General features: G+C 40.8%; 6 protein-coding genes across 11 annotated transcripts; 5 read left to right on the plus strand and 1 right to left on the minus strand.

Annotated features, from left to right (window-relative positions):
• The first annotated feature begins 697 nt into the window (after positions 1-697).
• cyb561 (cytochrome b561) lies at positions 698-48379 on the plus strand. 2 transcript variants are annotated; one of them, XM_028455768.1, is made up of 6 exons: positions 698-848; positions 2005-2212; positions 42029-42127; positions 42198-42301; positions 42379-42536; positions 47779-48379. In XM_028455768.1, exons 2-6 carry the CDS (start codon positions 2008-2010, stop codon positions 47969-47971), a joined length of 759 nt encoding a protein of 252 aa, XP_028311569.1. In that variant the 5' UTR covers positions 698-848; positions 2005-2007; the 3' UTR covers positions 47972-48379. The 2 variants fall into 2 exon arrangements, with proteins under 2 accessions (XP_028311569.1, XP_028311570.1); XM_028455769.1 differs by lacking the exon at positions 42029-42127.
• Positions 48380-78843: 30464 nt separating this feature from the next.
• Positions 78844-90211, plus strand: LOC114468508 (protein XRP2-like). Of its 3 annotated transcripts, XM_028455460.1 has the most exons (6): positions 78844-79023; positions 79491-79578; positions 85638-85708; positions 86521-86658; positions 88339-88399; positions 89209-90211. In XM_028455460.1, the coding sequence occupies exons 3-6, from the start codon at positions 85646-85648 to the stop codon at positions 90174-90176; spliced, it is 1230 nt and encodes a 409-aa protein (XP_028311261.1). In that variant the 5' UTR covers positions 78844-79023; positions 79491-79578; positions 85638-85645; the 3' UTR covers positions 90177-90211. The 3 variants fall into 3 exon arrangements, with proteins under 3 accessions (XP_028311261.1, XP_028311259.1, XP_028311260.1); XM_028455458.1 differs by lacking the exons at positions 78844-79023; positions 79491-79578 and adding an exon at positions 84749-84876; XM_028455459.1 differs by lacking the exons at positions 78844-79023; positions 79491-79578 and adding an exon at positions 84753-84862.
• A 167-nt stretch (positions 90212-90378) lies between these two features.
• On the plus strand, positions 90379-92435 carry LOC114468509 (tubulin-specific chaperone C-like). 2 transcript variants are annotated; one of them, XM_028455462.1, is made up of 3 exons: positions 90379-90499; positions 90583-90689; positions 91750-92435. In XM_028455462.1, exon 3 carries the CDS (start codon positions 91758-91760, stop codon positions 92415-92417), a length of 660 nt encoding a protein of 219 aa, XP_028311263.1. In that variant the 5' UTR covers positions 90379-90499; positions 90583-90689; positions 91750-91757; the 3' UTR covers positions 92418-92435. The 2 variants fall into 2 exon arrangements, with proteins under 2 accessions (XP_028311263.1, XP_028311262.1); XM_028455461.1 differs by lacking the exon at positions 90379-90499 and having other exon boundaries at positions 90559-90689.
• A 5629-nt stretch (positions 92436-98064) lies between these two features.
• Positions 98065-107638, plus strand: LOC114468147 (uncharacterized). Its single transcript, XM_028454860.1, has 5 exons — positions 98065-98132; positions 105332-105508; positions 105741-105877; positions 105994-107481; positions 107588-107638. Exons 4-5 carry the CDS (start codon positions 106309-106311, stop codon positions 107636-107638), a joined length of 1224 nt encoding a protein of 407 aa, XP_028310661.1. The 5' UTR covers positions 98065-98132; positions 105332-105508; positions 105741-105877; positions 105994-106308.
• Positions 99596-99954, minus strand: LOC114468083 (parvalbumin, muscle-like; the record flags this gene model as incomplete). Its single annotated transcript, XM_028454762.1, has 2 exons — positions 99596-99737; positions 99812-99954. Coding segments are annotated over 2 exons (264 nt in total), but the record flags the coding sequence as incomplete, so codon positions are not given.
• A 22634-nt stretch (positions 107639-130272) lies between the features above and the next one.
• LOC114468549 (tubulin-specific chaperone C-like) lies at positions 130273-139294 on the plus strand. 2 transcript variants are annotated; one of them, XM_028455518.1, is made up of 8 exons: positions 130273-130400; positions 131164-131234; positions 132047-132184; positions 132973-133033; positions 135640-135930; positions 136014-136120; positions 137115-137313; positions 138081-139294. In XM_028455518.1, exons 1-8 carry the CDS (start codon positions 130388-130390, stop codon positions 139253-139255), a joined length of 2055 nt encoding a protein of 684 aa, XP_028311319.1. In that variant the 5' UTR covers positions 130273-130387; the 3' UTR covers positions 139256-139294. The 2 variants fall into 2 exon arrangements, with proteins under 2 accessions (XP_028311319.1, XP_028311321.1); XM_028455520.1 differs by having other exon boundaries at positions 130277-130386.
• The last annotated feature ends 4885 nt before the right edge of the window (positions 139295-144179 follow it).

Raw genomic sequence — 144179 nt, forward strand, 5'->3', positions numbered from 1 at the left:
CTCTTATTTGCGCTGTGCCTATATTCAATTTTGTGTTTACAATGACATTTCCAATGATTTCAACTAAAAAAAAAAGACACAGCTGTCCAAATATAATACATCAAAATTTAAATAAACACCTAAATGTGAAAAAGGGGTTGGAATTTTTTTAATTTTATTTTTATGAGGCGATGGATCCCATCAAATAAGTGCCGGTCAAAATCTGGGCGGTGCCGGATCCTGCTCTGGCCAGATCTAGCCCAACTGAAGCTCTGTGTGCCAGTGTATTTAAGAAAATGTGCCATTTATTGTAAAATATTTCACACGTTTCCTTCCACAGACCCTTTAAAATGTGCTTGTGTAGACATAGCAGCACACGTACCCCATGTTTGACAATCACTGATCCAAACTGGATACAATGGATGGATTTGTGGATGAAGTCTCCCTAATATAAGCAGTGGATTCAATAACAATCCCTGCGTCACCATTATCTTCTTCCTCTCTACCCTTCGCCATCCCATTTTTTTTCTTCAGCGTTACCACAGCAACCAACCTTTACGCGAAGCCATTAGTCATCAGTGCCAGCGTCTCTTAGTGATGTGGTGACGTGTCATGACATAAAGGCAGATTTAGAGACTATTTATAAAACACCAGAATTAACAGAAAAGTTATTAATACGTCAATTATGCCACCTCATGGTCACCTGTTTGAGCCTACACCTAATTTACGCACGCGCAGTGGGAGGAGCAGGAGGCGGGAGGCGGATCTGAGAGTCGGGACGTGTTTGTTCACTTCACCACCACAGAAGAAGAGTGTTCACTGTTGTTCATGCTGACCAGAAACTGCGTGTGTGTGAACTCAGCTGGCAGGTGAGTGTCTGCGCTCATTTTATTCTGCGTGTGTGTAGGTGTGTGTGTAGGTGTAGGTGTGTGTGTGTGTGTGTGTGTAGGTGTGTGTGTGTGCGTGTGTGTGTGTGCGCGCGCACGTATAAGTATAGCTTTTTTCTTACCGTACTTTAATAACATGATTATTATCTGTGTATTGGCCTTTGAATGTTGTGTAACATACACAGTTTACATTTATTGTCAGCCATCTGATTGGTTTACATGAACATAAAAACAAACATGTTGATTAGAAAAAAAATAAATTATATGAAAAATCTAAACAGAAACTAACTGATTTTAAATTTGTTCCAACAGCTTTCTTAGATTGTACAGTGTAGTTTGTAGATGACGGACTATACTTATTTATTTGTGGATGTATTTTTGTGTTATAGTTGTTTGCATATTTGCACTTGTATTTAATCCTTAATATTGGGATAATATAATCATGATTTTTGCTTTTAATTAAAAATTTTAAAAAAAATTAATCATATATATGCATCTTTTGTTAGTATTTCTACTTCGAACCACTTTATTAAAGTATATTCTGATTCCAACAACATCACTATTGAGTTGTATCTACAACATACATAATGTTGAACAGTTATATTCAAGTGGTTTCATTGAGTATGCATGTTCTCCCCATACATGTGGTTTGTCTGTGGGTACTTTGGTTTTCTTCCACTGTCTAAAAAGTGTCTATGGTTCGTGGAGGAGAATTTGTGTCTGTCTTCATGTTTTAGTCCTGTGAGTGTGAGGGACTATAGTGCTAGTCTGGGGACCCCAGAGATGTTCTACAACACAGGATCAAGTGGGAATGAACATTTAATACAAAGCAAGAAATTACAAATCCTGAGGAAAATTGTTGGATTTGACAAATATTTAGCTAAGTATTATTAATTAGCCATATTTATTTTTTAAATGTATTTGTTCACTTGGAATTTATCAATGATTTGTTCTCAAATCATTATCTCTACAGCCCTAATTTAGTTCCAGCAACAAAAGAGATGAACCCAGCTGACTGTGTGTCACATGGTACTGAGCCTCTGTCTGCTGAGATTCCTAATTCGATTCCTGTTCATTCTGTTCAGCAAATACTCGAGCCTGAGGCTCCATTTGAGTTTCTGTTGTTTCTCTGTCTCAGATAATGGATGAATCTTCCCCTCGTAATGGAAGAACCATGTTTGCCTGCCTGGTGGGGGTGTCTCAGGTGCTGGGCTTGGCATCGGTGGTGCTGACTGGCGTGTGGTTGGGCCAATACAGAGGGGGCTTTGCCTGGGACGCCTCACCTCAGGAGTTCAATCTTCACCCACTCTGCATGGTGCTGGGCCTGGTCTTCCTGCAGGGGGACGGTGAGTTATGATAATGAGGACTTGTCTTATTATTATTATTATTATTATTATTATTATTATTATTATACTATTATTATTATACTATTATTATCCTATCCTATTTTTATATGCACACACAGGTGACGTGGGGATGGTTTATGTCAGATGTATATGCATCAAACTTCTTAAAGTCTGAGTAAAGCTGAAATAAATGTCATTGACCACTGAGACAAATTTGAAAGATGAAAAGAATCGTTAAGTATGTAAAATTAGGTCTAACAATCATGGAAAAACCACTGCTTTGAGACGCTGGGGGCGTGTCAGTTAGAGGCGCTGGAACCATGCCCACGCGCAGCAAGGGCGTCGCCTCCGTGTACTGTAATGGTAGCTAGCGCTAGCAGCGCCATTGGACGGACCCAACCCTACTTGTTTGAGCCATCGGGGGAGAGACTCAAGGCAGGAAATAGAAAGGGTGGATAAGAATAGATTATTTTACAGTGAGAGTGAGATGTGAAGTTGTGGTAGAACATATTGTGCTTATTATGTTCTGTAATCAAGCCAGTCTGGTGACAAGTGTGAAGCTTAGGTATAATGGTGGTGGCTGTGGACAGAGGGAAGGAGTGAGTGGTAATACCTAAAACAGGTATTTGGGATCAACGTGTCTAAGGTTAAGCCCAGTACGAGTTTCATCCCACATCCCAAGGCGTGCCAGTGCATCGTAGACCAGTGTATGTGCTAAAACCGCTACTGAAAATCCAGGAGCCGCCCCGGGCCTGCAGATGCAGCCAGATCAGCAGAAAGAGTGGGGGCCAAGGAGCCCCAGGCCACCCCCCCACGGCAGAGCAGCCCCCCAGATGCCCCTGAGATTCCAGGTCGAGAAGCAGCCACCGCCATCCACACACACATCCGAGAAAGCCCCAAGGAGCCGAGCACCCGCGTGATGAGACGCGGCCCGCCACACCAAAGCAAGGGGCGGCCAAGCAGGAGAGAGGCCAGCGCCCACACCAGGGCCAGCACAGGCCCGCACGGCACCACAATACAGCGCCCTGCACAAGGAGGCGGCCCCAGCCCTCCCGAAGAGAGAGGACGCCACCAACCACCCAAGCAGGGCCACCCCGCCAGCCACGGACTGATAGGCAGGGGAACCGAAGCACCCCCAGCCAGGCACAAGACGAGACAGGGGGACAGAGAGCAAGAGGAAAGAATGGCAGAGAAACACGCAGGCCCCCAGCCCCAAGGGCCACGCAGATGTGCACGGAAGGGGCAGGAGAGCACCCGAAAAGGACTCACACCCGCGCAGAGGCACCAAAAACACCCCGAGTGGTGCTGGCAGTCACTTGCAGGCTAGATCATCAGGCTAAAAACGAAAAATCAAGTTTTAATGCAATTAGAAAAGAAGTCCAACGCTCCTCAAAGCAGGTTATTTTACATCTTTTCCATGGAAATAAATTCTATGAGGAGATTTTGCTATTGGTTTATGTTTAAGGATTTTTTTATTCACTAATGTTTTTTTTGCTATGGCGAGTGCCGCAAGGATGGATTGCGATTGGTTTGCTGGAAGATCAAGCATCGTCAGGTCTCCTATCAGACAGATTTGGAGATAGAGTTTTTCAGTAATTAGAAACCAAAACTGTTGAACTGGGGAACAAAGCCATACAGAATGTAAATATGAATCAGCTGTTCCATGGGTGCACTGAGAGCAGATGTCTGTTGGGGAGAAGCCCATTTTATGCATTTTCTGTTGGGTAATGTGGAATCTGTGGAGGACCGTGTATTGAATTAGCTGAAGATTTGTGTTTTTAGTCATCTTAAAAGTATTACAAAAAAAATTCTGGTTCATGGTGATTGAGAGTTCAGTTTCCCATTTAGCGATTGGTAAGTAATTAGAGTTAGTGTTCGAGTGCTCTGTATATTTTTGAGAGTTTTTTTTTATTTTGTTGGGATTTTTTTCATATATATAGCTAGTTCTGGAGATTGCAAGGTGATTAAATCTATTGGTGTATTTTTCTTGATTGTCTCTGTTACTTGTAAGTACTGAAGAAAATTACTAAGATTGTTATATGTCCTGAGGTTATCATTTTCGAAGAGGTTTTGGAGATGAAGAATTCCACTCTCTTCCCATGTTTTTAGATAGAGCGGTATTTTTCTGTTTCTAAAGTTGGGGTTGTGCCAGATTGGAGACAGCATGCTAGTTTTTAATTGAACATCCGTAATGTCCAGGGCTTTCCACCATGCAGTCAGGGTGGAGGCAATCAGGTTTTTAAAACAGTTATGACATTTGAGGGTCGCAGTGATAAAAGGGAGATCAGCGTTTAATATGTATGCAGCCTAGCCAAGTGTTGTGGTATTCTTTTGGTTTTAGCCATTCTGTTAAAAGTAATATTTGGTTTGCTAAGTAATAATGAATGAAATTAGGGGCTTCTAAACCACCCTCACTTTTATTTTATTTGAAGGGTTGAAAGGCTTATTTTGGGTTTTTATTCCTAGCATAGAATTTTGTAAATGCAGAATCTAATCTTTTGAACCATTGCATTGGTGGTTTCAGTGGGATCATAGAGAACAGATAGTTTATTTTATGTAAGATTTTCATTTTAACTGAGGCTATTCTGCCAAGGAGTGAGATGGGGAGATTGTTCCATCTCCGCAGATCTTCTGTGACTTTATCCAACAGCGGATCTAGATTCAGTTTAATTCATTCATTTAGGTTTGGTGACATACGTAAGCCTAGATATTTAATTGTATTTGTGGGGGAGGGGTATTGTGGGTTTTGGCTTGCCGGGTTCCATGAATTTTTTGTTAATGGAAGGATTGATGATTGTGACCAATTAATGGAATACTCTGATAGTTTAGAGAAGCTGTTTATTAGTTATTATTGGGGTTCTTCCAAATAGAGTAAAATATAATCCTCATAAAGATTCATTTGGTGTTCTGAGATAGATGAGTGGATTCCTTTAATAACAGTATTCTGACGTACAGCTGCTGCGAGAGGTTCAACGAATATTGCAAAGAGCAAAGGTGAGAGTGGGCAACCTTGTCTGGTTCCCCTCCTTCTCCTCTCTGGTCGGACATTTAATTAATTGTCTATATTTGGGGAGCTGGTGTGAGAGGTCCCCTTTATTAAAGTCACCAAGCACAATGATTTTTTTTTTTTTTTTCTTCTCTTTGTTTGCACATGCTGTTGAAGGTTAACACTACAAGAAGTGCAATCTTTTAACAGCAATGCATATTTTGTTATTGCAATTAAATACATTTATTTATTTCATTGCATAATTGTGACCATCACCAGCCCTCCCTAGGGAAGGGTAAGAAATACTTTATTAAAGGGAGGATGTAAAAAAGAGAGGGCAGTGTTACACCAAGGTGAGGGGGTGGAGGGGGGTGGGGAAGTTAACAGGGAAGAGGGATACAAGATAGGAAATGGAATGGGTGGGGAGTTGTCGATAGGTTTCAAGTGATGCGATGTGAAATTGTGGTTGTGTATATTGTGCTTATTGTTGTGTTATCAAGCCAGTTTGGTGACCAGTGTGCGGCTTAGGAATAATGGTGGTGGCTGTGAACAGAGGAAGAAGTGAGTGGAAATTCCATAAAACAGGTATTTGGGAACAACGTGTCTATGGTTGAGCCCAGTACGAGTTTCATCCCACATCCCAAGGCGTGCCAGTGCATCGTAGACCAGTGTATGTGCTAAAACCGTTACTGAAAATCCAGGAGCCGCCCCGGGCCTGCAGATGCAGCCAGATCAGCAGAAAGAGTGGGGGCCAAGGAGCCCCAGGCCACCCCCCCATGGCAGAGCAGCCCCCCAGATGCCCCCGAGATTCCAGGTCGAGAAGCAGCCACCGCCATCCACACACACATCCGAGAAAGCCCCAAGGAGCCGAGCACCCGCGTGATGAGACGCGGCCCGCCACACCAAAGCAAGGGGCGGCCAAGCAGGAGAGAGGCCAGTATGAGTGTTATCCCACAGCCCAAGGCCAGTGCATCCATGACAAATGTATTTCCAAGAACGGCCACTGCAAAACCCACGAGCCGCCCCCGGGCCCGAAGAAGCAGTCAGGCCAGCAGCAAGAGCGGGCAATCTAGGGGCCCCCGGCGACCACCCCACGGCCAAGCAGCCCCCCGAACGCCCCCAAGATCCCAAGCCAAGAGGCAACCATCGCCCCCCCATACACACCCGAGAAAGCCCCAAGGAGCCAAGGACCCAGCGCACCACGCCACCAATCCAACCCCCAACCCCCAGACCCCCCACCCCATCCCCGCCAGGACCGGCCCGGCCAGCCAGCCAAGCACCCCGGGCCCCAGGAGCACCCCCCGGGACCAGGACCCCCCAAGGGCAAGCCCCCGGGCCAAGCCCCCCGGGACGCACCCCCCACCCCCGCCCTGGACCCGGCCACAGCCCAGCAGGACCGCACAGCCCCGGACAGCCCAAGGCCAGCAGCCCAGGGCCCGCCGCCCCCCGGGCAGCGCCAGCCACGGAGCAGCGCCCCCCACCGGCCCGCGAGCAACCGGCGATCCCCACCGCGGGGACGGAGGCACCCCAACGGTACACATCAAGTGCGGAACAGCAGCCCCCAGCCAAAGATGCCCCGGACCCACCAGGCGGCCGACAGCAACCTCCACCACCGGAACAGCTAGCGCCGCCCCCCAGTAAACAGCATCGCTCCGAGGCGCCGAGCAACCCCGGCGAGGACACCAGCACACCCCCAGCACACCCACCCCCCAAACTGGCGAGGCAGGCCGTCCCGGGTCCGCACACCGCGGGGCCCGCCCCCAAGGCCACCAGGAGACGAAACAAGCACCAAGCCACACCCAAGGGGAGGAAGCGCCCCCGCGCCCCACCAGGCCGACACCGCCCGGAAAGACTCCGCAAGGAGAGACCCCAGCAAAGCCCCCCCGAGACCCACCGCCACGCCCGACCGCACCATCCTGATGTATTTTTACTCTATGCAGTGGCCCAGCCACCAACAGAGGGGCCAGGCCCCCACCGGAGAGGCCCAAATATGTGAACCAACCCACCACCCTGTTATGGTGCCTCTCCATTCCCCAATGGAGAGGCACTTCCCTATCCCCTGTGTGAGTGTGTGTGTTTAGTGAATGTATGGGGTGTAATTAAAAGAAGGGGGATGGAGGGGAGCGGTGCTCCCCATCCTGCCTCTGTGGATATATGTGTATGTGGTGTAATAGGCCGGAGGGTGTAAGTGAAGATACACCCTCCGGGGGGTGGCATGTTGAGGTGTGATTAAAATTGGAGGGATTAGTAGGGTAACTAGAGGTGGGAGTGCCGCCCCCACACCACTACATAGTGACACAGGTGGCGACCCCCTCAACCCCCAGTCCCACCATCCAGCCCCCCAAGGGTTGGGTATGGGTGTGTGGTGCATTTTGTGAATGGGCCAGACCAGCTGGGAGTGAGGTGAAGTGTACATGTAGGAGGCCTGTCCGGTGTGAGCCGGGCCCGTCCGCATGGCGGGCCACGCGAGATGGTAGATGGTGCAGACGGGCAAGCGGCACTGTGGGCCCCGGAGTAGCAAAGCCGGAGACCCCCCCCCACGGCACCCCCCAGACCGCGACGGCCCCGCGGAGCACGGAGGCACCCCCCACCCCCGGGCGCAGCCAGGCACCAACCCCGTCCCCCGGTGCCCCAGGGGGCAACCCCCGCCACACGCCAGCCCAGAGCGACGCCCCCCCGCCGCCAAGGAGAGCAGCCGAGCAGGGGGGAGGCCCGTGCCCGCACCAGGGCCAGCACAGGCCCACCCGGCGCCACGACACAATACCCTCCACCGGAAGGCGGCCCCGGCCCCCCCGACGAAAGAGGACACCATCTACCGCCAAGCAGGGCCACCCCGCCAGCCACGGACCGGCAAGCCCGAGTACCGAAGCACCCCCAGCCCGGTACCGCCATCCCACACCAACGGCGCCGAGGCAACCAGGCACCCCGGCAACCTCCCCAGCCACCCTGGCCAAGACTACCCCAGAGGCCTAAGGCGGCCCAGGCCTACAGTTGGACTAGTGTGTTAGTAAAGAGTGGTGCTGGCAGTCGCTTGCAGGCTAGATCATCAGGCTTTAAAAATTTAGATTTAATGCAGTTAAAAAAGGAGCAAGCACAATGATAAAAGAGTCCAGGTAGGTCCGCTCCATGCACAGGATCTGGTCGGCGAGTGTGCGCTGTGCCTCGCGCACATCAGCTGACGGTGGGATGTACACACCAACCAGGATGAATGAAGCGAACTCACGGGGGGAATAGAAGGGTTTGCTGTTGATAATCAAGGATTCCAGGTGAGGAGAGCAGTGCTGGAGGATCACTGTCACGTCGTTACACCAGTTGCTGTTCACATAAAAGCAGATTCCTCCACCTTTCCTCTTCCCGGTGAGCTCCGCGTCTCGGTCCGCTCTGTGAAGTTGGAAGCCGGCCAACTGCAGCGCAGAGTCCGGTACCGCTCCACACAGCCACGTTTCCGTCAAGCACAGAACAGAAGATGAGGAGAAGTCTCTGTTTCTACCCAACAGCAGCTGGAGTTCGTCCACTTTGTTACACAGTGAGCGCACGTTAGAGAGGAATATTCCCGGTAACGGTGTGCGTCGGCCGCGCTGGCGGAGGGGCACAAGCGCACCAGCTCTTTTTCCTCTCCTCCGGTGCTTCACTGCGCGAGAAAAGGTGAGCGCACCTTTGAGTAAAATGTCCAGTAAATCTACAGAGGAAGCGATGAAAGTGGGAAATAAATCTTTGGGGATTGTTGCCCTGACGTTCAAGAGCTCTTCTCTTGAATAAGAGCAGCCAGTTGCGGATTTTACGACAAAAACAAGACAAAAAAGTGCGCACCAACACACCACAGCAGCCATCCGCGGCGCCATCTTGCCTTGTCTTGATACATAATCAAATATCTTAATCTTTTTAGCCTGCGAGCGAATGCCACGCACATTCCAAGATGTTACTGTAAACTGAGACATGGAAAGGAGTGGGGTTTAGTCCATACGAATGTGAGCATAACAGAGAGTCTGTGAGCATTTGTGCACAGCTGTGTCGTGAGAGACTTAGATGCAAGAAAAAAAGAGAAGATATACTTATCATGCGATACCACCACGGGGTAAGGGGCTAGGTTGAAAAGGTTAGTGAAAAGCACAAACATACAACAACAACCGGTACCAAAAGAATAAGACAAGCAAGGGGTAATTAAATGAAGTGGGGGGGGGGGGTTGGAGTGTTGAGTGGATGTGAAAGAAAAAAAAGGGTTAGGGGTTGGAGAAGAAAGAGTTGACATGGGGATAGAGAGTGTCCTGTGAGACTGTACGCGCTTATACGTGTTTACCAAGATCTGTGCAAATATTATATAGCGTACATACATACATACACACACGTATATATACACATATCCATGATTTTATTTTATTTCTCTTTTAAATTATTTATATATATATGTGTATATATATATATATATATATATATTTATTTATTTATATATATATGTGTATATATATATATATATATATATATATATATATATATATATATATATATATATATACACATATATATATAAATAATTTAAAAGAGAAATAAAATAAAATCATGGATATGTGTATATATACGTGTGTGTATGTATGTATGTATACATACATATACATACATTTTAAACTATTATTGTTTTATTTAATTTTTTGTGTTTTTTTAATACACACACACACACCTTTCAATATTAACTGATAAAACACCTGTTTTTTTTTTTGCTTTTTTTCTTAGTAGAGCGGGGGGTGATGTTAGAATCCCTAAACAGTTGGCCATCTATGTAAATCATGTCTACGACCAGTTTGGAATTTTGGCCTCTCTGTCGGTTTTCATTGAAGATAGGATACAGGGTTTTTCGACGTTCATTTATTTCTCGAGGGAATTGATCATTCATGCCGAATTGCGTATGTTTAAGTTCCCAACCTTTACTTTTAACCTGGATTTTCTGTTAAAAGTGTTCAAATTTGGCAATGATAGGGCGTGGGTGATTACCTCTGCGTGGACCGAGACGATGGACAGGTGATGGTTTTCATGGTTTCTGCCGGGATTTTAAGCGCAGACAACAAGAAGTTTTTCAGCAGAGCCTCTGGGTCGTCGTTGGGGGTTTCTGGGATGCCTGAGAATATCATGTCTCGCATACTGCGAGATTGGATATCCAGGACTGTCTCTTTAAGAAGCTTGTTTTCATTATTTAGCTCTTTTACCTCCGAGGTCACCGCAGATAAAGCCGAATGGATCGCCGAATGATTGACTTCTTGTAAGTCCTGAATTTGTTGGTAGGCAAATTCCAGGCTGACCATTTCCTGAAAGTCTTGGTGCAGTAATTGACCACACCCAGCCTGTCTGTCTGAGATTCTGCCTTCAGATCTGACGTATCCGTTGACGATTCATTTTTTCGGCGTTTTGCAGACTTACCTGTCGTGCTCGCGGCTTTTGGTCCGGTTTCCATCACGTACTATCGTGTAATATCGGTCGATGAACTCTTCGAGGTCCTCCACTCTGGCTGGTGAGATGGCACGTGGTTAGTTCTTGTTTGTGGCGTGGATTTAATGGTAAGAAGCATTAATATGTGCAAGTAAACAGACAAACTGTTTACTCTGTTTTGTGAAGCACTGTTTTTTTACTGTAAAGCACTTTGTGATTTCTATCTATGAAAGGTGTTATATAAATAACATTTACTTACTTACTAAAGTTGTGTGATAATGATAAAAATGAGGTTAATTTATTATCCTAAGCCAATAGCCGCTTGACTTGTGGACTCATTTTATTGAGTATTGTTTATTCTCAGCGGTGAATTAATCAGATTTATATTAATAAACCTGATATTTACTTTAATAAACCAGGTTGTATTCTTTTCTGTACTCATGTACTACTTGTTTTTCAGCCTATTTGGGAATCGATAAGATAATAGATTAATAAAAAAAAGATCGATAAGCAGGAGTCGATAAAGCATCGGAATCGCTAAATCCTTATCAATATACATCCCTGGTGATTAGTCCACCCAAACCTCAACCCCGGTCTCTGCCTTTTCCACTCAACACCGCCATGTTTTAACTTTTTGCGTAGCGATACAGGAGTTGTTTCTCCAGTGAATTGAGTCAAAGAGAGAACAGAGACGTGAAGTACATGAAACACCGCCAAATGGAGTCAATCACAGATAAAAGGTGTGTGTTTACTGTTATTATTGCTGACTGGTTAGCTGACTAGTTCATTTGTTAGCTGACTGGCTGACTGGTTGGTTGACTGGTTGGTTGACTGGTTAGCTGACAAGTTCATTTGTTAGCTGACTGGCTGACTGGTTGGCTGACTGATTAACTGGTTAGCTAGGAAAGCAACCAAGCTAATGTGCTGAATGTATTTATACGCTTCAGCAGCAGGGTCGGATTTATGCTAATGAGGGCTCCGTTATGTAACAAGGCCATGATTTCTGACCCGCCCATTAAATCCTGAATGCAGAAATGTGAATTACAGTTTGTAAAGCCTAGCTCCACAATTACATTATAAATGGTTGAATGGCTTTGTACATGTTTTAAGGATTACATTTGTGACCTATTTAATGTGTTTAGAAGAAAATGGCTGAATTTGCTTTATTCAGTCTTTAAACATGTCAGAAGTCTGAAACTGTTCTAAGTACAACTTATACTATATATATATATATATATATATATATATATATATATATATATATATATATATATATATATATAGTATATTTATACTAGAAGTTGAGTTGGGTATTAGAAATTACTTTTGCTGCAGATATTACAAAATTACAATTTCATTGATCAGATGCTTTAATCCAAAGCGACGTAGCGACACGAACAGTTAGGGTTAAGGGACTTGCTCAACTCAGTGATGACCCAGTTTTGATTTAAAACAGTGACCCTCCAATTACAAGCCCACATTCTTAACTGTTACACCACACAGCAATATCTTAACAATGCTCTTCATTCTAGCAGCATACAGAGATATTGTCCCAAAAATAGTTTCTTGAATTAAAAAAATAAAGTTTAATAACAGTGGTGAAATAAATGATATGCTTTTAGTATGATAACAACATTGGCAGCATAATATGCTGACCACACTTTCATAGCTTACATGTGAGGCTGGACGGTAGCCTTGTTGTCCTCTATGTTACTCAAAGTAAAGGTGCAATTTTTTAGTACAATATTTCTAGATATTCTTCTGGAATACAAGGTACCAGTAATTCAAATGCAAATACTACTTAATATAAACATGGACAATGTGTAGTCCATTACTAAAGGATGAATGGCCTTTTCCTGCCTTAGCCAGAGAATGGAAAAGTTTCTCTGAATACAAATGTTCACAAATGGCACATAATCTGTCTTTTAACTGTAAGTCAGGGAGCCACCCTTCCATAACTGATACTTCCACCATTTGCTTTGTTGTTGCTATTACAAGAACTAGCATTGCCATATAGAACTATTCTGTTTTAGCCTGAAGCCACTGTTGGTTCTGGCCTTTTGAATTAAGCCAACACTATCCAGGCACCCAAGCAACACCACACCCATCCATTCTGTCAATAAACAGAAAGAGACATGTGGTTCGAGTCAGAGATGATGTGTGTCTTTATGGCATACAAAGTAAATATTTGTTCATAAGCTCCGGGGAGTCAAAAAGTACAAAAGCGATTGATTTAGTCAAAGATGATTATTTTTCACTAAATCAAAGAAAACTCCTCTCAAAACTCTCACAAAGATCCAACACAACATGTGGAAACCTATGACTTCCAAATAATGCTTTAAACACTTTCTGTGACTTCTCCCCCCCCCCAGCCAAACAGTTGGTGGAGATTGGCTGGTGATGGGGGGGGGGGGGTTATAATTCTTAAATTATTTTGATATTTAATTTAATAATTACATTTAATATTTATCCTATTTAACACTAATTATACTGCGTATAACCCACAGGGGCATGTGGGCAGTTATATATATATAACAGTTTCTCTTCATCTCCATTCCAGCGCTTCTCTGCGATTCTGATGCTGTTTTCAAGGCAACTCTGAACTCTGTGTTTCTCAGTTGAAAATTCTGAGAAATTACAATAAAGGCAATGCTGTTTGTGTGATTAAAGCTGTAATTATTCTCAATGGCATTTTCTTATTTGCCAAACAAAGCAAGGCAACATTATTTAGCATGTTTCAGCAACAAGGCATCCAAAGCTTTAAAGCATGCATAACCTAAATTTCGGTGACCGTATTTTAAAGAGGACACTTGGGCTCAAAAAGTACTCAACATTTTCTTGAATGTACCTTGTAATGGCAAAATACATGATAATGAATATATAAGTTGTTATTGTCCATAAGGTAGAATGTATTTCTCTCTTTATAATAAAGACTTTAAAAAAATCACCTTTATTATGCATTATAATAATCTCATATAAACCTTATTAAAATCTCTCAATCATTGAAACAATATGAGAAATATTGCCTCCTAGAAATTAAAACTGTAACAAAAAACTCAAGGCGTACAGAACATTAAATAATTATAAATATACACTTCAATGAATAACCTTTTCAATTAAATCCACTGCTATTTTGGTCTCTTTTAATCTCTCTTTCTCTTTTCCTCGTGTGTGACGATGTTGTCAATACAAAGCAGCATCTTTTAATGATCCCATCACATGTGAGTAAAATTACCGTAATGAACCATATTGGCTTTAAAGAGCAATTCCTTAGCTGTCAGAAACTGCACGGTGGAATTTCTCAGAACAAATATTACCGGAGTTACAGTCTTTTAAATGAACTTGAAATGTTGAGGGCCCATGCAGACTTCAATGAGACACAGAGTCCAAAAAATGAAGACAATGTGAAACTCTCCCTTGCTTTGTTTCCACAGTTGTAGCCGTGGGCACCCATTCTAATGAGAGTTTAACCACATTATCTTAACCGCTACTGAGTGTGATTGCATTATAGCCTAGATTAAAAGGTCAGTTGGACAATACAGAGATAACTAGAATGAAATTGGATGGAGAGAAGAATCAAAAGTGGTCTACACTCATTGAGTAGCATGTCTTAGTGAATATCTAAAAGGTTTTTAAAGTGAGATAAAGAATGCACTGCAAAAAGAGCCCTACACAAATATAGCAAAAATAATCCTCAATTCAGTGAAATGATCAAACAAAAATAAATCTGCCAATGAGGTAAGCACCCATGGTGCCACGGGTGAGCCGCACATGCTGTTCATCCAAAGCTTTGAGTGAAAGGTTTTCATCCAATCAGCGGCTTACACCTCACATGTGGACTATTAAGCCCACCGACAGACTGCATCTTCACCAGAAAGTCTCTGTCCTCATGATGCGTTCAATGCACCTCAGAACTTTGGTCGCCATCTTGAGTCAAACTTCCTCAAAAAATAATTTGTCAGACGTCTCATAACAAAGATGAGACAAATCAACAATATTCTTAAGCGTCGTGCAGAATTTTAATACATAAAACAGGACAATGCTATTATTTTAATCGGGCTAGACCAAGCTTAAGGCTGATAAGCAATTCTCTGATATCTCTTCTGTTAAAGATACCAATGGACAAGTTTTGGTTGAACCAACAAGTGTTAACTCTGTTTTTTCTTATTTTTATTCCAAATTATATAGTTCAGAGTTGGCACACACCGAACATGATTGCCAAAACTTTTTAGATGCTGCTCATTTACCCAAACTATAGGAAGACGATTTGATTAAACTTAATTGTCCCATTACGCAGATTGAACTTAAAGAAGCAGTTCAGGAAATGCGTAGAGGTAAATCTCCTGGCGCTGACGGGATGGCAGCAGCGCACCTTCAGATGAGAGATTTGCCTTTGATGCTACCCAGCAAAGCAGGAAGAAACAGGAAGAAAAAGGGAGATTATGGCGCTACGGAGTTATATTGTGACATATCCAGCAGCATACTAACACAGAACATGTGTGGACCTGAGTGGCTTATTGATAATGTTGTGATTGTGAGATAAAACCAGGCCAAATGGGTCATTCCTGCGTGTTGGGAGGCGGAGGGGTGTGGAGGTGGGTACAAAATACCCCCAGTCTGTGAGCCAAATAGCAAAATAATAGGTGACACAGAATCAGAATCAGAATGCTTTATTTGCCAGGTACAGTTTAAAACAATATGAGGGATTTCACTTGGTAGTTGCAGCGAAAGAGACACAGACATAGATGAAAAAGGGATCAACAACAGGAGGAGAGGAGGGGTGAGGGGAAAAAATGGCCAGTTTGAAACTGATTTCCCAAAACAGAGAAGGCAGTGTGAAACCAGGAAAAAAAACCACCTCCGCAAACATAAATGTAAGCATGGCGCAGTCAAACAACTCGAGACAAGGCACGTGGGAAGGGTTGGGTGGGAGGTGGGCTGGGGGAGGGGGTCGGGTGGGAAGAACAACAGGATTCCAGCCGTTTGGGGACATGGGCGTGCTGCCAATGGGTGCTGCAGCCACGCCTCCATGCAGCACGGATGGGAGGGGGGCGGGAAGATGGCCGACGAGGCATTTGAAATTGAAGACCTGTAGCTGCGCTACTGACAACAGCCAGATGACGTGGCAACAGTTCAGCATCAACAGTTCCAGGTGGGAATGTAGGTAAGGAGCGGGGGAGGGAGTGGGGGTAGGGCTGATAAGAGATGAGACAACCTTGGCTTTAGCCTTGGCTCGCTGGGGAGCCGAAAGGGAGATAAGCAATGTGTTTTTGATACAGGCTATGTCCATTTTTAATAGCCTTCTGTCCTGGGTCTCTCTGCTGTAATCCAATGAGTGGCCTAACCACTACTTCCAAGCCGGGCCTCCAACTTCTCCCAGTTATTATCCATAACGCGTAGACGATCCATAAGCAGCTCTTGCTTGCTTTTGATATCGATCAACACATGAGTCTGAGTGTTCAGAGCCCTGCTACATCCTTCAGAAATCACTGGAAGCTTTTCCAAAACAGTCACCAGCGTAGTACGGACTTTTCGATAGATTAGGAAACCACCAGCTCCGATCAGCAGCATGCCTACTATCATTATTCCAATCATGTAGATGTCCTCGACGTCTTCCACGGAAAGGATGGACAGACACACAACTCGCCACTTATTCCAAGGGTCAAGTGCATATTAAGTCGCAAACGTGGAAGTTGCGTGTGTGCAGACTGACGAGAGAGAAAATACAGTAAGAAAATCTATTCAACTCTGACATAGATAGCAAAATAATAATAATTTTGCCATCATAAAAGCCTGGTCTCTGTGTTTTTTTATGTTTTATATAAGGAAACAATGTTCAGATGTTAGAGTTGTCACTAAAGCAAAAAAAAAATAGCTTTAAAGTCACTGACAGGGTTTATTTTAGAAAAAGCCTGTTTTCTCAGCTTTTTGCTCTGAAACTGAAGATTTGTGTAAAACTTGCTCTATTCAACGGCTGATTACAAAAGAACAAAACAAGCCAGAAACATTTTTTTTTAATTTTTTTTATGAAAGTAGAGGCTTCAATCTTTCCGATCTTTAGATGAATCAACAGCGCGTCCATTGGGTTTGACTGAGGTATTATTTGCAAACACTCCACCTAGTAAATGCCATGTCCGGTTTGGGCCGATTCTATCTCATTGCATTGCAGTCTGGCGTTCCGCTGACAAAACATGTGGTCACACAATTAAATGGAATCCTTACTCCCCTATTTTAATAACTGACATTCTTATTAACAAATGTCCTGTTAGGCAATCTCAATGTAAACATTGGTATGAAAAAGGAATATGTTCCCTTGGAGATATGTTTAGTGGCAGGGGCCTTCATTCATTTGAGGACCTCTGCATCCAGTTTAATTTACAGTGATCATCTTTTTTCTTTTATTTACAATTAAGAACCGCCATGAAAATGTACAGAGTACCTTGGCAGTTCCCTTTACAGCCACATCCCTTGTTAAAGTTTGTAGATGGTACATGTGGATTAAAAGGTGTCATTTCTAAAATGTACTCTCACTTTTTGGGACAGATTTATGTACCATTGCTCTTAGAGCAGAGATTGAGGTCAGATATTTCTAATTTTCCTGTGGACTTTGATTGGCACACTGTGTGGGACACTGTACTCTGTTCCTCGAAAATCCAGATCACCAACAGATACATCTGAACTTTTTACATAGGACGTACTTGACTCCACGGAGACTATTTTCCATGAAGTGTAAGCCGGATCCGACCTGCACTTTGTGCCATGATGGCGTTGTGGGGACCTACTCCACATGGTTTGGGAGTGCCCAGGGGTTGCTCGGTTTTGGGAGATGGTGGCTGGTAATCTGTCTCTTCTCTTATCGTGCCTGGTTCCTGCTCTCCCCTGGTTTTTCTTCTGAATGACTTTTCTCGGCTTGGAACTGGGAAAAACAAAGAGTCCTTTTGGCGGTACTTACAGCTGCCAAAAAGATGGTCGCCACAAGGTGGCGTTGGTGTGTAATTTTGTTGTTGGTTGAAAATGTATTTAAAAAAAATTGATTAAAATTATTATTATTATTATTATTATTATTATTATTATTATTAATAATATAATAATAATAATAAATGTTATGTAGTAGCTGTTACACCCCGAAAAGGGAATAAACACATTAGGAAGGACACGGGAAAACAATTAGGATTTTATAACTTTTATTCGTGACTATTAACTATTATTTTACTTCTCCTGAAAAAAAAAGAAGAAAGCTCAGGAACCTAAAGAACAGAATAATGTTAAACACAAATAAAGGACACAAAAAAAAACCCCAAACCATCCCATATCCTTGATCTAATTAACTTTAGCTTTTTCTTCTTGCTTCTCTCGACGAGGTCAGTCGCACTCTCTGTTTCTCCCTCCCTTCCGTCTTATCTCTCTCCTAGCTGCTGCTTTGTCAGGTCTTGTGAAACTAACAAGAGCCTCTCTCTGCAACTCATCCAAAACCGGAAAATGGAATTAATTAGTTGGTCTTTCAGTGCTATCGATCAGATTTTTTTCGACGCAAAGAACCAGGGGTGGTGACCCCGCATGTCCCAAGCGGGACGTTTGCGGCTGGATACACACTTGACCCTTGGAACAAGTGGCGAGTTGTGTGTCTGTCCATCCTTTCCGTGGAAGACGTGGAGGACATCTACATGATTGGAATAATGATAGTAGGCATGCTGCTGATCGGAGCTGGTGGCTTTCCTAATCTATCGAAAAGTCCGTACTACGCTGGTGACTGTTTTGGAAAAAGCTGCCAGTGATTTCTGAAGGATGTAGCTGCTTTGGATCGTCTACGCGTTATGGATAACAAGAAGAAGAAGTTGGAGCAGGGCTCTGAACACTCAGACTCATGTGTTGATCGATATCAAAAGCAAGCTTGGAAGTGGAACACTAGGCCACTCATTGGATTACAGCAGAGAGACCCAGGACAGAAGGCTATTGGAAAATTAACATAGCCTGTATCAAATCACATTGCTTATCTCCCTTTCGGCTCCCCAGCTAGCCAAGGCTAAGCCAAGGTTGTCTCAACTCTTATCACCAGGAAGTTTCTGCAGACGGCGGCTCTTACCCCCACTCCCTCCCCCCGCTCCTTCCCTACATTCCTCCTGGAACTGTTGATGCTGAACTTTTCCACACGTCATCTGGTTGTCAGTAACGCAGCTACAGGTCTTCAACTTCAAATGCCTCGTCGGCCATCTTTCCCCACCTCCCATCCGCAGCTGCATGGAGGCGTGGTTGCAGCGCCGACTGGCAGCACGCCCATGTCCCCAAACAGCTGGACTCCTGTTGTTCTTCCCACCTGACCCCCTCCCCCAGCCAACCTCCCACCCAACCCTTCCTACATGCCTTGTCTCGAGTTGTTTGACTGTGTCATGCTTACATTATGTTTGCAGAGGCGGTTTTTTTTCCTGGTTTCACACTGCTTTCTCTGTTTAGGGAAATCAGTTTCAAACTGGCAGTTTTTTTCCCCTCAACCCTCCTCTCCTCCTGTTATTGATCCCTTTCACCTAAATATGTGGGCGCCGCAAATGGCTGCTCCGGTGTGTGTTGATGTGTCTCCTTTCACTGCAACTACTAGTCAAATTCCTCGTATTGTTCTAAACTGTACCTGGTCAATAAAAGATTCTGATTCTGATTCTGATTTAACAAAAGTTAACCTGGTGGGCCGGCCAAAAAGAAGAAAACGCTGCGTACTGGGCCAACCCTATACAGGGCCGTAGAAAGCCAGTACCACATCCAAACTAAGAAAGAAAAAAACCCAATCTACTCCTGAAAATCAACTGAAAACGAAAACAGGACAGCCGGTCCCATCAGAAACAAACAAAACATACCTAAACCCCAAAAGAGAAGCGCAGGTGGAGGAGCAGGAACAGACCTCCGCCCAGCTCCGCGTCTGCAGGTGAATGAGCAAGAGAGAGCGTGCATTCCAGGCCCAGCCTATTTATAGGCGGAGCCGTAGGCTTTTCAAGCGCCTGAAACAAAAAATCCTCAAATTGGAAAACAGTATAAAAAATAAAGAAGAGGTAATTTAATCACAACAAAAACTACCTTATAACCAAGAAATAAAAAGAACAATGTCTTAAAGTCATATAAATGTTTAATATAACACAAAGAAACTTGCAAATACCTAACACCCCCACCCAGTGACACTGAATAAGTATGAACTGTGGTCTCCACACACAAAGGCCACATTCAACTCATTCAGAGCCATAGCGTTAGAGCCTATAAACGTGATAGGGTGTCGGCGATGACATTATCACACCCACGAATGTGCGTGATCACAAGATAAACTGTTGTAATCGTAAAGACCAATTCATCAGCCTGCGGTTCTTGTTACGCATCCTATCAAGAAAAACCAGCGGATTGTGGTTGGTGTAAATGACCACAGGCACACTAGAACAACCGACATACACCTCGAAATGTTCTAAGGCCATGATTAAAGCCAGCGCTTCTTTCTCAATGGTGGAATACCACCGCTCGTGTCGATTCAGTTTTTCGAAAAAAACGACACGGGATGCTCGACACCTTCACCGTCATCTTGCAGGAGTACGGCCCCCACGCCCGAATCACAGGCGTCCACAGCAACCTTAAAGGGTCTTTCAAAAGAAGGAGCCGCAAGTACGGGTGCGTTGACAAGCAGTGTCTTAGTCTGGTCAAAAGCAAATTGACATGCCTGAGTCCAACAAAATTCAACTTTTGGGCTGAGAAGGTCAGTTAAAGGAGCCGCCACTACAGAAAAGTTTTTACAAAAACCACGGTAATAACCGATCATGGCCAAGTAGCGACGGAGCTCCGTACGATTCACAGGCGGTGGGATTGCTGAAATGGCTTCGACTTTAGCCTGAACTGGTCGCACCTGACCTCCACCCACTTGTTTCCCCAAGTAAGTGACAGTTGCTTTGCCAAACTCACATTTAGAGAGGTTCACAGTTAGGTTGGACTCCCGTAGCCGCTGGAAGACTCTACCCAGAGGCTCCAAATGCTCCCCCCAGGATGACGAGCAAAACAACAACATCATCTAGGTAGGCTTCACAAAAAAGCAAGCCAGATAAAACGACATTCATAAGCCTTTGGAAAGTAGAGGGTGCGTTGCACACTGCCAAAAGCCATTACATTGTACTGAAGGAAATCGTCGGGTGTGACAAATGCAGATATCTCCTTGGCGCGTTCTGTCAGGCAGACCTGCCAGTAGCCTTTCAACAAATCAAGCTTACTGACGTACTCTGCTGCGCCCACGTGATCCACGCAATCCTCCATCCTCAGCAACGGATAACAATCCGGCCTAGTCACCCCATTCACCTTCCTAAAATCAGTGCAAAAACGGTCTTCACCATTGGCTTTTACTGTCAATAGGCACGGAGAACTCCACGCACTACTACTATTCTCGGGCTATGCCGTGTAGTACCATGTAGTCAACCTGTTTTTTTAGACGAGAGCGTTTTTCAGGATTGACTCGGTAAGGATGCTGTTTAATGGGCTTAGCATCACCCACATCGATATCGTGGTAGAGCACGTGCGTCTTAGAGGGAACATCCCCAAACAGTGAATCATATGATTTAATTAATTCAACCAGACCACGATGCTCCGACTCAGATAGATGGGAAAGCAACATTGGCAAATTCTGCAACACGACCTGAGTTAGCAAACCGTCCCTCAGTCAGCGCCACAGACAAACCATCCTCCTCCGGAGGTGCTGAAACAGATGCCTCCTGTCCACCTGTCACCAAGCTCACACGCGCTTCAGCACTTTCAGCCCACCGGTAACGGACAGCTCCGCACGTTCCACACCCTCACCGACCGCAGACACAACTGGCTCGCCATGCTCAAATACGGTTTCAAACATATTAACATGGCACAGCCGCGTCGAACGGCAACGGTCTGGCGTGATAATTAAATAGTCCCTTTCATCTACTTTGTTTTTAATAAGGTACGGACCAGCATATCGTGCCTGTAAACTAGAGCCAGGGATTGTAGTAACACCAATACTTTTTCACCCGGTTTAAAATCCTCGCATTTTAGCCCGTCTGTCAAACAAAGACTTCATACGTGCCTGTGCAACCTTGAGATTTTCCCTGGCTATCTCACATGCACGGCGCAGTCTATGTCTAAACCGACAGACATAATCCAACAGGTTGGTCTTTCCGCCCTCACCCACTTTTCTTTCAGCAGTTTTAAGGGGCCCCGAACATTGTGTGCAAAAACCAGCTCTGCTGGACTAAAACCCAGGGACTCCTGGACCACCTCCCGTATGGCAAACATTTGCAAATGCACCCCCTCATCCCAGTCATTCTCAAACTCCAGACAGTAAGTGCGAAGCATTGTTTTAAGCGTCTGGTGGAAACGTTCTAACGCCCCTTGACTTTCGGGGTGAAATGCGCTTGAGTGGTAGTGCTGGATATTAAGTTGCTTTAGGACCTGGGCGAATATTTTTGACATAAAATTCGAGCCCTGGTCAGACTGTACCACCCGCGGTAACCCGAACAAGGAAAAAAACTTAACCAATGCTTTCACAACAACTGGAGTGGTGATTTTGCACAGGGAAAACCTCCGGAAACCGTGTGGCCGCGCACATAACAGTAACTAGGAATTTATTCCCAGACTTAGTTCGAGGTAGCGGACCCACACAGTCAACCAGAACACGTTCAAATGGCTCACCCACAGCTGGGATTGGATACAGGGGGGCGGGAGGAATGATCTGATTAGGTTTACCAGAGACTTGGCACCAATGACAGACCCTACAATGACGTACGACGTCACTTTTCAACCCGGGCCAAAAGAAGTGGCGCAAAATGCGATCATATGTTTTTTAACGCCCAGATGGCCAGCGAGCAGATTGTCATGGGCCATTTTCAATATTTCAGTCCGATAGGGAGTTGGAACCACAATCTGCGTAATCACGCTCCACTCTTCAGCTGGAGAGACACCAAGCGGTGTCCATTTACGCATCAACATCCCCTCATTCAAAAAGTAGCCTGTAGACATTGATTCCCTCAAGTCATCAGACACAACGACTTCAAACAGACGTGCCAAACTTCGTCTGCTTTTTGATCGCTGATCAACTGCGGCCTGGACAGCGACAGCTTACTCACGTTAGGGTCACCACTTTCACACTCCCCAGTGCTCCGTGTAGGTAATATAGGCTCTGCGTCACAAACCTTGTCAGTTTTAAAGTCATGCATAAAACTCTCCCTCAATGTCCTCTTTATCCTGCGCCCGCTCACGTTTCGCAGCTGCCCGTGTAACGGCACAAGATGTGAAAACGCGCGGATAATTCCGTGCCAGCTCATCAGGACCTTTGGACCTAACAGGAACAGGTGTAACCTCAGGTGTAACCAACACTCTGCCTCCCGCTAAATCGTTCCCCATAATAACAGAGACTCCCTGTATGGGAAATCCGGACGCACGCCCACCACAGCGTATCCAGACCATAAGTCTGACTGAAGCATGATCTTATGTAAGGGAACACCAATATCCTGCATACTGAAACCACGTACAGGCACCTCAATACCAACAGCAGTACTTTTATCTAAAGGCAACACACCCTCCAAAATAAAGACTGCGAGGCTGCAGTATCCCGCAGGATTTTTACCGGAGTTTTACACTCACCGGACAGCGACACAAACCCGTCCATGACAAACGGTTTGAAGTCTGCGTATTTAGAGTTTTTTCACACGGAAGTGACTTACCAACCTCATACTCAGTTTTAATCAGAGCCACTGGTTGGTATTTTTCTTTTTTAGCACAGGACAACCCGAAATGACATCCTTTCTTTTTACAATAAAAACAGTACCATCTTTTGTCCTGGCCTCGGGTGCATCAGATTTAACGTCTGCACTAGACACCGAGCTAAGGACAGGTTCCATCTGTCCACTCACATTTTTACTCACGTCTTTGCCATTATTAATACCTCGGTCAGATTTATAAAATGAAAAAGGGCGCTCTGAGAATACAGACTTGTGCGTCAACACATATTCCTCCGCCAACACAGCAGCCTTAACCACGTCAGTAACTTTATTTTCATTTAAGTATGTGGTGACTTTATCTGGGAGACAGTTTTTTAAATCCTCCATTAATATTAGCTGCTTTAGCTGGTCAAAATCAGTGACATTTTGGGATGAACACCATCTATCAAACAGCACTCCTTTTTCTCTGACGAAATCTACGTAGGACTGATTATATTGTTTTTTAGTCGTCTAAACTTCTGACGATAAGCTTCAGGGACCAGCTCATATGCATGCAGCTTAACTTTATCAAAATCAAGGCTATCATAGCCGACAATGACGCATAAGCCTCCTGCGCTTTTCCAACTAGTGAACACTGCAACAACACCGTCCACGCTTCCCTGGGCCATCTGAGAGACATTGCCACCCTCTCAAAAAGAGTAAAATATTTGTCCACATCTTTCTCATTAAATTGTGGAACAAGACGAATATTCTTACATCAAACGAACGTTCCCTTTGTGGCTGCTGCTGCTGCAGCACCGCCAACTCCAGCTCACGCAGACGAATTTGGGCCTCCTGCTCAACTTTCACTTTCTCCAGCGATAATCGTTGGAGTTCCACTTCCAACTCTTTTAACCGTACCGAGTCCTCACTAGAGGACAAATGAGGACCCTCTGCTGGGAGTGATGAAGCAGGTAAAACTCCTCTCTCTACAAGTTCCTCAAGCAGTTCGGATTTAACCATACTCTTCCTACCCTGCTTAGAAACAGCCACTCTATAATAATCAGCCAGCATAATTAAATGCTCTCTCGTACATTTGTGAACCACCTCTACACTGGGCGCTTTCACAAACTCCTCCAGATTAAACACGAGAGACATAATTACACAAATGCGCAGCAACAACAGTTATCAATCAATCAATCAATCAATCAATCAATCAATCTTTATTTGTATAGCGCCAAATCATAACCAATGGTATCTCAAGACACTTTACAGTAGAGCAGTCTTAAGGACGGACTCTTCATTTTATGGATACACACATATGCATATATACGTATATACACATACATATGTATCCCACACCCAACATGAATTCATCATGGCGAAAGAACCTTCTGTTAAGCAGCAGGAACCTTGTGTGGATCCATTCCTATGATGAACAGCCATCCACGTTATGCTGTGTTGGGTGTGTGCAGAGGAAAGGGTGGAGACAGAGCCGCTGAGACTCTGTAACTCCACACTAAGGATCCCACGGACCTGCAAGACAAAAGCCAGAAGGAGTACAGGAGCAAACACACAAGGGAAGAAGCAGACATAGAGGGAGTGTTTGAGAGAGGAATGGGACCCTCTCCGGTCCCTCTCTAGCCTAAATGACCTCTCTCTTAACGCCCTCTCCAACCTCTCTCCAACCGAGCATGCCAGACCCCCCCCCCCCCGGCAGTCTATGCCTATTGCATCTTAACTATGAGCTATGAGCTGGTTCCTAACTAAAAGCTTTACCAAAGAGGAATGTTTTGAGCCTAACCTTAAAGGTAGAGAGGGTGTCTGCCCCCCGAACCATGGTTGGTAGATGGTTCCAGAAAAGTGGGGCCTGATAACTGAAAGCTCTTCCTCCTATACTACTTCTAAAGACAAATGGAACAACGAGTAGTCCAGCATTTTGAGAGCGTAGTGTTCTGGGGGGATTGTATGGCACTACAAGCTCCTTGAGATAGACTGGTGCCTGTCCATTTAGGGCTTTATAAGTGAGAAGAAGAATCTTGAATTCTATTCTATATTTTATGGGAAGCCAATGCAGAGAGGCTAACACAGGAGTAATGTGATCTCTTCTCCTAGTTTTAGTCAGTACACGTGCTGCAGCATTTTGAAACAGCTGAAGTGTCTTAAGCGACTTGCTCGGGCAGCCTGCTAAAAGAGAATTACAATAATCCAGTCGAGAGGTAACAAAAGCATGGACTAGCTTTTCGGCGTCGCTCTGAGACAGGATAGATCTGATTTTAGCAATGTTACGGAGATGAAAGAAGGCAGTTTTTGAAGTTTGTTTTATGTGAGAGTTGAAGGATAAATCCTGATCAAATAGAACCCCAAGGTTTCTAACAGTTGTGCTTTGTGCCAGAGTAATGCCATCTAGGGCAGTTAGGCTAGCATAGGTTTCTCTAAGGTGTCGTGGGCCCAGTACAATGACCTCAGTCTTGTCTGAGTTAAGAAGAAGAAAATTTTGGTCCATCCAGGCCCTAATGTCCTTTAGACAGGCCTCAAGTTTAGATAGCTGATTTGTCTCACCTGGCTTCATTGATACATACAGTTGGGTATCATCAGCATAGCAGTGAAAGTTAACAGAGTATTTTCTCATAACATTACCAAGGGGGATCATATAGATACAGAAGAGGATTGGACCTAGCACAGAGCCCTGAGGAACCCCGTAGCTTACTTTAGTGTACACAGAAGACCTATTATTCACGTGTACAAACTGGTACCTATCAGATAGGTAGGACTTAAACCAGTTTAGGGCAGTCCCTGTGATTCCAAGTAATTCCTCTAATCTCTCTAGTAGAATATAGTGTCAAAAGCTGCACTAAGATCTAATAAAACCAGCACTGAGAGTCGTCCTTCATCTGAAGCCCAGAGTAGATCATTAGTTACTTTAACTAAAGCAGTCTCTGTGCTGTGTTGAGCTCTAAAACCTGACTGGAAGTCCTCGAACAGGCTGTTGTTTTGAAGGAAGTCACAGAGCTGAGCCGCCACAACTTTCTCAAGAATCTTTGAAATAAAAGGAAGATTAGATATAGGCCTGTAGTTTGCTAAAGTGCTGGAATCAAGAGTAGGTTTTTTGAGAAGGGGTTTGATTACAGCTACTTTAAAGGACTGTGGCACGTAGCCTATTGATAGGGATATATTTATTGTCTCCAACAAAGATGGGCAGACCAGGGGAACAACTTCTTTAAACAGCTTAGTTGGGATCGGATCTGAAAGGCAGGTCGATGGTTTGGAGGATGAAATAATAGAGTTAAGTTCCTGAAGTCCTATATGTGTGAAACAGTTTAGGTTAGGCCTATTTACATTTAATGGTACAGCAGGCCCAGGTGAAGGCAGGGAGTGGCTAATTTTATCTCTAATCTTATGAATTTTATCGTTAAAAAATGTCATAAAGTCCTCACAGCTGAGGGCTAGAGGAATCATGGGCTCAATAGAGCTCTGACTTTGTGTTAGCCTGGCTACAGTGCTGAAAAGGTACCTCGGATTTTTTTTTATTTTCTTCAATTAGTGAGGAATAGTATGTAGATCGACTATGTCGTAAGGCTGTCATGTATTTACTATGGCTTTCTTGCCAGAGTATTCGTGACTCCTCTGTTTTATTGGAGCGCCACATTCTCTCTAATTTACGGGTTGTTTGTTTGAGTGTGTGAGTTTCAGAGCTAAACCACGGAGCTTTCCTCTGACGTTTAATAGTTTTTTCCCTCAATGGGGCAATTGAGTCCAAGGTGGATTTTAGTAGACTAGCAGAGCTATCGACAAGCAGATCCAGTTGAGAGGGGTTATAATTAATATCATAGTTATTTATTGGATGGTGCACTGAGTTTAAGGCAGCAGGAATGGCCTCTTTAAATTTAGCCACAGCACTATTGGACAGATTTCTACTCGTAACTATTTTATTGCACAGTGCGAGATCCTCTAGGATAATGTTAAAAGATATTAAAAGTGATCTGATAGCAGAGGATTTTCAGGGTAGACTTTTAGTTCATTATTATCAAGGCCATATGTTAGAACAAGATCAAGACTATGATTTAAACGATGAGTAGCTTCATTAATAGTTTGAAAAAAGCCAACTGAGTCTATTAGGGACATAAAGGCTGAGCTCAGGCTATCACTATCTTTGTCCACATGGATATTAAAATCTCCTACTATCAGTATTTTATCAGAACTGAGGACTAAGTTTGATATAAACTCAGAGAATTCTGATAGAAATTCAGAATAAGGGCCTGGAGGACGGTAAATTATCGCAAATAAGACTGGCTGGCAGGTTTTTGATTCGGTATGAGATAAATTTAGAACCAGGCTTTCAAAGGAAGTGTAACTGGCCTTTGGTTTAGGATAGATTAGGAGAGAGGAATGATAAATAGCTGCTACACCACCTCCACGGCCTATGTCTCGTGGCATATGAGTATTTAAATGACTGGGAGGAGTGGCTTCATTTAAACTAACATATTCATCTTGATACAGCCATGTTTCAGTTAAACAGAATAAATCAAAGTTATTTTCTGAGATAAGGTCATTTACTAGTAGAGATTTGGATCTCAGTGATCTAATATTTAATAGAGCACATCTAATGGTTTTATGTTTTGGTGTTTCTAGATTTGAGATTTTAATTTTTTTCAGATTTTTATAATTGATAGCTCTTTTATTTGATTTTATGTTAAAATCATTGTGAAATTTGGGTCGGGGGACTGACACCGTCTCCATAAAATAATATTCATCACCATCACAGCAGTTGTCATGGCGATGAACACAGCTATCATAATAGCAATGGGAGGGAAACTGTCCTAAGGCAAGCGCAGAGGGGCGTGGAGGACTCCCCCTCTGTAACATGGTCTCATTCATGAGATGTCATAACAGTGACTGTGCCATGTTTTCTGATAGTAGAGATGCTCCCTCCAAAGTAGGATGGATTCCATCTCTTCCTATCAGGTTCGGTTTTCCCCAGAAGGATCTCCAATTATCAATGAAGCCCACCTCGTTTTCTGGACACCACCTGTTATTGCACAAAACTCCAGACTAAACTCCTCAAAAAGTCTCAGATAACCTCTCACTCACTCAAAATAACCCCAAAGTATTATCCAAAATGAAGTCCAAACAAACATACCCCTCAATCAAAAAGTTACCTGCAACAAATAACCCAAAAAACGAAGGGCCAAAAAACTAAAGGTAACAAAAGGGCAACATATGACTACGTGCTAGATTTTTGGTTTGAACGAGCCCCCATAATATGTTACACCCCGAAAAGGGAATAAACACATTAGGAAGGACACGGGAAAACAATTAGGATTTTATAACTTTTTTTTTTTTTTTTTTGTATATTCTGTTTATTACAGTTTTTCTTTTTTTTTACAGGAACAATTACACAAACATTACACAGTAAACAAATGATACTGCACCAACATCAACAATAATAATAACAGAGCCACGAGACTGGTCCCTATAGTAATGTATGTGGCAAACACAGCACAGTGAAATACTGCAACATTTACATATTTGCCCATAGCCTATGATGACATCTACCAATATAATATGTTCAAACCCAAATCAAACTTGTGTCCTCCGTTCAGTGGCAACAAATGAAATAAAATCAAATAAAGTTATCAATTTAAATCCAGATTATAATTGAGTCCCAGAAGTTCCAGTGGTTTTCTCCATTCCTGCAAAAAAAGATGAGTCCTTCCATTGATGCAATGTCCAAGTTTTTCCAGAGTCACAACCTCCGAGATCAGAGATTTCCACACAGAGATAGAAGGAGGGTCCTCTCCAACCCATTTTACCATTATAGCTTTTCTTGCTAGCATTAAAAGGGACTGGATTACATTTTCATTATTTTTTAAAGAGGCAGGGATCTTCCCAAGCAGACACATAAGTGGGTCTACTGACACCTGTTGACCTGTTGCTTTGCTAACACTTAAACATACTGCCCTCCAGAATGTTTGGACTTTTTTACATTCCCACAAACAGTGGAACCTGGTGCCTATGCAAGATTTACATTTGGGGCAGTTTGGTGAGATTCCTGTTCTATACTTACTATAAATTTGCGGAGAGATGTAGATATGGTGCAAGATTTTATACTGTAATTCTTTATATCTGTTGCAAATTGAAATTCTGGAAGGCAGTCGTAAGATCTCATCCCATACATCATCATCTATTACACATTTAAGCAAAGTGCACCAGGATGTCCTTAAGCATGACAATTTGCTCAAGTTCAAGCTCAATATCTCAGAGTAGAATTTGGATATGAAGTGTTTTTGTTGCTTCACCTGATAAAAAAACGGTCCAGTAAGTGTGAGTCGTTTGGGATTTCCAATGAGTTGTTCTTCGTATACACAAAGTGCCTGATCTGTAAATATTTGTAAAAGTCTTTATTTGGTATATGATACTGATCCTTCAATGACTCAAATGTTTTAAATTTTCCATTCTCAAAGAGATCAAGGATTCTAACAATACCCACTTTTCGTTTAGATGTAAAGTTTGATCCTGTTCCCTGTGGTGAGAGCTCTGTATTATCTACCAATGTTATTAAGAGTGAGAGAGGATGAGTGTTATTGAATATTTTCACACATTTCTTCCATGCCCACAATACGAGTTATCAACGGGTTATCCTTAGCTGTGCGTGGAATTTCCTTCAGGCTTTTGCCCAGTAGGTTCACAGGAGGGAGGGGTTTACATATAAACGATTCAATATCTAACCAGGGAGAGTCCGAGCCTCCATTCACACACGCAGAGATAATCCTGGCTTGCAAAGATAGCACATAGTATTCTATGTTAGGAAGGCCCCATCCACCTTGCTCCCTCGGAAGCTGTAACCCTGCAAGTTTGACCTTCGGTTTCCTGCCATTCCAAATAAAGTCTGATAATGCTTTGTTCATATTTGCAATGTCATTTGCACTTAAATTTACAAACAACATTGATGTGGGGTACAATATTTTTGGAAGGACGGTCATCTTAATAAGGTTAATTCTACCCAGGAATGATACAGGGAGATTCTTCCATCTTGTTAACATTTCTTGGACTTTTTTAACCAGAGGAGTAATATTTTCTGAATATAACCGATTGAGTTGGGGGACAATTCTAATTCCTAAGTAATCAAACCCAGATGGAGCCCAACGAAAAGGTTGAATATAAGGTGGTTCTATTTTAATGTCATTATCTAGGATCATTATTTCTGACTTATCAAAATTTACTTTATATCCAGATATTAGGCTGAATTCTCTTAGACAAGTTGTTAAAGCTATTAATGACTGAGAGGGTTTCGTTAATGTCAATAGAATATCATCAGCGTACAGTAAAATTTTATGTTGTTTAGTACCAATCGTTACTCCTTGGATATCAGGGTTTTGTCTGATAGCCAACGCTAATGGCTCTATAGCCAGGGCAAACAAAGTAGGGAACAATGGACTTCCTTGAGCTGTACCTCTTTTCACTTTAAAGGGAGCAGACAGCAGACCGTTTGTCAGAACCGAAGCTGTTGGTGCTTTATACAGCAGTCTGACCCACCTCAAGAAGCCACATCCAAACCCAAATCTCTTCATTACTTCAAACATGTACTCCCATTCAATTCTATCAAACGCCTTTTCGGCATCCATAGAAACCACAGCACCCAGCGTTTTGTTAGTATTAAGATGATGAATGATATGAAGTAGGCGTCTAGTGTTGTGATAGGAGTTTCGACCCCAGATAAATCCTGTTTGATCTGCAGCCACAATTGTGTTTACAACATTCTCCAACCTAAGAGCCAGTATTTTGGAAAGTATTTTGTTGTCCATGTTAAGGAGGCTGATTGGTCTATAAGAGGAGCACAATTCTGGATTTCTATTCTTCTTTACTATTAGTGTTATGTTAGCCCCATACATGGATTCAGGGAGCACAGACTCCTCAAGTGATTTATCAAAGACCCTTAACAGAAGTTTGTTAATTTTCCCTTTCATCACTTTAAAAAACTCGACTGGGAAGCCATCTTCCCCAGGACATTTTCCCGACTGAAGTGTGGATATAGCTTTATCTATTTCTAATATAGAGATAGGGGATTCCAAACGGTCAGATTGATCCTCCGATATTTGTGGAAAACATAAGTGATCTAAAAGGCTTCCTGCCCCAAGTCTCTCCTTATCAATCTCACTACTGTACAGTTTAGTGTAAAATCTTTTAAAGCTCTCATTAATTTGACGATTATTAGTTTGTCTTTGTTGATTTTCATCCTGTACAGCTGATATATAGGATTTGATCGGGTATTCCTTGCTAGGCGTGCTAAAAGGCGATTTGGTTTGTTAGCTAATTCGAAAAATTTTTGTTTTGTGACTAGTATATCCCTTTCTGCCTCCTTGTTATCAGGTTATTTAGCGCTGTCCTAGTAGATTTTAATTCAATAAGAGTTGCCTCAGATCTTGTCTTGTAGTAGGTTTCCTCTAATAATTTTACTTTATTTTCTATTTCCAGTTGTTTGGCAGCTCGCTCTTTCTTCCTTTGACTTGTATAGGATATAATCATATAAGCTTTATAAGTATCCCACACAATTCTTGGATCAGCTCCATTTTTATCATTAATTTCTAAAAATAAGTCTGTTTGGTCTGTCAAATATTTAACGAATTTTTCATCCATAAGTAGGGTTGCATTCATTCTCCAGGAGAATGAGCGTTCACTTGGTCTAGGAGGATGCATTGCCATCACCACAGGAGCATGGTCTGAAAGAGCAATGAGGCCTATATCAGCGTGTTCAACTAAGCCCAGGAGACATCTAGAAACAAACTTATAGTCAATACGTGAAGCAGACAGGTGGGGCTGAGAGTGAAATGTATATTGTTTTGAAAGTGGGTTATAATGCCTCCATATGTCTACCAGATCGAATTCTCTATTGATATTTAAAACAGCCTTAGCATTTTTAGATGCAGTTGCATGAGGGGGGAGTCTATCCATCATTGGGGATAGCGCACAATTAAAATCACCCCCAATTATGATGTTGGGACAATCCATATCAGCTAAATGTCTAAGTAATGATGCATAAAATGCTTCATCCTGAATATTGGGCCCATATACATTTCCCAATACAATAACTTCACCATGTAGTATCCCTTTAACCAAAACAAACCTGCCTTCAGTGTCTTTAAAAGAGGCTGTAACAGTAAATGGAAGATTCTTGTGCAATAAGATCACCACGCCTCTCTTATTTGTTGAGTGTGATGAAAAGAAAATTTGACCAACCCATTCCCTACGATATTTTTTGTGTTCTTCATCATTCAAATGTGTTTCCTGGAGAAAGGCTATTTGAATCTTGTCTTTTTTAAGAGAATTTAGGACAGCCTTCCTCTTGACTACATTATTAGAGCCCCGAATATTCCATGTATTTATCTTAATAAACATTAACACCCAATTATATTATGAATTGTGAGTCACCATCAAATTTAACCATTTTGTGGAAGAGGCCAGTCTGCAGCTCCAACATATAATAAGTTTAACCAACATAGAAATGTGCTCTGAGCAAAACCTGAACAAGCCCAGAAGCAGAGTGCATTACGAACGCACACTACCCTCAGAATAAAACTTAGAAGTGAGAGGAAAAATAAATAAATAAAAATATACCTAGATGTACTTTTGATTAAAAAAAAAAAAGCACAGCTATGGGGGTCAAAAGCAACAAGAGATAACAGCTTCCCCCGCAGGACTGCAGATGCAATTACCAGCATATCACATTGTGAGGAAGAAAAAGGAAACCTTTAAATACAGAGCACTCTTCTTAAGCCATGAAGCTCATTGTTTATATTGCATTTGGGTCATACCTGGAACTGTCCAAATGTGGTTAACCAGACAATCAGAGGTTAATCAGATGCTGACATTTTGTTGACGTAATCATCAATTTCCTTTGTGGTGGAAAATGAGGAGCTGGTGCCGTCAGAGTGAAAAACTTTGATGACAGCGGGGTACAGAAATGAGTATCTTATCCCAGCTTCTCTCAGCTGTTTACGAGCATTGGCGGACTCCTTCCTCCTCCTCACAACCTCCACAGAAAAATCCTGATAGAATGATACGTTGCTGCCGTCGATGCTCAATGTGCCTCTGTTTCTGGCTGCTTGCAGGATTTTCTGTTTGTTGGTATAATCATGCAGCCTCACCAGGACGGCTCTTGGCCCCTCTTTACCAGAAAGTCTTGTCGGTGGGCCCGTGCGATGGGCTCTGTCGAGCTTAATGCGGTCGGTTTGCATACCCAACACATCTGGTATCCACTTTTCAAAAAACTCAACCGGTGTGCGGCCCTCCGAGCCTTCGTTAAGACCAACAATTCTCAGGTTCTGACGTCGACTTTGGTTTTCAAAGTTTTCCAGACGATCCAATGCCTTCTGCAGCTCGCCTTCCAGAGCTTTTACCCGGGGTGCTGTTGCCGCCGATGTGTCTTCGAGGTCTGAGATGCGCTGCTCGGCCGTTCCCATCCTCTGTATTAAGCTGTCGAGCTTCCCCGAGAATTCGCTAACCGGTTTAATTATGTTGGCCAGTTTGCTGTCCAGCATCTTCTCTATGTTTGCAGTAACACAGTTCACTATAAGCTTGTCTCGTTGTTCACTTAACTCTTCGTTGTTGGCGGAAGCAGGCCCGTGCACTGCTTCGTCCTCCGGTCCCAGCTCATCGTTCGAGCTATCGATAGCCTTATTAGCATTAGCTTTAGCTCCCTTCTTCCGTTCGTGTTTCTTCTTCTTGTTCGGTCCAGGGTGCGCAAAAAATGCATCGAGTGGCATGATAAATCTATCGTGCACCTGACGGACCTCTCCACTGGTCAGAAAATGTTTGAAAAGTAAAGTTTATAGCAGTCCTGCAGGGAGCCGACAAACTCACGTCTGTTCGGGTGTGTGCATCACGTGATCCCCCCCGATTTTATAACTTTTATTCGTGACTATTAACTATTATTTTACTTCTCCTGAAAAAAAAAGAAGAAAGCTCAGGAACCTAAAGAACAGAATAATGTTAAACACAAATAAAGGACACAAAAAAACCCCCAAACCATCCCATATCCTTGATCTAATTAACTTTAACAAAAGTTAACCTGGTGGGCCGGCCAAAAAGAAGAAAAAGATGCGGTACTGGGCCAACCCTATACAGGGCCGTAGAAGCCAGTACCACATCCAAACTAAGAAAAAAAAAACCCAATCTACTCCAGAAAATCAACTGAAAACGAAAACAGGACAGCCGGTCCCATCAGAAACAAACAAAACATACCTAAACCCCAAAAAGAGAAGCGCAGGTGGAGGAGCAGGAACAGACCTCCGCCCAGCTCCGCGTCTGCAAGTGAATGAGCAGAGAGAGAGCGTGCACTCCAGGCCCAGCCTATTTATAGGCGGAGCCGTAGGCTTTTCAAGCGCCTGAAACAAAAAAATCCTCAAATTGGAAAACAGTATAAAAAATAAAGAAGAGGTAATTTAATCACAACAAAAACTACCTTATAACCAAGAAATAAAAAGAACAATGTCTTAAAGTCATATAAATGTTTAATATAACACAAAGAAACTTGCAAATACCTAACAGTAGCTAGCACCTCAATGCTAACATGTAGCAGCTAGCACCTCAATGCTAACATGCAGCAGCTGGCACCTTAATGCTAACATGTAGGAGCTAGCACCTCAATGCTAACATACAGCAGCTGGCACCTTAATGCTAACATGTAACAGCTAGCACCTCAATGCTAACAAGTAGCAGCTAGCACCTCAATGCTAACACGTAGCAGCCATCACCTCAATGCTAACATCTAACAGCTAGCACCTCAATGCTAACACGTAGCAGCTATCACCTCAATGCTAACATCTAACAGCTAGCACCTCAATGCTAACATGTAGCAGCTAGCACCTCAATGCTAACATGTAGCAGCTAGCACCTCAATGCTGACATGTAGCAGCTAGCACCTCAATGCTAACACGTAGCAGCTAGCACCTCAATGCTAACACATAGCAGCTATCACCTCAATGCTAACACGTAGCAGCTAGCACCTCAATGCTGAACATGTAGCAGCTAGCACCTCAATGCTAACATGTAGCAGCTAGCACCTCAATGCTAAACATGTAGCAGCTAGCATCGCAATCCTAAATATGCAGCAGCTAGCAAGGACATCGGTCCTCGTGGAGCAGACAGTGTCTCCAATCCACACTGGGCACTCGTACAGGGTTCAGAGCCAAAATGAATAAATCTATGAGTGACAAATGAACAAAGTAAGTGGATAAATGATTATAGTGGACAGTCAACCACTCTCTGTGGTAGAGGATGTGGGCGGGGCTCGAAGCGCTGCTACAGATAGCATCGTCTGACCCAACTTATCAACTGCTATGTAGAAAGACTTTCAAACTAAGTTCATCAGCTTCATCAGTTGCTCTGTTTATTTCATGATATCCACAGATATTCTAACCATTTTACACTGTTCAGTTTATACTTCTCTGGAATGTTCTGGACTAAGTGATGTTTTTCATTTTAATACAAAAACATTTGTTTTAGGAAGTTTACTAAAATCCAGAAAAGCATGAATATATCATAGTTAAATGTAAGTTAGTGCTTTGTGAACAATAATTATATTCTTTATTCATATTACACATTATGTTAACACACAGTGATAATAATAAAACTATTAGTCGTTTAAGATCATTTATTGTTTTCATTGATTCAGCCATAAACCAAAATTGAGAAATGTGGATTCTTGTGTCAAATATTGTTATATATTTCTTCTTTATTTTATTTTTATTTATTTATTCAGTTTATTTCCGACATGGTTGCATTCACAGAAGTTTTGTTATTCCTTTTTTTTTTTGTACTTGCCGAAAAAGGAGACGAGAGAAGCAGTTTGCTTATCTAAGTCCCATCCCTGTTTTGTACACAGAAAATTTACATCAAAGCTTGTCTCTCTGGTCAAACAGTCTTAGGTTGTTCTGAACACAATTTCTTTTTTTTTTTTGTCCTTTTTTATGTAGGATTTATTCTCATCTGTAGTCAGTGTTGTCTTTTTCATTCCAACTCTCCATCGTTGTTCGTGTATATATGCGATATCGTATATATATATATATGTATTAATTAATTAGAATGTCTCTATTTATTTAGAATTGTATTTTTAATCAAGTCCTACTTCTAGTTTTAAATGATTTGTATTGCTTATTTGTTGTATTTGTATAATCGTGTTGGCACTGAATGGCATTGTTAAAGGTATATCATTGTAAATCAATTCTCGATTCCGATTCTTTGAGTTGTGCAAGTCAACAGGTCGCAGATTTCACAAAATCATTTTTTAGTTTGAAAAAGCCTGTAAACAGGTAATTTTTATTAATTCACTTTGTTGATATGGTTTAATTTGGTTGCTGTAATGTAACTAGAATATTCAATTACAAAAGTCCCCAGTTGTAACTGTAAAAGTGAAACTTGCTGATATAAAACTACAAACAAGTTGTCATCAGTCTAGAAAACAAAGAGCTACAGGTAGATGTGAAACTAAATAAAACAAACTCAAACTCTGGAGCAGTCATGTGACAAATCAATCAATAGTTCTTTGTTGAGAAAGATTATTATTATTCTGGATACAGTGGAAACAGAAACTATAAATTATATTGTGAACCTGTTTATATTGTAGGGAACATATTCTATACAAATATGTAATGGAGTCTAAAGCCACAAAAAAACACCACTTTAAAAAGAAAATAGACCAATATAAGACCTCTTTACAGGTATTTGGGTCATCCTGTGCGACTTGCGTCAATGACGCACTGGTGACGACATTATCCAAGATGGCGGCGGCCCGGACTACAGCCGACATTATGTAATAAAAGCCTTAAAAGACATGGATATAATGAAAAGAGTGGATGGACGGAGGCATAAACATGAGGGCTTTCACACGGACACACATGGACTTATTAAACACACACGGACCTCGGTAAACTTAACCGGCTTCACCAGACGGCAGGCACTAGGACCCAGAGGCGGAGTAAATGTGTCCCCATACTGCATTCACAGGCTGTAATATCACCAGTTTATCATTTACTTGTTGTTAAAGCTACTATTTTTACCAGGGAGAAATTATTCCTGGTGATTGTTTTACTGGGCTTTACACCAGTGATTAGTTTTCTATCTCCCTTCCGCTCCGGTCTAAACTGACACCGTAGCCAGACACACACACACACACACACTGCAGTCGCGTTCTCGCATCTTATACAAACCCAGCGGGAACAAACATGGCAAGCCGCGGAAAAAACTAGTGCGGACATTTAGGAATCAAAAAAAAGAATCGAAATGCAAACATCTTCGTAACGGTCATGGAACCGGACGTACAGAACTCAGTGCCCAACCCTACTCTTTGCTGTGCTTTTACAAATGTATACTTTGTGGTTCGTGAAACTAAATTTCACAACCAACAAGTTAGCGGACATGTTTAGCTCCCGCCTCCTTCTCCTGCTTGTGTGTGTGAGTGTGTTACACACGTCACTCAGTCACATTAAGGAAGGTTGTGGTCATTATACAGGGTGGATTAAAGAATGAATAAAGGATTGCTTTATTTCGTTCTTCTCCTTGTTATTATCACATTATAAAAAAGTTTAAAAATAGCAGGAATTAGTGCTGGTCTCGAACGGTCTTGAGGGAAAATCCCGAGTCCAGGCAGCCCGAGTCCGAGACAAGACCGAGTCAAAATGCCCCTCAGAGTCCGAGACGAGACCGAGACCGGTCTCGAGACCAAGACCGAGACCGGTCTCGAGACCAAGACCGGTCTCGACTACTACAACACTACACTGTAGTGCAGTGGTTCCCCAAGTTTTTGTGCCCAAGGTACACCAAAGGACATGTAAAAATCTGAAGGCACACCTATTGTGCAAAATAGCCTTTATAACACGTTATCACTCATAACATGTATAATATCTGTAAATGTGCATAATTATTTACGAAAGCCAATATTAAAAAAATAAAATAAAAATAGGTAGAGAGTTTGTCGATTTATTATGAAATGAGTGCATACAAAGTAGTACATTAAAAAAATATTATTTTTGTGCAGTTGTATATTGCAATAATTAGGGCCCTATAAAATGTGTTTTAGTTTTTTCCAAATTCCGTGTTTTCCACATTAATTTTTTTTCTAATTGCTTTTTTTTATTTTTTATTTTATTTTTTAGAAATAATAATTTCTTCATAAAATATTGGTTTTTAACTCCAGTGAGAAAACAAAATAAATACTAATAAATAAATAAAAGATAATTACACAAAACTGTATGTCAAAAATAAAACAAGATGCAATTAAAAGGTAGATATAAATTGTAGTGACATGGATTATTCTAACTGTTCCTTTTTAATTCTTTATATGTCATATAAAGATGTATGAGAACAGCATTAATGTCACCCAATTGCAAATGCAATGGTTTACTGAATCTGATCAGATTTATTGATTAAGTTTTGATCAACTTAGTTTAAATTCACTAATTTAAATGATCCTGATGACATCATTCTAGACCGTAATATTTAAACAACAAATGGATTGTCTTGTCCACAGCAACAAACATCATTATCCACAGATGTTGTATAGCACAGATGAGATGTTGTTAACACACTCTGACTCAGTGAAACTGCTATTGTTCTCATGGAGCAGCGCTGCACGAAAAACGGGCGGAGCTTCACAGACACAGTAAAGTGGTAGCTCTGTATTTAGGAGTTACTGATGATTTGCGTAGTTTTTTGGCAGTTTAGACACGGGGTTTGGGGTGGTTTAGGAGCTGTTTGAAGTGGCCAGGACAGGAGTGGAGCAGGCGGTGCCCCTAGAAAACAGTCCCCAGAAACATTTCTCCTTAAAAAACAAACTTTCCTTTTCCTCACGGTAACAGCGTTTCATTTACAGGGCACTAAATAATAATGTATGGTTGTTGTCTCAAAATCACCATTTGAGAACCATTGCTGTAGTGTATACACTTTACATTTATGCAGGGGTGTACTCCGCTCTTGTGATTTCCATCGCATCTTGTGGTTCGGCGCAATGGCGCAGTGATATGTGTTCAGGCACTTCTGTGTATCCTGCCGTCCTAGTAAAAAGGAATATACAGTATATTATACTTTAATTGTCATATATATAAAGTTACATACACGAAATGTGTTCTCTGCATTTCACCCCTCTCTGAGGAGTAGTGGGCAGTAACGCTGGAGCACATGGGAGCAGACACATTTTTATTATCAGTTATTTCGCCTCATATCGCCTTGTATCGCCTTTGACTTGATCTGACGTGTTTGTGACACAATGCGACTCAGTGGTTGGAGAAAACAAATGATTATCACCTTAAATGTACTATTGCTGTGGTTAGAAGAGCAGAGGAAGAGAAAAAAGTGACTTAGCAGCTTAACACTCCGGTGAGAGTTTGAACCGGCTGAATTACTCCGCTGCTGCTGCTGACCCTGAAGCAGCGCTGAGACGGATTCACAATCACAATCGCCTCTTAAACATCCATGTGTTTTACTGTAATGTGCAGTTTTTGGCTGAGAGCAATAACAGTGTGTGAATAACAAAAGACAATCGCTTTAATGATCACTGATCACCCTCAGCGGGGCATGAAGTCTGCGTCTATAGACACGCCCACTCATGAATATGCATAAGTAGGCACCAAAACAGCTCGTTGCTCAGAAAGTCACTTTTCAGAGGCTAAAACTCTGGAAAACAGGCGAGTGTGGGAAAATAAACCTCAAATACTATGTTGTTGGGGTTCTTAGAACAAAATGGAGATGGGTGAAAAATGCATCATATGGGACCTTTAAATCTTGTTGTACCTGTTGCAATGACAATAAATAATTTAATCCATTCTGTGGTGTGTGTGTGTGCTTGTGCACTTTTTCCTCAATTTTTGGTGAAACCACACGGTCTTTAAAAGCGAACCAAGAGTGTTCATAATTTCCACATGAAATTTGGGATTCATATTTTTTACAAGTTGGAGGCAAACCATATTTAAAACAGTGAGGGGTGAATTCACTAAAGGTTCACCTAGTGACTGTGAAGTGGTGGGGGACATTGTGTTGAGAAGGTGGTGTTTCCGGTCAGATGTATTTTGGTGTGACTCAGTGTGTGCACTGTGATGTTAGAGGGCTATAGAGAAGTTCCTTGCTGAACATGCCGCCTCCGACCGCCGTTCATCAGCTCTATATTATCGAGAGAGTGGCTTGGCTTTATTTGGGCCTCGGAGCTATTTTTTTTAAATAAAACAAAATAAAATTATTTTGTAATTCACTCATCTTTTTTGTATTTGCAACTGTGGATATAACACCATATTAAGTTTTGTTTAGGACACACCAACATAAGGTATAATACTTCCATACAATATTACGGGTCTTTTGGTGTTTTATTAAAAATTTAACTTGGGAGCAAACTATGCAGTGGTGCGGACCTTCGTTTCTTCATAGCTACTTTGGACCTTTTTTGATCCAGCACACTGCTTCAAGTAAAGGGAAGTGCATGTTTTTTTTGATTGTGCTACATTGTTTTCTGGTTGACACAGCACTCCTTCAATGACTCCCGACTTTTTATGACCACAATCACGAACATTGATTGTGCTACATTGTCCGAACATCTTACCTGCAACACACTAACTGGCTCTGTGGTTCACAATTCTTGACAAAGTCCAAAACAAAGCAATATAATGAAATGGACCCGTCTGTTGATGTGGAAGTCCATTCTCAAGTGATTGCCCTTGTCACATTTGTAAAAGAAAACGAACTTGGCTCTCATAGATTATAACACTTTTCAAGTTGGAAATCTCTCTTGAGAAGAATAAAAACACTTCTTCACGTTGCTAAGTGCTTCTACAAAATGTTTCAAGCAGAGAAATGTTCAGGATGGCACCAATGCGACATCACAAAAGCCCCAGAACTCTTACAGGCAAAAACAGTGATCGGTTAAAATGTGCAACAGGAGATCTATAGAGAAGAAATGAAAAGACTTTTAAAAGAGATCTCCTCCGGCAGATCTCTCAGAACGTGAAAAACACCCCTCAATAATTCCAGCTACCCACAATGTCACAGTTCTCTTAATTATGTATTATCACGACAAAGTAGCTCACCAGGGGCGTCATTTCACTGAAGGCGCTCTGCGGGGCTGTGGGTGGTAGGAGCCAAGAGACTGATTTCTAGCATGGTAGCTCAGGGGTCATCTAGAGGAACAAAAAATGGCCAGTTTGCACACGGACAGGCTTTCTGTGGATCCCCCATATACTTACGTGGGTTTAGATGTTTTTGGACCTTGGAGTGTCACATCCCGGTGCACTAGGGCAAACAGCGCTCAGAGCAAAAGGTGGGCTGTGATGTTTACTTGCCTTAGCACTAGTTGTAGAGACAATGTCCACCTCAAGCTTTATAAATGCTTTACTCAGATTTCTGTCCATCAGAGAACCTGTTAAACACCTGAGGTCAGACCATGGTCTTAATGTGAAGACTACAGATGGAAATTAGCTTTTAAGATACAGTCTGGTACAAAGATCTCTGATTTTATAATTTAATGTATTTGTACACTGTCCTAATAAATGAATCATTGAAATTAAATGAAAGCTAATTTGTTCATTCTTGCAGACAGAACAAAGTCGGGGTAACAGATTAATCGGTTTACTTTAATATTCATTGTCAGTAGCCTGGGAGGACCTTTCTGTATCTGGTATTTTATGAACGTAAAATAATTAGGGGTCTTTAATTCCACTGAATGATCTAAACCTTCTGAACCTTGTTTCTCTGCAGCCATCTTGGTCTACAGAGTGTTTAGTAATGAGGCGAAGAAGAATGTAAAGATACTTCATGGTGTCATCCATTTCTTTGCACTGATCATCAGCATCGTTGGTGAGAGAAATGTTGATTTGTTTAATCTAACAGATCAAAGTGGTTCTCTGATCATGCCTTTTCTCTGTAGGTTTTGTTGCAGTGTTTGATGTCCACAGAGCTTCTAAGATTCCTGACATGTACTCTCTGCACAGCTGGTGTGGCATGGCTACCTTCATCCTCTTCTGCGTACAGGTAGCACTTGCTCATCATGGGTGATGATAGCTTACAAAGAGTGTGATATAGACATTAATCCTTCTTTCTTCTACCAGTGGGTGGTGGGTTTGATGTTCTTCTTGTTTCCTGTCACGTCATCGTGGCTCCGAGCTGCATACCTGCCCATCCATGTGTTCTGTGGTCTGGTTCTGCTGGTCATGTGCATTGGCAGCTGCCTCACTGGCATTACGGAGAAACTCCTCTTCACCATTGCGTATGTCTTCCATACATATTTACTTGCTGTGCAAGATCACTTACCTACAATAGGTAGGTTATATTGTACAGCAAGTAAATGTTTTATACTGCGTTCACACCAAACGCGGTTTCTGCGGCACAAGCTAACAGATTACATGCAAAGTCAATGGTTTAGACGCGCTGGGAGGCGAATTATTCGCCGGTGGGGTGGCGCGGACTGTTTCGCGCGTGGAACGCGAAGGCTGCGGCAAGCGCGCTCCCGATTTTCGCGTTATTCGCCGTTCGCTTGAGTTGAAAATATTGAACTCCAGCGGCTGTTTCGCGTGACTCGCAGGCTCGAAAGCCAATCAGAGTCCTTGTTGGCAATGACGTCAGGCAGGCAACACGGAAACCAGTATTTTCACCCGTTCAACCATTGAGGAGAAGCTAATCGTAGCGGTGTGTGACCACCGGGAGTTGTATGACACGGCCTGTTATTTTAACCGGGACCAGGACAAGGAAGGATTTGGTGTGGAGGAGATTCAGCGAGGAGGTGGAGCAGCAGGTAAATGTTCTCTCTGTAGTTTTCATCTTTGAAAGTCGGCAGTGAATGAGGATAGCATTAGCTAATGATAGCATTAGCCGCTAACACCAGCTATTTTCACTTATGGGTTATGAGAGGAAAAAAAAGTCAGGAACCGTAGTGGGTCAGCTGCAGGAACATCCAAACGGTGGAAATACCCTGTGGTCATGTCCTTCATCGACCCCTTTGTTTCACCGCGAGAGACAAGCAGCAACATGGGGCAGAGGGTTGAGGAAGACAGGACCACAGTGTATGGTCAACCATCAGAGACTGGAGGTTTGTTTATCAGGTTAATATTCAGGCCTTTATGCATCACAGGGCTTCTTCTAGTGGTGGATCTAAATCTAGTATAGTGATTTAAAATCTATAGTAATGTGTTTCATATATTGTGTTTGCTGTCACTCAGAGGTAAACAATCAGATGAGTGATGAGAAGGACAGGGAGGGGGAACAGATAGTGCTCAGGGAGCAGGAGAAGATGCTGATGATGATGGTGCTACAGCAGCATCTCCTGCAGAAACAAGTGCAGCCAAACCATCTGATATGAACATGACAGAAGTTGTTTTGCATTCTGTTATAAATAAAATGTATCTATAAATGTTTGGTATATCAGTGATGACAATGTTGATCATTACCTCATTTAATGTTTAATTAAAATATATCTATATGATCTTATTTAAGTAACAGTGACTTGATAAGCTATTATATATATATATATATATATATATATATATATATATTGTTTGTTTATTTTTAAGGAAAAAGAGCAAAGAAGAGGCCCAGCCAAGGCTCTCCAAGAGAGGTGGAGCAGCTTATCCTACAGACCTTCAGGAGACCACCTCCTCACCACCAGCTCTGACTGAGGATGAGATGTTTTTCAGAGACCTGCTTCCTATCCTGCAAAAAGTGCCACCAGAATTTAGGGAACGTTAAATTTCAAAGTTTTAAACTTCTTGATTATCATCCGGTAACACTAAATTTGGAAAATTTTAATTAGGTTTTTGATTGGGCTGGATGGGCTGGGGTGGGCGGCACTCTTTGCATGGCAGGAACCACATTGTGAATAGTTGTTTATACTAGTTTGTTTATTATGTAAGTATTATAATATTGAAGTAAATAGTTTGTTTAAAATTGAGGTATTATGTTAATTTACATGGTGTTCTTTCAGAATTGTTGATTAAAAACACATTTTAAAGTGTACTTTTGCTTTCTTTTTAATTTCTATCAATGCATCTTAACAGCAATGTGTACACCACATCAAGGTTATATATTTTGTTCATACAAGAATATATAGTTTCCTCATATTGATTCTCTGTGAGAACTTTAATGCCTTAAATTACTTTCCGAGGTGAGGTTTCTTGGATTATTTCTTTCTGTTAAAAATGAAGCTGACAGACGTTTCTCTCCCCATTCTTCCTATTTATTATACACATGTTAATACAGTAGGAAGTTTGCTCTATAGAAGTATGTGGTTGGCTCTTAAAATAGTCGTTTTGGGTGTGCTGGTGCAATATGTCTAGCCATGGAACGGCTCCTGCAGACAAGTACGATGTGAAGACCTCTCGTCCATAGCTGTTAGCTGTGGTCCTGAAGGAGTCACCTGTGGCCAGATACCTGCACAGTGAACAACATAGAAAAGCTCAGATCATTGATAATCAGATATATATAATGTGGGTGTGTGTACGTGTGCATAAAAGGTGGAGAGATTAGAGAGAACAGGCCTTATCTCCCAGAATGTGTTGCCAGATCACAATAATTAACAGTAGTAAATAAATAATGATTTATTAATAAGAGTTAAAAACAATAAATATTAATGAAACAAGCCTCATCTTCCAGAATAGGTCTCCAGAGGACAAAAAATAACAATAGTAAATAATTTATTATAATGATTAACTTTTATTTTAGTTGTAATATATTTATGATAAAAACAATAATAAAGCAGGCCTTATCTCCCAGAATAGGTATCTCCAGAAAACAGTAATTTTAATAATTCTCTTTTAAATTCCCTTGGGATTAATATAGTATCTATCTTTATTGTGTATTTAAGAGATGTTCTGATGAATCATGGCATCTTCGGTTGCTTATGAAACTTACCGGAGACAGACAGACAGTTGTTCGGCTGCAGAGATGGAGCTCCGGTAGTTGGTATCCTGCCGGGACATCCGTGGGCCAATCCGACCCAGCAGGTCGTCGAATCGGGCGCTGGTCATCCACAGGTACCGCTGGAAGCAGTCATCATCCAGGTGTAGCTCCTGAAGCAGGCAGTGAAGCTCACCGAGTTGGATGTGGCGCTGGTTAACCTGGTGAAGCCAGGAAAGCCGACGTTTCTTCCCCTTCCGAGGTTAGGAGCAGTGAATTGACGGGGGTCCTCCATAGTTGATGGTGGAAACAAACAGAGCCTGGTTGTCGCCGTTTGGGAGTCTGGTGGGCGGAGCTTCGCTTCAGACGCGAATATGAAGCGAATAGGGAAACATTTTTTGATCCCGCGAATCCTGCGGAAGGTTTCGCGCGACAGACGCGAACGGTCCCGCAGAAACCGCGTTTGGTGTGAACGCAGCATTATACTCTAAACTTAATGTGTTTCATTTGCAGAGATGACACGTAATGAAGTACAAATACTTTGTTACTTACTTAAGTAGATTTTTCAGGTACTTTACAATACTTTTAGTATTTATTTCTCTAGTCGACGTTTTACTTTTACTCAGTTACATTTTCAACATAAATATCGGTACTTTCTACTCCTTACATTTCCCAAAAAGGCTCGTTACTTTATATATATTTATTATTTATTTATTTTTTTCTTTTGGCGCTGCAACACCAATGCGCGTCAACCGACTCAGTGGCTCACTCAGCCAGGATCAAACATACAAGTAATGATGATTAACTAAAGCTAGAGTGAAATTTCACTAAGACAATCAGTGACAGAGTTTAGGTAAGTGGGCATAGCTACCAAGCTTGTGCTGACAGTGAGAGGACAAGAAGCAATAATGTGGAGCCTGGAGCAGTCTGTTGATTTAAAACTAGTGTTTACAGCGTGGAAGTACAGTCACTACTTCAACCTGCTGCTGTAAAAAGAAACAAATTCTTGTCAAGTGTCCTCTTCATACGTAAGTTATTCTAATCTGATAAAACATCTCTCGCTATTAGGGCTGCACAGCGCTGTTAGTAGCAAGCCAGGTGACATCAGAGAAGGACTGAAAATATTAAAATGAGCACTACATCAAAGTGTGTTAGTGCTCATTTGAGTACCTAACATTTTACAGTGCAGACATTATTGCTATTCACATTCTTTTTCTTAGGGATACAAACATTGTCTGTCTCTTTTAGGTAGGTGCTCCTACTGTTAAAATGATCTAAAAAGGTAACCAGTACTGTTAACAGCAGTAATGTTATAGTGAAACTCTTGGTTTTTTCATTTTATGAAGTCAGATGTTGTCTGTAGGTTTTATTTAGCTGCCAATTTTGAATTGAATCTTATTTTATCAGAAAACATATCTGACCCATGACTCAGGCATTGAAAAATGAGTGCCACCAAGAAACAACCTCTGGTGCTCCTTTAGAACCAGATCAAAATTGTTGTGTGCACCCCTGGTTATGACATAAGAGCCTTATGTCATAACCAGGGGTGCACACAATGTTCAGAAGTGTGATGTGTTAACCTTAAGTGTACAATACAAATGCCTAAAGGACTATATAGTGAAGTACATTAGGATGTTTGTTCAAACAAAGCAGATTCCATATAAATGATCCTGTGTTGAATAGTTTTGCAGCCAGGGAATCGTACAACATAAATACTTTTTACTTTTAAAAGAACTTTGAGTACATTTCAGAGCCTGTACTTTTTTCTTACTTGAGTAGATATTTGGATCAATACTTTTTACTTTTACTCAAGTCTTTTTTTTACATAGGTATTATATTTCTACTCTAGTAAGGAATCTGGGTACCTTTGTCATCTCTGTTCAATTGGTTCGGTTTGACAAGAACCTAGCTGTGATGGCATGTCAGTGTTTATTGAAACCAGAGGTCGATTGATATATCGGGCCGATATATGGACTTTTTCCAATATCAGCCATCGGCTGATTATTTTATTTATTTATTTTTTTAATTGGCACTTTAGAGAAGCCATTAAAGGAAAACAGAAATAATAATAATAGCATGTGCATGGGAGAGGTTGAAGCCAATAGGCTTACAAATAAATAATAAGGATATAATATAATAGTGCCTGATCAAATATCCTTCTCCTATTATATCATTAATAGGATAAGGATTTTTGTTTTACTTGGTTGTGTACGGGTATATTTAAAGTTCAATAAATGTTAAGGGTTCTACTGGTGTATTTAATTTAATTTCTAATATATATATTTATATCATATGAGTGTTTCAATTGTCTTTCATAATCAATGTGTTTTTAAAAAAGGAAGTAAATTGGCTTCAAATATCGGCTTCCAAAATCTGCTTTAGATATTGGCCATCGGCCTTTGAAAATCCCATATCGGTCGACCTCTAATTGAAACCATTACTAGTTGTACTTTATATGTATGTATCAGTGACTAAAGAGATCGATCAAAGATTGGTATATGGAAGGTGAAAGTGATAAATCAGTGACATTGTAAGACAATCATTTTGGAAAGAGTTGGTGAGGGTGGACTATATCGTGTTTCTCTCACTGAATAAAATCTATCTTTCGTCCTCTTCTCTAGACCAACATACTCTCTATTTGCCTCTGAGGGAGTGATGGCCAATGTCTTGGGGATCCTGCTGGTTGGCTATGGAGTACTCCTGGTTTATTTGGTTACCAAGGAAGAGTACAGACGCCCCCCAAATCCAGAGGAAGAGTCACTGTCTGTCCATTTCAAAACCCTGACAGAGGGCGAGTCACCAACTTCACCTTGACCTACAATACAGTACATGTAGCGGATACCTGTAGGCTAGCTTTATTTTTCTTTAAGAAGCATTTCACGTTTAGTCTGGCATGTTATTATATAATGAAATGCATAACGTTGGTAGGAACACACTGCTTAGGTACTTTGAGCTTTACTAACAATAATTGCTGAACTTGAGGTCAGCGATGCCTTTTTTGGGTAACTCTTGATAACTAATGTTAGTGTGTTAACCTTTAAAATCATTTGGTTTTTTTTGTGTTCTATATGTATATGACTCCCCGCTACCCTGACAAACAGGAGCAAGTGGGTTTGAAAATGGATGGATGGATGGATGACTATGACTACCTCAGTGACGTGCCGTGACCACTAGGGTTGGGTAGGCACGTTGCAAATCGAGACCACCAATGACAATTTCATATGTTTCTGCTGTCAAGCGTTAATTCAATTCAAATCAATTTTATTTGTATAAAGCAATTTCCAACAGTCATCTCAATGCGCTTATCAATATATAAAATTCATAATAAGAAAGAAAAAACCCAACAAGATCCACATGAGCAAGTATTTAGCCATCTAACAAAATCAACATCATAAACACCATTAAAGAAACATAAACAATTATTTAATATAGCCTCCATACTCTCCCAACAAGATATATCTCATGACACGGCAGCACATCTGTTGTTTGTGTTGGAAACACAGAAACACTGAGAAAATGCAAACAACAACTTAGAACAGCCTCAGTGAGGACCATCCACAAAGTCAATCCTTCCTTTTGTTCCATTCACTGTGAATAGTATGAAACATGTTCTGACCTTTCCTTTGCTGAAGGTCTGGTAAATCAGGTGTTGGTCTCCCATCTTTTAAAAGCTCATTTTTCCTCCCTCAAAACAAAGTTTCTCTATCATCTCTAGCGCTGTCATCATGACTGTAGTGTTATCCCGCCCACTAGCTAGAGAACTTAGCAGCAGTGGTCACATGGGATCAATTCACTAATGCACTGTGAACTTACGTATAGCATTTAGCATAGCGCGGTTACGTGCAAAGGTAGCTCTCTACACTGCCTTTGCACGTAAATGGTTGTCATCTTCGGGACCTGACTGCGCATGCGCAAACGCGTAAAAACACGCCATGGGAACGGAGGCAGATGAGCAACGTGCCTTTGGGAGGGGGGATGGCCTCCGTCTGCCTTACAGCGGAGTGAAAAAAAAAAAAAAGACTGTGCAGCTGTTCCAGGAAATAGCGCTGTTTAGTAATTTGGGCTATGAAACGCACAAAATGCAGACATTTTCAAACTTATAGGTACTGTAGGCTATTGGAAATAGAAAAATAAATAATTTATACTTAAATGATAATTAAAAAACAAAAAATAGATAAATAAAAAATTATAATTAAAACAAATAATCAAAATATCAATTCACCCTTGGGTAGGCACTGCCTACCTAGCCTACCCTGACGGCACGTCACTGGACTACCTGAATATCGGTGTGTACATTTATTTTGCAAGTTTTTAGTTTTGTGTGGTTCTTTGTCATGTGTTAAAAAGTCATCACTTATAAAGTATTATGAAACTAAAAAAAACATTTACTTGTATTATGTTTAAAAATTAGACATATATATATATATATACACACAGTATATATGGTTAATATATACTGACACACAGACACAAGTTATAATAAAGACAATGGCATGTTATAGCACATGACTGGGTACAGAGGATCTTGGTGAGGAGACACCATCACAGGGTGCTGAGACATGCAGCAGTATGACATCACTGAGGGCCACGAGACAGCACCACTACAGCCATGGCCCATCAGAGCCCCCAGTGCAGAGGATCCATCCCAGGAAACAGTGAAACAAGACAAAAGCAATCATTAAAGATACAAACTATTAAAGCTGAAATATAACAATCCTAAAATTATCAGAACAACATAAAAACTAGGTAAGATATGATACGTAATAAAAATTAAGAAAGTACAATACAATAAAAAGTTTAAAAAAAAAACATGCTCGGGAAAGATTGTTCCAAAGACAGGGACCACATAAATGGAACAATGCCTCACCATGAGCGTGTGTCCTTACTTTGGAGATTTCTAAAAGGCCAGCGCCGGAAGACCCTAGGGCCCGGTAGGGTTCATATGGTAAAAGCAGTTCATAGCGTTGTGGCGGTTTTGGATGAATAATAAACACAGGAAAGAACAAAGAGTTTTTTTATCACAATTTTGTTTTGTTTTTTTGTTTTATACTTTTTTTTCCCTTCCTCTTACCTTTTTTTTTCTCACTTGTATGCACATGCTGTCAAAGGTCAACACTACAAGAAGTGCAATCATTATGAGACATCAATGCATGTTTTGTTATTGCAATGAAATACATTCATTTATTTTATTGCTTAATTGTGACCATCACCAGCCCTCCCGAAGGAAGGGTAAGAAACATTTTATTATAGGGAGGATATAAAAAGGGAGAGCAGTGTTACACCTAAGTGAGGGGGTGGTTGGGGAGGGGGAAGGGAGCAGGGAGGAGAGACTCAAGGCAGAAAATAGAAAGGGTGGGGAAGAATTGATTATTTTAAAGTGAGAGAGAGATCTGAAGTTGTAGAAAAACATATTGTGCTTATTATGTTGTGTAATCAAGCCAGTATGGTGACAAGTGTGAAGCTTAGGTATAATGGTGGTGGCTGTGGACAGAGGGAAGGAGTGAGCGGTAATACCTAAAGCAGGTATTTTGGATTAACGTGTCTAAAGTTAAGCCCAGAACGAGTTTCATCCCACATCCCAAGGCGTGCCAGTGCATCGTAGACCAGTGTATGTGCAAAAACCGCTACTGCAAACCCAGGAGCCACCCCGGGCCCGCAGATGCAGCCAGGCCAGCAGAAAAAGTGGGGGTTAAAGAGCCCCAGGCAACCCCCCCACAGTCAAGCAGCCCCCCAGATGCCCCGAGATCCCAGGCCAAGAAGCAGCCACCGCCCCCCATATACACATCTGAGAAAGCCCCAAGGAGCCGAGCACCCAGCGCATCCCACCCCCCAAACACCCACACCTCCGCACCCAACCCCCCGAGGGGAGAGCCCAGAGAGCCCCCCGCCCGAGACCCCTACAGAGGAGCCAAGGCCCATGCCCAGCAGACGGCCAGAGCCGAGCCGAAAGGCAGCCGGCGGGCCCGAAGCCAGCAGGGTCCGGACCCCAGGCCAGAAGGACCCAGAACAGAAGCAGCTCCGGGTGCAGCACGCCCATAGCCGCGAAGCGCACCAAGCCCTAAACAGTTCTACAGGCTGAGAAAACTTCAGTTTGGGCCCCGTGAAGTGATTTTTAGCATTGCAGCTTGAAACTCTAAAGGAGACATATAATGCATTTAAGTCCTTCCTTTTTTACATATAAATCCTACAGTTGTGGTCTATATAAAGCGGAAATGCAATGCTTGGGTCTGAATTCCTCATTATTATAGCTCCACAGGCCCCTTTTCTGATGTGCTTCTGAGAGCAACTCATTTGGTGCGGTCACTTTAAATGCAAATGAGACACTTCATACCCCGCCCCCTCTCCATATTGCAGAGGTGACACTGGGTTCAACTCCACCCTGTTCGGCCATTTTTGTAGTTTGATAGAAGAGATACGATTATTTAGCGGTGCAGAAAATGTTTATTCACACATTATTTACAAAATGTCAACAACGTTAGACTTGTTCATCCAGCTTTACATGTTCGAGCCAGAGTCTGACCCAGCGGAGCAAGATGAATATGAAGATGATGAACCTGCAGAACCCTAACAAGTGAGCTAACACAAGCACCAAGCTAACGCTAGCGCCAAGCTAACGTCACAAAATGCATTTTAATAGTCTTTTTGGAGACAAAAACGGCAAAATGAAATGACTAATGAAAACTTTAGACTTAAATTAAATCACGTAGGCCATATCATCAAGGATCTAAAACGAGCACACAGCGCTAACATATGAAGACGGTGCCACTGCTAATGCTAACAAAACAATGACAGGGACGTCTTATCATCACACTTTTTTGCGTTATTTACAGCTTACCGAAGTGCTCTGTTTGTCGTCTCCAAAGATAGAAGGAATTGAACCCTCAATCAGACAAAGTCTTTTGGCAAATCCTTCTTTATACTGGTGGAGGTTGCTGAAGCAGTCATCATTGAAGTGCTTCGCTCAGACAAAAATGACCTTACCCACAGATGTGGGTACATTTCCATAAAAAATAAAACTCAACCAGGCACTTCAAAAAGGTTCTGATGCTGGGAGACGGTGTAATGAAGCGTGTGGGTTACTACATCCAACAACCGAACATTTTGACTTATCCTCTCGTAACTTCGGCATCCTTGAGCTTGGACTACAAAATTGCAGCGAGAAATAAAAATGGTGGATTGCTCGAATTGTTGGGCCTGGAGTCAATGTCCTAATTTGGCAGTTCCGCTGAAAAATACTGTGACGTTATTGTTCAAAAAACGTAGTGGAGATTTGAAAAATAGAAACAGATTGAAAAATATGACCAAAACAGAATATAAAGATATCAACGAAGCACCTGAAGAGACTAATTTGAACTTTTCTGTCCTTCTAAACACTCTAAATATGCAACAAAATGCATTTAAGGGCTAAAAAAGTGGATTTAGCATGATATGTCCCCTTTAAGAGAACAACTTAATTTTTTACTATGGCCTAAAAAAGCTTTTTCAGGCTGAGAAAACATCAGTTTGGGCCCCCTGAAGTGATTTTTAGCATTGCAGCTTGAAACTTTAAGAGAACAACTGAACTTTTTACTAGGGATGTAACGATTAATTGTAAGGCAGTTAAAAATTGATTCATAGGTATCACTGTTCACATCCATCCATCCATCCATCTTCAAACCCACTAATTCCCTTTTATCAGGGTCGCGGGGGTCTGCCGGTGCCACTGTTCACATCGATTCTACTTTTTTTAAACAGCAGAGGGCGCTATCCAAAAGTGTTGGCGGCGGGCGGAATCTGCTACTACTTTCTGTCTTGCCGCCTTCTACTCTTAAACATCTTCATAAATGATTCCTTACCCCTTTAGCACCGAGAGAATATCTGTAATATTACGTGAATATCTGTAAAAGTCACGTTTTTCTATTAGCTCTGTCTGCTAGCATAGCATCTCTTCCTTTTTTTTCTTTTTTTACTTGTCTGCACATGCTGTCAACGGTCAACACTACAAGAAGTGCAATCATCATGAGACAGCAATGCATGTTTTGTTATTGCAATAAAATAAATTGATTTAAAAACTTAATTTTTTACTATGGCCTAAAACAGCTTTTTCAGGCCGAGAAAACATCAGTCTGTGATTTGGTGATAGTCCTGCTTTTAACAGATGTCCACTTTTGTGCCTGGGCAGACAAGGGAGTTGATGTTGAGGCTACAGTTTGCAAAGGCAGTGCAGGCCAGTCCATCTCATTATTGATATCAGGGCGCTTTGCTCGGCCCATTAGCCTTTGAAGTGGATATGACTTTTTCTTAGGCTTAGCTTAGAGTATTCCAAGGAGGACTCGCACCTGTTGGCTTATCAACGGGAACAGGATCCTCCTTAGGTCTGATAGCTTTGTTAGCACGAGCTGGTAGCGAGTTAGCTTTATCCACTCTGCTGTTTTGAAACAGCGGCACAGTCGTATCATTATCATATCCACAGTGTCCATTAACCTCAATGTTTACTTGTATTCCTCGCACTGTAGTCTCCAGTTCAGTAATCTTTTGGAGAAGACTGCTGTATTCTGTTGTGGACAGAGCCATTCTTCTGCTAGTTAGCTTGCTACTTGTAGCTAGCTAGCTTGCTACTTAGCTTTCCAGTTGAGCCAGCAAATAAAAAAGCAATAGATTATTACCTCACAGCCAGAGTCAGATGGTAAATTATAGTTTGTTGTTGAAGTATCGTATCCTTTCTCAGAAGAAAAAGTTCATGTTTAGTAAATATTTCCTCCGCTCCACTCTGCTCTTTTGCTGCTGTCAGCTCAGCTGCCGGAAGTCGTTGGTGGTTGGGCGGTTAGTGATGTCCTCTCTCGTTGGGGGGGCAGTGCTACCTCCCTGGTGACGATGTTCTATTGTAGGGCCATGCGGTCTGTTGGTCCTGCTGTCTGTTGCGCGGTCGCACTTCATTGTGGCGTTGGTGGGTGTGGCTCGGTACTCGCTTCCCAGGTTCTCTCCGTGTCGTGTCGGCCTTGCGAGGTGTGGGGGTACCTGTCCTTTTCTGGTGTGGCTGGGTGCTGGCCTCCCCTCCTGGTGGTCTTGGGGGCAGTCTTTACTCTGTCTTGGCCCAGGGCGGCTCGTCACACCGGTGTTGGTGCGCTGGAGGGATACTAGCATCTGCGCCTTGGCAGGGTAGAGTGGACTTTCAGGATGATGTTGTTTGCTGGGGGGTGGCGCTTGTGGTTTCGGTGGTTGGGGGCGCTGTCTTGCTGTCTGCAGGCCGATGGGTGGGTCCGGGCACCCTTGGCTGGGGGCTGCTGCACTACATCCGGTGCGTGCCATAGGTGTGTCTCCTTCTCGCAAGGGCGGCTGTCAGTCGGTCGCGTGCAAGTGGGGGGCGTTGCTCAATGCCTTGTACGGTCTAGTGAGCTGCGGGGCCTGGGCTGCTATCCTTGCACCATCTGGGGTGAGCAGCATGGGCCAAGCCCTTTCATGCCTGGTATGCCCTGCGGTGGGTCCTCGGCTCCTGGGGATTTCTTGTTTGTGTGTGTAGGGGCGGTGGCTGCCTCTCGGTCTGGGGTCTTTGTGGCATCTGAGGTGGCTGCTCGGTCATGGGAATTGGCCTTGGGCTCCTTAGCTTCAGTTGTTGCTGCCGGCCTGGCTGCACTTTTGGGGCCTGGGGCAGTACTTTGGTTGACAGAAGTGGTTCTTACACACACCTTGATTGTGGATCCACTGGCCTTCGGTTGTGGGATAAGTTCATACTGGGCTTAACCTGAGACATGTTGATTCCAAATAAAAGTTTTAGGTATAACCACTCAATCCTTCCCTCTGTCACCCGCTTCAATTGCTCCACACTTGTCACTGAACTGATTCCACAACAAAGTAAGCACAATATGCAAAACTCCAACATCACATTTCACTGTCACCTTAAAACAGTCAACGCTTCCATTCTCACACCATGACTCACTCAGCTGCTGCTGCACGATTAATTCAAACTCTGACAGACGCAGATGTTACAGGTCCCAGAGTGGAGACCATGAATACAGTTAATAATTTTCTGTTTATTTCCGTCTCTGAACCCAGACGACACTGAAAAACTGTTAAACAGTTTAAAAGAAGAGAGACAGAGATGGGATTTCAGTGAGTTTCGTAGTCACAAACACAATGTTCCTTTATTTCATACAATTTCTCCTTATGATTAATTTATCTGCATTACTATGCTCTTTTAACCAATGCCGTTATGACATGAATGTAGAAAACATTTCTCACATATATATAAACAAAAACACATTTTCACCATATATGTCCCACAGGTTTACCTCCAAGCATCCACACTGCAACACCCAGACATATTCTTGCTTAGAAAACCATTTCTTACTAAAACCCTGCTGGTTAATTTTAATAACCATTGGAGAAAACAATTTAACTATTTAACTTAACCAAATATATGTACTCCTGTGTGTGTGTGTGTGTGTGTGTGTGTGTGTGTATGCACGTGTCAGCCTGTGCTCGTGTGCAACAATGAACTCTGCAGGCCCATATATTAGGCTCAAATAACATAAAGTACATCTTTCAGGACCTTTAAATTGTAATCACAGGATCAAAACACTTTTAATTCTTAACTAACTAAACAACATACATATACTCTTATAACTTATCACACAAAGCCTAAAGCTAATGAGTTAGCATTCCGGACTTTGCACTAGTTTAACATACTGAACAGTTACTCAACAAACATCATAGTTCCATCTATAACAAACCAACCTACATGTCTGTAACTTATTGGTTTATATAAACAGTGTTCCTTGGGCTTCCTCTATATTTTACATACCTGTTAAACAGTTTAAAAGGAGAGAGACAGAGACGGGATTTCAGTGAGTTCGTAGTCACAAACACAATGGGGAAAGGTGGCGCCCCCCACTGTATAAGTGCGGTACAACAGCTGAGCCCATCTAATACTGGCCCTACTGTTCGGAAGGCATACAACAGGTTTCTGTTTATAGATTGGAACAATGTTTCACAGGGAAAATAAATGAATGAATTAAATTAAATTAAATTAAATTAAAAAAAATGTATGTATAATACCCTAGATGTGACCACACATTAGTGGGCGTCACACAGACTTGTCGTCACCAGCGAGTCATTGCAGCAAGTTCCGCATGCGCAGAATGACCGGAATTAATTTAAAGCGGAATTAAGTGTCATAATTATTAAACCAGCCACCTAATTTGGATTTAAGTTTAATTTAGAATTATATTTGCATTAGGAATTAAGGGGCGGATTCACTAAAGGTTTTTGGGGATTAAAACATATGCACACGTCACTCCACATGCCAATAAGGGGTACAAACCCCAGGGAATCAGGACCGCGCGTCACAATGCGCTAGGGATGGGCGATATGGACTAAAAAAATTATCCCGATAATTTCTGGTATTTATCACGATAACGATAAACATCACGATAAATAAATAAAACTATAAATAAATAAAACAATTCCCAACTTAAAGTGTAAACAGGTTCCTTACAAACACAAATACATTTGACTACATCACCACATTGAAAAAAGGCTACAATAGCTGCTGACTCAAAGAGCTCATGAGCTGATATTTTATGGAATATATTGGTGTATGCGGATTACTCTATTAGTGTTATTGTACGAAGTTAATTTATTTCCTCACTTGAAATGAAATTATTTTCTAAAAAAAGCACATGAAAAGCATAAATAACTCCTTTAGTGTTTTTACTGTTGCTGAATCTTGTCTAATTTATCTTATGAGTTACATAAAGTTATGATTGATAAATAACTCTTTGATTTCCTATAATTAAACCAGATCAAGCTGATCTGATTTAATCATTCAGTATATTTAGGCGTAATAATCTCAATACTTAAATTAGTCTAATGGGACCAGTTTTGTCTGTGAACACGTGAAATATAATTAAAATAATTGCATTTCACAAGTTTGGACGGATGAATGGTGACATTACTATTTATGCTAACATTTATTTCACACAACCTGTGACATGTTTAGATTTTATTCTTCCATACAAGTATTAAATCTGACCATAAACAAATCGATGACTCTCTGTGGCTTCATGACAGTAAGACATGTTCTTACTTGGTCTATTATTCCTTATATGGAGTGGTTAGCATTAGCTCTTAGCCCAGTCTGTCTGTCGGTGAGTTAGCTTAGCATAGTTAGTTTTAGTTGAGTTTCCAATTCATAATCGTTGCTACGGGTTCATCTCTGTCCCCGTGTTTGTGGAACTTTGGGTGGACATGATGGAAGAACTTGGATTGGTTCACTTTGTTAGATGGTTTATTTTCATGTTAGTTTGACCGTACGCTATTTAGACCGGACAAACCTCACCCGGAAGTTATTGACAGCAATGGCTGCTGCGTTGAAAGCTGCAAAATTTCTTCGCGGCTCGTGTGTGTGAGAGAACCAACGGAGGAGATTCGAGTCTCAGGTAGAGTCACACACACGTCGATCAGGTGCGCTTCACTATCGATCACCGTCTATGTGACATGCGTGCAGGTATGTGAGTGTTGAGTGTATAACAGACCACCATTTAGGTTACAGTCTGTGTCACGACATCCATTCATAGCGTGGTAGTGACTGTAGTGTTACGCTCTGAGTCAGATCTACATGTTACGTAGACGGTGCTACATAGTGAAGGTCACCTGATCACTGCAGCTTCACCCACGTCACACCTGCCACTACACCTAACAACTGAAAATAGATAAGTTTAGTGAAAGTTTGGCAGGTACACGTGGATGGACTGGTGAACATGAATTTAGAATGGATTATAAAAGTGATGACGAAGTCATGCACATGTCCTATAGAATTAAATCAGGAAAATTGCACCCACATTTTGCACCCGCAATTATACCCCTTATGCTCCCACATGAATGCATATTTCCGACGGGCACTGTACTAGTCACTCTTAATTTCAGCTTTAAGTCCAAACCAAAGAAAATCCAGGATGCCAAGCAGGTTTTCGCAAGCTCCTTCTAAAACAATGTCAGAAGGAGTTTGAAAAAGACAAAGACACTAATGAGGTCTTTGAGAAGAAAGAAAAAGACTTGGAAGCAGCCTCTGGGGTAATGTGCTTGGTATTCATTATTCTATAACTGAAATCATGTAGTTCATTGTTTTTCATTGATTTTTTTTCTTCTTTTCCTGACAGGAGGAGGAGAAACAGCGTCTCCGGAAGATACTAAAAATAAGGCCGAGAGACGCTCGCTTGGCAATATCAAGTTTGTCGGCGAGTTATTTAAACTTCAAATGATCACAGTGTTCGTCATGATCATTGATGGAAAAGCTTCTTGATAACCATGACGATCAGTCTCTGGAGGTCCTGTGCAAACTGCTGTCCACCATCGGCAAGGAGATGCAGAAGACACATTCTGACTGTCGTTTTTTATAGCTATCATTGAAAATACTATGTTTAATCAGTTCATTTTATATCTGCTAAAAGATTGTCTCACTGTTTCTTTTAATGGTTTCTACAAACCTAAATGAATGGGACTATTTGTTACCTTTGGACAGGGTTCAGGGTCAATTATATTTTTCAGTTACAATTACATTTTCAATTACCCAAGTTAAATAACAATTCATTTACGATTACAGTGACCAGCATTTTTACAGTTACAATTAAATAGCAATTGTTTTTTTATCCCCAGAAAGTCAATTAGAATTCTCAATTACCAAATTTAAATTACAATTATTCACAATTACAGTGCATGAAATAAATAACCTAATAAAAGTTAACCTTCCTCTTGTGTTAGCTTTCTGTTCGCGTCTCTAATGCTAATGGGTCCTAAATCAGCTGTAAAATACACTAAAAACATATATCTATCATCTAATTTATATATTTCCAATCTATTGATTACCTTGTTAGGCTTCCTAATCATTGAAAATATAGGTTTTAATATTTTTGGTTTGGGTGTTTGAACCTTTTGTGCCAGTGTACCCCTAGATTTCAATTTATTTTAAATGGTAAAATGTGGGTATGCTTGATATGAAACATATTTGGGCGTCTTTGTCAGGATGGGGTTTTATTTTGGAGGGCAGGCAGGAAATATTTGCCTCCCTCCCAGCAGCCTTCTCCTGCTGATTGGTCTCCAGCTGCAACTGATTTACTGCTGGGTGTAAATGGGGAGGCTTTGCTTCAGTTCAGTGCTGGGACATTTCCTATGGTTTTTCTACTATGTTTTCACCTGTGATCGGTTTCATGCCAGTAATCCCTGGATTGACAACAAGTGTTTTCAGAGGAGAAAGAACACAGCCCTGAGAAGATCCAGTGCTGATGGTGCGGCGGGGAGCAGAGATGGTTTTTCCAGCTTCACGTGCTGCTTCCTGTCAGACAGGAAGTCTGTGATCCACCTGCAGGTGCAGTCTGGCACGTTCATCTGGGAAAGCTTGTCCTGAAGGAGAGCTGGGATTATTGTATTAAAAGCAGAGCTGAAGTCCACAAACAGGATCTTGACGTAGGAGCCTGGAGAGTCCAGGTGCTGGAGGATGAAGTGGAGAGCCAGGTTTACAGCATTGTCTACAGACCTTTTGGATCTGTAGGCGAACTGCAGGGGGTCGGTGATGTCCTTGATGTGGGAGAGCATGAGGCGTTCAAAGGACTTCATGACCATAGATGTCAGAGCGACGGGTCTGTAGTCATTAAGTCCTGTGATCCTCAGCTTTTTAGGGACAGGAATGATGGTGGAGGCCTTAAAACAGGCTGGTACGGTGCATGTCTCCAGTGAAGTGTTAAAAATGTCTGTGAACACTGAAGACAGCTGATCAGCACAGTGCTTTAAGGTGGAAGGAGAGACAGAGTCAGGTCCACAAGCCTTACGGGGGTTTTGTTTCCTGAAAAGTCTATTTACATCTCTTTCTTTGATGGAGAAAGGGGTCACTGTGAGGGGGGGGGGGGGGGGGGGGGGGAAGTAGGGGAGAGAATCTCTGTGAGCAGCTGTGGGGAGACTGTAACTTTGATGTGGGGGTGAAGGTGTTGGAGTGAAGCTGGTCAGAGGTGTGAGGGGGGATGGAGTCAGGTCTGTCCCATTGTCTGTCGAATCTACAATAGAATAGAACGCTAAGAAACAGATTAGGAGATTGCTGGTATCTGCCTGTACTCCACTACCGGAGACGACCTCAGCCCCCAGGTCCTCCTTGTCATTAGAATCCACGCATGATCAAAAGCTAAGTCCCTCCTCAGCACACAACTCTCAGTTGCAGTCCAGTTCCCAGTCAGTCTCCTAACATTCAGACAAGCGTTCCCGAGTCTCCTAGCGTTCAGGCTAGCATCCCAGAGTCTCTTAGCGTTCAGGCTAGCGTTCCCGAGACCCCTAGCGTTCAGGCTAGCGTTCCCGAGATCCCCCTAGCATTCAGGCTAGCGTTCCCAAGTCCCCTAGCTTCCAGGCTAGCGTCCCTGAGTCCCTTTGCTTCCAGGCAAGCGTCCCTGAGTCCCCTAGCTTCCAGGCAAGCGTCCCTGAGTCCCCTAGCTTCCAGGCTAGCGTCCCTGAGTCCCCTAGCTTCCAGGCTAGCGTCTCTGTTAGTCCTAGCTGTCAAGTTGGCTCTCCTGAGTCCCCTAGCTGTCAGGCTGGCTCTCCTGAGTCCCCCCGCACCCGGCCGACAACTCTGCTGCCAGTCCCGGCTCCCCGCACCAGGCCGCCAAACTTGCCACCAGCGCCGGCTCCCCGCACCAGGTCGCTTACTCCCAGCTTGCCGGAGCCCTCTTCGTCTGGCCCACCGGAGGTCTTCCCGTCTGTCTCGCCAGAGCCCTCTTCGTCTGGCCCACCGGAGGTCTTCCCGTCTGTCTCGCCAGAGCCCTCTTCGTCTGGCCCGCCGAAGGTGACTTCATTTGAGTCGCCAGAACCCACTTCGTCTGTCTTGCCAGAGGAGGTCTTCCCGTCTGTTTCGCCAGCACCCTCTTCGCCTGGCCCGCCGGAGGTGTCACCGGCTGTCTCGCCCCATTGGTTCCCCAGTTTTGTGTTAAATTATAATTGACAACAACAAAGTAAATTGTCTAAACACAATTACAATTTCATTACAATTACGACAGCAACAAATTTTTAAAATTAAAATTAAAGGTGATTATTTTCATATGATCATATAAAGACAGGGGCGGATTCACTAAGATCTCAAATAAAGGGTAGTAAACCAGTTACTTCCCTTAATCCTTTAGTTTCCTCCCCTGCTGTGCGGAATTCACAAAGATTGCAGCAATGATTAGTTCACGTGCAGAACTTGTTTTGTACATGTGTTCAACATGGAGGGTGAACATGAGTGCGAGGAAGCAAAAATAAAAATGTGAAGCAACAGAATTTTGAATTACTTAATTAATCCCTGAAGGGAAATTACACACATTCACTTATTTTTGGGGACATTCTTCTCACACACATGCACAAACAGGACCTGTGGACATGCATTAATGAATGTATGTCAGAGTGGGGTTACTTTTACAATGAAGGGAGTGCACCAGAGCATTGGGACTTGACCTGGCCACCCACCGGTTTCCAACCCATGTCCCTACAGACTGAGCTACTGCCGCCCTGGAGGTGTTAGTAGAGGAAACAAATAAAGAAATAGATGATTACAACAGACAGATGGGTGGTGCATGCGCGTGGCTGATCGCGTGCGTATGTGAGACAGTGACCTGCGGAGGAGAGATGAACGCACGTTCAGCTTTTTCTCCCTCTCTCTCTCCACACACACACACGCATGCACACACACACTAAGAGCCTTTTTTCATCTCCGCTGTGTTTTCTGTCCACATTTACTGCAGCGTTGATCTCTGCGTGTGTGTTTACACCTGCTTTACTATTTTCTGGTACTAAAACTGTCACCACAAACAGTTCCAGATTTCATGAATTGCATTGCTCCCCCGACATATATTTTCATTTCCTCCTCCCATATTTTAGCTATCCCTGGGAGATCCGCCTACTATGCACGTTCATTAGAGGAAACGGTTCTAAATGGATTGAAGGCGTATTGGGACGCACAGCGGCGGTGCAGTCCTGATTCCCTGGTTTTGTACTCCTTATTAGCGCGTGGAGTGACGTTTGAGTCGGCGCCAGGCAGCATTAATTGGGGGGGCATAAGAAAACTGCGTGGGGCACAAAAACACTCCGTTCCGAATAGCAACTAACCCCCCCACCCCCCCCACCCCACTCCCGGAAAAATTGAAAAAACGGGTTGGTTTTTTCGGTTTAAAAACCAAACAATCAGCGTTTTCTGTTTTAAAATTAAATCTGGTTCTGTTTGTGTGATATTTGGATATTTAAGGGAAACTAGGTCGACAGCTTGATGTTGTTAATCTCACCACACAGAGCGTCCGACAGATGGACTTTCTGCTGCGTTGGATAAAATGATCTTGTATCATGTTGTGTCCACCTCACACTGATGGCAGAGGTGTTATTTGTGTCGATGATGTTACGTTAAAGAGTTATTGATGCTAGAAATCCACATCTGTGAATATCTGCCAACTTTACCCAATAGTGTTACGGTCCAAATAGTATCCAGATAATCTGGTGACTTTTTCTCCCACTCCGGACATAAAAGAAGCACGCAATAAGTCACATCACTGGTGAATTGAAACGTTATTAATACTTAAGTACTGTAAATCTAAACCAAAAAATGGATGTTTTGTAAAACATGCACATATGTGGTGTAATAAATCTACTGATGCATCTCATTTCTTATGATCAACTTCCATGTGTGTTGACGGCTGTTGTTAGCGATATTTATAACATGCAAAATATTATTTTTACTACCCAAAAAAGCTGTATTTTTTTTGCAAAACTGTCATATGGTAGAAGTTCTAACATCTATTGTTCCTCACACCAGCCTCACAGTTAATAGTCAGTCACCTGTTTATTTGGATACTATTTGGACCGTAACACCGCAAAACAAAACCACAGCGTGAGCAGCATTTTACGAGCTAAAACATCTACAGACTGAATGAAAACATGAGCAGGACCAGAATACTGCTGAAATAAATCTTAAACAGTCCTATCGTGTGAGGAGACCTGGTCCAGGACCTGGGGAGGGAACCCAGGTGTAGCGGACTTCAGTTCTCGCTCTAATTTAGTTAAGTTAGAAAGATATTCACAGATTCAGCATTCACGGACCAATAACTCATTAACGGAACATTGCTTTTACAAAATCGATATCTCTTTGCAATCACAGCAAGGTGGACTGCTAGCTACAACCGGACTTCCTCAATTTTCCTCAAAACGAGCGTCATCCGCGCTTGGGAATTTGTATTGGCCTCTACGCAGAGCCGACTGTGGCTGGAATGCGCAGGGGACCGTCTGCAAATTGCAACATCGGAAAAAGATACAAAACAAAACCCCACAATAACTTCATATAGGAAAGTGGTACTATAATAAAACTCACAGCACACATAGTGAACTCTTCACGATTATACTCCAAAACTTAGTTTAATAAATGTGCTTTTATAAAAATTTAGTGATTTTTTTTTTCATTAAATAAGTACTGAAATATGCATTACTGTACTATAAACATTTTGTAGTGTCATCAAACTCACAGCACACATAGATTAACTCTTCATCATTATACTACAACACTTAGTTTTTAATAAATGTGCTTTTATAAATTTTTTGTGATTTTTTTTCATTAAATAAGTATTAAAATATACAATAACTGTACTATAACATGTTGTAGTGTCATCAAACTCACAACACACATAAGTTAACTCTTCATGATTATACTACAACACTTAGTTTTAATAGATGTGCTTTTATAACATTTTTGTGATTTCTTTCATTAAATAGGTACTAAAAATATACATAAACGTACTATATATGTGTTACTGGAAAGAGGAAGAGAGCATGCACAGGTAGGTTTGTGAAAAATGAATCTCAATCACACTTAAAGTAACAGAAGATATTTAGCTGTTTATTTTTTTTTTGTCATTGATAAGTTATTTGTCAATTATACTAAAATGTATTTGGTGGGTCCGGGGCGGCCTGACGCTATCTGAGGGCTGACGGGTGGGTGGGTTCTACAACCTTGGCTGGGGGCTGCTGCTCCACACCGGTTGTGTGCCGTTGGGGTGGCCTCTCTCCTCGCGGGTGGCAGCCGACGGTCGCTCGCTGCCCCGGGGGGGGGGGGGGAGGGGGGGAGGGGTGGGGGGGGCATTGCCCCGTGGCTTGCGCTGTCCGGTGTGAGGCTGGAAATGGGCTGCTGTTCTTGTGCCGTCTGGGGCGGTGCGGGTCCTGCTGGATAGGCTAGGTGGGCACCCCCCACGGGGGCTTGGCCCGGGGACTCGCCCTTGGGGGTGTTCCTGTCCTGCGATGGTGCTCTTGGGATCCGGCGGGCCTGGCCGGCTGGCTGAGCCAGTCCTGGTGGGGGACTTCCGGGCGGGTGTGTGCGGGCCACGCTCAACAATGCCTGCGGGTGCGCGCCGGGTGGCCCCGGCTGGGCGGCGCCCTGTGAGCCGGGCTCTGCGGTGTGGCTGGGCCCTTTGTTGGTGGTGTTGAGGGTGGGGGGGCATCTGTCTAGGGCTCATCGTGTGAACAGCGTCCAGGAAAGGCCATCTGGCGTGCTCGGTCGGTGCTCCTGGGGGCGACTTGTACCTAGGCGGCGATGGGCGTGGTATCGTCCCTGGGGGCACTGCTCTCGGTGCTACTTCCGTTCTGGATCCTTCTGGCCTGGGGTCCGGTCCCTGCTTGCACCGGGCCCGCGGCGGGCATCCGCCGGTTGCCATTCGACGCGGCTCTGGCCGTCTGCTGAGCGTGGGCCTTGGCTCCTCTGCTGGGGGTCACGGGCGGGGGGCTCTCTGGCACTCACCTCGGGGTTGGGTGCTGAGTGTGTGTGGGTGGCGGGGATGCTGGCAGGGGGCCTTGGGGTTGGGGTGGCGGGATACGCTGGGTGCTCGGCTGCTTGGGGCTTCCTCGAATGTGTGCGTGGAGGGCGGTGGCTGCTTCTCGGCCTGGGATCTCGGGGGCGGTTCTGCTCAGCCATGGGGGGGGTGGCCTGGGGCTCCTTGGCCCCCACTCTTTGTGGCACTACTTCAGATGTGATAGGAAGGTAGCATGACTCATTCAAGACAATAAGTTTCTATTTTTTTCCCAGTGTATGACAGCTGTTTATTTATATGAGATATGGTGATTACAATAGTTTAACCAAGGGTTCTCAACTTGGGGTTGTGACCTTATGTTGGGTCACCTGAAATGTCTAGTAATAATAAAATAAAAATAATTTGATGATTAAAATAATATATATTTTATTTATATCTATTTTGCACAATTAAAAAAAAAACATTACAAAAAGACAGAAAGCTCAGAGCTTTAGTTTTTCTTTTTCAATTAAAACGCTACACACACAATCTCAAAGAAATGTATAAATCTAGTTCTAATAAAATACAGTGTAAAAATAGCTGAGCTGGCGACATATTGTGACTGTGCACTAATCCTTACTACTCTGTATTTGTAACACACTATAAGAAATATGATTAAAAAATAAAAATAATATTAAAAAATAATTTCATTAAGTCCAAAAACTGCTTCGGTTGGACTGAGGATTAAAGCGTGCACTGGTGAGAAAGCGCTGGAATAGGCCGGCGCTAAGCATTCTTGGTCAGCAACCCTGTCTCGGCCGGGCTATTGGAGCCACTCAAACGGCAAAGTGGGCTATTGGAGCTCAGACAGCAGGGAGGCGGCTGGGAGACAGGGTCTCGCCGTAGCGATCGGGCTCACACACAGCGGCTGCAGAGGGGCGGTGCCTCGCTGTGAGGAGCGAGGCCAGCGCATCGGGGTTGCAGCGGCGCCGGTGCCAGCTGAAGCCACTGCTGCATCGGGCTTCGGCTATTGGAGCCACGGAAGCGGCTGGCTGGAGCCACAGCTCCATGAAAAGGACTCTGAAGGCAGAGCATCAAAAGCCCAGCCAACGCACCATTGTGGTATGTGGTTTGGATTGGAGGAGGTACGTCAATGACAATGTGTGTTCCGCTCACAGCAGTAAAGAAGTTCAATGCACTGATGGGACATAGGCACCTGCTTTAGGAAACTGCGCGTCAAGACGTGCGCTCATTAGCATTGGCGTAAAATATAAACTATTGTAAATAAAGCATCGACTAAAAGCCGACATGGCTGAAGATGAACAGTGTGTGGATGAGATGCTGCAAGTTGAGAAAAGGAACAAGCGCGAAGTGAAATTAACACCCAAAGCTTTACCAGAAAAAATAAGCAATTTAGAAAAAGAAAGAAAGGTTAAAATAAATAAACTCTCCAAAGAGAAACAAGCTATTAATGTACTAATGGGCGACAAAGACAATTTTAAATGAGGTCAAAAGTTGAACTTAACAAATATATGGGTTTGTTTGAAGAAATAAGTAAAGTTCATAACATTTTGTTGGGTTTGCTGCCTCAAGAGGAAGCAGAAAAGCATGATATTTGGTTCCAAGCTAAAATGTTGAATGTCAATAATTTTATTGCTGTTACAACAAAGTGGATCGATGAAGGTCAAAGTTGCCCAGCTGCTGTGTTAAGTTATGTTGTGCAAAATATAAATGAACAAAATACAGCAAAGGTGGCTCAACTAGAAAAGATCAACATTGAACCACATGATAGCATTTCGAATGTTGCTTCAAAATCCTCAAGGAAGGATTCATGCTGTAAGGGTTCCGCAAGGACCTGTTCATCCTACACCAGTATTCGCTCAACAGCTCATGAACATTTAAGAGCAGAGGCAGAAGGGCTGCACTCTTAGCACGTGCCGCTGCTTTAAAGAGTATGCATGCCTTAGAAGAGCAGGAACAGATTTTAAAAAGAAAGAGGGAGCAGCTGGAGTTGGACACAGAAATAGCAGCCGCTAGTGCTAAGTTAGCAGTACTGAACCCAACAGTCAGCTGTAAAGGAAGTGTGGCTTCAAAACACTCTGATGGGATGGAGTCATATTTTCTTAAAGAATCAAAGACTAAGCCCACTTCTTTAAAGCCACTTGCTTCTAAATACGTGCCTCATCTTTCACTGCAAAAGAATCCGGAACCTTTGCAAAGCAATCAATCATCGACAGTTCAAAATCAATCAACAGGAGATCTGTACAGTGTACTACAACAACAAAATGAGATTACAACTCTTCTTGTCAAAATGCAAAATACCCATTTGTTGTCACACCGAGAGATTCCAACTTACAATGGAGATCCTTTACAGTTCAATTCATTTCTAAAAGCTTTTGAGCACTGTGTAGAGAAAAAGACTAGCTGTAAAGGAGACTGTACTACCTGGAGCAGTACACCACTGGACAAGAGACATTGTACGCAGCTGTCTTCACATGAATCCTGAAAGAGGTTATGATGTTGCCAAAGAACTATTAAAAGTTCACTTTGGAAATGAGTTACATGTAACAGCAGCCTATATAGAAAAGATAATCAGCTGGCCAAGTATTAAGTCTGAGGACACAAAAGCACTGACAGCCTTTGGGCTCTTCCTACGTGAATGTTGCAATGCAATGGAAGAGTTACGCTATTTAGATGAGTTAAGCATGTCTGCTAATATGAAACTTTTGATTTAAAAATTACCCTATAAATTATAATTACCCTAGGCAAATGAAATTTTTGAAAGAACTGGTAATAGGGCACAGTTCAGCAATATCGTTAACTTTATTGAGTTGCAAAATAGAATCACTTCAGATCCAGTTTTTGGTGACATACAGGACACACATTCTGTGCAAAGCACATTAAGATCAAATAAATCCCAAATGAAATCTCAATTAAAAATAAATAGCTTTGCAACTCATGTTTTAGTTAAAGATAATTACAAGGTGATTGATAATAAACAGCAGGACACTTGGAAAAATGATGTTTCCGCTGCTGAGACGAGCTTTTCTTGTTTGTATTGTGCACATGATGGACATTCTTTGAGCAATGTCACCAACTGTGTAAAATTTCACATCGAGAAAAGTTAGAGTTTTTGAAGGAGAAGGGTCTATGTTTTGGCTGTCTAAACACAGGGCATTTAAGTAAAAGCTGCGACAGGCGAAGCATTTGCATGCACTGTAAGAAATTGCATCCCACTATTTTGCACATAAGACAAGCAGAGGTTGATCAAAAGTACAAAGAGCAGACAAAGAATTCCTCTCAACACTGCACAACTTCTTCCACCTGTGGTCATACAGGGGCTGGCCACCATAATGGCATTCTTCCCATCCTGCCTATTCAAGTTAAGAATTCTAAAGGAGATAAAATCATTAAAACATATGCATTTCTGGACCCAGGAAGTACAGGCACCTTCTGCTCGGAAAACCTCCTTCAAAAACTGAACATTCAAGGACGCAAAGCAAAGATTCATCTCCGCACGATGGGCCATAACAGGACAGTTACAACTTCGATCGTTAACGGCCTGGAGATTGCTGAATTATCAGGCAAGCAATTTTATCAGCTTCCTTGTGTGTTTTCACAGAAAGAGATGCCTGCTTCTACAGACAACATCATAAGTGAAAGAGAGAAGAGCAAATGGCCTTATCTGAAAGATCTTTAAATTCCGTACATAAATGCAGACATTGACCTGTTAATAGGCACCAATGCAGCCCAGTTGTTGGAACCTTGGGAGGTTATCAACAGTATGGGTGAGGGGCCTTATGCAATAAAAACTCTATTGGGGTGGGTTATAAATGGGTCAGTGCATGGACGTGGCGACAAGGAACCTGTGTATCCTCCAGTATATGCCAACAGAATTGTAGTTGACAGAATAGAGGAGCTGTTGACGAGTCAATACAATTATGACTTCATTGAAAAGTCAGGCACACAACAAGAAGAAATGAATGAGGCCAAAGATGGGGTTTAGGAACACCAAGCTCCTAGAAAGCAGAGACCGCCACGACGGAAAGAATGATAAAGCAGCTGACGGTATAAAAAAAGAGATAGAGACGGTCCTAATCGATCTAAAAGTAAAGAGGACAACGTTGAAAAGGGTGAGAAGCAAGGGAAACACAAGACAAAGAAAAGGATAAATCTCAGTCGCAGTAAAAGCGAGAAAAGAACAAACGATCAAAAAGTAGAGACAAAGGTCACAAACACAGAAGTGATGAGAAAAGAGGGCGCTCAAGAAGCAAAGACGAAGATGTGAGTAAAAAGCTGAAGGAGACAGATGCTGATCATAAAGGACTAGTGTTGTGTTCAAGGACCGCACTATCCGAGACCAAGACCTGCCCGAGACCAGAATGCACCGAGACCATAGACATAGACCAAGACTTTCGGGAGCCGAGACCGAGTCAAGACCACTAACATTTTTTTTTCAATTTAAAAAAAATATAAATAAATGAAAATTAGGGCAAGGTTCAACAGTTAAATAACATTCTCTCTTTAAATTTTAGTTTATTTTAAATACATTTGACGGACAAAAAAGGTTGCCTGCAAAAAAATGAACTAACATATTAAAACTACTACTGCTTCTGATAAATTCACAATCATTCTACATATTTGATAACAAGATTTTTATGTCAGCTGAATGTACAGCAAGTGTTAAAAGTATTTCTGCCAAGAATAATGATTCTTGATTCAGATTCTTTGAGTGGTGCAGGTCAAACAGTCACAGAGTTCACAAGATATTTTTTTTAGTTTGAAAAAGCCTTTTACACGGGTTATTTTTATTAATTCACTTAGTTGATATAGTTTAATTTGGTTTCTGTAATGTAACTAGATATTCAATTAACACAGGTTTCCAACTGTAACTGTAAAAGTGAAACTTTCTGAAATAAAACTACAAACAAGTTGTCAGCAGTGTAAAAAACATAGAGCTACAGGTAGATGTGAAACTAAAATAATAAACAAACTCAAGCCCTGGAACAGTCATGTGACAAATCAATCAATAGTTCTTGTTGAGAATTATTATTATTATTCTGGAAACAGAAAACTATAAAAATTAATTATATTGTGAACCTGTTTATATTGTGGGGAACATATTGTATACATACATGTAATTGGAGTCTAAAGACACAAAAAAACACCACTTAAAAGATAATAGATTAATATAAGACCTTTTACAGTTATTTGACTCATTCTGTGATGCGCGGCGATGACGCGGCTGGTGACGACATAAACCAAGATGGCAGCGGCCCGGACTACAGCCGATATTATGTAATAAAGCCTTAAAAGACATGGATATAATGAAAAGAGTGGATGGACAGATGCATAAACATGCAGACTTTTCACCACGGACACACACGGACTTATTAAACACACACGGACCTCAGTAAACACGGTAAAGGAACAGGCTTCACCGCTCGGCTGCACTAGGACCCAGAAGCAGAGTAAGTGCGTCCCCTATCCAGCATTCACAGCTGTAATATCATCAGTTTATCATTTACCAGTTGTTAGAGCTACTGTCTTTACCAGGGAGATAATATTTATTACTGGTGATTGTTTTCTGGAGTTTTACTGGGATTTTTTACCGGTGATTAGTTCATTTCTCCCTTGCGCTCCGCGGTCCAAACTGACACCGTAGCCACACACACACACACACACACACACAGTCACATTAAGGAAGGTTGTGGTCATTATACGGGGTGGATTAAATAATGACTAAAGGATTGTTTTATCCCGTTCTTCTCCGTGTTAATATCACATTATAAAAAAGGTTTAAAAATAGCAGGAATTAGTGCTGGTCTCGAACGGTCTTGACGGAAAATCCCGAGTCCGGGCAGCCCGAGTCCAAGACAAGACCGAGTCAAAATGCTTCAGAGACCGAGAAAAGACCAAGACCTTTAAAATTTGTTCTCGAGACCAAGACCGGTCTTGACCACCACAACACTAATAAAGACAAAAGTAAGGGTCAGGATTCGGATAAAATACCTAAAGAAGACAAAGAAAAAAAAAAAATAAATTTTCATGCCTGAGATGTTGTCATGGTTTTGGACTCGACAGCACCACGTGGGGTCATGGATACTTGGAAGAGTATTAGAAACCTTTACAGATAAGAACGGTCTGGTACGGTTTAAGGTACTGTATTTTGTGTGCAAACATGTTTGTTTTACATATTGATGTTTTTGTTTTGTTTACTTGGATATGGCTCCATTGATATTCAGTTTCGTAATTGCTTTGTCTTCTGCCAGTCGCAATTAGGGGCCGGTGTGTAGGAGCCATAATCTATTTGTCAAAATACCTCTGTTTAATATGTGTAGCATTTACCTGACCTGTAGATGGGCGGGGCATGCAGTTATTTAGGTTGCCATGGTGATTGCACACGTGTGGTCAATCAGGTAGTGTTGTGTTCAAGACCGCACTATCCGAGACCAAGACTTGCCCGAGACCAGAATGCACCGAGACCAAGACAAGACCAAGACTTTCGGGAGCCGAGACCGAGTCAAGACCAAGACCGAGACAAGCCGAGACCAAGACCATAAACATTTTTTTTTCAATTTAAAAAAAAATATATAAATAAATAAAATGATGACAAGGTTCAACAGTTAAATAACATCTCTCTTTAATTTTAGTTTATTTTTAATACATTTGACGGACAAAAAAGGTGCCTGCAAAAAATTAACTAAAATAATAAAACTACTACTGCTACTGATAAATTCACAATTATTCTACATATTTGAATACAAGATTTTTATGTCAGCTGAATGTACAGCAAGTGTTTCTGCCAAGAAATAGTGATTCTTGATTCTGATTCTTTCAGTTGTTCAGGTTTAACAGGTCACAGATTTCATAAGATAAGATTTTAGTTTGAAAAAGCCTTTACACAGGTTATTTTTATTAATTCACTTAGTTGATATAGTTTAATTTGGTTACTGTAATGTAACTAGGATATTCAATTAACAAAGGTTTCCAACTGTAACTGTAAAAGTGAAACTTTCTGAAATAAAACTACAAACAAGTTGTCATCAGTGTAAAAAACACAGATCTACAGGTAGATGTGAAACTAAATAAAACAAACTCAAACCCTGGAAAAGTCATGTGACAAATCAATCAATAGTTATTGTTGAGAATTATTATTATTCTGGATACAGTGGAAACAGAAGCTATAAAAAATAATTATATTGTGAACCTGTTTATATTGTGGGGAACATATTATATACATACATGTAATTGGAGTCTAAAGACACAAAAAAACACCACTTTAAAAAGATCATAGACTAATATAAGACCTTTTTACAGTTATTTGAGTCATTCTGGGCTTGTGCAACTCTGCGGCGATGACGCGCTGGTGACGACATAAACCAAGATGGCAGCGGCCCGGACTACAGCCGATATTATGTAATAAAGCCTTAAAAGACATGAATATAATGAAAAGAGTGGATGGAGAGAGGCATAAACATGCAGACTTTCACACGGACACACACGGACTTATTAAACACACACGGACTTATTAAACACACACGGACCTCAGTACACACGGTAAACGGAACAGGCTTCACCGCTCGGCTGGCACTAGGACCCAGAAGCAGAGTAAGTGCGTCCCCTATCCAGCCTTCACAGGCTGTAATATCATCAGTTTATCATTTTACCAGTTGTTAGAGCTACTGTCTTTACCAGGGAGATAATATTTATTACTGATGATGGATTTTTATCGTTGATTCGTTCATTTCTCCCTTGCGCTCCGCGGTCCAAACTGACACCGTAGCCACACACGTGTGAGTGTGTCACACACGTCACTCAGTCACATTAAGGAAGGTTGTGGTCATTATACAGGGTGGATTAAATAATGAATAAAGGATTGTTTTCTCCCGTTCTTCTCCATGTTATTATCACATTTTAAAAAGGTTTAAAAATAGCAGGAATTAGTGCTGGTCTCGGACGGTCTTGACAGAAAATCCCGAGTCCGAGACAAGACCGAGTCAAAATGCTTCAGAGTCCGAGACGAGACCAAGACCTTTAAAATTTGGTCTCGAGACCAAGACCGGTCTTGACCACCACAACACTACAATCAGGGGAAGCAAACAGTTTTTGGACGGTACTCAACGATATTCAAGGTTAATGAAGATATTCCCGGGCTCTTGTGAATGGTTGATCTTTGTTTTACTGGACATTTAAGATGCACATTTTTTGTATTCACGAGCCTCTGTTTATCTGCAAGATTAAAGAGTCAAAACACCAACGGACTATTTTTTCATATTCTTTACCAAGAAGTACCTGTCAGAACAACTATCCCTGCACCACCAGAAGTGAACCTAGTTAAAGGACTTGGGCGCTTCAGTGTTGATTCATTTCCCTTATTGTATTTCACTTTTTAATCACACAAAGTAGCAGCTCCAGGAATGAGGTGGAAGGCTGCATGGCTTTATTAAATGCATTTTATTTGGATTTTCTCACAAAATTAAATTTTAAATGTCTGAAGCTGCTTTTGTATAATTATTGTTTTTCGTTTCGAAAGAAATTCAGGATTACTCTGATGGAAGAACAACCAGGATATTAAACACAGTTTAAAAAAAAAAAAACAGTAAGAAAAAAATAACAGATATAAAAAGATACACATTGGAAAACTATTATTAATGCATAATGTCCCTCCAGGATTTTGCGGCCAATTTCTGTGATTGTTGCAGGCTAAAATATCTGATTTTGCCGCAGCTTTTTCAAAAAAACTGCGGCAAAAGTTGCGGCATTTTGAGGCTTTATTATTTTATACTTTGCCTAAAATGGTCAATTTGCCAAAAAACCTGAATACCTTTTAATTATTTCATAACAATACAAAAAAGTGCTCAGATTTACAATAATTTATCAAGATATGGATTATTTCCATCACATTTTAAAGGTTTCCAGTGCAGAGAATATTACAGAGAATCAGTTTGTTGAAGTTTTAAAAACAAAAACTCCTGAAATAAATGGTTCTTTTTTTGTGAGAATCTCATCAATTCACTCATGACTTTTGCTACAAACACTTTTGCTGCAGAAGAGTCTCATGTGATCAGCAATTTGTAAAATTGTACATGGAGATACCACCAGGGGGCGCAAGCACCATTGACATTGGCCAGTGCTATTGTTTTAAATGGTACCTGTAATGACGCACTATCAAAGATTATATATAATAGTAGAGGTTTCATCAGGTTATTTTCTTTAAAAGTCTTAGAGCAGCAGGAGATCATTAAAAAGTTGCGTTTGTGAGACACGTTTGCTATTTTTTTTAAATTTTTTATTTATTTATTCAGTTTATTTCCGACATGGTTACAATCCTTTTTTTTTTTTTTTACACGTTTTTTTTTTTTTTAATACATGCCGAAAAAAGTAACGAGAGAAGCAGTTTGCTTATCTAAGTCCCGTCCCGTTTTGAACACCAAAAATTTACATCAAAGCTTGTCTTTCTGGTCAAACATTCTTAGGTTTTTCTGAACACAATTTCTTTTTTTTTTTTTTTTTCTTTTTGTCCTTTTTGGTGTAGGATTTATTCTCATCTGTAGTCAGTGTTTTCTTTTTTTCATTCCTCCTCTCTATCGTTGTTCGTGTCGGCCTTGTTCCCTGCGGATTTCATTCCCAGACGTTGTTTGCGTCCCTCCAGTTCAAAAGAAAAGTGAATCTTCTCTCGAAGTACCTTGATATCTTCAGAAAGTTTTCTTAGGATACAAAGGATTAGAAAGGCACATACCCCCATCATTAGCAGGCCAATGATCATGACCCCTAACAGGTAGAGGTCCTCCACATCTTCCACTGAGAGGATTGAGAGGCACAGCATTTGGGTTTTTCCCTTTTCATCCATGACGTAACCACTCGGGAATGTCTCCTTTAGACACGCTGTTTTTTTGCTCAAAAGAGTCAGTTTGTCTGTTGTGACAGTCTGTAACCAGATCAGGTGGCTGCCGGCTTCAAAGGTTGATGTGGCTTCCACAAAGCGGACTGACTTTAGCCACGTTGTGCTGCCAAATCAACCGGAATCTTTAGTCAGATTGTACTGGCACTCCTGTTGGGGTAAATTTATGGTTAGGTAAGTTGGGTGGGATCACTGTGGCAGGACCACAGAGAATAAAACACTAACCATTAAATATCCAGAGATCCGATTGAACAAGACGGCTTCTGTTTCCTTCACGTCTGAATCCTGCCATTCTTGATTTGCTTTAAAAACACAGAAGGTGCACATCCACTTCTGCTTGTCCCTGCTCTCACACACAAAACACACAAACGGAACAGAACAATCATTAATACTAGTGGTGGGACTAGATTAACGAAATGTATCTAATTAATGAGAGTCTTTGTAATTAATTCATCTTGATTAATCTCAGTCAATCACATAACAATATTTGACACGAGAAGCAACGTTTTTCAATTTAAATAGATTTTGGTATATGCCCAGGGTTCTCACCAGGAATTTTTCACAGCATAGGGGAAAGTGTTTAAATGTATAACTCTGAAAGGCAAATTTGGTGAAGTATAGCCAAAGTTGTTTTTTTTTGTTGTTGTTTGTTCCAGCCTTATTTTAAAGCCTAAAGTTATTTGTTGAATTGGTGAAGGGTCATGATGAATGTAGTAATAGAGTTACTAATGCTTGGTATACATTAGGTCCTCCACTAATAAATACTCACACACACTGTATAGACAAGAAATAACGTTTTATCCATAAGACTGATTCCAAGACTTGCTTTTCAAATTTAAATGAGGTATAATGTGGGACCTGCAGTAATATTGGAAGCGCTTTAATCAGGCCAAAATAACAAGACCCGGCTCGAGAGAACACGGCCCGAACCTGTCCGACCCGAATGAAGCCAATGTCTCTTTAAGCCTGAACATGTTTCAACCAGACGGTATTCACATCTGTGCGCGTATGTAGAATGATCTGTGGTGAATAATAAACATGACGCTACACGTTACGTCCTGGTTGAAGCACTGTTTATATTGAACAGGTAAAGACAGGAGCATCCGACCAAATTGCCTGTATTAAATAGACGGTGCGGCTGATGTTTGCATTTCTCGGTTACTCAGATTAAAAAAAAGTTAAAACAACCCGTGCACGCCTGGAAGTCCTTTTTGTGTCTAAATGGAAAAGAATTATTACGACGGTAACGATTAAAATGAAAAAAACACCGAAAATCCCCTACGTTGCTGAAAACTAAACGTAGGATGTATTGCATGTAGCCGTCGGGTTAGTGGGCTGAGATAGTTTAAAAAACGTGGACTCTACACGGTGTGTAACTTCCACATGACGTCACTGATGCCGAGTATAGATTTTGACTGAATAGATCGGCCCTATTTTTAGGATTCCCTACCTAGAATTTTCTTCAGATTGCTACAAATACCAAATACCAAATCGGTTCATCCTTACTTTCAACTACACCTCTACCTTGCACTCTCATCTGTCTTAGACCTCTTCCATCCATGTTGACAAAGAACAACACAGACGTTTCACCTTTTATGGCCTGAAGAATGACTGATAATTGAACATTTATGAGAAGGAGTGTCCATCGGGTGGTTCAGTGATGTCATTATGGTGTAGTTAGTTTCTAAAGGTAGGAACAAATGGGTTGTTTGGTTACCATAGCTAAAAGAATGATGTTTGGACTGCTTGAATGACATCCGTGATAACTCTTCTACAAAAGGGTGGGGACATGTGTCAATCCAATGAGAAACAGTTAACACATGATGGACAAGATGTGTCTTGTGCTCTGCTGAGAGTGTCATGATAAAAACCGAATGGATCCAGTTTCTTTAATCAGATCAAAGCAATAAAAAAAAAAAAAACTGTAATACATTTCGTCGACCATGTTTGTGAGCTCACCTTACTGTGCCATCATCGACAAATGGCAGGTGGCAGTTCTGGTGGAAGGATCGAGGGCAGTGATCACATTCCACTAACATTTGTCCGTCACTTTGACAGATGCAACATTGATCGTCATTATTTTCATTGTCCTGCAAAGACATTGAGTTCTGAACCGCAGCTGCAACTTGAATATTTGCATGTCCTGAAAAAAATGCTAGTGAGGATGCAGGTGCTGGCCCGCGTTGCACTGCATTAGAAGCATTAACATTGAATAGCATTTGCATTAACTAACATTAGCATTAACTAGCATTCATATTAGCTGGCATTGACATTAGTATTAACTAGCATTAACATTAGCTAGAATTAACTAATATTAATACTAGCATTAGCATTAGCTAGCATTAACTAACATTAACATTCACATTAACTAGCAGCATTAGCATTAACCTATTGTTAACATTAGAATACCATTAATATTAACCTAGCATTAGCATTAGTCTCACATTAGCATTAACTTAGCATTACTACTAACCTAGCATTAGCATCAACCTAGCATTCGCATTAGCCTAGCATTGGCATTAAGCTAGCAATAGCTGAAGATTAGCAATAAATTTGAAAAAACTTGAAATGGGTTAAAAACTAATTCCAACATGACTAACTTAGCTTAAACATAACAAAACGCCACATTTGTAGCACTGTGACAGTAAAGTGGACTCATGAGAAGTATAAGAATAATACTGTTTAAAAGATTTAGGTAGTATTTTTACTTTAAAAAAAAAACAATTAAATTAAAAACAACTTATTTAAATGTGAAATACAACTGCAGATTTTTAAGCGAATCAGTTGAAACTTACCAGGTCTTTGGGTTGGGGCTTGCAAATGTTGCATTTGCACAACACACTATGGAGCTGCAGAACATCCTGATTAAAAAAACAAAACAAAAAAAAACAAAACAAAAATAAAATCATTAAAACAAATGAAGATCTCAGTTTAAAATAGAGCTATTTTAAATAATTGTAACATTCGGTTTGATGTTTTAAATGAGTGTTCTATATCATCCCTTCTGACTGCCTGAGGCGGTGCATAAAGCACTGTATGATCATCCTTATGCATACGCAGGTAGACAATTAATTACAACAAAGGTCACATGTGACCTCCCGGTGGCTCACGCGAGTGACACCAGAAGCTCAGTCCCTTGTCTTACCTTCTGTCCCAGTTCGGATCCTGCACCCCAATCCCGATCGTCCCCAGTTATGGGTGTGGCCCCTGCAGGGCCTGGAGTCTTGTTCTCCGAGTACAGTGGGAATATAGCCCGAACTATCGCCAGTGCCCAGGTCCCATCCACCCGTCGGCTGTATGCCAGCAGATGGAGTTTTTTTGACAGGTGGTGTCGAAGCAGAGGTCTTGCCGCTGTCCAATGCCCGCTGCCGTCTGTATTGGAGTTTTTACAGGACCTCTTCAACCAGTGTTGTTTGCCGTCTACCCTTAGGTTGTATGTTGCCGCAATTTCTTGCTGGTATCATGGTTTTCACAGCCATTCGGTTGACAGTGACACTACGGTGTCGTTTTTTTTAAGGCTACTTGTCGCATCCGTCCTTCCACTCGACCGGTGGCTCCGTCATGGGACCTGTCCCTAGTCCTGGAGGCCCCATCGTTCGAGCCCTTGGACCAGGCTGATTTAAAGTTGCTGTCTTTAAAGACATTTCCATTGGCTATGGCCTCGGGTAAGCGCGTTGGGTCAATTCATGATACATGCTGCAGGTGGAATGCTGACGGCTCCGGTGTGACACTCTGGCTTGATGCCTCTTTTCTCCAGGTATTTACCACTACTACCGCTGCGCATCCACTCTAGCTGGCTCCAGCTAGGTTTTGGGTCCACGGCTTCACCCGAGCATCTGTGTGCTGTTCGTGCTCTTGAACTGTATGTACGGGCCACAGTGGGTGTCTGCAAGTCCAACAGCATGTTTCTCTGCTATAACGGTCCTCGCTTGGGGCAGACCCTGTCAAAACAACGGCTTGCCCATTGGGTTGTAGACGTCATTGAATGGGTCTATCGTTCACAGGGTCGTTCTCTATCGGATGGTGTGAGGTGCCACTCGACTCGTGGTTTGACCACCTCATGGGCTGCATTGACAGGTGTTCCCCTGGACGTCATTTGTGGCGCAGCTTCTTAGACGTCTGCATCAACATTCTCGAGGCTCTACAGGGTGAACGTGGTGGTGTCCCACCACTGGAGGGAATCCTTCGGCAACATTCATCGACATCGTAAGGTGGGCGTTGTTCTAATGTCAATCTTTTTCTTGGATTCCTTGAGACTTTGTTGATATGTGTCATCCAGTGCTTTATGCACCGCCTCTGGCGGTCAGAATGGATTAAATAGAACAAAAGTTATGTAGGTAACTACGGTTCTATGAATCCCGGATAACCGCCAGAGCGTTCAGTCTCTCGTAATCGCCTGCGTGCGAGAAGTTTTGAGGGACTGAGCTTTCGGCGTCATGTGGCTATGTTGACTCGTGTGAGCCACCGGGAGGTCACATTTGGGTTTGTTGTAATTAATTCTCAACCTACGTATGCGTAAGGATGATAATCCAGTGCTTTATGCACCGCCTCTGGCAGTCATGCGGGATTCATAGAACCGTAGTTACCTACGTAACTTTCGATTTATAACGACTAAACTTCTGGTACCTCTAACAGGACACGGAGTGGTTGCCCTTCATATGTAATGTCTTTCCTCCAGGAGGAGGAAACTCATCTGGGCACATCCAGCCCATGTCTGTGCGAATGCTCTTCCCGATATTCCCTGGTGTGACAAGTCATTAAAAAAGGTGGGAAAACCGTGTTCATCTGCATCTGTAAACACTTTTGCTTAAAGTTTTGGGATCAATATGGGAATATATCTGCTGATTTTATGGCAATTTAATGGTCCTATATAATGCTAAATCAACTTTTTTGAGCTTTTAACCTTGTTACAATGTCAATTCCTTATCAAAAACACCCCCAAAATATTATTGTGCTTCCTTCCAGCATTCCTGAGCAATAATCCAGTTAATGCTAATGCAATCCCTCCAGGAAGTGCCTGTTGCTGGCGCTGCGTCTTCATAGTCAACATACACGCCCACTCTCTCAGAGCGAAAGGCACGCGAATGGCCAAAGAACATCTTTTTTGATGGTCATTGTTTCTTTTCTTATCCAGTCTGCACAGGGAAAACAATAGGTCTTTGTTTTTGTTCCAAAAGATAATGTTGAAAGTCATGTGTGTGTGAGGTGCTGGTCTCAGCTACCTGAAGCTGCGATACATCATGGACCGCTACTTGGTTAAGCCCATACAATCATCCAACAAAGGGAACCAATCTAAGCTCCTCCATCAGATCCACCCAAAGCTAATGGAGTTAATTGTGCTTTTTTTTTTTTAAAAAAAAAAAATTCATTTCAAGTAAACACTAATAGTAATCCACATGCACAAATATATTCCATAAAATATCAGCTCATGATCTCTTTGAGTCAGCAGTTATTGTAGCCTTTTTAAATGTGTCTAATGTTGATGTATTCAGATCTATTTGTGTTTGTAAGGAACCTGATTACACTAAGTTGTGAATTTTTGTATTCATTTATTTTTTTAATAGTTTTTATTTATGGTGATTTTTATCGTTATCGTCATAAATATCAGAAATTATCGGGATATTAGTTTGTTGGCTCTTTGACTCTTATTCAATAGCTTCCTATAGCTTTAAAAAACAATTGAAATAAAGAGTTATGTTTTTCCAGAAGCTATTAATAATTAATGACAAATAAAATCAAGATATAACAATTCATTAACCTAAAATAAATCATGTTGTCCAATGACTCAGCACCTTCCTGCAACATCTACAGATCATCAACTTTCCTACACCTGTGGCTAACATTAAGTTTTAAATCCCTGGTGAGAAACTAAACCATCAAAAACACTATTCTGGAAGAAAATACAGATTTTAATTGTGTGGGAACAGATTAATTTAACCACCAATGTGCAGGTTAAATATGCATGTTTTATGTGTGGCAAGAAATGAGTAATTATCATGTGTTGATCACATGATTATGTGTTATCAAATTCAAGTTAGTTTTGTAGCCTTTCAAATACATTAAATTAAAAAAAAACCAAACATTCTTTATATAACATTGTGTTCATGTAAACTGAGATGTGTAAGAATTTGAAGATGCAAGATACTGTTTTATTTCTTGATGTCAATTTATTTTAATTTTAAACTGTTTTTAAGTTTCCATTTACATGATCAATATAAATCAAATCAAATTAAATCAAACGTTATTCTACATAATTTTAACTGTATATAATTTAATACACTATTGTCTTCACTGAGAAGGTATTTTTCGGCTCCAGGAGGACTTTAATAAAGGTTACAGACCCCTGACCAGGGGAAAAGGGTTAGGAGACCCCACGATCAGAGCTGGACCCTCTGAATTTAATTCCATAGTGTGAAACAATGCAGATGCTAAGTTGGTTATATTACTGTTAACTTAATTCAAGTACAGCTTTTCTGCCAAAAAAAAAAAAAGAATACATTTAACCTGTTATGCTTTGCTGTTATTTAAAACATTTTTGTTACGTCTTTCAAAATTATATAAAAGAAATCACCTGTTATTTCAGCCACAGCTTAAAAACTTAATATTGACACAAAAACAATTTTTATTCATCTATTCATCAGCATCATAGCTTGAAACAAAACCAAATTTTGTGCTGGTGCGACCAACTGAGAAAGTTATGGTAGAGCCCTGCTGTAGCCTTCCTTTGTCTCCTGTTGATCAAACTACAACACTTGGTTTGATTCTTATAATAATTTGTATTTTGAACCTGTTTGTCACGGAGTGAGCCGTGACGCTCACACTGTAACCGCAGTTAGTTACTGACCTCAGCATCTATGCAGGGAAAGGCCTACCAGCATATGTGGTTGTTGGTTAGCACCTAACTTACAACCATGGTCACAGGAGCACTTCCATTTTCAGGAAACCAGAGGGACGAAACCAACTCATGTAAATAGGGGTGTTTGGTGGGCTGGTGTTGGGTCAAACCATTTGCACAGGGGTGTTTGTGTAATTTTTGTTTGTTATGGATTTTAAAAAACATTTAAGGTGAATTAATTTACATGAAGTTATTCTGTATGATTGAGTAATTAAGGTTTGTTGTTTTGTGTGTTGCTTGTATGATTATTTAGTTTGTTATTGAGTTAATTGATTTTAGATGGGGTTTGGTTTGTCTGTGGGAGGAGTTACAGTTAGAGGCTGCCTATAAAGGAAGCACAGCCTCAGTTGCTAAAGGAGGACCCTGAGTGAGCAGACCTGTTAAAACTGATGGCAACAAACAGAGGGTAAAGACCATGTTCAGGATTTGCAAAAATATAGCCTGGCATCTCAATGCCCTTTTCTTTTTGTTTTGCTCAAGTTTTTGGTTTTCTGTTTTGGGGGTTTCACTGTAAATATATTGCACCTGACAAGGAAGAAAAATAAATAGAAAAAGCTTGAAACGTATTTCTACTCTCGAGTCTGTCTGTCCCCTCCGCTGCCGGTCATCCTTACCACACTGTTACTAAACATTTTATTATCTCTTTTATCTTCCATTAATTATTTTATTCAGAATAGAATCAGAATCACAATGTCTTTATTGTCATACAACTGTACAATGAAATTATTTGGCTTCACCTTAAAGTGCACACAGCTAAAAACAAAAAAAAACAGAAGAAGAATATGAAAAAGTAACTCTAATCAAGGTAAGATGGTCTATGTATGGTAAGAGTTATTTACAGGTAGCTGCATAGTAAATTATGAGTAGATATTGCACAGTATAAAACGTAAACTGTTGCTGAAATAGGAAACTATAAATGTTGCACAGTATGAAGTAAACAATAGCATAATTATGAAATATAAATGCACAGAACGAAATGTAAACTATAGCAGAAATATAAATATTGCACAATATGAAATGTAAACTGTGTGCGTGTGGTAAGGGTACGGTCAACGCATGTCCAGGTTCAGTGGTTATGGCTCTGAGGAAGAAGCTGTCCTTGAATCTGTCTGAGCTCTGACAGACCTGTAGCTTCTACCAGAGTAGTATGTTGTCTTGGCCTTTTATAATGTGTGTACTTTTTGATTCTAAACGGTGTCGTAAAGCACTTTGTGGCTTTTTGTCTGTGAAGGGTGCTATATGAATAAATGTTACTTAAAGCAGTGGGAGTTGTAAATGTCCGTTAGGGAGGAGAGTGCAGCCGATGATCCTCTGTGCTGTTCTTTCTTTTTCCATTAATGATTTTATTCATTCTCAATGTTTTTTGTCACATTAATTTATTTTCTCTTTCATAAATTGCTTTCCTCAATTCCTTCATTATTGCTTTAATTATTTTCTTTACTTTTATTCATTATTTATTCTTTCAAAGCAATGTCCTCCTGGGATTAATAAAGGAATTCTGATTTCTCTCTTTCATTTAATTCATTGTTTTTCTTTTGCCCTTTCTTTTTTTTTTCATTAACTTAATTTCCTTTTTGTTATTTTTCCATTTCATTCATTATTTCTTTCTTTTTATCATCCAATAATTATTTTCTTTCTCTCAGTTATTTATTTATTTTATTCTTTATTTCCTAGCTTCATTCCTTCCTCTTGTGTTTTTCTTTCTTGTCTTCCTCTCTTTCATTCATTTATTTAGCTCTTTTACTGTTTCTTTCATTTTATTATCCATTAATTATTTTCATCTTCATCTCAGTAATTTATTTCATTTTATTTCCTTTCGTTCATAGGTTTTTGTACAACAGCAAACAGATCTGCAAATATTCAAGACAAATAACTGCTGTACAAGACTAACAGACTTAACACAAAATCCAATTCCAGAACTGAACTGAAAAACAGAAAGAAGCAAGATTTGCCTCTTGTGCCCATCCTAATGTATTTCATTTAAAGTTGAAAAATGTATAAACACATTCTATACATTTACAAAGTCAATGGAAACCTCATCCTTGTCTATTAATAGCTCCTGTAACTGCTCCAAAAGTTGTTTGACAGATAAAGTTACACTGATGGTTGTCAAAATGTATTTTCCTGTTTCTTCAGAATATTTTGACTTCACACCATGAAAAACTAAAGCAGAAAACAATACAATATATTATTACAAAAACACACACACAAATCATAAAACATCCACATACGGTGTGTGCTTTCTGTGCAAACTTTTAGGAGTTGTTAGATTACATTTTCTTCTGTCTCTTCAGCGAGTCCATGACTCAGCAAACCTTTCTGAGTCATTCTCCCAATCAACACACCTGTGTGTGCTAATCCTGATATAACCACCTGGGGTCAGTAGTGCAACAGTCAAATTAAAAAAACAGTGGATTTTACAACTCAAACTGACAATATTACAAAGTGAAAAAACAGACGTCACTGCAGCCAAAGCTCCGTCTTTAATTTGTATGAAGTGGTGAGTAAGTTCAGGTGGTCAGAATTTCTCCACAGACGTAGATTGTAAATGTAAACGTAAAATCATTTCTAAACCCAGAATTAATAGTTATTGTCATTCTGATTCATACTTTTCAGTTTGCCAACAATTCTAGAAATCTTTTTTTTTTTTTTTTTGTATTGGTCTTCAGTAATATTCTAATTTTCTGAGATACTGAATTTGGGATTTTCATTAGTTGTCAGTTATAATCATCAAAATTAAAAGAAATAAACATTTGAAATATATCAGTCTGTGTGTGATGAATTAATACATCATACAAGTTTCACTTTTTGAATAGAATTACTGAAGTAAATCAACTTTTTCATGATATTCTAATTTTATGACCAGAACCTGTAGCTTTGTGAACTAATCATTATGAAGTATAAACATTGCAATAAAGAAACCTAATTTAGTTTGCTAAAACATGCGTACTTCCAGAGGTTTAAACAGGAAACAGTTTGATGACATCATCATAGCTGCAAGAAGAAAGGAAAAAAAGAACCAAACCCAATGATGACTTCAGTATAGCTTCTCTTAGTGCTAGTGATTGGGTTGGACAAACTCTCTCACTGATCAGAGTGTATAGAAGTTAAACAAACAATATTTGTGGAATTCTAAAGCTTAAATTCTGATGAGAAATGGCTGCTGCAGGTAAGAGACTTTACCGACCTTACAAATTATCATTTGAAAATTATTTTTATTTGTTTTAATATATTGAACATTTTATTCCTTAAAAAAAAATATTTTAGAGGTGGGAGAAAAAATCGATTCTTAGATGTATCGAGATTCGGAGGTGTATATTTATTTTTTAATTGAAGTTATGTTTAAAGGAAGGCTGCTACTCCCTTGTTTCAAAAACGTGTACATTTTCAGTCCACATACTTCTTCTATTAGTGTAATAAATGATAATGAATGGTAATGTATCTCTTTTTTTCTAACTACAAATAAGATATATTTTTTTACAGTGCGTGGACACAGTGAATACAACAGATTTTTTGTGAATAAAACATGCATCAAAATACATTAATAATCGATTTAGAATCGAATTGAAGCCCCTTGAATCGTAATCGAATCGTGAGGTGGCTAAAGATTCCCACTCCTATTGGAGATGATACTGTTTTGAACAGTTTGAGAGTCTTTCAGAGCCTATAGGTGTGTTTACATATAATACATAAAATAAGGGTGTTTGACTTCAATTTTCACAGAATGGATGTGATACAGCAGAATAATAATAATATGAATAAATTAAAGAATATTTGCAGTTAATGGTTGAAACATATCAGGGGATCAAAGTACATTTCCTGAAAAACAGTTGAAGTAAATTAATCCTTAACATATTGTTAAAATAAAAGTTAAGGACAACTTGCATGAATCACTTCTTTAACCATTTTCTGTCTTTGATCTTTGCACAGGTGAACCCATGGCGCCCCTAAACAAAGCAGCCCATCTTATGATGGGACCCCCACCCGACAGCCACAGCCAGGTAACACACACCATCACAGTGTGACACTTCTCTTTTCTATTTAGATTTTTTGCATCTGTTTTAAATTCTGTTTGCATGCCATTAAAAATAATAATTTATTTGACAAAACACTTTTTAAATAAACAATTCTGTTAAGATGTAAAAGCTGTAGCTGAAAATGCTTCATCCTAAAGCATGGCTGACTGTTTTAAAATGTGATATTTCCACCCCTGACTTTAACAAATAGGAGCTCTGACTCAGTGATGTGGTGTGAATGATATAGTGATGCACTGACTCCTCTGGACTCACTTTAAACACCCATTAGAAGCTTAAATGCATTTCTTTTTTCAAATATAATTTTTCATTTGTAAATGGGGAGAAGTTATTTCATTGTACTTTTACTCTATATAGACAGTATTTAAATCTCAAAAGAAAATATGATATGACATTTGTTGCCATATAAAAGAAATTAAATAAATGAAATTAATGATAATAATCAAAATGAATCTGAAGGAGAAATCACCATCTTCTTTGGTGAAAAAGCTGAACCATGCCAATCTTCTGGGGTAGATTCTCAGCAGCAAATTAAACAAAAGCAGGTCCTTACTGCCATGTTTGTTTCTATTAGATAGAAGGTAGATATATGTATATATTTAGAAGGTGGGTCTTTAGAACAAAGTAAACGGGTTAGAATTACCTGTAGTACTTGTTGTCTGCATGCTGCTTGTTAATGTAGTGCCTTGCTCAAAGGGGATGGTTCTTGGGTGTTTCCTGTTTGGTTCATGTCTGTGTTGATCCAGGTAACCTTTACATCAACTCTCCTTTTTCTGCAGCTCCACTACAACAGGGACAGCCAGGATTCCAGCAGTGGCCCTCGACTAGTGGCATCCCCCCACGTCAACCTGGTGACCCCCCGAGGACGGTTCCCTTTCCCCCATTCAGCAAGGAGACCTATTTTCTTCATAGCAGAGGTAGAGTAGCACCTCCACTTTGACTGCGTTCCAGCACACTTACATTATTCCTGGTAAAAAAAAAAAAACTTGTAAGCCACACTCTATTGGCTGATGAGGGGCCCTTCAAATGTTCTAGCCAATCAGAACGTGCAGGTAGGCGGGCTTCTACTCCGGCTCAAATGAACAGGGATTCACATGTTTTCTGATGAGTTTCAATCACCACATGAAGTTTCCTCCTCACTGCTCTACACCTGCATATCTATCCATTTACAGCTTTATATGGTCACTTGTAGTCACCATAAAAAAAGATGGGGGAACGGGTGTAACATGCACTACACAGTGGAGGTGAGGGAAATGAGTGAAAGAGAACAGCATAAGGCTTGGGCACATATTAATGTGATGGACAGCTCCACAGCAGAGTATAGACATGGAAACATCTCATATCACACATAATCCAAAACAACCTGCACTGACATAGAGAACAGGAAACACACTTTTCTTTACCATATTTAATTTAAAGAGTAACTAAACACCAAACCCACTTTTTTTCTGCTGAATACATATGTATTTGGGTATTAAGTAGTGCTGTTTATTTATCCAAGTCCCACTTTTGACATTTTAGTAAAAGTATTTTAATTTTGCATTATTAGTTGTAAAATGTCAGAGTTGCTGCCCTCTAAGGGTTGAACGCTGGCTATTACAACTGAATTTTGCTTTTGACAAAGACAGATTCTTTGGATTACCCTGCGTCATCAACTTTCACTTTTGGCCCCGCCCCTCCTATAAAAGCAGAGAGGAGGGAGGAGGGTTTCCTCCAATCACAGCCCTCAGTGAGCATTGATTGACAGTTCTAATGAGGAAGTCCATAATGTTCTGTGTGAAACAGCTGCTGTAGCAGATTCTGCACTAATCAGACGGTTCATCAAGTTATGTGTGTATTTACAGACACATCTATGCTATGAGTGAATTCCCGTCTGTCTCTGCGTGTGCGCGGACGTGTCGTGACACATCTCAGCTCAAGAACTCGCTGTGCGTGTGTATGTGTGTGTGTGCAGACACATCATTGTGTGCATTACATCTGTCTCTATGCACAGCGCTAACAGGGATGGCTGCCTGACTGGGCGTGTCTTTCTGCTACAGCAGTAACGCCCATTATCCAGGCATTTTTTAAATTTTCCTCCTAGTGGCAGGTCAGCAGAAAGCAGGGGGTTTGTTACTCTTTAAGAAACAAAGAAATCAGTCTTAATAGGAAGCCAAACACACAAATGTGATGCAAAATATCTCTCTGAAGTTTTTTAATACTTGTTTTTCTCATTCATCCTTGAGTTTTTGATAAGCATATTAAAGTAAACAGTCAATCACAGGCTGAACCAGGAAGAAAGACGCAGGCCTTGTAAATCTACATCTATACTATTTTAGAAATGAATGAAGACAGTCAGAAGGAGCGTGATGATGAGGATGATGAGGATGATGATGATGATGATGAAATTCTGTAGGATAACACAACTTCAAAATATGCTCTGAAAATATGCTTTAAAATAGTAGCTGGAGTAGGATCCAACAAAGGAAAACTGTCAGATATATTGCATCATTTTTGGTAGAAATGGTCACAGTTTAAGCTTTTCATACAGTGTGTAAATCATTTCAAACATCTTCTACAAGACGTGTCTAATAATGTGTGTTGTGTGTTTCCTTCAGTATGGCCCCCAACGCTGTATGGCCACGCCTCAGCAGTGTCCTGTTCCTGCAGGTCCTCATGGTAAGAAACTCTTGGCCTCAGTCCTAACCTCAGCATATCGGGAGACATACCAGGGTTGGGCTCAGTTATTATTGTAATTAATTACAATTATGGCATAATTCTAATTCTAATTGTAATTTTAAAAATCTGTTGCTGTTGTAATCATAATTGACTTGTAATTGAGTTCAGATAATTGACTTTGTAATTGTATTTGGCATGGAAATTCACTCAAATCTATCAATTATAATTTATTCATCCATTCATTTTCAGACCTGCTTGTTCCCGTTTTCAGGATTGCGGAGGTTCATTTTAATTTTGATTTGATTTTTTTATTTTATTTTATTTAACGTAAAATTTAGGATAAAAAAACGAATATAGATGATAGATAATATTTTTGTTTCTATTTTTCATATTGATTTAGGACATGGGTCAAAACTGACCTGTTACTGTATCATAAAAGATTGTTTTTTTGGTTTGTTTTTTAAAAAAAAAAAAAATGTACAGGGTGATTTATTTCAGACTTAGTAATTGTGAACAATTGTAATTGAACTTTAGTAATTGAGAACGTAATTGCAATTGACTTTCAGGGGATTAAAAAATAATCTTATTTAATTGGAATTGGGAAAAATGGCATTCAATGTAATTGTAACTGAGTTGTAATTGAACATGGATAATTGAAGACGTAATTGTAACTGAAGAATGTAATTGACCCCAATCCTGACACATACACATATAGATTCAGAGCAGGACTTTCACCGTAAATATCCAAATATCTCACAAACACAACAAGATACCACCATTAATATTTAAAAACATATATCCTGTTACAGATGGTATGGATGCTCCTCCACCTCCCAGAGAGGTTCCACCACCTCCTCAGATACCTGCCCACCCTGCACCCCTCCCCGACCCCATCCCTACCAACAAAGGCGTGGACACTAAAGAGGTGGAAGAGGACACGCCTCTTCCTCCTTCCTCCACCAGCAATGGTGGGGCACAGGTGGAGTCAGAGAAGTTGACTGTCTGCTCACATGCACCCCACCAGCTGGAGCCCCCCCTGGAGAAAGAGGAACTCAATGCATCTGCACCACCAACTCGTGAACAGTGTGGAATCTCCAACCTCAGCAACGAGTTTGTGACCAAGACCTCAGAGGAGATCAGCAAACATGTTGTGCTGCTGACCCACCTGACCCACTGCAAGGTTCGCCTGTTTGGTTCCCCGAGCACGGTGCACCTGAAACACATAGAGGACTGTGAGATCCTGTGTGGACCCGTGGCCAGCTCATTCCTCATAGATCACTGCACAAACAGCACCCTGGCCTTTCCCTGTCAGCAGCTGCGGATCCACAACACCACCAACACTCAGGTGTATGTGCACGTCACCAGCAGGGCCATCGTAGAGAACTGCAGTGGGGTGGGCTTTGCCCCATTCACCTGGTCCTACCCCCGCCTGGAAGAGGACTTTAGTCTGTCTGGCCTGGATAAGGACAGAAACAACTGGAACCAGGTGGATGACTGTAACTGGCTAGTAACTGGGACGCCATCCCCAAACTGGACAGTCATACCAGAGGGAGAAAGGAAGAACAACTGGGATCCACCACCTCCTCAGATACCTGCCCACCCTGCACCCCTCCCCGACCCCATCCCTACCAACAAAGGCGTGGACACTAAAGAGGTGGAAGAGGACACGCATCTTCCTCCTTCCTCTACCAGCAATGGTGGGGCACAGGTGGAGTCAGAGATGGTGACTGTCAGAAAACGTGGAGGGTGCAACTATGCTTGGTTTATCCATTTTTGAGCGCTCGGCACGCGGCACCACCAAACTGCAGCTGAAGATGGAGTTACTAATAATTGGAAATGCTTCTAATGAATCAGTACCTTACCTTAGAAATTAGTACAAGGGGGCCATCTATTGGTTGGAGTAGTAAACTGCAGTCAATATCCGGGACAAGGTGAGTCCCGTATGGGACAAACAAATTCAGGTTCAAATACGGAGTGTCCCGGAGAATACGTGACAGTTGGCAACCCTACATGCACTCCACCAGCTGGAGCCCCCCCTGGAGAAAGAGGAACTCCCTCCGCAGACTGCTCCCCCCACCCTCACAGAAACTACTGTGCCACGTGAATTTCTCCCTCACTCTCCTCTGTTACTTATTTCTGAATCATTTGTGCTGATCTGAGACGGTTTGTCTCTCCATCTGCAGCGGCTGTCTATGGGCTTCAGAAGAAGAACAGGAAGAGGATGAGGAAGAAGAAGGGTTTGAACCAAAAAGAGGCTGTTGAAGATGTCCTGATTAGGAAGCCTAACAAGGTAATCAATACATAGGAAATAAATGAGATGATAGATATATGATTTTAGTTTATTTTACAGCTGATTTAGGACCCGTTATCATAAAAGATGCTAACAGAAAGCTAACACAAGAGGATGGTTAACTTTCATTATATTATTTATTAAAGGCTTAATAATTGTGATGAATTGTGATTTAGATTTAGTAATTGAAAATGTAATTGTATTTGACTTTCTGAAGATATAAAATAATTAAATAATTGTAAATTTATTTTAATTGGGGACAGAAATGGTCACTGTAATCATAATTGGATTGTAATTGAACATGGATAATTGAAAACATAATTGTAACTGAAAAATGTAATTGACCCCAACCCTGCTTCAGACATTTAACCTGAAGCCATGTACCCCCTAATCCTGCACACTTAATAAAACAATAATGTAATATCATATACAATGTAGCCCTACAGTGACATTTGTCTCTGAATTTAACCTATCCTGTTCACAAATATTATGATAATAAAAATAATATTCTGTAAGGATACAAGAAAACATCTTATTCAGAAGTATCAAATATTTGATTGTTGACTGTGAAACTAAAAATGTTTGTTGATCATTTTTGAAACAAGAAATAATAATTTACTCATTAACGTTAGGGTGTAGAAATGTAACAAATGACTTCACATAATTTAAATCATACTTAAGTACAAGTAAAATGACTGATTTAGAAATGTACTCTAAAAAGTATAAGTACCTATAAAAGCAACTCAATTGCAGTAACGTGAGTACTTGTAATCCATTACTTTCACCTCTGCTCCTAACTGCTGCTCTCTTCATATTCTAGTTTCCATTGTTGTCATGCTGTTCTTCATTTTTATTCACATACTCCCTAACATAATTTGCGTAATTTGCATAATTTGGACCCAGCTGTGGAAATGTTTTAGCTTGTTTTAAAAGAATTGCTTTCAATGTTAAACTATCATTTGTTTGACTTTTGCTTGTAATGGTTCCTAGAAAAAAAGACATAGTGTTACAAATGATATATTATAACACAAAGTTAATTCATTCATTTGTTCCGGTACAGTAATAAACATGGACCCTGCTGTGGAAGACGGAGGTGACTTAACTATTGAAATAAATGATGCTGCTAAAGTAAAGGAGCGACTCCAGAAACGACACCAGGCCAGGTTAGAAGACGCTGAACGCCGTAATGCATCTGCACCACCAACTCGTGAACAGTGTGGAATCTCCAACCTCAGCAACGAGTTTGTGACCAAGACCTCAGAGGAGATCAGCAAACAGGTTGTGCTGCTGACCCACCTGACCCACTGCAAGGTTCGCCTGTTTGGTTCCCCGAGCACGGTGCACCTGAAACACATAGAGGACTGTGAGATCCTGTGTGGACCCGTGGCCAGCTCAGTCCTCATAGATCACTGCACAAACAGCACCCTGGCCTTTCCCTGTCAGCAGCTGCGGATCCACAACACCACCAACACTCAGGTGTATGTGCACGTCACCAGCAGGGCCATCGTAGAGAACTGCAGTAGGGTGGGCTTTGCCCCATTCACCTGGTCCTACCCCCGCCTGGAAGAGGACTTTAGTCTGTCTGGCCTGGATAAGGACAGAAACAACTGGAACCTGGTGGATGACTGTAACTGGCTTGAAACTGGGACGCCATCCCCAAACTGGACAGTCATAACAGAGGGAGAAAGGAAGAACAACTTCCCTAAAGGTGGAATTTTCCACCTGTAGCTGGAGAAAAAAATAAATATCTACCCATAAAAGCAAGAATGGTCTGTGTGTGTGTGTGTGTGTGTGTGCGTGAATGCTTGTGGAGCAAATATCTCCCCGACGCGGTGCGAGATCGACCTGAAACTTGGTCAACGGGTTCCAAATACCCCAAGTGTGTGCATCTGTTATTTTGGAGTAATTTGGTCATTTCAAAATGTTTATTTTGGATTTATTTCACTTCTGGACTGCCCCGAAATGAAACCTATTCAACTTTTGACCTCAGAATGTGAGGGGACGCTAGCTCGCCATCTATATCTATTTCACTGCACAGCTCCTCACCCGAGCAAGAGTCACGTGTGCGGCCAGAGCCAATCGCTGCGCACACAGCAAAGCAGACACGGACTGTAAACACACGAGCGATAGAGAAGAAGATAGTTTAGACAGAGACACGGGAGCTCTCTGAATAGATCATTTGAAACCATCAGTCACTGGTGAGTCTTTTGCAGACAACTTTCCCAACCCGTTCAATACTCCATCTGGAAAACTGCAGATTCTCTGCGGTGCCGTGCATGGAAGCTAAGCTCTGACCACTCGGTTCAAAGGTAAAAAATTATTTCTGTTTTTTAAAAAAAGACAGCCGAATTGTACATAATACTTGAATTTACTTACTCACTCATGTAGTTTGGAGTTTTACGTTTTGTTTTGCTTAGTTTTGTTACTTTTCTGATTGACGCTACAATGTCTATAGAGTTTGGTTATCAGCGTCTCAAACATTTCACGGGAGCACACACAAGCTATTTCACTCTATAATGGCAACCAAAAACAGTTATACAAAAAATGTACAAAAAGACAACTGAAAGATAAAAAAAACACACAAAATGACTCCAAAAAACATGCATTACAGAAAAATACACTAAACTACAAAAATACTCAAAATACACAAAAATAAATATTTATAAATAAATAAATATTTACACAAAATGACAACAGAATCACATTACAATGGCAGCAAAAAACTATAATTATCCAAAAACACAACAGAAAGATACAAAAATACACATAATAACTCCAAAAAAACATACATTACAAAAAATATAAAAATGAGTAGAAAAAACAACAAACACATTCATACAAAAATGCACAAAAACAACAGAAAGATACAAAAACACACATAATGACTCCAAAAAACATACATTACAGAAAAATACACCAAACAAAAAATATAAAAGTGAGTGAAAAATAAAACAACAAACACATTTATCATGTACATGTCCCACAGAATTAAACCAGATAAATCACACACACTATTTTATTTTGCACCCACAAATAAACCCCTTTATAACACTACAGAGTACAGAGTATGTACACCTCTTTGTACATCCATCCTTCAAACACATACTCATTTGGCCATAATTAACTCTACTTAAACTCCCACATGAATGCATACTTCCGACGGGCACTGTACTAGTAATAATAATGATAATAACAATAAAGGTGGATTTAAAAATAAAAATAACACAATTTTTATTGCTAATCATATTTCTAAGAAAGAGTCAGTTTGACAAAGGTCCCATAGTGATGACTAGATGTTTGGGTTAGATTGTCACTAAACGTGCTAATGCTTAAGCTAAGTGGCAATACATTTTCAGGTAATTTTCACTGACTCATATCTATACTATATTGACGGAAAGGTCTGTGTGCATACATGTGTGTGTGCGTGCGACCTGAAACTTTATCAAAGGCTTCCAAATACCCCAAGTGTGTGTATCTGTTATTGTTAGGGATGTAACGATTAATCGTAAGGCAGTTAAAAATCGATTCATAGGTATCACGGTTGATATCGATTTTCTGACAATTGAATCGCAGTACTTTTTTAACCAGCAGAGGGCGCTATCCGGAAGCGTTGGCGGCGGGCGGAGTCTGCTAATACTTTCTTTCTGGCTGCCTTCTACTCTTAAATTTGTTATTAAATGATTCATTACCCCTTTAGCACCGAAAGAATATCTGTAATATTACTTGAATATCTGCAAAAGTCACGTTTTTCTATTAGCTCTGTCTGCTAGCTTAGCTTCTCTTCTTCACTGCTAGAATATCTGCATGCCAACCGACCACTGTGTTACCAGCGCCCTCTGCTGGTCCAAACATATGACGTAAAACAGTGCAATGACGTTTTTTGTTTTTTTTTTAAAGTCCAATTGTTAAGGCACAAAATACATTTTCAGTTGCACTTTTGAAAGAAAAACTATTATGCAGTTTTGCATTGTTTATTATAGAACCAGAATTTAAATTAATAGGCTTCATTTTCATTTGTATTATTCCATTATTTATTTAATTCAAGATTTATTTTTAGTTAAATTGCATTGTTTTGAATAGTTTATCAATGAATTCTTTTGACAATGAAAATTAAAAGGAAAATAATACAGTATTTTCTAATTTTTTCCCAAAAAAAAAATTTGTCTACAGTCCCATTTTGTAAATGAAAAAATCGTGAGAGAATCGTATCGTGAACCCAGTATCGTGAATCGAATCGTATCGGGAGTTGAGTGAATCGTTACATCCCTAGTTATTGTGGAGTAATTTTGTCATTTCCAAATGTTTATTTTAATTTTATTTCACTTCTGGACGGCAGCTGTTGACCTCCGAGTGTGAGGGGGCGCCAGCGCACCATTTATGACTATTTCACTGCACAGCTCACTTCCGGTGTGTGAAAGAGCTCCCGTGGACTTCTCTTTTCTCTTTTGAGGAAAAATAATTTTTTACTGTTCCTTATTTGGTGATGACATTTAAAAATGTTTATTTTCATGTTAGTTTGACCATACGCTAATTAGACCGGACAGACCTCACCCGGAAGTTATTGACGGCAATGGTTGCTGTGTTGAAAGCTGCAACATTTCTTCGCGGCGCTTGTGTGTGAGAGAGAACCAACGGAGGAGATTAGAGTCTCAGTAGTCACACACACACACACACACACACACACACACACACACGTCGATCAGGTGCGCTTCACTATCAATCAACGTCTACGTGACATGCGTGCAGGTATGTGAGTGTTGAGTGTATAACGGACCACCGTTTAGGTTACAGTCTGTGTCACGACATCTGTTCGTAGCGTGGTAGTGACTGTAGTGTTACGCTCTGAGTCAGATCTAAGTGTTTACATGTTACGTAGACGGTGCTACATAGTGAAGATCACCTGATCACTGCAGCTTCACTCACGTCACACCTGCCACTACACCTAACAACTGAAAATAGATAAGTTTAGTGAAAGTTTGGCAGGTACACGTGGATGGACTGGTGAACATGAATTTAGAATGGATAACCCCCCCCCTCAAACACACACACACACACACACACACACTAAACAACAACAAAAATATGAAAATGACTGAAAATACACAAAACAAAGTATTTATACAAAAAATACACAAAAGACAACTGAAATGCAAAAAACTACACTAAAAAAAGATACAATATGACTCCAGAATCACATTACTAAAGACAACAAAAACAATAATTATAAAAAAAATGTACAAATGATGGAAAAAAAAAACCTAAACAATATTTATACAGGAAGTACACAAAACGACAACAGAAGTGCACAAAAATATACAAAAGTCTCCAAAAACACACAAAATGATTCCAAAAAACATATATTACAGAAAAATAAACCAAATGACAACAAAAACATGAAAAACTACACCAAAAAACAAACAAACTGAAATACACAAAATGACTCCAGAATCACACTACAATGACGACAAAAAAAACAATAATTATACAAAAAATGCACAAAAACACACTGAAAGATAAAAAAAATACACATACTGATGACTTCAAAAAACATACATTACAGAAAAATACAACAAAAATATGAAAATGGCTCAAAATACACAAAACTAAATATTTATACAAAAAATACACAAAACTAAATATTTATACAAAAAATACACAAAATGAATCCTGAATCACACTACAATGGCAACAAAAACAATAATTATACACAAAATGCACAAAAAGACAACAGAAAGATACACAAATGCACATGACTCCAAAAAACATACATTACAGAAAAGTACACCAAACAAAAAAAATATAAAAGTGATGTTGAAGTCATGCACATGTCCCATAGAATTAAACCAGGAAAATTACACCCACATTTTACTCCCGCAAATATACCCCTTATGCTCCCATATGAATGCATACTTCTGACGGGCACTGTACTAGTCACTCTTAATTCAAAGAAAATCCAGGATGCCAAGCAGGTTTTCGCAAGCTCCTTCTAAAACAATGTCAGAAGGAGTTTGAAAAAGACAAAGACACTAATGAGGTCTTTGAGAAGAAAGAAAAAGACTTGGAAGCATCCTCTGGGGTAATGTGCTTGGTATTCATTATTCTATAACTGAAATCATGTAGTTCATTGTTTTTCATTGATTTTTATTTTTTCTTTTCCTTACAGGAGGAGGAGAAACAGCGTCTCCGGAAAGAGTTAGAAGATGCTAAAAATAAGGCCAAGAGACGCTCGCTTGGCAATATCAAGTTAGTCTCCGAGTTATTTAAGCTCTAAATGATCACAGTGTTCGTCATGATCATTGACCGAAAAGCTTCTTGATAACCATGACGATCAGTTCCTGCAGGTCCTGTGCAAACTGCTGTCCACCATCGGCAAGGAGATGCAGAAGACACATTCTGACTGTCGTTTTTTATAGCTATCATTGAAAATACTATGTTTAATCAGTTCATTTTATATCTGCTAAAAGATTGTCTCACTGTTTCTTTAATGGTTTCTACAAACCTAAATGAATGGGACTATTTGTTACCTTTGGACAGGGTTCGGGGTCAATTATATTTTTCAGTTACAATTACATTTTAAATTACCCACATTCAATTACAAGGCATTTTTACAATTACAATTAAATACACAGCAAATCTGCCAGTGTTAATCTTTTGGTGTAAGTTGTATCTTGCACCATCTCGAGTTAATATTACACTTTACTGATTAAAATTGACACTTGTAGTGTGAGTGTTGATGTGGATTTTCATTGTTAAACGGGTCTTACACTGTTAGTGTAAAACTTGACCACACCCATCATTTTCGTCGAGGAGGAGACTCAAGCCTCGTGCAGGTGCAAGCTGTTTTCTGTCGTTGATGTTTTTCTTGTCCCTACGGTAAGTCTTCTTTGCTCATATTCAATGTTTTTTTGGCAAATTTAGACACATATACAGACTCAAAGTCTTAAAGTTAACATTTGTTCACAGAAACATAATGGATATTTTGAGTTGAGTTGTAGTTTCTTTATTTTTTTGTCGAAGTTACTGGTCCTGAATAGGGATGGGTACCGAAACACGCTATCAAAATGGCCCCGAGGCAACGACATCCTTAAGCTCCTGTTAACAGTAATTTTAAGGTCACATTAATCCTCAAACCTCAAGCATTGATACTGCGTCCTGCCTGGTTTAGCCGATATGTTTTTTTTTTGTATAATTGTATTCTATTTTATTTTACATTTTTTTTGTATTCATTTATTTTTAGCATTGTCGATAGTCCTCCGTGGTAGCGACGCTGCCACGTCTGTCGCTCCGCCTCCATCTGCTCCAGTAGAGGCGAGTGCTGGCTGCAAACCTGCTGTGCTTCGTGGTCCGCTGGGTCATCTCGGTGTAGGATCTTTTACACTATTCAGTGTAAAACTTGACCACACCTTTCATTTCCATCGAGGAGGAGACTCAAGCCTCGTGCAGGTGCGCAAACTTTATTCTGTCGTCGCCATTTTTCTTGTCGCTACGGTAAGGCTTCTTTGCTCATATTCAATGTTTTTTGGCAAATTTAGACACAGATACCGATATGTGTGTGTGTGTGGAGCGAAGATCTCCCCGGTGCACTGTCTGTTCAACCTGAAACTTTGTCAACAGCTTCCAAATACCACAAGTTTGTGCATCCGATATTTTGGAGTAATTTGGTCACTTCAAAAGAACATGAAACCTATTCAGCTTTTGACCTCAGTGTGTGAGGGGGCGCTAGCGCACCATCTATATCTATTTCACTGCACAGCTTCGCTCAGTTGTGTGCCAGAGCCAATCACAGTGGCGAGTTAGAGTCACGTGTGCAGCCAGAGCCAATCGCAGCAGACACAGAGTGAGAGAGAGGAAGATAGTTTAAGGCTCTTTCACAACTTGTGAGACAACTGATGTGAGTCACTGAGTGTGTGCATGAGTCCACGGAGAAGTAGCGAGTGTGTCTCACACACACACACACACACACACACATTAAGAATTATTAATTAAATAGAATTAAACCAGGGAAATTGCACACACTATTTTACTTTACACCTGCAAATATACCCCTTTATAACACTACAGAATACAGAGTATATACTGTACACCTCTTTGTACATCCAACCTTCAAACACATACGAACTAGGCCATAATTGACAACTCTACTTAAGCTCCTCCCACTATATGAATACATACTTCCAAAGGGCACTGTAAGTTTAATAAAATGCACAATGCATGTTTGAGCTTTTTACTGTAGCAGTTGAGAGAAGCTGAAGAGAGCATTTTCTGTTGAATACTTTCTGTGTGCGTCTAATAGACACAATGCACTTTTTTCAAGTCTGTTAATCAAAATTCAACCCGTGGAACCAAAGATGATTGCAGCCACAGGGGTGCTGCATACCATTTAGTGTCACTGACACAGGAAATCACTGTTTTCATGGCTTGTGGTTTACAAATAGAAAAATGCTGGATGGAACGTGTATTTTTATATGTTATTGATATTTGACAAATGAGAGGGAAGAAGCCGGGCATGTAATTCAAACCTCATAAAATCTGAATCTTTAATCAAAACATTATGTAACTGTAATATTTGTATCATCAATGTCACGGTAATATCTGGGCATCAAATCACTTTATTCAGACTAGTTTCTGTTTTGCATGTCAAATAATGAATTCTTGCTTTAACGTCTAAGCTTTACTGCGTTATATTTTGTGACATAACTAACACAATTCCCCAAACAATATCATGATGCTTAGAAGAAATGAAACCTTCCAAAATGCATGAAAACATCAGACAAACAGGCAGTAATTAAGGTTGAGCATGTAAACACGGCTTTAAATAGTATATTTCCCTGTGGGATCCAAAGGCTGCTTTAATGTGGGTTGTTTTCCCGCTGGGTGAACCAGTGGCTCTCCCAGTGGCTCCCAGTGATCAAACTGCATGCTAGTGTTCACTGTTTACCATCCACTCCGATCTTGCCATCTCCATCTTTGTCTGCTGCTTTTAAAAATGCTTTGGTTTCGTTGTCTGTCAGGTCTCGGCCATCTTTAGCGAAGCCCTTCAGGACAAATCTAGAGAGAGAGGGAATAAAATTGATTTATTTTTTTTTGTTTCTTGTTTTTCTTTGTGCGGTTGAGTTTCTCACTTGAGCTCTTCCTCCTCTATGAAGCCGCTGTTGTCAGCATCCAGCACCGTGAAGACTTTTTTCACATCGTCGTTGGACTTAGACTTCAGACCCACCATCTCAAAAAACTTCTTAAAATCAAAGGTGTCAGGGGCTGGACACAAAGAAATATGAAGACAAAATCAGAAATGGAGACTTAACACTTCATTCTTCACAGTGCCTGAAGTATTTAGATTATCTCTTGTAAAATATACATACAGTATATTAGGGCCGGGACTTTAACGCGTTAAGTCTGTGTGAATTAATCACACGAAAAAATAACGCACTAAAAAAATAGTTAATCACAAGCTCATTTATTGACAAACAGCTGCACAATATGTGCCACTTTTGGTTTTTTTCTCCTGTAAGGGACAGCATGTGTGAGTGATATGTAATCTGTAATATGGGTTGTTATGGGGAAGCTCTGAGTTAGGACTCTGTTCTCAGAAGTAAAAGCAGTGACTCTTAAAACTAGTATTTTGATATAAAATAAGCTATTATATATAATAGAAAACTCGATACATCTTAAATCTCGATATATCACCCAGCCCTAATTTCTAAATTATAAAACAGCCTAAATTAAAACATAAATGAATATATTAAGCATGTGTTTATTTAATATACTTACAGTTTATATACAAGTCAACACGTTGCATATTTACTGTTAATTTCACATTGCTTCTCTAAGTTAAAGATTATCATTTTATTTTCATTATATATTTTCTTATAATTTCTCATAATCACTCATGTGGTTCTCTGGTATTCACTAATGACTTATTAGACACATTTATTACAGACTTTACATTCTTTAACACTTTTTTTAAAACAGTGTATATTTGTGGAGCTTGTGATTGGCTGATTTTTCATGGTGACTTACGTTGTTCCTTCCGCTGTGGTAGACGTTAAAATCTCAGTTATTAACAGAACATGTAACTGTCACATCCTGATGGTCTTTAGGAAGATAAACTTTCTGTTCCATTTTCCAACGTATTTACACAAGTTCTTTGTTTTTCTCACCAGAACGTCTTCATTCATCATCTCTCTTCCGAGTTGTTTCCAGGTTTGTTGCCGCTGTCAGCACTGATATCGCGAAAACTGTCACTCAGGCCATTTCAGGAGGCAGTTCTCGTGAGGCTAGTGACGGCGTTTAGTTCAGTAAGGCATCTTTTAATTATTATTACATTAAAATATGGGATATTTATGGGAAAATATTAATACGGGAAGATGGCGGGAAAGAGGGGTAAAATACGGGAGTTTCGCGGCCAAAACGGGATCGTTAACAGGTATGAGTTGGACCTTCAGCACCATCACAAAATGAAAAAAATATTTTCTTGCCCCCAAACGTCTTTTTTTTTTCCAGCATGTGCTTATCTATGTATTATTGATGCAGTGGCTCTTTGGGGGAAAGTATTGTTTCGTTTTCTTTAAATAAATCCTGCCACTGAACAGGTTTAACCTGTGCTTGAAATCTGTTTTACTTCTTCAGTGTCACACTGGGCTGGTGAGTAGTCAGGAAAAATATTTTATCTGAGAAAATATCCTTAAGGACAGAAAGAGCATTTAATAGATCTTAAAACAAACATAATGTCATTTGTCCCAAACTGCTCCTCAGTGGAGACAAGACTTTACTTCACACATACAAATTGAACCTGGTAGCCATTAAAAACACACAAACTGAATGGCTAAAACTAGTCATTATATAAGGGTTTGTTATGTTCTAATATCTCTTATGCAGTGATGATAAACATCCTTGCTGAATCTGTAAGATACTCGCGTGCCGAGGCTGTACTCACTACTCAGCCCGTTTTAAAGCTTTGTCTCTGTCTTTAATTGTGAAAGCACAGATGGTCCTTGACACATATGACAGAAAAAGTTTGAAGGTTGCTGAAACTTTCATTTTTCATTTCTGTTGATTGAAATAACTTGGCCTAAGGGCAAAATAAATTAATTAGTCTGGTTACTGATCTAATAGTACTATAAAAGCATGTGTTTGCTAGAGGGCGTGTCATTTTTAGACCATTGCACTCCATATCATTACTCTGCCCAACTATGGAAATATTTTACAAAACAAAGTGCAAAGACATGACTCAAAGAGGTGAAAAATAACAAGCAAAATATGATCTGACCCAGTAGTTTGGAACCATTGATTGAATAAGATGGTTTACTTAAATGAAGGAGTCTACAGGAGAAATGACTGGGCAGAAATCCAATCATCTGTTAGTCTTCTATGCTATAGCTTGGTCATGGTTGAAGAGTGATGAAGAAATGTTCACCATTCAAGAAAGTGAACCACAAAAATACAGATAAGAACTATACGTTTACTGGAGCTGCTCTAACATACCGCAATGCTACGTTTTTACAGCCAAGTCCCAAACGCACGACCATTTTTTAATATGATAAAACCTAGGGAAAGGCTAACCAGCAGAGGTACTAAAGTACTGATGTATCCTACTCAAGTAGAGGTACTGTTACTTGATTCAAGTTGTACAATTACAAGTAAGTTATACATTAAATACTCAAGTACAAGTGAAAAGTAGCTCAATTAAATAGTACTCAAAGTAAAAGTTACTAGTTACTTTCACCCCCACGTTTATTTTTGGTAATAAGTCATTGCCACGGTTCCCTTGCATACAGTAAACATCTCATGTAGAAATCTAAAACAGAAGAGACCAAATTTTGTACAACTTATTGTATTAATATTATATATTGTATAATGATACTATCGCCTTTCTTATGTTTAAATGCAAATATGTCAGAAAGATGTGTGTCATCATCATCAGGCTCTCTCTCGTGGTGTTTTCTGTGGACTGTCTCCTATACCGTCCATGGTTCAGTTTGGCCCACATTAGCAGCAACAGCTAGCAGAGTTGGGGTCAATTATAATTGTAATTGGTACAATTATGTCATAATTGAAATTGCAATTGCAAAAATATGTTGCTGTTGTAATCATAACTGAATTGTAATTGAATTCAGATAATTGACTAATTGTAATTGGCATGACAATTTTATAAAAAAACCTGTCATTTACAATGTAATTAAACACAAAACTGGGGAACCGTGTTATAGTGCTATGGTTTACACATCGAGCTATCTAGTAAACCATTATTAGAATATGTTTCATATCAAGTTTACCTGTTAGTTATCCTTAGGATCATTGTATCATTCAAAAAAAAGTTGAAATGATAGATAATATTTTTTTGTGTATTTTACAGCTGTTTTAAGACATGAGTCAAAACTGACTCATTATCATAAGAGATGCTAACACAAGAGGAAGGTTATGTTTTATTGGCTTTTTCATTAAACACTCAGTATTGTGATGAATTGTAATTAAACTTTAGTAATTGAGAACATAATTGCAATTGTAAGTAAGTAAGTAATTTATTTACTGTATAAAGTGCTTTTTGCAGATAAAATCACAAAGTGCTGTACAGAGTTGTGGTAAAAATACAAGTGCAACATCATAATAGAATAATAAACATGGGTGCATAAACATCTTAAGAGCAGCAACATTAAAGGATAATAAAAATTTAAAATCCAGTAACTAAAAGCTTTTCTGAAAAGCAAAGTCTTCAACAGTTTTTTTAAAAGTGACCACACAGTTGAGCTCCCTGAGAGACTGGTGCAGGTTATTCCAGAGTCTGGGAGCTACAGCCTGGAATGCCAGGTCTCCTCTGGTTTTAAATTTTGTTTTTGAGGTCACTGGGAAAATAACAATTGTAATTGGAAAAATTGTCTGGTCATTTAATTTTTTGAAGTGTCACAATGTCTGTTGATCATTTTTAAGCAAAAAATAATAATTTACTCAGTAACATTAAGTGTGAAAACCTAATGAATTAAATTACCCATGTACCCATAAAAGCAACTCAACTATATTAACGTGAGTACTTGTAATTCGTTACTTTCACTTCTGCTAACCACCAATATGCTGAAAAGCCCAGTTCAGTCAAGTTATAGACTGGGATTTACAGCCTGTAATCATTAGATATGTTGCAAATCCAACGCAGGGTCATAAAAAAGAATTGCTGAGTCATTGCTACTAACATAGCAGTTGCTAACTGAGTATGAAGAGCTGATCGCTATCATCCAAACTCTAACTAATCAGTAGTCTAATATGTAAGTTTAGAAACATCACAGGAAGATTACAGTTTATCCCAATCAGTATTCAACTTTCCCCAAGTGTGTTTGCTTTTTTTGTTCGATCTCACACACACACACACACACACACACACACACACACACACACGCGCAGAAATTTCTTGCAATACAGTATAGATATGTAGAACAACCATGGGTTTGAGATTTTAGACCCTGAGCTTTTCATGCAGATTGTGCATGTTTTAATCTAGTGTGCTGGTATTTTGTTTTTAAATCTCATTAATGCTAGAACCACTATCTGATCATGATAGCTTCTATTGGCCCTGTTTAGCTAGTACCTTTGGGCCAAAAATGACAAAACCTCGTACAACTTTAAGATTAAGACGCTTTTTTTTAACTGCAAATCACAATAAATTTGTCTAATTTTCAAATTACAAGTGCCCTAACGATCACCGAATCACACATTTGGCTTCTATATTCTTTACACCGACAGTTGTAAACTGCTCTGACATCAGGAACAACCAAAGTCTTTTTAAAAACTACTCAATGGTCAATTATCTGTTTTTGTTGTTTAGAATAATAGTAAAAAGTGTAATTAAGTAATTTGAATCTTTTAGATTTATATCTTATCTACAGTCAGCTGATGAAGCCTGTGGAGAGACAGTCTACGTATGCGCTGATGAATGAAGTCATTAATTCTTTCATTAATTTATTCATATGCTGACAGCCTCAGCAGTAATATAATGCAGTTGCGTGAGTGTGAATGGTCCTGTGAAATAAAATAGGCAATACTGTAAATAATGTCGAAATTATGATGTGGGCTGACTGAATGGTACTGAAGCCTGTCCCTTACACAGGGTTTACTGAGTCATCAGAGCGTGTGTGTGTGTGTGTTTGCGTGTGTGGGTTTCATGAGAGCACGCACATAGCCAGGCTGAAATCACCTGGGTTAAAGAATAACTAAACCCCTGCTTTCTCCTGACCTGCCACTGTGAGGGAAAATCAAAAAATGCCTTAGACACACCCAGTCTATACTATAAAATCTCCAATGAACAATCTATGCTACGCTAACTAGCTACTCATCACTCAATATACCTCTATTCACTTTTCTCTCAATCCAACCTATTTACCACAGATTGTAAAGCCCACAGGTATATGTTTTTATCTTGTTTGTGACAAGATGGTCACAATTATGTTTCTTATTATTTGTAGAATACAGTAAAATATGTCGTAGTAATGCCAATTGTGTTGTTAATTTCACTTGAACTATGTAAGTCCAAAAAATGGCGTCAGCTCGCTTTCCATGTGTTAATTAGTGGACTTGTTACATGTCATATTATTTACTGTGTTGTGTATTTTGTTTATTATTGTAAGCATGTGGTAATTATATATTGTTTATCCTTTTAGTTTCACCTTTTCGAACATCATTAAACCTGCTTAAAGACACACGTCTGTAGAGTCATTGATGTGAGAGAGGAGTTAAATGCCATAGCTGTCAGTAACAGCACAATAATACTGAAATCAACCAGAGCTCGGAAAAGACAAACGCTTGAAGGACCGCCTGACAGCACTGTAGCCAGAGATGTAAGTGTTTTTTTTCTTATATATATGTGTGTGTGTAACAAGTTCCAAACTTGCCCCATTCGGGAATCCAACCCTGGTCGCTGTAATGGCAGTCCAACACTCTACCAAGTGAGCCAAAGGGATATCCCCTTGGTCAAGCCAGTAGAAGCGAATGCAGACATTAACCACAGGTTATATATGTTTTTTTTTTTTTGTACTATATGTGTTAAATGGATGTTTTGGATTGTTTCAGATTGTCCAGGCAGCCCTACAATCAAAACCAGGTGGCAAGAAAATATTCAAAGAATATGACCAAAAAAAATGCCTTTCTGATGGCACAAGAAGAAAAATGGTGAACATACTTGCGGCAGACATGGTAGAGACTCACGGGTAAGCAAACATGCACTTAAAAAAACGTGTTTGCTTGTTCATTTAAGGTGGCCATTTACACTAATTGAATTTGAAATAGTTTTCACTATTTTGACCAAAACCATGTTTCTTTGTAGTTTTGAGTCAAGCTCAGTCCATTTTTACGAGTAAAAAAAAGAAACAGCCTGCAAAATTTCTACATCGTCCTGGATCAGAAAGTCATCCCTTGCTCAGTGCAGACCGTAGTCGCCGCCTTTGATGAGCTCTTCAAGGCTCACTTCGCTTTTGCTGTGTCCTACGATGAGGCGCTGCTCAACTTCTACACATTCATTCAGACCACAGTGTACGGCATTGACACTGGCAGCATGAAGGAGAGCCCGCGAGTCAAGGAAATCCGAGCAAGACTTCTGAATACTGAACTTTAAGGTACACATCTTTGCCTGCATGGAAAAATGCGGGGATACAGGTGTTTCATCTGCAATGTACGCCACTCTCGTTGTTCATTGTTATTTAGACATCTGAAGTTTCAGCATGGTTTGTACCCTGGGAGGTCGTTGCGTTTGAAATGTGGAGAACAAGGATGTTCATTTGTGTTTTGCACTTATTCTGGTTATCAACGGCATTTAAATCGAGCTCACAAAGACTGTGTTGATTCAGGTGGGGACAGTTTTGAACCTTTAGCTATAGTTGGACCCTCTACATCAGAGCCAGTCAATGTGGATCCTTCTGTGACTGTCATGGCTCCCATTCCAATTGAAAGAAGACAAATACTGGACATGTGCAGCTCTATAGTTGCTCAAGTTCAATCCTCAGGAATCCCAGAAAGTACTGTCCAATCTTTAGTTGGTTCAATGGAGGAACTGGTCAATGACATCCACACACATACAAAAGAAACTGTTGTTGAATGTTTATCATCTGGTGCATCGAGTGAAACATTGGGAAAGGTTCAGGAATGTTTTGGCCAACTGCAGAATCCATTTTCATGTCTTAACACAGAATCTAAAAGAATGCGATATTTTGAGAAAAAATGGAAAATAGTTGAACCTGTAGAGCATATTCTTGGTGTCCGCTTTGACCTTCGTAGAGACAAGACAACAGGTGCTTACAGGCAAGTTCCTGTCAATGATAAATTCATGTATGTACCCATTATGGGCTCACTTTCATCCATGTTTCAGAACAGTGAACTGTGCAGCAGTTTTATGAAAGCAAAAATCCATCAGGAGGGACTTTACAGAGATGCTAATGACGGTTCTTATTTCAGAAATCATACTTTTTTTTCACGGCAAGAATATGCACTTCAGATCCAGCTCTACTATGACGATTTCGAAACTGCTAATCCCCTGGGCTCAAAAAAAGGTGTGCACAAACTTGGCTGCATTTATTTTATATTGAGAAATTTGCCACCTAAATTAAATTCAGTGTTGATGAACATTCATCTTGTTGCTCTCTTTCACTCAGAGGACTTAAAAAAGTATGGCTTTGATCCGATTCTGAAGCCCCTTGTTGATGATCTAAAGGTTTTGGAGACTGAAGGGGTGCTGCTTCCGTTTTCTGCTTCCCCAGTTAAAGGTTCAATTTTTCTGGTGACGGGTGATAACTTGGCTTTACATGGCCTGTTTGGCTTTGTTGAGTCTTTTAGTGCCAATTATTCTTGTCGCTTTTGTTTAACTGATAAGACAGAGTTGCAGACCGTTTTTAGTGAAGATCATCCCGGTTTAACTTTACGTTCAGAAGACCTCCATTCACAACACTGCAGTGCCATTCAACATAATCCTGCACTAGTTCATACATATGGTGTCAAAAGAACCTGCCTACTCAATTCCCTTCAGCTGTACAATACTTCAAACAATTTTGCAGTTGATATAATGCACGATCTATTGGAAGGGGTGGTGCAGTATGAGTTGAAGCTTTTGTTTCAGTACCTGATTAAGAACTTCATATCCTCAAATTCATTGTTGGAGAGAGTTATGAGCTTTAACTATGGATACACTCAGAGAAAAAACAAACCAAGTGTGTTAAAATTGGATGATAATGGCAAAGATCTTGGGCTCAATGCCATTCAGTCTTGGTGCCTTTTACGAAATACCCCATTAATGTTTGGAGATTTGATTAGTCGAAGCGATGACTGCTGGAACTTGCTGCTACTCCTCATACAAATTGTGAATATTGTATTTGCACCGAGTGTAACCCATGGTATGACGTGCTATTTGAAGAATCTGATTATGGATCATCACAGACTCTTTAAAAATCTCTTTCCAGAGCGAAATCTGATTCCAAAGCACCACCTAATGATCCATTATCCTCGTTGCATCAGAAAAATTGGGCCACTCATTCACATGTGGTGTATGAGGTTTGAAGGAAAACACAACTTTTTAAAAAAATCTTTAAAGAACTTTAAAAATATCACCAAAACACTAGCAAAGAAACATCAGAACCAGTTAGCTTTTCATTTTGAGAACTTTTATTTCAAACGATTTGAATTCGGCTCTATAAATGAAATCTCGGTTTGTGATTTGGAGGGCAGTGAAGCTCTAGCTCAAACATTTTATGAGACTGGTTTTGTTTCCACAACCTCTTGGGTCAAAAACTATGGTACTGAGTATCAGGTTGGGATGTACGTATGCACTGGGGTCCACAATGAGATGCTGTTATTCAACAGGATTGTCAGAATAATTATTTCAAATGACAGTGCATATCTTCTCACTTGTAAAGTCTCAACGTTGTATTTTGATGACCATCTAAATGCGTTTGCAATCGAGGAAAACCGTTATTGCTTCACATTGGTTTGTATTGACGATCTTGTTTACTACAGACCGTATGACCGCCAGTTTGCCAATGACTCTGAGCTAATGTACATTGTGCCGTACAGTGTTATAATCAATAGTTAAACATCTTTGTTGGAGGGGGTACTTGCAGAGTTCCAAAAAAGTACAAAAAAATAAAAAGTTTTTGAACTTTATTACATTGTATGTAGTTTTATTTTTGCAGGTTACATGGCTACATGGTTGGAGTGGAAGGAGTGGTAAATTTGGTTCAAAGAATTACACCAGCAAGTGTACAATATTCTGTATTTGAACGTTAAATGGTAGTGTTAATTATTGTAACAATGACATTAGTGTTGAATCTTGCAACTCTGACTGGTGCTAAAATTATGTCAACTTACACCAGTGTAAGTTTCATCAATACTACAGAGTGTTTGCCAGTGTTAAATTTCTAACACCGGACAGTGTAACCACATTTAACACTTTTGAAAGTGTAAAATTAACACTGAAAAAAGTGGACGCATATAGACACTTTTTAAGTGTTAGAATTAACACCCTCAATGTTAATTTAACACTGGCATTTTTGCTGTGTAGCAATAGTTTTTTATCCCCAGAAAGTCAATTAGAATTACATTCTCAATTACCAAATTTAAATTACAATTATTCACAATTACAATGCATGAAATAAATAACCTAATAAAAGTTAACCTTCCTCTTGTGCTAGCATTCTGTTAGTATCTCTAATGCTAATGGGTCCTAAATCAGCTGTAAAATACACTAAAAACATATATCTATCATCTAATTTATATATTTCCAATCCATTGATTACCTTGTTAGGCTTCCTAATCATTGAAAATATAGGTTTTAATATTTTTGGTGTGGGCGTCTGAACCTTTTGTGCCAATGTAATCCTGGATTTCAATTTATTTTAAAGGGACATATCATGCTAAATCCACTTTTTTAGCCCTTAAATGCATTTTGTTGTATATCTAGAGTGTTTAGAAGTACAGAAAAGTTCAAATTAATCTCTTCAGGTGCTCCGTTGATATCTTTATATTCTGTTTTGGTCATATTTTTCTATCTGTTTCGATTTTTCTATTCTCTATTACATTTTTTGAACAATGACATCACAGTATTTGCAGCGGAACTGCCAAATTAGGACATCAACTTCAGGCCCAACACATCGAGCGATCTGCCATTTTTAGTTCTCGCTGCGATTTTGTAGTCAAAGCTCAAGGATGCCGAAGTTACGAGAGGATAAGTCAAAATGTTCGGTTGTTGGATGTAATAACCCACACGCTTCATTACACCGTCTCCCAGCATCAGAACCTTTTCAAAGTGCCTGGTTGAGTTTTATTTTTCACGGAAATGTACCCACATCTGTGGGTAAGGTCATTTTTGTGTGTGCGAAGCACTTCAAGGATGACTGCTTCAGCAACCTCCACCAGTATAAAGAAGGATTTGCCAAAAGACTTAGTCTGATTGAGGATTCAATTCCTTCTATCTTTGGAGACGACGAACAGAGCACTTCGGTAAACTGTAAATAACGCTAAAAAGTGTGATGATAAGACGTCCCTGTCATTGTTTTGTTAGCATTAGCAGTTGCACCGTCTTCATATGTTAGCGTTGTGTGCTCGTTTTAGATCCTTGATGATATGGCCTACGTGATTTAATTTAAGTCTAAAGTTTTCATGAGTCATTTCATTTTGTCTTTTTGGCTCCGAAAAGACTATTAAAATGCATTTCGTGACGTTAGCTTGCCGCGAGCGTTTGCTCGACGCTTGTGTTAGCTCACTTGTTAACATCCATATGAAGACGTTGTTCTGCAGGTTCATCATCTTCATTTTCATCTCCAGCTCTGGAGAGAGTCCCCGTCGTAGCGGAGACATTGGAGAACGCTAAGAAGCAGATTAGGAGATTGCTGGGTTCTGCCTGTACTCCACTACCGGAGACGACCTCAGCCCCCAGGTCCTCCTCGTCACTAGAATCCACGCATGATCAAAAGCTAAGTCCATCCTAAGCACACAACTCTCAGTTGCAGTCCAGTTCCCAGTCAGAGTCTCCTAACATTCAGGCAAGTGTTCCCGAGTCCCCGAGCTCCCAGTCTAGCGTCCCCATTTGTCCTACCTGTCAGGCTGGCTCTCCTGAGTCCCCTAGCTGTCAGGCTGGCTCTCCTGAGTCCCCTAGCCCTCGGCCGCCAGTCTCGGCTCCCCGCACCCGGGCGCCAACGTCGCCACCAGCGCCGGTAACCCGCACCAGGCTGCCAACTCCCAGGTTGCCGGAGCCCTCTTCATCTGGCCCGCCGGAGGTCTCCCCGTCTGTCTCACCAGAGCCCTCTTTGTGTGGCCCGCCGGAGGTTTTCCCTTCTGCCTCACCAGAGCCCTCTTCGTCTGGCCCGCCGAAGGGCTCCTCGTCTGTCTTTACAGAGCCCTCTTCGTCTGGCCCGCCGAAGGGCTCCTCGTCTGTCTTTACAGAGCCCTCTTTGTCTGGCCCGCCGAAGGTGACTTCATTTGAGTCGTCAAGAACCCACTTCGTCTGTCTCGCCAGAGGTGGTCTTTCCGTCTGTCTCGCCAGCGCCCTCTTCGCCTGGCCCGCCGGACCTGTACAGAGAACTGTAACATGGTTCCCCAGTTTTGCGTTAAATTATTATTGACGATTGTTGTAGATTTTTCATGGCAATTACAAAGTAAATTGTCTAAACACAATTACAATTTCATTACAATTACGACAGCAACACATTTTTAAAATTACAATTTGAGGTGATTAACATGTGTTCAACATGGAGGGTGATCAGTGCGCGGAAGTGAAAATAAAACAGAATTTTGAATTGCTTTATTAATCCCTGAAGGGAAATTACATACACATTTTTAGGGACATAGGCCTGAATCACACACATGCACAAACAGGACCTGTGGACACACATTAATGGAGAGATGTCAGAGTGTGGCTACTTTTACAATTAAGGGAGCACACCAGAGCAGTGTTGGGGTTTGGTGCCTTGCTCAAGGGCACCTTGACAGTGCTCGAGAAGTGCCCTGGCACCTCTCCAGCTACCAGAACAACTTCCGTATTTTGGTCCGCATTGGGACTTGAACAGGTCACCCTCCGGTTTCCAACCACAGTCCCTACGGACTGAGCTGCTGCCGCAAATAAAGAAATAGATGAATTACAACAGATAGATGGGTGGTGCATGCGCGTGGCTGATCGCGGGCGTGTGTGAGACAGTGACCTGCGGAGGAGAGATGAACGCACGTCTAGCTTTTTGTCCCTCTCTCTCCACACTCACACGCATGCACACACACACACAAAGAGCCTTTTTTCATCTCCGCTGTGTTTTCTGTCCACATTTACTGCAGCGTTGATCTCTGCGTTTGTGTTTGCACCTGCTTTTCAGTCGAACTATTTTCTGGTACTAAAACTGTCACCGCAAACAGTTCCAGATTTCATGAATTGCATTGCTCCCCCTACATATATTATTTTCATTTCCTCCTTTTAGCAATCCCTGGGAGATCCGCTTACTATGCACGTTCATTAGGAGGAAACACGCTAAATGGATTGAAGGCGTATTGGGAAGCACAGCGGCAGTGCAGTCCTGATTCCCTGGGTTTTGTACTCCTTATTAGCGCGTGGAGTGACGTTTGCACAGAGTCGGCGCCAGGCAGCATTAACTGGGCGGGCTTTAAGAAAACTGCGTGGGGCACAAAAACACTCCGAGTAGCATCTAACCCCACCCCCACTCCAGGAAAAAATTAAAAAACGGGTTGGTTTTTTTGGTTTAAAAACCAAACAATCATCGTTTTTCTGATTTAAAATTAAATCTGGTTCTGTTTGTGTGATATTTGGAATCTGTGAATATCTGCCAACTTTACCGAACAGTGTTATGGTCCAAATGGCATCCAGATAATCTGGTGACTTTTGCTCCCGCTCCGGACATAAAAGAAGCAACGCATAAGTCACATCACTGGTGAATTGAAATGTTATTAATACATACATAAATCTAAACCAAAAAACGGATGTTTTGTAAAACATGCACATATGTGGTGTAATAAATCTACTGATGTGTCTCATTTCTTATGATCAACTTCCATGTGTGTTGACGGCTGTTAGCGGTATTTATAATGTGGAAAATATTATTTTTACTACCCTAAAAAAGCTGTAATTTTGTTTTTGCAAAACTGTCATATGATAGAAGTTCTAACATCTATTGTTCCTCACACCAGCCTCACAGTTAATAGTCAGTCACCAGTTTATTTGGATACTATTTGGACCGTAACACCGCAAAACAAAACTACAGCGTGAGCAGCATTTTACGACCTAAAACATCTACAGACTGAATGAAAACATGAGCAGGACCAGAAAACTGCTGAAATAAATCTTAAACAGTCCTATTGTGTGAGGAGACCTGGTCCAGGACCTGGGGAGGGAACCCAGGTGTAGCGGACTTCAGTTCTCATTCTAATTTCCCCATGAATATCACACAAACAGAACAAGTAAAAAAAATTCTGTTCTGGTTTTAAATCAGAAAAACAAAATAACCACATTGTTTATTTGTTATTTCGATTTGGTTTTAAAACGGAATAACCAAAGAACGAAAGGTACACAGATTCCTAATGCTATATAAACACAGCCACAAAAACAAAGTTAACTCGCTAACATACCTTATGAAGTGGTCGCTACACCATCAGCAGACTCTGCTCCTCCTGACCACAGACGTAGGTTTAAACATCCACTTTTTATGGCGTTGTTCTGTGAGCTTTTTACATTTCTCACCCATGTGAACGACAATCTTCGGTACTCTATCAAATCTCTTTTCCTTTTCTCGGTTAGAACAATTGAAGCAGCTGTAAACTCCACAAAATATGGACATTTTGATTATTATTATTATCAGACAGCAGATTCTCAAGTTTCCTGCTCTCCATCAGAATTTAGCGTTCTACTTTTGTTGCCATGCAGCAATGCAAGTGTCGTCACGTGAATCAACAGAGCAGGCCATAGACATACTGTATACATATTACAACAGCTCTAGGGTACGTTCACTAGGACAAACGTTAAACAATTACACCACAGTATATTATATCTATATCTTTATATAGCTCCCTTGTAGTGGCTGGGAAGTGTGTGTGTGTGTGTGTGTGTGTGCGTGTGCGTGCGTGCGTGCGTGCGGGGGCACAGTAGGTCAGCTGGGGGGGCACTGCCTGCGAATGCACCCCCATGATGCCGACACTGCATTTACACACGTTTTAATATCACTAAACCTTTTGTGAATCCGCCCTATAGTGTAGCCCTCATTGATCAGTAAATCAAAGATGTAAAAAGTGGAAATTTCCACTTGAAAATTTATTTTCATTTTCACTGGTTTACTGACATTTTCTAAAAAAGTTTGCCACATTGCATTGTGGGTGGAGTCCCGGAGACAGATGCTCAGAAGTGTTGAAAAAACACTGTGACTCAGGACTCCACATCCCACAATGCAATGCATGAAACCTTTCCCACATTGTCAATAAGAGTGTGTTTTTACAGTGGAGATTGAAACCCTCTTTCACCTTTTTACATCTTTTTTGAGCAAATAATCCTGGATTTATTGACCTGTGAGGCCTACGCTGTCTTTATCTGATAAAAATGTTTAGTCTCCAACAGCTTTAAAGATATGTAGACTTGAAAAAAGAGTTTAATGTAAAAGTCTTACTGTTCTGTTTCACATCTTCGTCATCTCAGAACAATTGGGTACCTCATTGAGCGAACCAGGGTCCAAAGACCATTGACCAGATCTGAGAACAGGCAAAAATGGAGGAGCAGATGGAGGAACCACACTATCTGAGACCAAGACCTGCCCAAAACCAGAATGCACCAAGACAAGACTTTTGGGAGTCAAGACTGAGAACAAGACTATATTAAATAAAATAAAATATGTAAACAATGACAAGGTTCGACAGTTGAATTGTATTCTCTCTTTTGTTTTAGTTTTTTTTAAATACATTTGACGGACAAAAAAGGTGTCTGCAAAAAATTTATTAAAACTACTACTGCTACTGATAAATTTACAATTATTCTATATATTTGAAAAAAAGATTTTTATGTGATGCTGAATGTACAGCAAGTGTTTAAATGTATTTCTTCCAAGAAATAACATGGCTCGTCACAGTTTTTGCAGATGTCTGACACATAATGCAGCTTATAAGATTTCGAAGGATTTCTACGCTAGGAATAAAAAACCCAAAATAAGGGCCCAGCCACATCGCAGAGCCCACATCGCAGAGCCCGCCTCACAGCGCGCCGCCCAAGCCGGGGCCAACCGGGACCGCACCCGCAGGTATGGCAGGGCGCGGCCCGTACCACCCGCCCCGGAAGACCCCCGCCAGGAACGGCCCAGCCAGCCGGCCAGACCCGCCGGACCCAAAGGGCACCCCCAAGGGCGAGCCCCCGGGCCAGACCTCCGCGGGGGGCACCCCCCCACCCCCCAGCCCACGAACAGACCACAACCCAGCAAGACCGCGCAGCCCCAGATGGCACAAAGACAGCTGCCCAGGTCCCGCCCCCCACCGGACAGCGCAAGCCACGGGGCAATGCCCCCCCCCGGCGCAAGAGCGACCGGCGGCCGCCACCACAGGAGAGAGGGACCCCAATGGCACACAACCGATGCGGAGCAGCAGCCCCCAGCCAAAGGCGCAGAACCCACCCACCCGCCAGCCCGTAGATAACAGGACAGACCTACCAACCGACCTCAACCCCCGGAACAGCTAGAGCCGCCCCCCAGCAAAGAGCACCACCCCGGAGCGCCAAGCAACCTCGCCCCAACCCCGGCGCAAACGCCGGCACCCCCCAGCGCGCCCACCCCCCACACCGGTGCGGCAAGCCGCCCGGACCCACACGCCGCGAGGCACGCCCCCAAGCAACCAGGCCCCACCATCCAGCCCCCCAAGGGTTGGGTATGTGAGTGTGGTGCAACAAGTGGGTGAGCCAGACCAGCTGGGAGTGAGTGATGTGAAGTGTCCATGTAGGAGGCCTGTCTGGTAGGAGTCCGGCCCGTCCGCACGGCGGGCCACCGGAGAGGGCACACGGCACAGCGGGCCCCAGAGACACGCCGAGCAGCACAACCGGAGACACCCCGCGGCACCCCCCCGAACCACGGCGGCCTTACGGAGCATGGAGCCAGGCACCAGCCACATTCTCCAGCAGTCCAGGAGGCGACCCCCGCCGCCAGCCGGCCCAGAGCGGCCCGCCTCGCCAAAGCAGGTGGCGACCGCGCAGGAGAGAGGCCAGCTCCCACACCAGGGCCAGCACAGGCCCACACAACACCACGACATAGCACCCTCCACAGGTGCGCGGCCCCGGCCCCCCCGACGAGAGAGGACGCCACCAACCACCCAAGCAAGGCCACTCCGCCAGCCACTGATAGGTAGGTGAACCCATGCTCCCCCAGCCAGGCACCGCAACCCCACATCAATGTCGCCAGCAGAGCCCCCCCCACCCACGGAGACCACCCCCAATCATCCCCGCGCCGACATGAGACACCCCCGACACCAGCACAGCCCGGAGGACAGCGGGCACCAGCCCCACCCCGCCCAAGGCGGCGTGGCACCTCGCCGAACCGCAGCCTGTCCCCGGGCAGACGGTGGGGGGGCGCACCCCGAGACGCCGAACCCAAAGACTCACCCCTGGGGCACCCCCGCCCAGACACGGCACCCACGGGGCCCGGCGCCCCCAGCCAGCACACCAACCACCCAGACGCGGATCCGCCAGGACAGGAGCCACCGGCCGCACCCCCACACACACCCACCTAGCACTGCCCAGGGGAGGCCCCACAACTCACCCTTCCCTCCCCCCGAAGCTACACAAGCCGGCCCCTGCGGTCACCCAAGTGAGCCCCCGAGGAGGAGGAGGAGGAGGAGGGGGGGGGCCCGGCCCGGCCCACCACGCCAGCGGCACGCTCAGCAAAGGCGCGCCCCAGGGAACCAGGCCAAGGCGCCCAGACCGGCCGACGGAGCAACCCACCGCACCACCCCACCACCCAACAGCCCAGGACGCAAGTGCCGCCGCCAAGAGCAGCCACCCCCATTCCGGACCCCCCCGTCCCGAAGCCACGGACCCCACCACCCCAGGCCCCCAGACGAGCCAACCCCCGAGCCACCCACCCAGCGCAGCAATGCCCGCCCCCCAAGCGAAGGCCACAGCCCCCCCACCAGCACCCCGGGCCGACAGGAGCGCCCCACGCCAAACCCAACGGGAGAGCAGGCGCCGAGCGGAGGAGGGGGGAGGACGAGACAGGGGGACAGAGAGCAAGAGGAAAGAGTGGCAGAGAGACACGCAGGACCCCGGCACCAAGGGCCACCCAGACGTGCACAAAGGGGGCAGGAGAGCAACACCAGACTGCCCAGGGACCATGAGAGCACCCGAAAGGGACGCACGCCCCCACAGAGGCACCCAAAACACCCCAGCAAGCCCATGGAGGTCCAGGACTACAGTTTGATCAGTGTGTTAGTAAAGAGTGGTGCTGGCAGTTGCTTGCAGGCTAGATCATCAGGCTAAAAATGAAAAATCAAGACTCAATGCAATTAGAAAAGGAGTCCAACGCTGCTCAAAGCAGGTTATTTTATTTTTTCTGAGAGCAGACATCTTTTCCATGAAAATAAATTCTGTGAGGAGATTTCGCCATTGGTTTATGTTTAAGGATTTTTTTATCTTTCCAATTCACTAATATTGTTTTTTTTGCTATGGCGAGAGCCGCAAGGGTGGATTGTGATTGGTTTGCTGGTATATCAAGCATAGTCAGGTCTCCTAACAGACATAGATTTGGAGATAGAGGGATCCTGGAGTCCAAAATGGAGGACAGTTTTTCAGTGATTAGAAACCAAAACTGTTGAACTGGGGAACAAAGCCATACAGAATGTAAATATGAATCAGCTGTTCCCTGGGTGCACTGAGAGCAGATGTCTGTTGGGGAGAAGCCCATTTTATACATTTTCTGTTGGGTAATGTGGGATCTGTGGAGGACCTTGTTTTGATTTGTGTTTTTAGTCATCTTAAAGGTATTGCAACAAATTTCTGTCCAGAAATCGGTGTTCGTGGCGATTGAGAGTTCAGCTTCCCATTTAGCGATTGGTAAGTGATTAGAGTTAGTGTTCAAGAGTGCTCTGTATATTTTTGAGAGTTTTTTTGTTTTTGTTGAGATATTTTTCATATATATGGCCAGTTCTGGAGGTTGCAAGGTGATTAAATCTATTGCCGTATTTTTCTTAATTGTCTCTGTTACTTGTAGTTATTGAAGAAATTTACTTTTATTTATATTAAATGTTTGGGTTAGATTGTTATATGTCCTGAGCTTATCATTTTCGAAGAGGTCTTGGAGATGAATAATTCCGCTATCTTCCCATGTTTTTAGATAGAGCAGTGTTTTTCTGTTTCTAAAGTCAGGGTTGTGCCAGATTGGAGACAGCATGTTGGTTTTTAATTGAACATTTTAAATGTCTAGGGCTTTCCACCACGCAGTCAGGGTGGAGGCAATTAGTGGGTTTTTAATGCAGTTATGACGTTTGAGGGTCGCAGTGATAAAAGGGAGATCAGAGAGTTTAATATGTTTGCAGTCTAGCTGTTCTATTTCTAGCCAGGTGTTGTGGTATTCTCTTGGTTTTAGCCATTCTGTTAAATATAGAATTTGGTTTGCTAGGTAATAATGAATGAAATTAGGGGTCTCCAACCCTCCCTTGCTTTTATTTTTTTGAAGAGTTGAAAGGCTTATTTTGGGTTTTTTATTCCTAGCATAGAATTTTGTAATTGCAGAATCTAATCTTTTGAACCATTGTGTTGGTGGTTTCAGTGGGATCATAGAGAACAGATAGTTTATTTTAACTGAGGCTATTCTGCCAAGGAGTGAGATGGGGAGTCTTTTGTGACTTTATCCAACAGTGGGTCTAGGTTCGGTTGAATTAATTCATTTAGGTTTGGTGATATATTTATCCCGAGATATTTAATTCTATTTGTGGGGGAGGGGTATTGTGGGTTTTGGGTTGCTGGGTTCCATGATTTTTTTGTTAAAGGAAGGATTGATGATTTTGACCAGTTAATGGAATAGTCTGATAGTTTAGAGAAGCTGTTCATTAGTTTAAATAATTCTTCTAATGAGGGTTGGGGTTCCTCCAAATAGAGTAAAATATAATCCTCATAAAGATTCATTTTGTGTTCTGAGATGGATGAGTGGATTCCTTTAATAACAGAGTTCTGACGAACAGCTGCTGCGAGAGGTTCAACAAATATTGCAAAAAGCAAAGGTGAGAGTGGGCAACCTTGTCTCGTTCCCCTCTGCAGTGTGAAGCTTTGGGATGTTTTTTTGTTTGTGGTTACTGAGGCCTTAGGTTTAGAGTATAGGGTGGAGATCCATTGTATGAATGATTCTCCAAAGCCAAATTTGCCAAGGACAGCAAGGAGGAATGACCAGTTGACTCTATCGAATACTTTTTCTGCGTCTAGTGACAAGATTATTGTTTTCTTTTTAGAGTTCTGTGCCATGTTGATAAAGTTAAACAGCCTTCTAACATTGTCTGTGGAGTATCTATTTTTAATAAATCCTGTCGGGTCTTGGTATATAATTGACTGTACGACTTTCTCTAACCTGGAAGTGAGTGCTTTGGAAATAATTTTTATGTCTGTGTTAATAAGTGAGATGGGACGGTAACTTGAGGGTAACATGGGGTTTTTGTCTGGTCTAAGTAGTAATTTAATGTTTGCTGTATTCATGTGACCTCCTACATAACCTTTATTTTTAATCTCTGTTACAACTCTGAAAAAGAGCGGAGCCAGTATTGACCAGAAATGTTTTAGGAATTCAGCAGGGATCCCATCTGGACCAGGTGCTTTGCCTGTTGACATGCTATCCAAAGCATTTTGTAGTTCTTGTAAGGTTAATGGTGAGTCTAAGGTGGTTTTCTGCTCTATGGTGAGCTGTGGTAGGTTTAAGTTATTGAGGAAGGTTTTCATATCTTTAGGGTCAGGGTTTAAGTTTGATGAGTATAGGTTTTGATAGTAATCATGAAAAATCTTATTAATGTCTTGAGGTAAGTTTAAAGTTTGACCTGAATTATCAGAAATTGCCGCTATGAAATAGTTTTCTTTGTTGTGTTTAAGCTGATTTGCTAAATATTTGCCTGATTTATTGTTGTAGTCAAAGTTTTTGTACCGTAATTGCTGTAAAATAAAATCAGTTTTTTAGATAAAATTATGTCCAGATTAAGTTTTGTATTTTGGAGTTTTTTCCATAAAAGTTCAGACGGGTTAGCTGCGTATTCTTCCGTAAGTTTCTTAATTTTTTCTTCAATCGTTTTTTCTGATATCTGTTCCTGTTTTTAGAGTATGATATAATCTTCCCTCTGATGACAGCCTTGCCGGTTTCCCAGAGTAAGGACGGTGACACTTCCAGAGAATCGTTTGTTAATAGAAAGTCCTCCCATTCTTTTCTTATCATTTTACCAAATTCACTGTCATTAAGTAATGAAGTATTAAAGCGCCATAGAGAGGATAATTTCTGCTTAGAGTCACACTTCAGGGTGAGGGATATGATATGATCGCTAATGATTATAGGATGTATTTTAGAGGAAATCTTATTTGCGATGGATTTATTTGAGAGAAAAAAGTCAATTCAGGAGAAGCATTTATGCACAGGGGAGAAGAAGGTGTATTCTTTTTTGGTTGGATTGTTCAGTCTCCATATGTCTCATCCATGTAATTCATTAATACTTTAGCAGATCGAGACGGTTTTGTATTTGGGCACTTACTGGATCTGTCTAATGATGTGTTGAGTGTCAGATTGAAGTCACCTCCGATGATTACAGATGAATCTGCAGAAAGGTCCGATAACTCCGAAAAAACTTTATGGAAGAATTCAGGGTCATCGTTATTGGGGGCATAGAGGTTTAGAATTGTGAAACATTTATTATAGATTACCATTTTGATAATAATATATCTACCCTCTGGGTCTATGGTGGAGTTGATTATGTTAAAGAGCAACCTTTTGTTGAAAAGAACCGAGACTCCTCTTTGCCTGGAATTGAAACACGAATTATATATTTTGTTAAAATTTGAGTCTGTCAGAGATTTTTCTTCTGATTGAAGTAAGTGAGTTTCTTGAAAGAAAACAATGTCTGCATTTAATACATAATCAAATATCTTGATCTTTTTAGCCTGCGAGCGAATGCCACGTACATTCCAAGATGTTACTGTAAACTGAGACATGGAAAGGAGTGCGGTTTAGTTCATACGAATGTGAGCAAAACCAAGAGTCTGTGAGCATTTGTGCACAGCTGTGTCGTGATAGACTTCGATGCAAGAAAGAAAGAGAAGAAATGCTTATCATGCGATACCACCACAGGGTAAGGGGCTGGGTTGAGAAGGTTAGTGAGAAGCATAAACATACAACAACAACAACCAGTACCAAAAGAATAAAACACACAACTGGTAATTATATAAAGCGTAGGTATTGAGTGGATGTAAAAAAAAAAAAAAAAAGGTTAGGGGTTGGAGATGAAAGAGGTGACATGGGGGTAGAGAGTGTCCTGTGAAACTGTACGAGCCTATACGTGTTTACCAACATCTGAGCAAGCATACACACACATACATACACACACACTTAGTATACAGTATATACACATATCCATGATTTTATTTTATTTATCTTTTGAATTATTTCAATTATTTTATATATATATATATATATATATATACATACATACATACATGTTGAATTATTATTGTTTATATTTCATTTTTTATTTGTTTTTTTTTTTGTTTTTTTTTGGTCAAACATTCTTAGGTTTTTCTGAACACAATTTCATTTTTTTTTTTTTTTCTTTTTGTCCTTTTTGGTGTAGGATTTATTCTCATCTGTAGTCAGTGTTTTCTTTTTTTCATTCCTCCTCTCTATCGTTGTTCGTGTCGACCTTGTTCCCTGCGGATTTCATTCCCAGACGTTGTTTGCGTCCCTCCAGTTCAAAAGAAAAGTGAATCTTCTCTCGAAGTACCTTGATATCTTCAGAAAGTTTTCTTAGGATACAAAGGATTAGAAAGGCACATACCCCCATCATTAGCAGGCCAATGATCATGACCCCTAACAGGTAGAGGTCCTCCACATCTTCCACTGAGAGGATTGAGCGGCACAGCATTTGGGTTTTTCCCTTTTCATCCATGACGTAACCACTCGGGAATGTCTCCTTTAGACACGCTGTTTTTTTGCTCAAAAGAGTCAGTTTGGCTGTTGTGACAGTCTGTAACCAGATCAGGTGGCTGCCGGCTTCTAAGGTTGATGTGGCTTCCACAAAGCGGACGGACTTTAGCCACGTTGTGCTGCCAAATCAACCGGAATCTTTAGTCAGATTGGTTAAAATTGAGAATTGCAGCGCATGAGGTACTGGTACTCCTGTTGGGGGTAAGTTAATGGTTAGGTAAGTTGGGTGGGATCACTGTGGCAGGACCACAGAGAATAAAACACTAACCATTAAATATCCAAAGATCTGATTGAACAAGACGGCTTCTGTTTCCTTCACGTCTGAATCCTGCCATTCTTGATTTGCTTTAAAAACACAGAAGGTGCACATCCACTTCTGCTTGTCCCTGCTCTCACACACAAAACACACAAACGGAACAGAACAATCATTAATACTAGTGGTGGGACTAGTATTGGATCCAGTTTCTTTAATCAGATCAAAGCAATAAAAAAAAAAAAAACTGTAATACATTTCGTCGACCATGTTTGTGAGCTCACCTTACTGTGCTATTATCGACAAATGGCAGGTGGCAGTTCTGGTGGAAGGATCGAGGGCAGTGATCACATTCCACTAACATTTGCCCGTCACTTTGACAGATGCAACATTGATCGTCATTATTTTCATTGTCCTGCAAAGACATTGAGTTCTGAACCGCAGCTGCAACTTGAATATTTGCATGTCCTGAAAAAAATGCTAGTGAGGATGCAGGTGCTGGCCCGTGTTGCACTGCATTAGAAGCATTAACATTGGATAGCATATGCATGAACTAACATTAGCATTAACGAGCATTCATATTAGCTGGCATTGACATTAGTATTAACTAGCATTAACATTAGCTAGAATTAACTAATATTAACACTAACATTAGCATTAGCTAGCAGCATTAGCATTAACCTATTGTTAACATTAGCCTAGCATTAATATTAACCTAGCATTAGCATTAGTCTCACATTAGCATTAACTTAGCATTACTACTAACCTAGCATTGGCATTAGCCTAGCATTGGCATTAACCTAGCAATAGCTGAAGATTAGCAATAAATTTGAAAAAACTTGAAATGGGTTGAAAACTAATTCCAACATGACTAACTTAGCTTAAACTCAACAAAACGCCACATTTGTAGCACTGTGACAGTCAAGTGGACTCATGTGAGAAGTATAAGAATAATAGACTGTTTATAAGATTTAGGTAGTATTTTTACTTTTTAAAAAAAGAAATAAATTAAAAACAACTTATTTAAATGTGAAATACAACTGCAGATTTTTCAGCGAATCAGTTGAAACTTAGCAGGTCTTTGGGTTGGGGCTTGCAAATGTTGCAAAAAAAAACAAAACAAAAATAAAATCATTAAAACAAATGAAGATCTTGGTTTAAAATAGAGCTATTTTAAATAATTGTAACATTCGGTTTGATGTTTTAAATGAGTGTTCTATATCATCCCTTCTGACTGCCTGAGGCGGCGCATAAAGCACTGTATGATCATCCTTATGCATACGCAGGTTGACAATTAATGACGACAAAGGTCACATGTGACCTCCCGGTGGCTCACGCGAGTCTATATAGCTACGTGACACCAGAAGCTCAGTCCCTTGTCTTACCTTCTGTCCCAGTTCGGATCCTGCACCCCAATCCCGATCGTCCCCAGTTATGGGTGTGGGTACAGTGGGAATATAGCCCGAACTATCGCCAGTGCCCAGGCCCCATCCTCACGTCGGCTGTATGCCAGCAGATGGAGTTTTTTTGACAGGTGGTGTCGAAGCAGAGGTCTTGCCGCTGTCCAATGCCCGCTGCCGTCTGTATTGGAGTTTTTACAGGACCTCTTCAACCAGTGTTGTTTGCCGTCTACCCTTAGGTTGTATGTTGCCGCAATTTCTTGCTGGTATCATGGTTTTCACGGCCATTCGGTTGACAGTGACACTACGGTGTCGTTTTTTTTTTAAAGCTACTTGTCGCATCCGTCCTTCCACTCGACCGGTGGCTCCGTCATGGGACCTGTCCCTAGTCCTGGAGTCCCTGCGGGCCCCATCGTTCGAGCCCTTGGACCAGGCTGATTTGAAGTTGCTGTCTTTAAAGACATTTCCATTGGCTATGGCCTCGGGTAAGCGCGTTGGGTCAATTCATGATACATGCTGCAGGTGGAATGCTGACGGCTCCGGTGTGACACTCTGGCTTGATGCCTCTTTTCTCCAGGTATTTACCACTACTACTGCTGCGCATCCACTCTAGCTGGCTCCAGCTAGGTTTTGGGTCCACGGCTTCACCCGAGCATCTGTGTGCTGTTCGTGCTCTTGAACTGTATGTACGGGCCACAGTGGGTGTCCGCAAGTCCAACAGCATGTTTCTCTGCTATACCGGTCCTCGCTTGGGGCAGACCCTGTCAAAACAACGGATTGCCCATTGGGTTGTAGACGTCATTGAATGGGTCTATCTCTCACAGGGTGGTTCTCTATCGGATGGTGTGAGGTGCCACTCGACTCGTGGTTTGACCACCTCATGGGCTGCATTGACAGGTGTTCCCCTGGACGTCATTTGTGGCGCAGCTTCTTGGACGTCTGCATCAACATTCTCGAGGCTCTACAGGGTGAACGTGGTGGTGTCCCACCACTGGAGGGAATTCTTCGGCAACATTCATTGACATCGTAAGGCGGGCGTGGTTCTAATGTCATAATCTTTTTCTTGGATTCCTTGAGACTTTGTTGATATGTGTCATCTAGTGCTTTATGCACCGCCTCTGGCGGTCAGAATGGATTAAATAGAACAAAAGTTATGTAGGTAACTACGGTTCTATGAATCCCGGATAACCGCCAGAGCGTTCAGTCTCTCGTAATCGCCTGCTTGCGAGAAGTTTTGAGGGACTGAGCTTTCGGTGTCATGTGGCTATGTCGACTCGTGTGAGCCGCCGGGAGGTCACATTTGGGTTTGTTGTAATTAATTCTCAACCTGCGTATGCGTAAGGATGATAATCCAGTGCTTTATGCACCGCCTCTGGCAGTTATCCGGGATTCATAGAACCTTAGTTACCTACGTAACTTTCGATTTATTACGACTAAACTTCTGGTACCTCTAACAGGACACGGAGTGGTTGCCCTTCATATGTAATGTCTTTCCTCCAGGAGGTGTAATTCTCACTCAAAGCCTTCTTTGCAAACTCATCTGGACACATCCAGCCCATGTCTGTGCGAATGCTCTTCCCGATATTTCCTGGTGTGACAAGTCATTAAAAAAACCATGTTGATCTGCATTTGTAAACACTTTTGCTTAAAGTTTTGGGATCAATATGGGAATATATCTGCTGATTTTATGGGAATTTAATGGTCCTATATAATGCTCAATCAACTTTTTTGAGCTTTTAACCTTGTTACAATGTCAATTCCTTATCAAAAACACCCCCAAAATATTATTGTGCTTCCTTCCAGCATTCCTGAGCAATAATCCAGTTAATGCTAATGCAATCCCTCCAGGAAGTGCCTGTTGCTGGCGCTGCGTCTTCATAGTCAACATACACGCCCACTCTCTCAGAGCGAAAGGCACGCGAATGGCCAAAGAACATCTTTTTTGATGGTCATTGTTTCTTTTCTTATCCAGTCTGCACAGGGAAAACAATAGGTCTTTGTTTTTGTTCCAAAAGATAATGTTGAAAGTCATGTGTGTGTGAGGTGCTGGTCTCAGCTACCTGAAGCTGCGATACATCATGGACCGCTACTTGGTTAAGCCCATACAATCATCCAACAAAGGGAACCAATCTAAGCTCCTCCATCAGATCCACCCAAAGTTCCACAAACGCGGGGACACAGGAAGCTAACTCACCAACACATGGGCTAAGAGCTAACGCTAACCACTCCATATAAGGAATAGACCAAGTAAAAAGATTAAAATAACACGTCTTACTGTCATAAAGCCACAGGGAGCCATCAATTTGTTTAAGGTCAGATTTAACACTTGTATGGAAGGATAAACATGTCACACATTGTGTGAAATAAATGTTAGCATAAATAGTAATGTCACTATTCATTCATCCCAATTTTATATTTTTTAATTATATTTCACGTGTTCACAGACAAAGCTGGTCCCATTAGACTAATGTAACTATTGTGATTATTACACCAAAACATACTGAATGATTAAATCATCAGCTTGATCTGGTTTAATTATAGGAAATTAGAGAGTTATTTATCAATCATAACTTTATGTAACTCATTATCAAATATGAAATAAACAAGATTAATAGGCAGTAAAAAAAAAAAAAACACTAATGGAGTTATTTGTGCTTTTTTTTTTTTTTTTTTTTTTAAAAATTCATTTTAAGTAGGAAAATAAATGAATTACCTACAATATCACTAATAGTAATCTACATGCACAAATATATTCCATAAAATATCAGCTCATGATCTCTTTGAGTCAGCAGTTATTGTAGCCTTTTTAAATGTGTCTAATGTTGATGTATTCAGATCTATTTGTGTTTGTAAGGAACCTGATTACACTAAGTTGTGAATTTTTGTATTCATTTATTTTTTAAATAGTTTTTATTTATTGTGATTTTTATCGTTATCGTCATAAATACCAGAAATTATCGGGATATTATTTTGTTGTCAATATTGCCCATCCCTACTCACCAGGCATAGTGACGGAGTGCATGTAAGGCGCCAATCGGAGAGCGTACGTGAGCAGCGCATACACGATTCCATACTAATGAGGAGGACCTCATCAGAACCAGCATGGAGGGACCAGAAGTCATGGACTATGATGCTAGGCCAGATGTTCAGCTGTGGTTCTCCCAAAGCAGTGGTCTGCAACCTGCGTCTCTGGGGCCTAATGTGGCTCTTTGACTCTTATTCAATAGCTTCCTATAGCTTTAAAAAACAATTGAAATAAAGACTTATGTTTTTCCAGAAGCTATTAATAATTAATGACAAATAAAATCAAGATATAACAATTCATTAACCTAAAATAAATCATGTTGTCCAATGACTCAGCACCTTCCTGCAACATCTACAGATCATCAACTTTCCTACACCTGTGGCTAACATTAAGTTTTAAATCCCTGGTGAGAAACTAAACCATCAAAAACACTATTCTGGAAGAAAATACAGATTTTAATTGTGTGGGAACAGATTAATTTAACCACCAATGTGCAGGTTAAATATGCATGTTTTATGTGTGGCAAGAAATGAGTAATTATCATGTGTTGATCACATGATCATGTGTTATCAAATTCAAGTTACTTTTTGTAGCCTTTCAAATACATTAAATAAAAAAAACAAATATTCTTTATATAACATTGTGTTCATGTAAACTGAGATGTGTAAGAATTTGAAGATGCAAGATACTGTTTTATTTCTTGATGTCAATTTATTTTAATTTTAAACTGTTTTTAAGTTTCCATTTACATGATCAATATAAATCAAATCAAATTAAATCAAATGTTATTCTACATAATTTTAACTGTATATAATTTAATACACTATTGTTTTCACTGAGAAGGTATTTTTCGGCTCCAGGAGGACTTTAGTAAAGGTTACAGACCCCTGACCAGGGGAAAAGGGTTAGGAGACCCCACGATCAGAGCTGGACCCTCTGAATTTAATTCCATAGTGTGAAACAATGCAGATGCTAAGTTGGTTATATTACTGTTAACTTAATTCAAGTACAGCTTTTCTGCCAAAAAAAAAAAAAAAGAATACATTTAACCTGTTATGCTTTGCTGTTATTTAAAACATTTTTGTTACGTCTTTTAAAATTATATAAAAGAAATCACCTGTTATTTCAGCCACAGCTTAAAAACTTAATATTGACACAAAAACTTATTAAAACAATTTTTATTCATCTATTCATCAGCATCATAGCTTGAAAAAAACCAAATTTTGTGCTGGTGCGACCAACTGAGAAAGTTATGGTAGAGCCCTGCTGTAGCCTTCCTTTGTCTCCTGTTGATCAAACTACAACACTTGGTTTGATTCTTATAATAATTTGTATTTTGAACCTGTTACTAAACATTTTATTATCTCTTTTATCTTCCATTAATTATTTTATTCAGAATAGAATCAGAATCACAATGTCTTTATTGTCATACAACTGTACAATGAAATTATTTGGCTTCACCTTAAAGTGCACACAGCTAAAAACAAAAAAAAACAGAAGAAGAATATGAAAAAGTAACTCTAATCAAGGTAAGATGGTCTATGTATGGTAAGAGTTATTTACAGGTAGCTGCATAGTAAATTATGAGTAGATATTGCACAGTATAAAACGTAAACTGTTGCTGAAATAGGAAACTATAAATGTTGCACAGTATGAAGTAAACAATAGCATAATTATGAAATATAAATGCACAGAACGAAATGTAAACTATAGCAGAAATATAAATATTGCACAATATGAAATGTAAACTGTGTGCGTGTGGTAAGGGTACGGTCAACGCATGTCCAGGTTCAGTGGTTATGGCTCTGAGGAAGAAGCTGTCCTTGAATCTGTCTGAGCTCTGACAGACCTGTAGCTTCTACCAGAGTAGTATGTTGTCTTGGCCTTTTATAATGTGTGTACTTTTTGATTCTAAACGGTGTCGTAAAGCACTTTGTGGCTTTTTGTCTGTGAAGGGTGCTATATGAATAAATGTTACTTAAAGCAGTGGGAGTTGTAAATGTCCGTTAGGGAGGAGAGTGCAGCCGATGATCCTCTGTGCTGTTCTTTCTTTTTCCATTAATGATTTTATTCATTCTCAATGTTTTTTGTCACATTAATTTATTTTCTCTTTCATAAATTGCTTTCCTCAATTCCTTCATTATTGCTTTAATTATTTTCTTTACTTTTATTCATTATTTATTCTTTCAAAGCAATGTCCTCCTGGGATTAATAAAGGAATTCTGATTTCTCTCTTTCATTTAATTCATTGTTTTTCTTTTGCCCTTTCTTTTTTTTTTCATTAACTTAATTTCCTTTTTGTTATTTTTCCATTTCATTCATTATTTCTTTCTTTTTATCATCCAATAATTATTTTCTTTCTCTCAGTTATTTATTTATTTTATTCTTTATTTCCTAGCTTCATTCCTTCCTCTTGTGTTTTTCTTTCTTGTCTTCCTCTCTTTCATTCATTTATTTAGCTCTTTTACTGTTTCTTTCATTTTATTATCCATTAATTATTTTCATCTTCATCTCAGTAATTTATTTCATTTTATTTCCTTTCGTTCATAGGTTTTTGTACAACAGCAAACAGATCTGCAAATATTCAAGACAAATAACTGCTGTACAAGACTAACAGACTTAACACAAAATCCAATTCCAGAACTGAACTGAAAAACAGAAAGAAGCAAGATTTGCCTCTTGTGCCCATCCTAATGTATTTCATTTAAAGTTGAAAAATGTATAAACACATTCTATACATTTACAAAGTCAATGGAAACCTCATCCTTGTCTATTAATAGCTCCTGTAACTGCTCCAAAAGTTGTTTGACAGATAAAGTTACACTGATGGTTGTCAAAAATGTATTTTCCTGTTTCTTCAGAATATTTTGACTTCACACCATGAAAAACTAAAGCAGAAAACAATACAATATATTATTACAAAAACACACACACAAATCATAAAACATCCACATACGGTGTGTGCTTTCTGTGCAAACTTTTAGGAGTTGTTAGATTACATTTTCTTCTGTCTCTTCAGCGAGTCCATGACTCAGCAAACCTTTCTGAGTCATTCTCCCAATCAACACACCTGTGTGTGCTAATCCTGATATAACCACCTGGGGTCAGTAGTGCAACAGTCAAATTAAAAAAACAGTGGATTTTACAACTCAAACTGACAATATTACAAAGTGAAAAAACAGACGTCACTGCAGCCAAAGCTCCGTCTTTAATTTGTATGAAGTGGTGAGTAAGTTCAGGTGGTCAGAATTTCTCCACAGACGTAGATTGTAAATGTAAACGTAAAATCATTTCTAAACCCTAGAATTAATAGTTATTGTCATTCTGATTCATACTTTTCAGTTTGCCAACAATTCTAGAATTTTTTTTTTTTTTTTTTTGTATTGGTCTTCAGTAATATTCTAATTTTCTGAGATACTGAATTTGGGATTTTCATTAGTTGTCAGTTATAATCATCAAAATTAAAAGAAATAAACATTTGAAATATATCAGTCTGTGTGTGATGAATTAATACATCATACAAGTTTCACTTTTTGAATAGAATTACTGAAGTAAATCAACTTTTTCATGATATTCTAATTTTATGACCAGAACCTGTAGCTTTGTGAACTAATCATTATGAAGTATAAACATTGCAATAAAGAAACCTAATTTAGTTTGCTAAAACATGCGTACTTCCAGAGGCTTAAACAGGAAACAGTTTGATGACATCATCATAGCTGCAAGAAGAAAGGAAAAAAAGAACCAAACCCAATGATGACTTCAGTATAGCTTCTCTTAGTGCTAGTGATTGGGTTGGACAAACTCTCTCACTGATCAGAGTGTATAGAAGTTAAACAAACAATATTTGTGGAATTCTAAAGCTTAAATTCTGATGAGAAATGGCTGCTGCAGGTAAGAGACTTTACCGACCTTACAAATTATCATTTGAAAATTATTTTTACTCTGGTTTTAATATATTGAACATTTTATTCCTTAAAAAAAAATATTTTAGAGGTGGGAGAAAAAATCGATTCTTAGATGTATCGAGATTCGGAGGTGTATATTTATTTTTTAATTGAAGTTATGTTTAAAGGAAGGCTGCTACTCCCTTGTTTCAAAAACGTGTACATTTTCAGTCCACATACTTCTTCTATTAGTGTAATAAATGATAATGAATGGTAATGTATCTCTTTTTTTCTAACTACAAATAAGATATATTTTTTTACAGTGCGTGGACACAGTGAATACAACAGATTTTTTGTGAATAAAACATGCATCAAAATACATTAATAATCGATTTAGAATCGAATTGAAGCCCCTTGAATCGTAATCGAATCGTGAGGTGGCTAAAGATTCCCACTCCTATTGGAGATGATACTGTTTTGAACAGTTTGAGAGTCTTTCAGAGCCTATAGGTGTGTTTACATATAATACATAAAATAAGGGTGTTTGACTTCAATTTTCACAGAATGGATGTGATACAGCAGAATAATAATAATATGAATAAATTAAAGAATATTTGCAGTTAATGGTTGAAACATATCAGGGGATCAAAGTACATTTCCTGAAAAACAGTTGAAGTAAATTAATCCTTAACATATTGTTAAAATAAAAGTTAAGGACAACTTGCATGAATCACTTCTTTAACCATTTTCTGTCTTTGATCTTTGCACAGGTGAACCCATGGCGCCCCTAAACAAAGCAGCCCATCTTATGATGGGACCCCCACCCGACAGCCACAGCCAGGTAACACACACCATCACAGTGTGACACTTCTCTTTTCTATTTAGATTTTTTGCATCTGTTTTAAATTCTGTTTGCATGCCATTAAAAATAATAATTTATTTGACAAAACACTTTTTAAATAAACAATTCTGTTAAGATGTAAAAGCTGTAGCTGAAAATGCTTCATCCTAAAGCATGGCTGACTGTTTTAAAATGTGATATTTCCACCCCTGACTTTAACAAATAGGAGCTCTGACTCAGTGATGTGGTGTGAATGATATAGTGATGCACTGACTCCTCTGGACTCACTTTAAACACCCATTAGAAGCTTAAATGCATTTCTTTTTTCAAATATAATTTTTCATTTGTAAATGGGGAGAAGTTATTTCATTGTACTTTTACTCTATATAGACAGTATTTAAATCTCAAAAGAAAATATGATATGACATTTGTTGCCATATAAAAGAAATTAAATAAATGAAATTAATGATAATAATCAAAATGAATCTGAAGGAGAAATCACCATCTTCTTTGGTGAAAAAGCTGAACCATGCCAATCTTCTGGGGTAGATTCTCAGCAGCAAATTAAACAAAAGCAGGTCCTTACTGCCATGTTTGTTTCTATTAGATAGAAGGTAGATATATGTATATATATAGAAGGTGGGTCTTTAGAACAAAGTAAACGGGTTAGAATTACCTGTAGTACTTGTTGTCTGCATGCTGCTTGTTAATGTGGTGCCTTGCTCAAAGGGGATGGTTCTTGGGTGTTTCCTGTTTGGTTCATGTCTGTGTTGATCCAGGTAACCTTTACATCAACTCTCCTTTTTCTGCAGCTCCACTACAACAGGGACAGCCAGGATTCCAGCAGTGGCCCTCGACTAGTGGCATCCCCCCACGTCAACCTGGTGACCCCCCGAGGACGGTTCCCTTTCCCCCATTCAGCAAGGAGACCTATTTTCTTCATAGCAGAGGTAGAGTAGCACCTCCACTTTGACTGCGTTCCAGCACACTTACATTATTCCTGGTAAAAAAAAAACTTGTAAGCCACACTCTATTGGCTGATGAGGGGCCCTTTAAATGTTCTAGCCAATCAGAACGTGCAGGTAGGCGGGCTTCTACTCCGGCACACATCATTGTGTGCATTACATCTGTCTCTGTGCACAGCGCTAACAGGGATGGCTGCCTGACTGGGCGTGTCTTTCTGCTACAGCAGTAACGCCCATTATCCAGGCATTTTTTAAATTTTCCTCCTAGTGGCAGGTCAGCAGAAAGCAGGGGGTTTGTTACTCTTTAAGAAACAAAGAAATCAGTCTTAATAGGAAGCCAAACACACAAATGTGATGCAAAATATCTCTCTGAAGTTTTTTAATACTTGTTTTTCTCATTCATCCTTGAGTTTTTGATAAGCATATTAAAGTAAACAGTCAATCACAGGCTGAACCAGGAAGAAAGACGCAGGCCTTGTAAATCTACATCTATACTATTTTAGAAATGAATGAAGACAGTCAGAAGGAGCGTGATGATGAGGATGATGATGATGATGATGAAATTCTGTAGGATAACACAACTTCAAAATATGCTCTGAAAATATGCTTTAAAATAGTAGCTGGAGTAGGATCCAACAAAGGAAAACTGTCAGATATATTGCATCATTTTTGGTAGAAATGGTCACAGTTTAAGCTTTTCATACAGTGTGTAAATCAATTCAAACATCTTCTACAAGACGTGTCTAATAATGTGTGTTGTGTGTTTCCTTCAGTATGGCCCCCAACGCTGTATGGCCACGCCTCAGCAGTGTCCTGTTCCTGCAGGTCCTCATGGTAAGAAACTCTTGGCCTCAGTCCTAACCTCAGCATATCGGGAGACATACCAGGGTTGGGCTCAGTTATTATTGTAATTAATTACAATTATAGCATAATTCTAATTTGAATTGTAATTTTAAAAATCTGTTGCTGTTGTAATCATAATTGACTTGTAATTGAGTTCAGATAATTAGGGGGCCAAACCCGCGGGGCCAGGGAACCGCGTATGTAATATGTAAGCATACGCTGTTCCTAGGACCAGCGGTGCTCGGAACCCTAACGTAATCGTTCCGATTATTATTATAATTGTTACATTTTATTTTTCCTTGGGTAAAAGTGGTGCTGCAGAATAAACCGTGCAAGGTAGGGTGGTGCCCTTTGGTGGTTGTATCCAAAAACCCCAGGGGACCTTGGACGCAAAAATTCACTAATATCCGCCAGCAGGTGGCGCTATAACACAGGTCAACGCGTCTTGGCCAATAACTCCCACACCGTTTGTTGCACATTTCAAACCTTCACTTCCACAGATTTGTTGAATAGCACTGAAACACCTGGGCTAGGCCACGCCCATTTCTGCCTAAACTTTTCTCGGAGCAAACTCGCAAAAACTGGAAAACCTATTTTTTCAAACTCCTCCCTGGGGTTTTGTCCAATCAGCGTAAAACTTGGCACGTAGAGTCTTCAGTTGGACGTAATCTCCAGTTAACCCTATGAGTTTCTTCGGGTAAATTATGCGCAAATTATTAGCGAGGAAAGTTTTCTAGCTCGCTATAAAGATGCAAACTGGCGCATATCTCGGTCAAAATAAATGCTAACAACACCAAATCTGAGATCCTTAGTTGGCATGTGACTGTGAGGGTATGCGCCAAATTTGAATGATGTAGACCACTAGGGGGTGCTACAAATAACGAATATTTATATCTCTTAAATGGCACAACCAATTTTTACCAAATTCGGAGGGTATGATCTTGGGTCCCTCCTGAGGTGATATCTCAAAGTTATTCACAATAAACAAACATTTATTTCTGCTGAATTATTATGTTGAGGGCAGTGAAATTTACAGGGTAGATATAGAAGACCACACAGACAAGTTGACAACCATACCAAAAATTGCGCCACTAGGTAGCGCTATAATTGCAAAAACATTTTGGCCTTTAACTTTTACAATTTAATTCACATCTTCATAAAATTCATATCCACATGTTCCCTACATAGAGTCGCATTTTCTGACAGGTCACGCCCACTCCCACAGCACATTGCTCTTTGTAAGTCACTCCATATAGAAAACCTACTTTTTCAAATTACTCCTTGGGGTTTTGTCTAATGGGCATGAAACTTGGCACGTAGAGTCTTCATTTGGACCTGATCTACAGTTTAGCAAAAAAATTTGTTCGGGCAAAATATGCGCAAAATATTAACGAGTAAAGTTTTCTAGTGAGCTATAAAAGCACAAACTGTTGCATATCTTGGTCAAAATAATTGCTAACACGACCAATTCTTAGATCCTTGGTTGCCATGAGACTGTGGGGGTATGAGCCAAATTTTAAAAAATTAGGCCTCTAGGGGGCACTGCAATTAAATGGCACAACCAATTTTTACCAAATTTGGTGGGTATGACCTTGGTTCGCTCCTGGGACCGTATCTCAAAGTTAATAGCGATTGGTCAAAGTGGGCGTGGTTTATTACTACATAACATATAAATAAACAAACCCTTATTTCAGCTTAAGTAATATGTTGAGGGCTGAGAAATTTACAGGGTAACTATAGAAGAGCACACAGATCACCCATACCAAAAAGTGCACCACTAGGTGGCGCTATAATGGGTGCAAATGCATTTTGTCCTGTAACTTTCACACTTTAAATCACATCTTCCAAAACTTCTTATCCACCTGTTCACAGCAAACGGCACGTTGGCCTGTGTCCTGACGCTCGCCACGAGCCCGTCATCCTTCATGACGTACTTCCAAGGGCTCGGAAGTACGTCCCAGGGGCCGAGTCGCGCGGGAAGGCTTGGCCCCCTTTCATAACTGCTTGCAGTTCTAGTTGACTTTGTAATTGTATTTGGCATGGAAATTCACTCAAAACTCTCAATTATAATTTATCCATCCATTCATTTTCAGACTTGCTTGTTTCCGTTTTCAGGATTGCGGGGGTTAATTTTTAGTTTTGATTTGATTTAATTTAATTATTTTATTTCACGTGAAATTTAGGATAAAAAACAAATTAGTTGATAGATAATATTTTTGTGACTATTTTTCATTTTGATTTAGGACATGGGTCAAAACTGACCTGTTACTGTATCATAAGAGATAGTTTTTTGTTTTGTACAGGGTGATTTATTTCAGACTTAGTAATTGTGAACAATTGTAATTTACTTTCAGGGGATTAAAAAATAATCTTATTTAATTGGAATTGGGAAAAATGGCATTCAATGTAATCGTAACTGAGTTGTATTTAAACATGGATAATTGAAGACGTAATTGTAACTGAAGAATGTAATTGACCCCAATCCTGACACATACACATATAGATTCAGAGCAGGACTTTCACCGTAAATATCCAAATATCTCACAAACACAACAAGATACCACCATTAATATTTAAAAACATATATCCTGTTACAGATGGCATGGATGCTCCTCCACCTCCCAGAGAGGTTCCACCACCTCCTCAGATACCTGCCCACCCTGCACCCCTCCCCGACCCCATCCCTACCAACAAAGGCGTGGACACTAAAGAGGTGGAAGAGGACACGCCTCTTCCTCCTTCCTCCACCAGCAATGGTGGGGCACAGGTGGAGTCAGAGAAGTTGACTGTCAGCTCACATGCACTCCACCAGCTGGAGCCCCCCCTGGAGAAAGAGGAACTCCCTCCGCAGACTGCTCCCCCCACCCTCACAGAAACTACTGTGCCAGGTGAATTTCTCCCTCACTCTCCTCTGTTACTTATTTCTGAATCATTTGTGCTGATCTGAGACGGTTTGTCTCTCCATCTGCAGCGGCTGTCTATGGGCTTCAGAAGAAGAACAGGAAGAGGATGAGGAAGAAGAAGGGTTTGAACCAAAAAGAGGCTGTTGAAGATGTCCTGATTAGGAAGCCTAACAAGGTAATCAATACATAGGAAATAAATGAGATGATAGATATATGATTTTAGTTTATTTTACAGCTGATTTAGGACCCGTTATCATAAAAGATGCTAACAGAAAGCTAACACAAGAGGATGGTTAACTTTCATTATATTATTTATTAAAGGCTTAATAATTGTGATGAATTGTGATTTAGTAATTGAAAATGTAATTGCATTTGACTTTCTGAAGATATAAAATAATTAAATAATTGGGGACAGAAATGGTCACTGTAATCATAATTGGATTGTAATTGAACATGGATAATTGAAAACATAATTGTAACTGAAAAATGTAATTGACCCCAACCCTGCTTCAGACATTTAACCTGAAGCCATGTACCCCCTAATCCTGCACACTTAATAAAACAATAATGTAATATCATATACAATGTAGCCCTACAGTGACATTTGTCTCTGAATTTAACCTATCCTGTTCACAAATATTATGATAATAAAAATAATATTCTGTAGGGATACAAGAAAACATCTTATTCAGAAGTATCAAATATTTGATTGTTGACTGTGAAACTAAAAATGTTTGTTGATCATTTTTGAAACAAGAAATAATAATTTACTCATTAACGTTAGGGTGTAGAAATGTAACAAATGACTTCACATAATTTAAATCATACTTAAGTACAAGTAAAATGACTGATTTAGAAATGTACTCTAAAAAGTATAAGTACCTATAAAAGCAACTCAATTGCAGTAACGTGAGTACTTGTAATCCATTACTTTCACCTCTGCTCCTAACTGCTGCTCTCTTCATATTCTAGTTTCCATTGTTGTCACGCTGTTCTTCATTTTTATTCACATACTCCCTAACATAATTTGCGTAACCCTGGGGGTCCCCGTACCCCACTCTGGGAACCTATGGACTAGTTCATACATTTTATCATGCCTCTAAAATTGGTAGAATTTACAGAACAATTCCAGTGTCTGTGATCCTCTAAACGTGCTTTTCCTACTAAAGGAGCAGGTAGTGGTCCAACCTGAGCCTGAGCCCGCTCCAGCACCAGAACCAGAACCCCAGCCCCCTGCGGCCTCTCCTCCGGCCCAGGAGGAGGCGGAGCTCACCTGGGAGGAGAAAGAGGACCTTTTAGAGGCTGAGAACATTCAACCAGAATCTCCTCAGCCCACCACACCTGACAAGGAGAACCAGTCCAAAGAGGGTAGGTTCCTGAACCTGTTTATATCAGGGTTGGGCTCAATTATAAGTATAATTGTAATTTTAAAAATCTGTTACTGTCGTAATCATAATACAATTGTAACTGAGTTCAGATAATTGATTTTGTAATTGTAACTTCCATTCAAATTTTCTAAAAAATGCAAATTATAATTTAACGCAAAACTGGGGAACCATGTTATAATTCTATGTTCAGTTCTACACATATGTAGTGAAGAATTATTAAAATATGTTTCATATCAAGCTTTCCCACATTTTACCATTTCAAATAAATTGAAGTCTAGGGGTACACTGGCACAAAAGGTTCAGACGCCCACACCAAAAATATTAAAACCTATATTTTCATTGATTAGGAAGCCTAACAAGGTAATCAATAGATTGGAAATAATTAAATGAGATGATAGATATGTTTTTATTGTATTTTACAGTTGATTTAGGACCCGTTATCATAAGAGATGCTAACAGAAAGCTAACACAAAAGGAAGGTTCCACAAATGTTGTTTTCTGTGTTAATGCTCAGATAGGTCATTATTCTAAATGCTGACATGAATGTTGGTAATGTGGCCCTCAGATCCATCACATTTTTGTGGCCCCAGCGGTGGAAATGTTTTAGCTTGTTTTAACAGAATTGCTTTCAATGTTAAACTATCATTTGTTTGACTTTTGCTTGTAATGGTTCCCAGAAAAAAAGACATAGTGTTACAAATGATATATTATAACACAAAGTTAATTTATTCTTTTGTTCCGGTACAGTAATAAACATGGACGCTGCTGTGGAAGACGGAGGTGACTTAACTATTGAAATAAATGATGCTGCTAAAGTAAAGGAGCGACTCCAGAAACGACACCAGGCCAGGTTAGAAGACGCTGAACGCCGTAAAAAGGCCAAAGATAGTAGCAGTGTCGTTCAGGAAAATCAGCATTTCTCCAGCGTTTTCTACGGCGAGCGGTCATATATCGAACAGCTATTGTCAGAATGCTACAGGACGGACCGGGCCGAGGCGACCCGAAGGCTGGAGGAAGCCACGAACAAAGTCCAATGGTTATGGGAGTTTCTGAACGACAACTTTTCGTTACTAACACAGTATAATGTGAGAGAAGCCCAGGCTGCTCTACAAAAACTACAGAGCTCTCTGTCAAAAACCATCGAGGAGTGTCTGCCTAGGAAGAAGTTTAAGTTTTCTCACAGAACCAGAACCAAAGCTTCAGAAAAAGCCCAGAAAGCAGAGCTTGGATTATCTAACACACCTGAAGCTGAGTCAGGTAATGCATCTGCACCACCAGCTCGTGAACAGTGTGGAATCTCCAACCTCAGCAACGAGTTTGTGACCAAGACCTCAGAGGAGATCAGCAAACAGGTTGTGCTGCTGACCCACTGCAACACACCTGAAGCTGAGTCAGGTAATGCATCTGCACCACCAACTCGTGAACAGTGTGGAATCTCCAACCTCAGCAACGAGTTTGTGACCAAGACCTCAGAGGAGATCAGCAAACATGTTGTGCTGCTGACCCACCTGACCCACTGCAAGGTTCGCCTGTTTGGTTCCCCGAGCACGGTGCACCTGAAACACATAGAGGACTGTGAGATCCTGTGTGGACCCGTGGCCAGCTCAGTCCTCATAGATCACTGCACAAACAGCACCCTGGCCTTTCCCTGTCAGCAGCTGCGGATCCACAACACCACCAACACTCAGGTGTATGTGCATGTCACCAGCAGGGCCATCGTAGAGAACTGCAGTAGGGTGGGCTTTGCCCCATTCACCTGGTCCTACCCCCGCCTGGAAGAGGACTTTTGTCTGTCTGGCCTGGATAAGGACAGAAACAACTGGAACCTGGTGGATGACTGTAACTGGCTTGAAACTGGGACGCCATCCCCAAACTGGACAGTCATAACAGAGGGAGAAAGGAAGAACAACTGGGATCCCTAAAGGTGGAATTTTCCACCTTTAGCTGGAGAATAAATAAATATCTACCCATAAAACCAAGGATGGTCTGTGTGTGTGTGTGTGTGTGTGCTTGCGTGTGTGTGGAGCAAATATCTCCCCGACGCGGTGCTTGTTCGACGTGAAACTTGGTCAACGTGTTCCAAATACCCCAAGTGTGTGCATCTGTTATTTTGGAGTAATTTGGTCATTTCAAAATGTTTTTTTTAATTTTATTTCACTTCTGGACTGCCCCGAAATGAAACCTATTCAACTTTTGACCTCAGAATGTGAGGGGGCGCTAGAGCACCATCTATATCTATTTCACTGCACAGCTCCTCACCCGAGCAAGAGTTACGTGTGCGGCCAGAGCCAATCGCTGCACACACAGCAAAGCAGACACGGACTGTAAACACACGAGCGATAGAGAAGAAGATAGTTTAGACAGAGACACGGGAGCTCTCTGAATAGATCATTTGAAACCATCAGTCACTGGTGAGTCTTTTGCAGACAACTTTCCCAACCCGTTCAATACTCCATCCAGCTAAGCTCTGACCACCCGGTTCAAAGGAAAAAAAATATTTTTGTTTTTTAAAAAAAAGGCAGCCGAATTGTACATAATACTTCAATTTACTTACTCATGTCGTTTGAAGTTTTACGTTTTGTTTTGCGCAGTTTTGTTACTTTTCTGATTGACGCTACAATGTCTATAGAGTTTGGTTATCAGCGTCTCAATCATTTCACGGGAGCACACACAAGCTATTTCACTCTATAATGGCAACCGAAAACAGTTATACAAAAAATGTACAAAAAGACCTTATGTGGTGTCACCTGAAATGTCTAGTAATAAAAAAATAAAAATAATTTAATGATTAAAATAATATATATTTTATTTATATCTATTTTGCGGCCAATTTCTGTGATTGTTGCGGGCTCAAAAATCTGATTTTGCGGCAGCTTTTTCAAAAAAACTGCAGCAAAAGTTGCGGCATTTTGAGGCTTTATTATTTTCTATAACTTTGCCTAAAATGGTCAATTTGCCAAAAAACCTGAATACCTTTTAATTATTTCATAACAATACAAAAAAGTGCTCAGATTTACAATAATTTAACAAGATATGGATTATTTCCATCACATTTTAAAGGTTTCCAGTGCAGAATATTACAGAGAATCAGTTTGTTGAAGTTTTAAAAGCAAAAACTCCTGAAATAAATGGTTCTTTTTCTGTGAGAATCTCATCAATTCACTCATGACTTTTGCTACAAACACTTTTGCTGCAGAAGAGTCTGTTTGATCAGCAATTTGTAAAATTGGAGATCATGGAAGATACCACCAGGGGGCGCAAACACCAATGACATTGGCCAGTGCTATTGTTTTAAATGGTACCTGTAATGACGCACTATCAAAGATTATATATAATAGTAGAGGTTTAATCAGGTTATTTTCTTTAAAAGTCTTAGAGCAGCAGGAGATCATTAAAAAGTTGCGTTTGTGAGACACGTTTGCCGCTATTTTGCTCAAAAGAGTCAGTTTGTCTGTTGTGACAGTCTGTAACCAGATCAGGTGGCTGCCGGCTTCGGAGGTTGATGTGGCTTCCACAAAGCGGACGGACTTTAGCCACGTTGTGCCGCCAAATCAACCGGAATCTTTAGTCAGATTGGTTACAATTGAGAATTGTCGGGCAGCGCAGAATTCGAGATTTGCTGAATTTGCATTAATAGTTGCGATCACAACATCGCAAATTCCTGGAGGGTCTGACTGTTTGACCGTGCATAGCAGCGTCTTTTCCCAGTATCTCACCTGATTGTAGGATGCAGAGTTGCTGAAAATGAGCTGGACGTCGGACACAAACTGACCAACACTTTTGTATTGATTCCTCTGGAGTTTTTCTTTTACTTTTTCCAGCCAAATTGGAGTTTTGATGAAATTTGAGTAACTTTTAATCTGCGGGTGCCAAGCAGAAACAGACAGGTTTGGACCTATCTAGGATCATTATCACAATGAATAGCAGCTAAAAGAACTTACTAAGAGGGTGGGGTCTGCAGCAAATATTTACTCCTTGTCGGCACTGAACAGATGCAGAATGAGGTACTGGTACTCCTGTTGGGGTAAGTTAATGGTTAGGTAAGTTGGGTGGGATCACTGTGGCAGGACCACAGAGAATAAAACACTAACCATTAAATATCCAGAGATCCGATTGAACAAGACGGCTTCTGTTTCCTTCACGTCTGAATCCTGCCATTCTTGATTTGCTTTAAAAACACAGAAGGTGCACATCCACTTCTGCTTGTCCCTGCTCTCACACACAAAACACACAAACGGAACAGAACAATCATTAATACTAGAGGTGAGACTTGATTAACGAAATGTATCTAATTAATGAGAGTCTTTGTAATTAATTCATCTTGATTAATCTCAGTCAATCACATAACAATATTTGACACGAGAAGCAACGTTTTTCATTTTAAATAGATTTTGGTATATGCCCAGGGTTCTCACCAGGAATTTTTCACAGCATAGGGGAAAGTGTTTAAATGTATAACTCTGAAAGGCAAATTTGGTGAAGTATAGCTAAAGTTGTTTTTTTTTGTTGTTGTTTGTTCCAGCCTTATTTTAAAGCCTAAAGTTATTTGTTGAATTGGTGAAGGGTCATGATGAATGTAGTAATAGAGTTACTAATGCTTGGTATACATTAGGTCCTCCACTAATAAATACTCACACACACTGTATAGACAAGAAATAACGTTTTATCCATAAGACTGATTCCAAGACGTGCTTTTCAAATTTAAATGAGGTATAATGTGGGACCTGCAGTAATATTGGAAGCGCTTTAATCAGGCCAAAATAACAAGACCCGGTTCGAGAGAACACGGCCCGAACCTGTCCGACCCGAATGAAGCCAATGTCTCTTTAAGCCTGAACATGTTTCAACCAGACGGTATTCACATCCGTGTGCGCGTATGTAGAATGATCTGTGGTGAATAATAAACATGACGCTACACGTTACGTCCTGGTTGAAGCACTGTTTATATTGAACAGGTAAGGACAGGAGCATCCGACCAAATAGCCTGTATTAAATAGACGGTGCGGCTGATGTTTGCATTTCTCGGTTACTCAGATTAAAAAAAAGTTAAAACAACCCGTGCACGCCTGGAAGTCCTTTTTGTGTCTAAATGGAAAAGAATTATTACGACGGTAACGATTAAAATGAAAAAAAACACCGAAAATCCCCTACGTTGCTGAAAACTAAACGTAGGATGTATTGCATGTAGCCGTCGGGTTAGTGGGCTGAGATAGTTTAAAAAACGTGGACTCTACACGGTGTGTAACTTCCACATGACGTCACTGATGCCAAGCATAGATTTTGACTGAATAGATCGGCCCTATTTTTAGGATTCCCAACCTAGAATTTTCTTCAGATTGCTACAAATACCAAATACCAAATCGGTTCATCCTTACTTTCAACTACACCTCTACCTTGCACTCTCATCTGTCTTAGACCTCTTCCATCCATGTTGACAAAGAACAACACAGACGTTTCACCTTTTATGGCCTGAAGAATGACTGATAATTGAACATTTATGAGAAGGAGTGTCCATCGGGTGGTTCAGTGATGTCATTATGGTGTAGTTAGTTTCTAAAGGTAGGAACAAATGGGTTGTTTGGTTACCATAGCTAAAAGAATGATGTTTGGACTGCTTGAATGACATCCGTGATAACTCTTCTACAAAAGGGTGGGGACATGTGTCAATCCAATGAGAAACAGTTAACACATGATGGACAAGATGTGTCTTGTGCTCTGCTGAGAGTGTCATGATAAAAACCGAATGGATCCAGTTTCTTTAATCAGATCAAAGCAATAAAAAAAAAAACTGTAATACATTTCGTCGACCATGTTTGTGAGCTCACCTTACTGTGCCATCATCGACAAATGGCAGGTGGCAGTTCTTGAGAACTATTTCCAACATGACTAACTTAGCTTAAACTCAACAAAACGCCACATTTGTAGCACTGTGACAGTCAAGTGGACTCATGTGAGAAGTATGAGAATAATAGACAGTTTTAAAGATTTAGGTAGTATTTTTACTTTTTAAAAAAAGAAATAAAAAAACATCTTTAAACTCTTTTGGGTCTGAAATCATTCTTATAAGAAAAATAAAAATCAATAAAACAAATAAAGATCTCGGTTTAAAATAGAGCTATTTTAAATCATTGTAACATTCAGTTTGATGTTTTAAATGAGTGTTCTATATCATCCCTTCTGACTGCCAGAGGCGGCGCATAAAGCACTGTATGATCATCCTTATGCATACGCAGGTAGACAATTAATGACAACAAAGGTCACATGTGACCTCCCGGTGGCTCACGCGAGTCTATAGCTACATGACACCAGAAGCTCAGTCCCTTTTCTTACCTTCTGTCCCAGTTCCGATCGTCCCCAGTTTTGGGTGTGGCCCCTGCAGGGCCTGGAGTCTTGTTCTCCGAGTACAATGGGAAAATAAGCCGAGCTATCGCCAGTGCCCAGGCCCCATCCACACGTCGGCTGTATGCCAGCAGATGGAGGTTTTTTGACAGGTGGTGTCGTAGCAGGGGTCTTGCCGCTGTCCAATGCCCGCTGCCGTCTGTATTGGAGTTTTTACAGGACCTCTTCAACCAGTGTTGTTTGCCGTCTACCCTTAGGTTGTATGTTGCCGCAATTTATTGCTGGTATCATGGTTTTCACGGCCATTCGGTTGGCAGTGACACTACGGTGTCGTCTTTTTTGAAGGCTACCTGTCGCATCCGTCCTTCCACTCGTGGCTCCGTCATGGGACCTGTTCCTAGTCCTGGAGTCCCTGCGGGCCCCATCATTCGAGCCCTTGGACCAGGCTGATTTGAAGTGGATGTCTTTAAAGACATTTCTATTGGCTATGGCCTCGGGTAAGCGCGT

Source organism: Gouania willdenowi, chromosome 8, assembly GCF_900634775.1.
Source record: "Gouania willdenowi chromosome 8, fGouWil2.1, whole genome shotgun sequence".
Taxonomy (NCBI): domain Eukaryota; kingdom Metazoa; phylum Chordata; class Actinopteri; order Blenniiformes; family Gobiesocidae; genus Gouania; species Gouania willdenowi.

Bases quoted from the DNA above. Each gene is read 5' to 3' on its own strand.
- LOC114468509 (XM_028455462.1), top strand. From the start codon at position 91,758: ATGGACCCTGCTGTGGAAGACGGAGGTGACTTAACTATTGAAATAAAT.
- LOC114468147 (XM_028454860.1), top strand. From the start codon at position 106,309: ATGCGGGGATACAGGTGTTTCATCTGCAATGTACGCCACTCTCGTTGT. The intron at 107,482-107,587 runs GTTGAGTCTTTT...CTTTACGTTCAG, and splicing joins TACATGGCCTGTTTGGCTTT to AAGACCTCCATTCACAACAC.
- LOC114468549 (XM_028455518.1), top strand. The intron at 131,235-132,046 runs GTAACACACACC...CTTTTTCTGCAG, and splicing joins CACCCGACAGCCACAGCCAG to CTCCACTACAACAGGGACAG. The intron at 137,314-138,080 runs GTAGGTTCCTGA...GTTCCGGTACAG, and splicing joins GGAGAACCAGTCCAAAGAGG to TAATAAACATGGACGCTGCT.
- LOC114468508 (XM_028455458.1), top strand. The intron at 86,659-88,338 runs GTAGAGTAGCAC...TGTTTCCTTCAG, and splicing joins CTATTTTCTTCATAGCAGAG to TATGGCCCCCAACGCTGTAT. The intron at 88,400-89,208 runs GTAAGAAACTCT...ATCCTGTTACAG, and splicing joins TGTTCCTGCAGGTCCTCATG to ATGGTATGGATGCTCCTCCA.
- cyb561 (XM_028455768.1), top strand. From the start codon at position 2,008: ATGGATGAATCTTCCCCTCGTAATGGAAGAACCATGTTTGCCTGCCTG. The intron at 42,128-42,197 runs GTGAGAGAAATG...TTTTCTCTGTAG, and splicing joins ACTGATCATCAGCATCGTTG to GTTTTGTTGCAGTGTTTGAT. The intron at 42,302-42,378 runs GTAGCACTTGCT...TTCTTCTACCAG, and splicing joins TCATCCTCTTCTGCGTACAG to TGGGTGGTGGGTTTGATGTT.